Here is a 144,179-nt window from a genome sequence, read left to right on the forward strand (position 1 = left end):
CTCCTCAAATCCTCGTTTTTTTTCGTTAAGTAGTAATTTAAGTCTTTCTACATATTTATTTATCATGTCTGACAAAAAATAGTGGTTACATATTTTCCACTGAAAAAAATGTAACTGATCGAGCTTGATCCTTCATGTCCTAAAAATGTGTTTTGCACTCTCCGCACAAACGATTGGCACCTAATAGCACACATTTATATCTCTTAGTATTTAAATCTTTTGTTTTACATCTATGGATTTTATTTTAGCCAATTCGTGATTTGAGAAGGCAAATTGAAAAACAGAGTAGGTAAACTCACTGTCTGCCGCTTGGTCTTTAAGAAACAAAAAGCTTACGTTTAACGAACAAAAATGCTCCAAACTTTTTTTTTCTAAATTACCTTAATAAAAAAGAAACGAAATTATAAATACTTTGCCGTTACATACAGAATGAAATACAGACGTAAATACTGTCCAAATATCCCTCTTTGTGCAGGGTTTGGCTACAGAATGTTGTTCCTTGCGCCACCTGGTGGATATTGTATGAAGTGCAACCACGTTGTAAAAAAATCTAAAAAAGCCGCTGCGGCATGACGCGTGGCCTCGCGTGCCGAATTGCAGGCTGCCGCGTGAAAATAGACGCATTTTTAATGGCCAGATCTGTATGACCATTTACATTATTGTCCACGGAACGCCTATGGGGGCCCATTCAAATAAGTTACAGGTGGGCGTTCACCATATGTGGTGAAATTAACGAAAATCCACCGTCAGAAAGTGACAGCTGTATGCACATTTTTATGCAAATTCAGTCATTATATATGCTGTAATGTACATACAACTGCTGGTTAGTGTCCCCTGAGCACTGTACTGTAGAAATGTGTCCATAAAACCACTGTAGTTATGAAATATGACCATTTACAGTATTGTCCACGGAACGCCTATGGAGGCCCATTCAAATAAGTTACCAGTGGGCGTTCACCATATGTGGTGAAATTAACGAAAATCCACCATCAGAAAGTGACAGCTGTAACTTATTTGACAGGGCCTGCATAGGCGTTTTGTGGACAGTGCATTTTTATGCAAGTTAAGTCATTATAGATGCTGTAATGTACATAGAACTGGTGGTTAGTGTCCCCTGAGCACTGTACTGTAGAAATGTGTCCATAAAACCACTGTAGTTATGAAATATGACCATTTACATTATTGTCCACGGAACGCCTATGGGGGCCCATTCAAATAAGTTACAGGTGGGCGTTCACCATATGTGGTGAAATTAACGAAAATCCACCGTCAGAAAGTGACAGCTGTATGCACATTTTTATGCAAATTCAGTCATTATATATGCTGTAATGTACATACAACTGCTGGTTAGTGTCCCCTGAGCACTGTACTGTAGAAATGTGTCCATAAAACCACTGTAGTTATGAAATATGACCATTCACAGTATTGTCCACGGAACGCCTATGGAGGCCCATTCAAATAAGTTACCAGTGGGCGTTCACCATATGTGGTGAAATTACCGAAAATCCACCATCAGAAAGTGACAGCTGTAACTTATTTGACAGGGCCTCTGCAGGCTTTCCGTGGACAGACCTTTTTCAAGGTAAATAGGAAAAATGATGAGGTGTAATGTATATGAACTTGTCATACGTTGTTTTTTGAGTGAGGTACTGTATGTTTTGTACTGTAACCTCTGCAGGCTTTCCGTGGACACATAGGTGGTTAGGGGGACGAATAGGCTTTTCGTGGACACATAGGTGGTTAGGGGGACAAATAGGCTTTTCGTGGACACATAGGAGGTTAGGGGGATGAATAGGCTTTTCGTGGACATATAGGTGGTTAGGGGGATGAATAGGCTTTTCGTGGACACATAGGTGGTTAGGGGGATGAATAGGCTTTTCGTGGACACATAGGTGGTTAGGAGGATGAATAAGCTTTTCATGGTCATAATTCTGCCATCCTGTGGGCTAGGGCCAGATTACACCTAAACCCATTGAAACTTTGTGAACGTTCCGTGGGGTCCTCGGGGGCCCCAAGTCCGAGGCGATGCTTTTGGCGTGGCCTGGCGGGCCTAACCTCGACGCCTGGATGGTTTTCGGGGCCGTGAAAAATCATCTAGGGGGTACAGCGCAGCGTCCACGAACAGCCTGGCCACGAGCAACTTATTAAGCGCTCCGTGGATTTTGGTGCCCTAACCCTATCTAGGGAATTGGTATATTTTGACATATTCGGATTTTTTTGAAATTCGCACTGTGCACGGTGGTCGTGGAGTTGAGTTGCGGGACCAGGTTTCAGCTGGATATGACTTCCAGAAGCCGAGATATAACACGTGACAGCTGTAACTTATTTGACGGGGCCTGCATAGGCGTTCCGTGGACAGTGCATTTTTATGCAAATTAAGTCATTATAGATGCTGTAATGTACATAGAACTGCTGGGTAGTGTCCCCTGAGCACTATACTGTAGAAATGTGTCCATAAAACCACTGTAGTTATGAAATATGACCATTTACAGTATTGTCCACGGAACGCCTATGGAGGCCCATTCAAATAAGTTACAGATGGGCAAGTGACAGCTGTAACTTATTTGACGGGGCCTCCATAGGCGTTCCGTGGACAGTGCATTTTTATGCAAATTAAGTCATTATAGATGCTGTAATGTACATAGAACTGCTGGGTAGTGTCCCCTGAGCACTGTACTGTAGAAATGTGTCCATAAAACCTCTGTAGTTATGAAATATGACCATTTACAGTATTGTCCACGGAACGCCTATGGAGGCCCATTCAAATAAGTTACACGTGGGCATTTCCTGCATGACTCTGCAAAAATTGTAATTTGCATTTTTATGCAAATTAAGTCATTATAGGTGCTGTAATGTACATAGAACTGCTGGTTAGTGTCCCCTGAGCACTGTACTGTAGAAATGTGTCCATAAAACAACTGCAGTTATGAAATATGACCATTTACAGTATTGTCCACGGAACGCCTATGGAGGCCCATTCAAATAAGTTACGGGTGGGCAAGTGACAGCTGTAACTTATTTGACGGGGCCTGCATAGGCGTTCCGTGGACAGTGCATTTTTATGCAAATTAAGTCATTATAGATGCTGTAATGTACATAGAACTGCTGGGTAGTGTCCCCTGAGCACTGTACTGTAGAAATGTGTCCATAAAACCACTGTAGTTATGAAATATGACAATTTACAGTATTGTCCACGGAACGCCTATGGAGGCCCATTCAAATAAGTTACACGTGGGCATTTCCTGCATGACTCTGCAAAAATTGTAATTTGCATTTTTATGCAAATTAAGTCATTATAGCTGTGCTGTAATGTAAATAGAACTGCTGGGTAGTGTTCCCTGAGCACTGTACTGTAGAAATGTGTCCATAAAACCACTGTAGTTAAGAAATATGACCATTTACAGTAGTGTCCACGGAACGCCTATGGAGGCCCATTCAAATAAGTTACAGGTGGGCGTTCACCATATGTGGTGAAATTACCGAAAATCCACCATCAGAAAGTGACAGCTGTATGCAAATTCTTATGCAAATTAAGTCATTATAGATGCTGTAATGTACATGGAACTGCTGGGTAGTGTTCCCTGAGGACTGTACTGTAGAAATGTGTCCATAAAACCACTGTAGTTATGAAATATGACCATTTACAGTATTGTCCACGGAACGCCTATGGAGGCCCATTCAAATAAGTTACAGGTGGGCAAGTGACAGCTGTAACTTATTTGACGGGGCCTCCATAGGCTTTCCGTGGACAGTGCATTTTTATGCAAATTAAGTCATTATGTGTGCTGTAATTTACATAGAACTGCTTGGTAGTGTTCCCTGAGCACTGTACTGTCGAAATGTGTCCATAAAATCGCTGTAGTGATGACATATGACTTAGCTTGCATCGAAGCACTCAAGTTCATTCAAGAGGGTCTTAGGGTGTATGTGACAAAGAGGCCTCCGAGAGAGATTTAGGGTAAACACGCACAAACCGCTTCGCGTCCGGGGCAGGCGTTCATCCGCGATACATGGCGTTCGGGGGCCCTTTTGCCACCGGCACGCAAAATTCGTGGCCGGTAGGACCCCCGGGGGCCAAACGGGAGTGACTGACACGTATAACCTATCCCATTCATTTTATAGGTGCTTGGTGGACATGGGGAAAAAAGGTCCAATCGGCCCGAAACCGACATATACGTCACGTCAGGGTGCCCCGAGACGGCGCCCGAAGTCCCGCGCCCGCCTCTGGCCGACAGGCCGAAAAAGACCCCCATGACCGCGAACCACCTGTGAGATTTCCACTGAATAAGTTACGAGTGGGACGGCGGAACCGGAAGGGGTCACAAAGGTCGCAGGGCCCCGAGATTAGTCTCGTGTCGCCGAGGGCAGAGTGACGCAACTTCCTGTGAAATTTAAGGCTCCTCGGGCCCACCGACGCCAGACGGGAGCCAATGACACGTGCAACTTATCCCATTGTGTAGGCCCCCATTCAAATAAGTTGTACGTGGGCATTTCCTGCATGACTCTGCAAAAATTGTAATTTGCATTTGTATGCAAATTAAGCCATTATAGATGCTGTAATGTACATAGAACTGCTGGTTAGTGTCCCCTGAGCACTCTACTGTAGAAATTTGTCCATAAAACCACTGTAGTTATGAAATATGATCATTTACAGTATTGTCCACGGAACGCCTATGGAGGCCCATTCAAATAAGTTACAGGTGGGCAAGTGACAGCTGTAACTTATTTGACGGGGCCTCCATAGGCTTTCCGTGGACAGTGCATTTTTATGCAAATTAAGTCATTATATGTGCTGTAATTTACATAGAACTGCTTGGTAGTGTTCCCTGAGCACTGTACTGTCGAAATGTGTCCATAAAATCGCTGTAGTAATGACATATGACTTAGCTTGCATCGAAGCACTCAAGTTCATTCAAGAGGGTCTTAGGGTGTATGTGACAAAGAGGCCTCCGAGAGAGATTTAGGGTAAACACGCACAAACCGCTTCGCGTCCGGGGCAGGCGTTCATCCGCGATACATGGCGTTCGGGGGCCCTTTTGCCACCGGCACGCAAAATTCGTGGCCGGTAGGACCCCCGGGGGCCGAACGGGAGTGACTGACACGTATAACCTATCCCATTCATTTTATAGGTGCTTGGTGGACATGGGGAAAAAAGGTCCAATCGTCCCGAAACCGACATATACGTCACGTCAGGGTGCCCCGAGACGGCGCCCGAAGTCCCGCGCCCGCCTCTGGCCGACAGGCCGAAAAAGACCCCCATGACCGCGAACCACCTGTGAGATTTCCATTGAATAAGTTACGAGTGGGACGGCGGAACCGGAGGGGTCACAAAGGTCGCAGGGCCCCGAGATTAGTCTCGTGTCGCCGAGGGCAGAGTGACGCAACTTCCTGTGAAATTTAAGGCTCCTCGGGCCCACCGACGCCAGACGGGAGCCAATGACACGTGCAACTTATCCCATTGTGAAGGCCCCCATTCAAATAAGTTGTACGTGGGCATTTCCTGCATGACTCTGCAAAAATTGTAATTTGCATTTGTATGCAAATTAAGCCATTATAGATGCTGTAATGTACATAGAACTGCTGGTTAGTGTCCCCTGAGCACTCTACAGTAGAAATGTGTCCAAAAAACCACTGTAGTTATGAAATATGATCATTTACAGTATTGTCCACGGAACGCCTATGGAGGCCCATTCAAATAAGTTACAGGTGGCCAAGTGACAGCTGTAACTTATTTGACGGGGCCTCCATAGGCTTTCCGTGGACAGTGCATTTTTATGCAAATTAAGTCATTATATGTGCTGTAATTTACATAGAACTGCTTGGTAGTGTTCCCTGAGCACTGTACTGTCGAAATGTGTCCATAAAATCGCTGTAGTGATGACATATGACTTAGCTTGCATCGAAGCACTCAAGTTCATTCAAGAGGGTCTTAGGGTGTATGTGACAAAGAGGCCTCCGAGAGAGATTTAGGGTAAACACGCACAAACCGCTTCGCGTCCGGGGCAGACGTTCATCCGAGATACATGGCGTTCGGGGGCCCTTTTGCCACCGGCACGCAAAATTCGTGGCCGGTAGGACCCCCGGGGGCCGAACGGGAGTGACTGACACGTATAACCTATCCCATTCATTTTATAGGTGCTTGGTGGACATGGGGAAAAAAGGTCCAATCGGTCCGAAACCGACATATACGTCACGTCAGGGTGCCCAGAGACGGCGCCCCAAGTCCCGCGCCCGCCTCTGGCCGACAGGCCGAAAAAGACCCCCATGACCGCGAACCACCTGTGAGATTTCCATTGAATAAGTTTCGAGTGGGACGGCGGAACCGGAGGGGTCACAAAGGTCGCAGGGCCCCGAGATTAGTCTCGTGTCGCCGAGGGCAGAGTGACGCAACTTCCTGTGAAATTTAAGGCTCCTCGGGCCCACCGACGCCAGACGGGAGCCAATGACACGTGCAACTTATCCCATTGTGCAGCCCCCCATTCAAATAAGTTGTACGTGGCCATTTCCTGCATGACTCTGCAAAAATTGTAATTTGCATTTGTATGCAAATTAAGCCATTTTAGGTGATGTAATGTACATAGAACTGCTGGTTAGTGTCCCCTGAGCACTCTACAGTAGAAATGTGTCCATAAAACCACTGTAGTTATGAAATATGATCATTTACAGTATTGTCCACGGAACGCCTATGGAGGCCCATTCAAATAAGTTACAGGTGGGCAAGTGACAGCTGTAACTTATTTGACGGGGCCTCCATAGGCTTTCCGTGGACAGTGCATTTTTATGCAAATTAAGTCATTATATGTGCTGTAATTTACATAGAACTGCTTGGTAGTGTTCCCTGAGCACTGTACTGTCGAAATGTGTCCATAAAATCGCTGTAGTGATGACATATGACTTAGCTTGCATCGAAGCACTCAAGTTCATTCAAGAGGGTCTTAGGGTGTATGTGACAAAGAGGCCTCCGAGAGAGATTTAGGGTAAACACGCACAAACCGCTTCGCGTCTAGGGCAGACGTTCATCCGCGATACATGGCGTTCGGGGGCCCTTTTGCCACCGGCACGCAAAATTTGTGGCCGGTAGGACCCCCGGGGGCCGAACGGGAGTGACTGACACGTATAACCTATCCCATTCATTTTATAGGTGCTTGGTGGACATGGGGAAAAAAGGTCCAATCGGTCCGAAACCGACATATACGTCACGTCAGGGTGCCCCGAGACGGCGCCCCAAGTCCCGCGCCCGCCTCTGGCCGACAGGCCGAAAAAGACCCCCATGACCGCGAACCACCTGTGAGATTTCCATTGAATAAGTTACGAGTGGGACGGCGGAACCGGAGGGGTCACAAAGGTCGCAGGGCCCCGAGATTAGTCTCGTGTCGCCGAGGGAAGAGTGACGCAACTTCCTGTGAAATTTAAGGCTCCTCAGGCCCACCGACGCCCGACGGGAGCCAATGACACGTGCAACTTATCCCATTGTGTAGGTCCCCATTCAAATAAGTTGTACGTGGGCATTTCCTGCATGACTCTGCAAAAATTGTAATTTGCATTTGTATGCAAATTAAGCCATTTTAGGTGATGTAATGTACATAGAACTGCTGGGTAGTGTCCCCTGAGCACTGTACTGTAGAAATTTGTCCATAAAACCACTGTAGTTAGGAAATATGACCATTTAAATGTAGTTTACATTATTGTCCACGGAACGCCTATGGAGGCCCATTCAAATAAGTTACAGGTGGGCGTTCACCATATGTGGTGAAATTAGCGAAAATCCACCATCAGAAAGTGACAGCTGTGGACAGTGCATTTGTATGCAAATTAAGTCATTATAGATGCTGTAATGTACATAGAACTGCTGGTTAGGGTCCCCTGAGCACTGCACTGTAGAAATGTGTCCATAAAACCACTGTAGTTATGAAATATGACCATTTACAGTATTGTCCACGGAACGCCTATGGAGGCCCATTCAAATAAGTTACACGTGGGCATTTCCTGCATGACTCTGCAAAAATTGTAATTTGCATTTTTATGCAAATTAAGTCATTATAGGTCCTGTAATGTACATAGAACTGCTGGGTAGTGTTCCCTGAGCACTGTACTGTAGAAATGTGTCCATAAAACCACTGTAGTTAGGAAATATGACCATTTAAATGTAGTTTACATTATTGTCCACGGAACGCCTATGGAGGCCCATTCAAATAAGTTACCAGTGGGCGTTCACCATATGTGGTGAAATTAACGAAAATCCACCATCAGAAAGTGACAGCTGTATGCACATTTTTAGGCAAATTAAGTCATTATATATGCTGTAATGTACATACAACTGCTGGTTAGTGTCCCCTGAGCACTGTACTGTAGAAATGTGTCCATAAAACCACTGTAGTTATGAAATATGACCATTTACAGTATTGTCCACGGAACGCCTATGGAGGCCCATTCAAATAAGTTACAGGTGGGCAAGTGACAGCTGTAACTTATTTGACAGGGCCTGCATAGGCGTTTTGTGGACAGTGCATTTTTATGCAAATTAAGTCATTATAGATGCTGTAACATACATATAACTGCTGGGTAGTGTCCCCTGACCACTCTACTGTAGAAATGTGTCCATAAAACCACTGTAGTTATGAAATATGACCATTTACATTATTGTCCACGGAACGCCTATGGAGGCCCATTCAAATAAGTTACAGGTGGGCATTCACCATATGTGGTGAAATTAACGAAAATCCACCATCAGAAAGTGACAGCTGTATGCACATTTTTATGCAAATTAAGTCATTATATATGCTGTAATGTACATACAACTGCTGGTTAGTGTCCCCTGAGCACTGTACTGTAGAAATGTGTCCATAAAACCACTGTATTTAGGAAATATGACCATTTAAATGTAGTTTACATTATTGTCCACGGAACGCCTATGGAGGCCCATTCAAATAAGTTACCAGTGGGCGTTCACCATATGTGGTGAAATTAACGAAAATCCACCATCAGAAAGTGACAGCTGTATGCACATTTTTATGCAAATTAAGTCATTATATATGCTGTAATGTACATACAACTGCTGGTTAGTGTCCCCTGAGCACTGTACTGTAGAAATGTGTCCATAAAACCACTGTAGTTATGAAATATGACCATTTACAGTATTGTCCACGGAACGCCTATGGAGGCCCATTCAAATAAGTTACAGGTGGGCAAGTGACAGCTGTAACTTATTTGACAGGGCCTGCATAGGCGTTTTGTGGACAGTGCATTTTTATGCAAATTAGGTCATTATAGATGCTGTAATGTACATAGAACTGCTGGTTAGTGTCCCCTGAGCCCTGTACTGTAGAAATGTGTCCATAAAACCACTGTAGTTATGAAATATGACCATTTACAGTATTGTCCACGGAACGCCTATGGAGGCCCATTCAAATAAGTTACACGTGGGCATTTCCTGCATGACTCTGCAAAAATTGTAATTTGCATTTTTATGCAAATTAAGTCATTATAGGTGCTGTAATGTACATAGAACTGCTGGTTAGTGTCCCCTGAGCACTGTACTGTAGAAATGTGTCCATAAAACAACTGCAGTTATGAAATATGACCATTTACAGTATTGTCCACGGAACGCCTATGGAGGCCCATTCAAATAAGTTACGGGTGGGCGTTCACCATATGTGGTGAAATTAGCGAAAATCCACCATCAGAAAGTGACAGCTGTATGCACATTTTTATGCAAATTAAGTCATTATAGATACTGTAATGTACATAGAACTGCTGGTTAGTGTCCCCTGAGCACTGTACTGTAGAAATGTGTCCATAAAACCACTTTAGTTATGAAATATGACCATTTCAATGTAGTTTACATTATTGTCCACGGAACGCCTATGGTGGCCCATTCAAATAAGTTACAGGTGGGCAAGTGACAGCTGTAACTTATTTGACGGGGCCTGCATAGGCGTTCCGTGGACAGTGCATTTTTATACAAATTATGTCATTATAGATGCTGTAATGTACATAGAACTGCTGGTTAGTGTCCCCTGAGCACTGTACTGTAGAAATGTGTCCACAAAACAACTGCAGTTATGAAATATGACCATTTACAGTATTGTCCACGGAACGCCTATGGAGGCCCATTCAAATAAGTTACGGGTGGGCAAGTGACAGCTGTAACTTATTTGACGGGGCCTGCATAGGCGTTCCGTGGACAGTGCATTTTTATGCAAATTAAGTCATTATAGATGCTGTAATGTACATAGAACTGCTGGGTAGTGTCCCCTGAGCACTGTACTGTAGAAATGTGTCCATAAAACCACTGTAGTTATGAAATATGACCATTTACAGTATTGTCCACGGAAGGCCTATGGAGGCCCATTCAAATAAGTTACACGTGGGCATTTCCTGCATGACTCTGCAAAAATTGTATTTTGGATTTTTATGCAAATTAAGTCATTATAGGTGCTGTAATGTACATAGAACTGCTGGTTAGTGTCCCCCGAGCACTGTACTGTAGAAATGTGTCCATAAAACAACTGCAGTTATGAAATATGACCATTTACAGTATTGTCCACGGAACGCCTATGGAGGCCCATTCAAATAAGTTACGGGTGGGCAAGTGACAGCTGTAACTTATTTGACGGGGCATGCATAGGCGTTCCGTGGACAGTGCATTTTTATGCAAATTAAGTCATTATAGATGCTGTAATGTACATAGAACTGCTGGGCAGTGTCCCCTGAGCACTGTACTGTAGAAATGTGTCCATAAAACCACTGTAGTTATGAAATATGACCATTTACAGTATTGTCCACGGAACGCCTATGGAGGCCCATTCAAATAAGTTACACGTGGGCATTTCCTGCATGACTCTGCAAAAATTGTAATTTGCATTTTTATGCAAATTAAGTCATTATAGGTGCTGTAATGTACATAGAACTGCTGGTTAGTGTCCCCTGAGCACTGTACTGTAGAAATGTGTCCATAAAACAACTGCAGTTATGAAATATGACCATTTACAGTATTGTCCACGGAACGCCTATGGAGGCCCATTCAAATAAGTTACGGGTGGGCAAGTGACAGCTGTAACTTATTTGACGGGGCATGCATAGGCGTTCCGTGGACAGTGCATTTTTATGCAAATTAAGTCATTATAGATGCTGTAATGTACATAGAACTGCTGGGCAGTGTCCCCTGAGCACTGTACTGTAGAAATGTGTCCATAAAACCACTGTAGTTATGAAATATGACCATTTACAGTATTGTCCACGGAACGCCTATGGAGGCCCATTCAAATAAGTTACACGTGGGCATTTCCTGCATGACTCTGCAAAAATTGTAATTTGCATTTTTATGCAAATTAAGTCATTATAGGTGCTGTAATGTACATAGAACTGCTGGTTAGTGTCCCCTGAGCACTGTACTGTAGAAATGTGTCCATAAAACAACTGCAGTTATGAAATATGACCATTTACAGTATTGTCCACGGAACGCCTATGGAGGCCCATTCAAATAAGTTACGGGTGGGCGTTCACCATATGTGGTGAAATTAGCGAAAATCCACCATCAGAAAGTGACAGCTGTATGCACATTTTTATGCAAATTAAGTCATTATAGATACTGTAATGTACATAGAACTGCTGGTTAGTGTCCCCTGAGCACTGTACTGTAGAAATGTGTCCATAAAACCACTTTAGTTATGAAATATGACCATTTCAATGTAGTTTACATTATTGTCCACGGAACGCCTATGGTGGCCCATTCAAATAAGTTACAGGTGGGCAAGTGACAGCTGTAACTTATTTGACGGGGCCTGCATAGGCGTTCCGTGGACAGTGCATTTTTATACAAATTAAGTCATTATAGATGCTGTAATGTACATAGAACTGCTAGTTAGTGTCCCCTGAGCACTGTACTGTAGAAATGTGTCCATAAAACCACTGTAGTTAGGAAATATGACCATTTAAATGTAGTTTACATTATTGTCCACGGAACGCCTATGGAGGCCCATTCAAATAAGTTACAGGTGGGCGTTCACCATATGTGGTGAAATTAGCGAAAATCCACCATCAGAAAGTGACAGCTGTATGCACATTTTTATGCAAATTAAGTCATTATAGATACTGTAACGTACATATAATTGCTGGGTAGTGTCCCCTGAGCACTGTACTGTAGAAATGTGTCCATAAAACCACTGTAGTTATGAAATATGACCATTTACAGTATTGTCCACGGAACGCCTATGGAGGCCCATTCAAATAAGTTACAAGTGGGCAAGTGACAGCTGTAACTTATTTGACAGGGCCTGCATAGGCGTTTTGTGGACAGTGCATTTTTATGCTAATTAAGTCATTATAGATGCTGTAATTTACATAGAACTGCTGGTTAGTGTCCCCTGAGCACTGTACTGTAGAAATGTGTCCATAAAACCACTGTAGTTATGAAATATGACAATTTACAGTATTGTCCACGGAACGCCTATGGAGGCCCATTCAAATAAGTTACAGGTGGGCAAGTGACAGCTGTAACTTATTTGACGGGGCCTGCATAGGCGTTCCGTGGACAGTGCATTTTTATGCAAATTAAGACATTATAGATGCTGTAATGTACATACAACTGCTAGTTAGTGTCCCCTGAGCACTGTACTGTAGAAATGTGTCCATAAAACCACTGTAGTTAGGAAATATGACCATTTAAATGTAGTTTACATTATTGTCCACGGAACGCCTATGGAGGCCCATTCAAATAAGTTACAGGTGGGCGTTCACCATATGTGGTGAAATTAGCGAAAATCCACCATCAGAAAGTGACAGCTGTATGCACATTTTTATGCAAATTAAGTCATTATAGATACTGTAACGTACATATAACTGCTGGGTAGTGTCCCCTGAGCACTGTACTGTAGAAATGTGTCCATAAAACCACTGTAGTTATGAAATATGACCATTTACAGTATTGTCCACGGAACGCCTATGGAGGCCCATTCAAATAAGTTACAAGTGGGCAAGTGACAGCTGTAACTTATTTGACAGGGCCTGCATAGGCGTTTTGTGGACAGTGCATTTTTATGCTAATTAAGTCATTATAGATGCTGTAATGTACATAGAACTGCTGGTTAGTGTCCCCTGAGCACTGTACAGTAGAAATGTGTCCATAAAACCACTGTAGTTATGAAATATGACAATTTACAGTATTGTCCACAGAACGCCTATGGAGGCCCATTCAAATAAGTTACAGGTGGGCAAGTGACAGCTGTAACTTATTTGACGGGGCCTGCATAGGCGTTCCGTGGACAGTGCATTTTTATGCAAATTAAGTCATTATAGATGCTGTAATGTACATACAACTGCTAGTTAGTGTCCCCTGAGCACTGTACTGTAGAAATGTGTCCATAAAACCACTATAGTTAGGAAATATGACCATTTTAATGTAGTTTACATTATTGTCCACGGAACGCCTATGGAGGCCCATTCAAATAAGTTACAGGTGGGCGTTCACCATATGTGGTGAAATTAGCGAAAATCCACCATCAGAAAGTGACAGCTGTATGCACATTTTTATGCAAATTAAGTCATTATAGATACTGTAATGTACATAGAACTGCTGGTTAGTGTCCCCTGAGCACTGTACTGTAGAAATGTGTCCATAAAACCACTGTAGTTATGAAATATGACCATTTCAATGTAGTTTACATTATTGTCCACGGAACGCCTATGGAGGCCCATTCAAATAAGTTACAGGTGGGCAAGTGACAGCTGTAACTTATTTGACAGGGCCTGCATAGGCGTTCTGTGGACAGTGCATTTTTATGCAAATTAAGTCATTATAGATGCTGTAATGTACATAGAACTGCTGGTTAGTGTCCCCTGAGCACTGTACTGTAGAAATGTGTCCATAAAACCACTGTAGTTATGAAATATGACCATTTACAGTATTGTCCACGGAACGCCTATGGAGGCCCATTCAAATAAGTTACAGGTGGGCAAGTGACAGCTGTAACTTATTTGACAGGGCCAGCATAGGCGTTTTGTGGACAGTGCATTTTTATGCAAATTAAGTCATTATAGATGCTGTAACATACATATAACTGCTGGGTAGTGTCCCCTGACCACTCTACTGTAGAAATGTGTCCATAAAACAACTGTAGTTATGAAATATGACCATTTACATTATTGTCCACGGAACGCCTATGGAGGCCCATTCAAATAAGTTACAGGTGGGCAAGTGACAGCTGTAACTTATTTGACAGGGCCTGCATAGGCGTTTTGTGGACAGTGCATTTTTATGCAAATTAAGTCATTATATATGCTGTAATGTATATACAACTGCTGGTTAGTGTCCCTTGAGCACTGTACTGTAGAAATGTGTCCATAAAACCACTGTAGTTATGAAATATGACCATTTACAGTATTGTCCACGGAACGCCTATGGAGGCCCATTCAAATAAGTTACAGGTGGGCAAGTGACAGCTGTAACTTATTTGACAGGGCCTGCATAGGCGTTTTGTGGACAGTGCATTTTTATGCAAATTAAGTCATTATAGATGCTGTAACATACATATAACTGCTGGGTAGTGTCCCCTGACCACTCTACTGTAGAAATGTGTCCATAAAACCACTGTAGTTATGAAATATGACCATTTACAGTATTGTCCACGGAACGCCTATGGAGGCCCATTCAAATAAGTTACAGGTGGGCAAGTGACAGCTGTAACTTATTTGACAGGGCCTGCATAGGCGTTCTGTGGACAGTGCATTTTTATGCAAATTAAGTCATTATAGATGCTGTAATGTACATAGAACTGCTGGTTAGTGTCCCCTGAGCACTGTACTGTAGAAATGTGTCCATAAAACCACTGTATTTAGGAAATATGACCATTTAAATGTATTTTACATTATTGTCCACGGAACGCCTATGGAGGCCCATTCAAATAAGTTACCAGTGGGCGTTCACCATATGTGGTGAAATTAACGAAAATCCACCATCAGAAAGTGACAGCTGTAACTTATTTGACAGGGCCTGCATAGGCGTTTTGTGGACAGTGCATTTTTATGCAAATTAAGTCATTATAGATGCTGTAATGTACATAGAACTGGTGGTTAGTGTCCCCTGAGCACTGTACTGTAGAAATGTGTCCATAAAACCACTGTAGTTATGAAATATGACCATTTACATTATTGTCCACGGAACGCCTATGGGGGCCCATTCAAATAAGTTACAGGTGGGCGTTCACCATATGTGGTGAAATTAACGAAAATCCACCGTCAGAAAGTGACAGCTGTATGCACATTTTTATGCAAATTCAGTCATTATATATGCTGTATTGTACATAGAACTGCTGGGTACTGTTCCCTGAGCACTCTACTGTACATATGAAGGCCCAGTCAAATAAGTTACAGCTGGGCAAGTGACAGCTGTAACTTATTTGACCAGGCCTACACAGGCTTTCATTGGACACATAAATATGTGCAATATTGTTGATAAATAACACCTCTACTGTACTCGTAACGCTCATTGGAATCCATTTGTGTGAGTTTTATGTCATAATGCTGTAGAATTTGCGTTAAAATGAACAACGGTGGGGATTTCACGTTGAGTTTTCGAGTATTTCACCACATATGGTGCATGGCCACCCACAACTTATTTGACAGGGCCTGCATAGGCGTTTTGTGGACAGTGCATTTTTATGCAAATTAAGTCATTATATATGCTGTAATGTACATACAACTGCTGGTTAGTGTCCCCTGAGCACTGTACTGTAGAAATGTGTCCATAAAACCACTGTAGTTATGAAATATGACCATTTACAGTATTGTCCACGGAACGCCTATGGAGGCCCATTCAAATAAGTTACAGGTGGGCAAGTGACAGCTGTAACTTATTTGACAGGGCCTGCATAGGCGTTCTGTGGACAGTGCATTTTTATGCAAATTAAGTCATTATAGATGCTGTAATGTACATAGAACTGCTGGTTAGTGTCCCCTGAGCACTGTACTGTAGAAATGTGTCCATAAAACCACTGTATTTAGGAAATATGACCATTTAAATGTAGTTTACATTATTGTCCACGGAACGCCTATGGAGGCCCATTCAAATAAGTTACCAGTGGGCGTTCACCATATGTGGTGAAATTAACGAAAATCCACCATCAGAAAGTGACAGCTGTATGCACATTTTTATGCAAATTAAGTCATTATATATGCTGTAATGTACATACAACTGCTGGTTAGTGTCCCCTGAGCACTGTACTGTAGAAATGTGTCCATAAAACCACTGTAGTTATGAAATATGACCATTTACATTATTGTCCTCGGAACGCCTATGGAGGCCCATTCAAATAAGTTACCAGTGGGCGTTCACCATATGTGGTGAAATTAGCGAAAATCCACCATCAGAAAGTGACAGCTGTATGCAAATTTTTATGCAAATTAAGTCATTATAGATGCTGTATTGTACATAGAACTGCTGGGTACTGTTCCCTGAGCACTCTACTGTACATATGAAGGCCCAGTCAAATAAGTTACAGCTGGGCAAGTGACAGCTGTAACTTATTTGACCAGGCCTACACAGGCTTTCATTGGACACATAAATATGTGCAATATTGTTGATAAATAACACCTCTACTGTACTCGTAACGCTCATTGGAATCCATTTGTGTGAGTTTTATGTCATAATGCTGTAGAATTTGCGTTAAAATGAACAACGGTGGGGATTTCACGTTGAGTTTTCGAGTATTTCACCACATATGGTGCATGTCCACCCACAACTTATTCGACAGGGCTAAATAAATTGGAAATGGACATTTTGCCATGTTAATAAACATCCCACTATTGTTGATAAAAACACCTATACTGTACTCAGACACTCATTTGAATCTATTTATGTGAGTTTTATCTCATAATACTATAGACTTTGCATACGTATTAACAACCTTGGGGATTTCAAGTTGAGTTTTCGAGTGTTTAACCACATATGCTGCATGGCCACCAACAATAGGAATAATGATGAGTTGTAATGTATTTGAACTTGTCATACATTGTTTCCTGAGTGAGTAACCTCTGCAGGCTTTCCGTGGACACATAGGTGGTTAGGAGGACAAATAGGCTTTTCGTGGACACATAGGTGGTTAGGGGGACGAATAGGCTTTTCGTGGACACATAGGTGGTTAGGGGGATGAATAGGCTTTTCGTGGACACATAGGTGGTTAGGGGGATGAATAGGCTTTTCGTGGTCAAATAGGTGGTTAGTGGGACGAATAGGCTTTTCGTGGACACATAGGTGGTTAGGGGGACGAATAGGCTTTTCGTGGACACACGGGTGGTTAAGGGAACTCTCCCAGTGGGACCTTTAGGCTGTCTGTGGACGCCCACCTACAACCTATTTGACGCCCCCCCCATAGGCGTTCCGTGGACATCGGTCTGCCACCTGGTGGCCGAACTCGATATTGCGACGAAAAGCGCAAAAAATGGGGGCCGTTCCGCGGGGCCCCTGGGGGTCCCAGGCCCCGGCTGACGCCTCAGACGGACCCCGCCGGGGCCGCCCTCGGCGACGGGGAGGTCAGAGGGTCCCGTAAAAATCACCTAGGGGGTGCTGCGCAGCGTCCACGAACTGTCGGCCACCTGCAACTTATTAAGCGCTCCGTGGACCCCTCTCCTCCGGCGGTGCCCTAAGGCGAGTTAGTGTCTAAATATTTTCCGCTCAGAAAAATAAGAAGAAGAAGAATAACTAGATAAAAAGTTTGTTAGCAAACTTTAAGTTGGCTTGAGAAAGCCTAGCCAGTAAGTTTTAAGTAGTTTTAAAAGCTTTTAGTTTAAATAAAGTTTAAAGGTTTTCAGTTTGAAATAGTTTTAGTTTGATTAATAAAGTTTGAAGATAGATAGGCTAGATAGATATAAATAGTTTGAAAATAGATTGATTTATATATATAAATAGTTAGAATATATAAATAGTTTGAATGTGAATAGATGCTAAGGTGTTGCTATGCGGTTGCTAAGGTACCCACGGTGGTTGCTAAGGTGTTGCTATGCGGTTGCTAGCATTATTTAAGCAAGACTAGCAAGTCGTTAACATGATTTTAAAATGACTAGCAAGTAGCTAGCATGATTCTAGCATGACTAGCAAGTCGCTAGCATGATTTTAGCAAGACTAGCAAGTCGCTAGCATTATTTAAGCAAGACTAGCAAGTCGCTAACATGATTTTTAGCATGACTAGCAAGTCGCTAGCATGATTTTACCATGACTAACAAGTCGCTAGCATGATTTTAGCATGACTAGCAAGTCGCTAGCATGATTTTACCATGACTAGCAAGTCGCTAGCATGATTTTAGCACGACTAGCAAGTCGCTAGCATTATTTTAGCATTATTTTAGCATGACTAGCAAAGTCGCTAGCATGATTCTAGCATGACTAACAAGTCACTAGCATGATTTTAGCAAGACTAGCAAGTCGCTAGCATGATTTTAAACATGACTAGCAAGTCGCTAGCCTGATTTTAGCATGACTAGCAAGTCGCTAGCATGATTTTAGCATGATTAGCAAGTCGCTAGCATGATTTTAGCACGACTAGCAAGTCGCTAGCATGATTTTAGCATGACTACCAAGTCGCTAGCATGATTTAAGCATTATTTTAGCATGACTAGCAAAGTCGCTAGCATGATTCTAGCATGACTAGCAAGTCGCTAGCATGATTCTAGCATGACTAGCAAGTCGCTAGCATGATTTTAGCATGACTAGCAAGTCGCTAGCATGATTTTAGCAAGACTAGCAAGTCGCTAGCATGATTTTAAACATGACTAGCAAGTCGCTAGCCTGATTTTAGCATGACTAGCAAGTCGCTAGCATGATTTTAGCATGACTATCAAGTCGCTAGCATGATTTTATCATTATTTTAGCATGACTAGCAAGTCACTAGCATGATTTTAGCATTATTTTAACATGACTAGCAAGTCGCTAGCATGATTTTAGCACGACTAGCAAGTCTCTAGCATGATTTTAGCACGACTAGCAAGTCGCTAGCATGATTTTAGCATGACTAGCAAGTCGCTGGCATTATTTTAGCATGACTAGCAAGTCGCTAGCATGATTCTAGCATGACTAGCAAAGTCGCTAGCATGATTTTAGCAAGACTAGCAAGTCGCTAGCATGATTTTAAACATGACTAGCAAGTCGCTAGCCTGATTTTAGCATGACTACCAAGTCGTTAGCATGATTTTAGCATGACTAGCAAGTCGCTAGCATGATTTTAGCAAGACTAGCAAGTCGCTAGCATGATTTTAGCATGACTACAAAGTCGCTAGCATGATTTTAGCATTATTTTAGCATGACTAGCAAAGTCGCTAGCATGATTCTAGCATGACTAGCAAGTCGCTAGCATGATTTTAGCATGACTAGCAAGTCGCTAGCCTGATTTTAGCATGACTAGCAAGTCGCTAGCATGATTTTAACATGACTACCAAGTCGTTAGCATGATTTTAGCATGACTAGCAAGTCGCTAGCATGATTTTAGCATTATTTTAGCATGACTAGCAAGTCGCTAGCATGATTTTAGCATGACTAGCAAGTCGCTAGCATGATTTTAGCATGACTAGCAAGTCGCTAGCATGATTTTAGCACGACTAGCAAGTCACTAGCATGATTTTAGCATGACTAGCAAGTCGCTAGCATTATTTTAGCATGACTAGCAAGTCGCTAGCATGATTTTAGCAAGACTAGCAAGTCGCTAGCTTTATTTAAGCAAGACTAGCAAGTCGCTAACATGATTTTTAGCATGACTAGCAAGTCGCTAGCATGATTTTACCATGACTAACAAGTCGCTAGCATGATTCTAGCATGACTAGCAAGTCGCTAGCATGATTTTAGCAGGACTAGCAAGTCGCTAGCATGATTTTAAACATGACTAGCAAGTCGCTAGCCTGATTTTAGCATGACTAGCAAGTCGTTAGCATGATTTTAGCATGACTAGCAAGTCGCTAGCATGATTTTAGCACGACTAGCAAGTCGCTAGCATGATTTTAGCATGACTAGCAAGTCGCTAGCATGATTTTAGCATTATTTTAGCATGACTAGCAAAGTCGCTAGCATAATTCTAGCATGACTAGCAAGTCGCTAGCATGGTTTTAGCTAGACTAGCAAGTCTCTAGCATGATTTTTAACATGACTAGCAAATCGCTAACATTATTTTAGCATGACTAGTAAGATAGATAGATAGATAGATAGATAGATAGATAGATAGATAGATAGATAGATAGATAGATAGATAGATAGATAGATAGATAGATAGATAAGGTTTAAGATAGATAGATAGATAGATAGATAGATAGATAGATAGATAGATAGATAGATAGATAGATAGATAGATAGATAGATAGATAAGGTTTGAAGATAGATAGATAGATAGATAGATAGATAGATAGATAGATAGATAGATAGATAGATAGATAGATAGACAGATAGATAGATAGATAGACAGATAGATAGATAGATAGATAGATAGATAGATAGATAGATAGATAGATAAGGTTTGAAGATAGATAGATAGATAGATAGATAGATAGATAGATAGATAGATAGATAGATAGATAGATAGATAGATAGATAGATAGATAAGGTTTGAAGATAGATAGATAGATAGATAGATAGATAGACAGATAGATAGATAGATAGATAGATAGATAGATAGATAGATAGATAAGGTTTGAAGATAGATAGATAGATAGATAGATAGATAGATAGATAGATAGATAGCTTAAAGCTTAATTGAGTATCAATGGCTTCTAGCAGTTTACATTAAACATAGTTCAAACAGACATGGACTTTTGGTCAATGAAAGTCTATGGGACCTTTTTATGATTTTTAATATTAATTTTTAAGAAAACCATAACTCAAAACAGTCTGAAAAGATATAGCACACTAAGTCTGAACAGTATGAAGATCTGACCCGAGTTTGGAGTATGTAGCTTGAACGGTCTAGGAGGAGTAGGAGTCCAAAAATTTTCCGCTCAGAAAAAGAAGAAGAAGAAGAAGAACTAGATAAAAAGTTTGTTAGCAAACTTTAAGTTGGCTTGAGAAAGCCTAGCCAGTAAGTTTTAAGTAGTTTTAAAAGCTTTTAGTTTAAATAAAGTTTAAAGGTTTTCAGTTTGAAATAGTTTTAGTTTGATTAATAAAGTTTGAAGATAGATAGGCTAGATAGATATAAATAGTTTGAAAATAGATTGATTTATAGATATAAATAGTTAGAATATATAAATAGTTTGAATGTGAATAGATGCTAAGGTGTTGCTATGCGGTTGCTAAGGTACCCACGGTGGTTGCTAAGGTGTTGCTATGCGGTTGCTATGCGGTTGCTAGCATTATTTAAGCAAGACTAGCAAGTCGTTAACATGATTTTTAGCATGACTAGCAAGTCGCTAGCATGATTCTAGCATGACTAGCAAGTCGCTAGCATGATTCTAGCATGACTAGCAAGTCGCTAGCATGATTTTAGCATTATTTTAGCATGACTAGCAAAGTCGCTAGCATGATTCTAGCATGACTAGCAAGTCGCTAGCATGATTTTAGCAAGACTAGCAAGTCGCTAGCATGATTTTAAACATGACTAGCAAGTCGCTAGCCTGATTTTAGCATGACTAGCAAGTCGCTAGCATGATTTTAGCATGACTAGCAAGTCGCTAGCATGATTTTAGCACGACTAGCAAGTCGCTAGCATGATTTTAGCATGACTAGCAAGTCGCTAGCATGATTTTAGCATTATTTTAGCATGACTAGCAAAGTCGCTAGCATGATTCTAGCATGACTAGCAAGTCGCTAGCATGATTTTAGCATGACTAGCAAGTCGCTAGCATGATTTTAGCAAGACTAGCAAGTCGCTAGCATGATTTTAAACATGACTAGCAAGTCGCTAGCCTGATTTTAGCATGACTAGCAAGTCGCTAGCATGATTTTAGCATGACTATATAGTCGCTAGCATGATTTTATCATTATTTTAGCATGACTAGCAAGTCGTTAGCATGATTTTAGCATTATTTTAACATGACTAGCAAGTCGCTAGCATGATTTTAGCACGACTAGCAAGTCTCTAGCATGATTTTACCACGACTAGCAAGTCGCTAGCATGATTTTAGCATGACTAGCAAGTCGTTAGCATTATTTTAGCATGACTAGCAAGTCGCTAGCATGATTCTAGCATGACTAGCAAGTCGTTATCATGATTTTAGCAAGACTAGCAAGTCGCTAGCATGATTTTAAACATGACTAGCAAGTCGCTAGCCTGATTTTATCATGACTAGCAAGTCGTTAGCATGATTTTAGCATGACTAGCAAGTCGCTAGCATGATTTTTAGCATGACTAGCAAGTCGCTAGCATGATTTTACCATGACTAACAAGTCGCTAGCATGATTTTAGCATGACTAGCAAGTCGCTAGCATGATTTTACCATGACTAACAAGTCGCTAGCATGATTTTAGCACGACGATCAAGTCGCTAGCATGATTTTAGCATTATTTTAGCATGACTAGCAAAGTCGCTAGCATGATTCTAGCATGACTAGCAAGTCGCTAGCATGATTTTAGCAAGACTAGCAAGTCGCTAGCATGATTTTAAACATGACTAGCAAGTCGCTAGCCTGATTTTAGCATGACTAGCAAGTCGCTAGCATGATTTTAGCATGACTAGCAAGTCGCTAGCATGATTTTAGCACGACTAGCAAGTCGCTAGCATGATTTTAGCATGACTAGCAAGTCGCTAGCATGATTTTAGCATTATTTTAGCATGACTAGCAAAGTCGCTAGCATGATTCTAGCATGACTAGCAAGTCGCTAGCATGATTTTAGCATGACTAGCAAGTCGCTAGCATGATTTTAGCATGACTAGCAAGTCGCTAGCATGATTTTAGCATTATTTTAGCATGACTAGCAAAGTCGCTAGCATGATTCTAGCATGACTAGCAAGTCGCTAGCATGATTTTAGCAAGACTAGCAAGTCGCTAGCATGATTTTAAACATGACTAGCAAGTCGCTAGCCTGATTTTAGCATGACTAGCAAGTCGCTAGCATGATTTTAGCATGACTAGCAAGTCGCTAGCATGATTTTAGCACGACTAGCAAGTCGCTAGCATGATTTTAGCATGACTAGCAAGTCGCTAGCATGATTTTAGCATTATTTTAGCATGACTAGCAAAGTCGCTAGCATGATTCTAGCATGACTAGCAAGTCGCTAGCATGATTTTAGCATGACTAGCAAGTCGCTAGCATGATTTTAGCAAGACTAGCAAGTCGCTAGCATGATTTTAAACATGACTAGCAAGTCGCTAGCCTGATTTTAGCATGACTAGGAAGTCGCTAGCATGATTTTAGCATGACTATATAGTCGCTAGCATGATTTTATCATTATTTTAGCATGACTAGCAAGTCGTTAGCATGATTTTAGCATTATTTTAACATGACTAGCAAGTCGCTAGCATGATTTTAGCACGACTAGCAAGTCTCTAGCATGATTTTAGCACGACTAGCAAGTCGCTAGCATGATTTTAGCATGACTAGCAAGTCGTTAGCATTATTTTAGCATGACTAGCAAGTCGCTAGCATGATTCTAGCATGACTAGCAAGTCGTTATCATGATTTTAGCAAGACTAGCAAGTCGCTAGCATGATTTTAAACATGACTAGCAAGTCGCTAGCCTGATTTTATCATGACTAGCAAGTCGTTAGCATGATTTTAGCATGACTAGCAAGTCGCTAGCATGATTTTTAGCATGACTAGCAAGTCGCTAGCATGATTTTACCATGACTAACAAGTCGCTAGCATGATTTTAGCATGACTAGCAAGTCGCTAGCATGATTTTACCATGACTAACAAGTCGCTAGCATGATTTTAGCACGACGATCAAGTCGCTAGCATGATTTTAGCATTATTTTAGCATGACTAGCAAAGTCGCTAGCATGATTCTAGCATGACTAGCAAGTCGCTAGCATGATTTTAGCAAGACTAGCAAGTCGCTAGCATGATTTTAAACATGACTAGCAAGTCGCTAGCATGATTTTAGCACGACTAGCAAGTCGCTAGCATGATTTTAGCATGACTAGCAAGTCGCTAGCATGATTTTAGCATTATTTTAGCATGACTAGCAAAGTCGCTAGCATGATTCTAGCATGACTAGCAAGTCGCTAGCATGATTTTAGCATGACTAGCAAGTCGCTAGCATGATTTTAGCAAGACTAGCAAGTCGCTAGCATGATTTTAAACATGACTAGCAAGTCGCTAGCCTGATTTTAGCATGACTAGCAAGTCGCTAGCATGATTTTAGCATGACTATATAGTCGCTAGCATGATTTTATCATTATTTTAGCATGACTAGCAAGTCGTTAGCATGATTTTAGCATTATTTTAACATGACTAGCAAGTCGCTAGCATGATTTTAGCACGACTAGCAAGTCTCTAGCATGATTTTAGCACGACTAGCAAGTCGCTAGCATGATTTTAGCATGACTAGCAAGTCGTTAGCATTATTTTAGCATGACTAGCAAGTCGCTAGCATGATTCTAGCATGACTAGCAAGTCGTTATCATGATTTTAGCAAGACTAGCAAGTCGCTAGCATGATTTTAAACATGACTAGCAAGTCGCTAGCCTGATTTTATCATGACTAGCAAGTCGTTAGCATGATTTTAGCATGACTAGCAAGTCGCTAGCATGATTTTTAGCATGACTAGCAAGTCGCTAGCATGATTTTACCATGACTAACAAGTCGCTAGCATGATTTTAGCATGACTAGCAAGTCGCTAGCATGATTTTACCATGACTAACAAGTCGCTAGCATGATTTTAGCACGACGATCAAGTCGCTAGCATGATTTTAGCATTATTTTAGCATGACTAGCAAAGTCGCTAGCATGATTCTAGCATGACTAGCAAGTCGCTAGCATGATTTTAGCAAGACTAGCAAGTCGCTAGCATGATTTTACCATGACTAACAAGTCGCTAGCATGATTTTAGCATGACTAGCAAGTCGCTAGCATGATTTTACCATGACTAACAAGTCGCTAGCATGATTTTAGCACGACGATCAAGTCGCTAGCATGATTTTAGCATTATTTTAGCATGACTAGCAAAGTCGCTAGCATGATTCTAGCATGACTAGCAAGTCGCTAGCATGATTTTAGCAAGACTAGCAAGTCGCTAGCATGATTTTAAACATGACTAGCAAGTCGCTAGCATGATTTTAGCACGACTAGCAAGTCGCTAGCATGATTTTAGCATGACTAGCAAGTCGCTAGCATGATTTTAGCATTATTTTAGCATGACTAGCAAAGTCGCTAGCATGATTCTAGCATGACTAGCAAGTCGCTAGCATGATTTTAGCATGACTAGCAAGTCGCTAGCATGATTTTAGCAAGACTAGCAAGTCGCTAGCATGATTTTAAACATGACTAGCAAGTCGCTAGCCTGATTTTAGCATGACTAGCAAGTCGCTAGCATGATTTTAGCATGACTATATAGTCGCTAGCATGATTTTATCATTATTTTAGCATGACTAGCAAGTCGTTAGCATGATTTTAGCATTATTTTAACATGACTAGCAAGTCGCTAGCATGATTTTAGCACGACTAGCAAGTCTCTAGCATGATTTTAGCACGACTAGCAAGTCGCTAGCATGATTTTAGCATGACTAGCAAGTCGTTAGCATTATTTTAGCATGACTAGCAAGTCGCTAGCATGATTCTAGCATGACTAGCAAGTCGTTATCATGATTTTAGCAAGACTAGCAAGTCGCTAGCATGATTTTAAACATGACTAGCAAGTCGCTAGCCTGATTTTATCATGACTAGCAAGTCGTTAGCATGATTTTAGCATGACTAGCAAGTCGCTAGCATGATTTTTAGCATGACTAGCAAGTCGCTAGCATGATTTTACCATGACTAACAAGTCGCTAGCATGATTTTAGCATGACTAGCAAGTCGCTAGCATGATTTTACCATGACTAACAAGTCGCTAGCATGATTTTAGCACGACGATCAAGTCGCTAGCATGATTTTAGCATTATTTTAGCATGACTAGCAAAGTCGCTAGCATGATTTTAGCATTATTTTAGCATGACTAGCAAAGTCGCTAGCATGATTCTAGCATGACTAGCAAGTCGCTAGCATGATTTTAGCACGACTAGCAAGTCGCTAGCATGATTTTAGCAAGACTAGCAAGTCGCTAGCATGATTTTAAACATGACTAGCAAGTCGCTAGCCTGATTTTAGCATGACTAGCAAGTCGCTAGCATGATTTTAGCATGACTATATAGTCGCTAGCATGATTTTATCATTATTTTAGCATGACTAGCAAGTCGTTAGCATGATTTTAGCATTATTTTAACATGACTAGCAAGTCGCTAGCATGATTTTAGCACGACTAGCAAGTCTCTAGCATGATTTTAGCACGACTAGCAAGTCGCTAGCATGATTTTAGCATGACTAGCAAGTCGTTAGCATTATTTTAGCATGACTAGCAAGTCGCTAGCATGATTCTAGCATGACTAGCAAGTCGTTATCATGATTTTAGCAAGACTAGCAAGTCGCTAGCATGATTTTAAACATGACTAGCAAGTCGCTAGCCTGATTTTATCATGACTAGCAAGTCGTTAGCATGATTTTAGCATGACTAGCAAGTCGCTAGCATGGTTTTTAGCATGACTAGCAAGTCGCTAGCATGATTTTACCATGACTAACAAGTCGCTAGCATGATTTTAGCATGACTAGCAAGTCGCTAGCATGATTTTACCATGACTAACAAGTCGCTAGCATGATTTTAGCACGACGATCAAGTCGCTAGCATGATTTTAGCATTATTTTAGCATGACTAGCAAAGTCGCTAGCATGATTCTAGCATGACTAGCAAGTCGCTAGCATGATTTTAGCAAGACTAGCAAGTCGCTAGCATGATTTTACCATGACTAACAAGTCGCTAGCATGATTTTAGCATGACTAGCAAGTCGCTAGCATGATTTTACCATGACTAACAAGTCGCTAGCATGATTTTAGCACGACGATCAAGTCGCTAGCATGATTTTAGCATTATTTTAGCATGACTAGCAAAGTCGCTAGCATGATTCTAGCATGACTAGCAAGTCGCTAGCATGATTTTAGCAAGACTAGCAAGTCGCTAGCATGATTTTAAACATGACTAGCAAGTCGCTAGCATGATTTTAGCACGACTAGCAAGTCGCTAGCATGATTTTAACATGACTAGCAAGTCGCTAGCATGATTTTAACATTATTTTAGCATGACTAGCAAAGTCGCTAGCATGATTCTAGCATGACTAGCAAGTCGCTAGCATGATTTTAGCATGACTAGCAAGTCGCTAGCATGATTTTAGCAAGACTAGCAAGTCGCTAGCATGATTTTAAACATGACTAGCAAGTCGCTAGCCTGATTTTAGCATGACTAGCAAGTCGCTAGCATGATTTTAGCATGACTATATAGTCGCTAGCATGATTTTATCATTATTTTAGCATGACTAGCAAGTCGTTAGCATGATTTTAGCATTATTTTAACATGACTAGCAAGTCGCTAGCATGATTTTAGCACGACTAGCAAGTCTCTAGCATGATTTTAGCACGACTAGCAAGTCGCTAGCATGATTTTAGCATGACTAGCAAGTCGTTAGCATAATTTTAGCATGACTAGCAAGTCGCTAGCATGATTCTAGCATGACTAGCAAGTCGTTATCATGATTTTAGCAAGACTAGCAAGTCGCTAGCATGATTTTAAACATGACTAGCAAGTCGCTAGCCTGATTTTATCATGACTAGCAAGTCGTTAGCATGATTTTAGCATGACTAGCAAGTCGCTAGCATGATTTTTAGCATGACTAGCAAGTCGCTAGCATGATTTTACCATGACTAACAAGTCGCTAGCATGATTTTAGCATGACTAGCAAGTCGCTAGCATGATTTTACCATGACTAACAAGTCGCTAGCATGATTTTAGCACGACGATCAAGTCGCTAGCATGATTTTAGCATTATTTTAGCATGACTAGCAAAGTCGCTAGCATGATTCTAGCATGACTAGCAAGTCGCTAGCATGATTTTAGCATGATTAGCAAGTCGCTAGCATGATTTTAGCACGACTAGCAAGTCGCTAGCATGATTTTAGCATGACTACCAAGTCGCTAGCATGATTTAAGCATTATTTTAGCATGACTAGCAAAGTCGCTAGCATGATTCTAGCATGACTAGCAAGTCGCTAGCATGATTCTAGCATGACTAGCAAGTCGCTAGCATGATTTTAGCATGACTAGCAAGTCGCTAGCATGATTTTAGCAAGACTAGCAAGTCGCTAGCATGATTTTAAACATGACTAGCAAGTCGCTAGCCTGATTTTAGCATGACTAGCAAGTTGCTAGCATGATTTTAGCATGACTATCAAGTCGCTAGCATGATTTTATCATTATTTTAACATGACTAGCAAGTCGCTAGCATGATTTTAGCACGACTAGCAAGTCTCTAGCATGATTTTAGCACGACTAGCAAGTCGCTAGCATGATTTTAGCATGACTAGCAAGTCGCTAGCATTATTTTAGCATGACTAGCAAGTCGCTAGCATGATTCTAGCATGACTAGCAAAGTCGCTAGCATGATTTTAGCAAGACTAGCAAGTCGCTAGCATGATTTTAAACATGACTAGCAAGTCGCTAGCCTGATTTTAGCATGACTACCAAGTCGTTAGCATGATTTTAGCATGACTAGCAAGTCGCTAGCATGATTTTAGCAAGACTAGCAAGTCGCTAGCATGATTTTAGCATGACTACAAAGTCGCTAGCATGATTTTAGCATTATTTTAGCATGACTAGCAAAGTCGCTAGCATGATTCTAGCATGACTAGCAAGTCGCTAGCATGATTTTAGCATGACTAGCAAGTCGCTAGCCTGATTTTAGCATGACTAGCAAGTCGCTAGCATGATTTTAACATGACTACCAAGTCGTTAGCATGATTTTAGCATGACTAGCAAGTCGCTAGCATGATTTTAGCATTATTTTAGCATGACTAGCAAGTCGCTAGCATGATTTTAGCATGACTAGCAAGTCGCTAGCATGATTTTAGCATGACTAGCAAGTCGCTAGCATGATTTTAGCACGACTAGCAAGTCACTAGCATGATTTTAGCATGACTAGCAAGTCGCTAGCATTATTTTAGCATGACTAGCAAGTCGCTAGCATGATTTTAGCAAGACTAGCAAGTCGCTAGCTTTATTTAAGCAAGACTAGCAAGTCGCTAACATGATTTTTAGCATGACTAGCAAGTCGCTAGCATGATTTTACCATGACTAACAAGTCGCTAGCATGATTCTAGCATGACTAGCAAGTCGCTAGCATGATTTTAGCAAGACTAGCAAGTCGCTAGCATGATTTTAAACATGACTAGCAAGTCGCTAGCCTGATTTTAGCATGACTAGCAAGTCGTTAGCATGATTTTAGCATGACTAGCAAGTCGCTAGCATGATTTTAGCACGACTAGCAAGTCGCTAGCATGATTTTAGCATGACTAGCAAGTCGCTAGCATGATTTTAGCATTATTTTAGCATGACTAGCAAAGTCGCTAGCATAATTCTAGCATGACTAGCAAGTCGCTAGCATGGTTTTAGCTAGACTAGCAAGTCTCTAGCATGATTTTTAACATGACTAGCAAATCGCTAACATTATTTTAGCATGACTAGTAAGATAGATAGATAGATAGATAGATAGATAGATAGATAGATAGATAGATAGATAAGGTTTAAGATAGATAGATAGATAGATAGATAGATAGATAGATAGATAGATAGATAGATAGATAGATAGATAGATAGATAGATAGATAGATAGATAGATAGATAAGGTTTGAAGATAGATAGATAGATAGATAGATAGATAGATAGATAGATAGATAGATAAGGTTTGAAGATAGATAGATAGATAGATAGATAGATAGATAGATAGATAGATAGATAGATAGATAGATAGATAGATAGCTTAAAGCTTAATTGAGTATCAATGGCTTCTAGCAGTTTACATTAAACATAGTTCAAACAGACATGGACTTTTGGTCAATGAAAGTCTATGGGACCTTTTTATGATTTTTAATATTAATTTTTAAGAAAACCATAACTCAAAACAGTCTGAAAAGATATAGCACACTAAGTCTGAACAGTATGAAGATCTGACCCGAGTTTGGAGTATGTAGCTTGAACGGTCTAGGAGGAGTAGGAGTCCAAAAATTTTCCGCTCAGAAAAAGAAGAAGAAGAAGAAGAACTAGATAAAAAGTTTGTTAGCAAACTTTAAGTTGGCTTGAGAAAGCCTAGCCAGTAAGTTTTAAGTAGTTTTAAAAGCTTTTAGTTTAAATAAAGTTTAAAGGTTTTCAGTTTGAAATAGTTTTAGTTTGATTAATAAAGTTTGAAGATAGATAGGCTAGATAGATATAAATAGTTTGAAAATAGATTGATTTATAGATATAAATAGTTAGAATATATAAATAGTTTGAATGTGAATAGATGCTAAGGTGTTGCTATGCGGTTGCTAAGGTACCCACGGTGGTTGCTAAGGTGTTGCTATGCGGTTGCTATGCGGTTGCTAGCATTATTTAAGCAAGACTAGCAAGTCGTTAACATGATTTTTAGCATGACTAGCAAGTCGCTAGCATGATTCTAGCATGACTAGCAAGTCGCTAGCATGATTCTAGCATGACTAGCAAGTCGCTAGCATGATTTTAGCATTATTTTAGCATGACTAGCAAAGTCGCTAGCATGATTCTAGCATGACTAGCAAGTCGCTAGCATGATTTTAGCAAGACTAGCAAGTCGCTAGCATGATTTTAAACATGACTAGCAAGTCGCTAGCCTGATTTTAGCATGACTAGCAAGTCGCTAGCATGATTTTAGCATGACTAGCAAGTCGCTAGCATGATTTTAGCACGACTAGCAAGTCGCTAGCATGATTTTAGCATGACTAGCAAGTCGCTAGCATGATTTTAGCATTATTTTAGCATGACTAGCAAAGTCGCTAGCATGATTCTAGCATGACTAGCAAGTCGCTAGCATGATTTTAGCATGACTAGCAAGTCGCTAGCATGATTTTAGCAAGACTAGCAAGTCGCTAGCATGATTTTAAACATGACTAGCAAGTCGCTAGCCTGATTTTAGCATGACTAGCAAGTCGCTAGCATGATTTTAGCATGACTATATAGTCGCTAGCATGATTTTATCATTATTTTAGCATGATTAGCAAGTCGTTAGCATGATTTTAGCATTATTTTAACATGACTAGCAAGTCGCTAGCATGATTTTAGCACGACTAGCAAGTCTCTAGCATGATTTTAGCACGACTAGCAAGTCGCTAGCATGATTTTAGCATGACTAGCAAGTCGTTAGCATTATTTTAGCATGACTAGCAAGTCGCTAGCATGATTCTAGCATGACTAGCAAGTCGTTATCATGATTTTAGCAAGACTAGCAAGTCGCTAGCATGATTTTAAACATGACTAGCAAGTCGCTAGCCTGATTTTATCATGACTAGCAAGTCGTTAGCATGATTTTAGCATGACTAGCAAGTCGCTAGCATGATTTTTAGCATGACTAGCAAGTCGCTAGCATGATTTTACCATGACTAACAAGTCGCTAGCATGATTTTAGCATGACTAGCAAGTCGCTAGCATGATTTTACCATGACTAACAAGTCGCTAGCATGATTTTAGCACGACGATCAAGTCGCTAGCATGATTTTAGCATTATTTTAGCATGACTAGCAAAGTCGCTAGCATGATTCTAGCATGACTAGCAAGTCGCTAGCATGATTTTAGCAAGACTAGCAAGTCGCTAGCATGATTTTAAACATGACTAGCAAGTCGCTAGCCTGATTTTAGCATGACTAGCAAGTCGCTAGCATGATTTTAGCATGACTAGCAAGTCGCTAGCATGATTTTAGCACGACTAGCAAGTCGCTAGCATGATTTTAGCATGACTAGCAAGTCGCTAGCATGATTTTAGCATTATTTTAGCATGACTAGCAAAGTCGCTAGCATGATTCTAGCATGACTAGCAAGTCGCTAGCATGATTTTAGCATGACTAGCAAGTCGCTAGCATGATTTTAGCATGACTAGCAAGTCGCTAGCATGATTTTAGCATTATTTTAGCATGACTAGCAAAGTCGCTAGCATGATTCTAGCATGACTAGCAAGTCGCTAGCATGATTTTAGCAAGACTAGCAAGTCGCTAGCATGATTTTAAACATGACTAGCAAGTCGCTAGCATGATTTTAGCATGACTAGCAAGTCGCTAGCATGATTTTAGCACGACTAGCAAGTCGCTAGCATGATTTTAGCATGACTAGCAAGTCGCTAGCATGATTTTAGCATTATTTTAGCATGACTAGCAAAGTCGCTAGCATGATTCTAGCATGACTAGCAAGTCGCTAGCATGATTTTAGCATGACTAGCAAGTCGCTAGCATGATTTTAGCAAGACTAGCAAGTCGCTAGCATGATTTTAAACATGACTAGCAAGTCGCTAGCCTGATTTTAGCATGACTAGCAAGTCGCTAGCATGATTTTAGCATGACTATATAGTCGCTAGCATGATTTTATCATTATTTTAGCATGACTAGCAAGTCGTTAGCATGATTTTAGCATTATTTTAACATGACTAGCAAGTCGCTAGCATGATTTTAGCAAGACTAGCAAGTCGCTAGCATTATTTAAGCAAGACTAGCAAGTCGCTAACATGATTTTTAGCATGACTAGCAAGTCGCTAGCATGATTTTACCATGACTAACAAGTCACTAGCATGATTCTAGCATGACTAGCAAGTCGCTAGCATGATTTTAGCAAGACTAGCAAGTCGCTAGCATGATTTTAAACATGACTAGCAAGTCGCTAGCCTGATTTTAGCATAACTAGCAAGTCGTTAGCATGATTTTAGCACGACTAGCAAGTCGCTAGCATGATTTTAGCATTACTAGCAAGTCGTTAGCATGATTTTAACACGACTAGCAAGTCGCTAGCATGATTTTAGCATGACTAGCAAGTCGCTAGCATGATTTTAGCATTATTTTAGCATGACTAACAAAGTCGCTAGCATGATTCTAGCATGACTAGCAAGTCGCTAGCATGATTTTAGCATGACTAGCAAGTCGCTAGCATGATTTTAGCAAGACTAGCAAGTCGCTAGCATGATTTTAAACATGACTAGCAAGTCGCTAGCCTGATTTTAGCATGACTAGCAAGTCGCTAGCATGATTTTAACATGACTAGCAAGTCGCTAGCATGATTTTATCATTTTTTTAGCATGACTAGCAAGTCGCTAGCATGATTTTAGCATTATTTTAGCATGACTAGCAAGTCGCTAGCATGATTTTAGCATGACTAGCAAGTCGCTAGCATGATTTTAGCACGACTAGCAAGTCACTAGCATGACTTTAGCATGACTAGCAAGTCGCTAGCATTATTTTAGCATGACTAGCAAGTCGCTAGCATGATTCTAGCATGACTAGCAAGTCGCTAGCATGATCTTAGCATGACTAGCAAGTCGCTAGCATGATTTCAGAACGACTAGCAAGGCGCTAGCATTATTTTAGCATGACTAGCAAGTCGCTAGCATGATTTTTAACATGACTAGCAAGTCGCTAACATGATTTTAGCATGACTAGTAAGATAGATAGATAGATAGTGTTTTGCGGTGCTCAATTTCCTACACCTTCTACCTTATTTTGTTTATTCTCAGGTTAGGTAAAGATAGTCGAATCTGCCCTATCGTATAAGTAATTTTCATACTCACACCATAGGCTTCAGAAGACTCCTCCGTGGTCTGTTCAGTTCAAGTCTATCAATCAGAGTCTTTTGGCAGGCAGGCTTCTTGGTTATAATAAAGTATAATTTTATTGTCTATAGGTTATATATTTTACATACAAATACTACTATATAAAATAAAGAAATAAAAAAGAAAATAAATTGCTATCTTAGTTGTTCGAAGGCTTCAATGGCAAGTCGTCATGGCAGGTCGTCTGGCACCGGAGAAGCTGTTGCAGAACCAGCATCTGATGTCCTCTTCGTACTTCAGCCTTTTATACCCAGCAGGTGCATTCCAATGTCCTGAGATACCATGAGTTTTTGGAAATCCCCTAAGAAAGTACCTATATAACCTCTCTACATCTTCGCATTCTATCTTCTCCGGATTCTTCTCCTCTGCTTCACTCTACGCCTGTCTACTACAGAACACTCGACGGTAACATTTGCATTCCTCTTGGTCATTCTTTTTAGCAAAGCTCTTTCTAATACATGTTTATTTCCTAGCTATGTTCTTGCTAGTACATGTTATAAACCTTTTCTTAATAAATGCTTTAAAACAACAAGTATGGTGTTTTACTTAATAAACTACTTTCAATAAAACGTATACAATACAAGTGTGTGGTGTCTTTCTTAATAAACTACTTTCAATAAAACGTATACAATACAAGTGTGTGGTGTCTTTCTTAATAAACTACTTTCAATAAAACGTATACAATACAAGTGTGTGGTGTCTTTCTTAATAAACTACTTTCAATAAAACGTATACAATACAAGTGTTCGGTGTCTTTCTTAATGAAGCTAACACAATACAAGTGTTGTATAGAAGAAAAGGACATACTTGCAACAGGAAAATTGCATATTTCATTAACACCCCAGTCTTGCAAGTTTGTCCTGCATCTTGAAACCCATGTATGGCATGTAACATTTCTTATTCTTGACACATTTGCTTAGTCTAGTATACACTTGTCTCGACTCCGTAACAACGTTCATTCGGAATGTGTTCATATATTGATCCACCCAGGGTCATTTGTTCTTAGGCCATATAATTTTACTTTCTATAATTTTTCCACTCACAATATCACCAGTTGGCCAAATTTTGATGTTTTGTTTCATAATTGTCAAATATTGCCCAAATTTTTGTCTCATCAATTTCCCATCAGTAATTTCATGATAACATGCTCCAATCAATTGTCCCTTAGAGTCTTCACAAATAAATGTGCGGCTCCTTCCATTAATCAGACATGTTCTACAAATGTCAACCAATGGAATTCTGGATCTAGGTACAAATACCGTCCCAGTGGCCGTCTACGTCATTTTGAAGCTCTGTCGAGACGTTTGTGTCTAGCAACTCCCTCAATGTTTTCATTTATGAAATAAACATTTCATCAAATATCACTACTCTGTTAACATCATTGGTGTACTTGCCATGCAACTCATGCACTAAAAGCAAGTCATCATTTAGCCAACTTTTGTGAGCACTTAAGTCATTGTACCAGTATCTGGCCTCTGGGTGGAGCAACTTCAGTTTATTCTTGCATTGTTTAAATACATCTGTACTCAGGCATGTGATCAACTCGTGTGATCTTACACAGTATTCCATTGTTACATCATCATCATTAAACCAGGCTATCACTTTACATCTTTTAAAGCAATTGTTACACAGATCTCCCATAACAAATCTAGTCTTCTGAATAAATAACATCTGATGATAACACATGCATTCATCTTCTCTAACAGCAATACAGTAGTTCGGATTTCGTTACAACAGTTGACCTTGCGGTTTTTTTTTAAACTCCTATAAAATATATTACAATTCAAAGTATCGCTATACATACTTTACTTATTTCTTTTATTCTTAGTTACAATGTTCAGTTGTTGCTAATGAACAGCATTATTCTTTCTTAGACAGAATAAATATATAATTACCATTTGGTCGAAATGATCAAATCGTTCAAAGACAGACTCTGCAGTCATCATTCTGCTATGTGCCATATATTCTCTTCGTGTTGGCAAATTAAGTCTTGGTGTGTCCTTAAGTCTTGAAGTGTTCTGCCTTTATGTTACTAGACGTATGAGGTCTTATAGGATCTAGGTTTGACAACACCCACTTTATCAGGTGCATGAATAGTTAAATGTAAATTAGTGTCAGGGTTATTTTACACCCTTTTTATACCTTTTCATTAAACTACAGATTCTGAAACAAATCATTCTTATCAGTTTTCTCCCAAATGATTAAAACCAACAGTCCAATTATTGTGATTAATATCACATGAAAATTACTCATGATCCACTTCAAATTTCTATAGGTACTTTTTGACATTCCTCCAAGAAATAAAAAGTTCCTTTTTACTTCGTATTTGTATTTTTTATTTTTAGAGACCTTACTCTCTTCAATTCCCCTTCTGTACCTTTAGTTTTCTCTGGGTTACTACTTTCTTTAAAATAATGTTTTTTAGCCACTATGAAATATATGAAATGTGGGCTAGCATCTGCATATATCGCCTTATCAGTGTTAATGGTCTTGGATAGCAACCTACTAATTCCCTGATTCATATTATTTCTGTTGCTATCTTTTGTTTGCCCATCACAAAATTCCAGTTTCTTTTATATCATAACAATATCTCACCATCCAAAATAGTTTCAGATGAACTAATCCTTTGTTATATACAAATCACCTCTAAAACTTCTTATCAATTTATAAGCCATATTTGGCTCATCTTCTTTCCTATAGTATTCTGGAATCTCTTCAGGAATTATATGTATTTATTTGTTTATCGTTCTTATCTCTTATTCAAACTATAGGCATTGGATATTCCTTCCCTAACTTCTTGTTGTCATACTGTACTCTAGCTCGATAATTTCCTACTGTGGATCATTTTATTGGACCCTTAATTTTAATTGGAATTATCTTTCCATACCCACTCATTGCTACTTCTTGCAGCAAATCAAACAGCCTAAACTGTATTATAATCTGATCAGTCATCGTGTTATTCTTCATTATCAGATTTCTCCACAACAGTGGTTGCTTTAACATTGTTTAAATTTTTACTCCTTGACTTTTAACTCCATCTCCATCTGAGAATATTATCCAATAACTGCCTTTGACTTTTGCCCTTATTCCTGCTCTGTGACTATAACTCTCATCACCTCTTCACTGCCCTGCCCATATACAGCTGATCTAATATATCTCTCTGACCGTGCAAGCTTGGTTTTTAAATCTCTTATTTAATATTTCTAGTACTTTAAAATGCCACATCACATGTAATTTCCAATCAATACCTAGTCTTGGTTCATTTATTAAAACTATTGTCAGGGCACTCTTACCAGTATTTATCTATTATAATACTGATTTGATAAAAGATTCTTTTCTCTTTTAAAATGCTTAACTTGTCCTAGAGCTATTTCAACTTCCCTAATGGATTCACCATACCCTCCTAGACCGGGACATGGATTTCTTAACTTTTGCAAACTTTCATATAATGTATATATTTTCGTTTGTATACAGCTCTTTACACTCTAATGTTTTTCATTTATCTTTTCTTGCTGTTATTCATCTAAGGGTAACATTTTATGATGTTCTATGTTAATCCCTTCTTTTTCTGACTTTTCAAGTGAATTTCTTTGTTTATCACTAAGGTTGTCAATTTCATAGTCTGGGTAAGTGGTACCTTATCCCTGTATCTTGATCCATTACAGTCAAATTTGTTCTGCTTTTTGCCAAATTCCAAAATACTATAAGTATAGCTATAGTTATCATTGTTACTACAAAGTTTGGTTTTCTTAAGCAGACCTTTTTCCATTTTCACACTATTCTGCTATATTTCCCTCTGCTCGTCCATTTTGTTTCAGTTCCCGTTATCTTGTATCATACAACAGAAAATGGAGTGCTCTGGAATCTCCCTTAGTCGTTAATCATTCGTTTCCTCACATTCCAGCACTTGCTTCTGGATCTGAAGCTTCAACTCTGAAGTTGTTTTGTGTGTTAGAAGACTTTTCTCTATTGACTGGGCTTTCTTCCCCTTCTAAAAGTCTAATCAACACTCAAAACATTCTGTTATTTGTTCCCCTTCTTTGGGGGTTATTTCCAATCCATTATTTAATTGATGAATTGTATACTTACGGTGCCAGACGACCAGACCCCTGCCAGTAAATATTCGTTGTTCACTCACTGCCTCTTTTTCTTGCTCTGCCATTTACTCAGACTCTAGTTTAGTGTTGAATTCTATTCTTCATTTTTCACTAAACATAGTTTCTCTTAACTTTGGTCCATCCAGAGACATACTATTATTGCTTCCTTAACTTACTAATTTCTGTCTTTCACATTTGTACACTAGAGTAAAGCTGCTCTGTTTCTTTTTATGCATTTCACTGCATTTACATTGCACTCTAGGAATAGGGTTATTTTTCTTTCTCTTGGATTTCTTTTCCAAGAATTTACTTAGTTAAAATTAAATTTCTTTTACTCCAAAATCCATTTTCAGATGGCTCTATTGTTTGATTGCTATCCTACTCTTCTCACTATCTTATCCATTTTTAGTGTTAAACTTCTAAAAGGGATAAGCTGACTTCTTATTGTCTAACTTTATTATTATTATTAGACATTATCTCTAACTTGACACTTTATTGTTTTTCTTTCTTTGATTTTCTAAGTCACTGTAATACAAGGCTTCATCCATATATTCATTCTATCTCACATAATTTTGATTTGATCTATAATAAGTATAATTATATACTTCACTTGCATACTGCGATTTCATTTAATTCAGGAGTACAGCATAAAGCTTTATATACAACTCTATGTTTATCTGAAAGTCAATCTTCTTACTCCCTTTGAATGAACTAAGTAGCGTAATTACATTTACACGATTGAGGTCTAAACCAACTAGTTGTCTATTCTTCTAACGCTCTTATAATCACATTTGCAGATGCCTCTTTTAAGGATTTTGCCCAAATCCGACTTGAAAATTCATCTACTGCTATCAGCATGAATTTATTTCCTGACCTTGATTTAGGATTTAAAGGTCCAGCTATATCTAATGACCATTCTTGACTAACTCTTTCTGGTGTAATTTTACCATAGTCATCTCTTATAACTTCATTGTATCTTCTTTGCATACAATTTTTACATTTTAGTCCTATTTGTCTATATTTTTCCTCTTATTGGCAATAGTTATATAATTGTCAGATAAAACTTTGCCTATTTAGGTTTATACTGGGATTTTTCATGTATTTTTCATGTATATGTATTTACTAAACAGTGTTATTCTTGTTTTCTATGACTACAATTATTCTTCTTAATTTTGTTAACTTGTCTACCTCTCAGTTTCCTTGAGCTACTTCAGTGTCATCTGAGGAATGTATAGTTTGATGAATAACTATCGGATCTAACTCTCTTATTAGATCATAAACTTCCTTCTAGTTCACTATGTTCAACAGGTTTTTCACTAAATTTTCCCTATATGTCTACATTCTCATTTATTCTTGTTTTAACATATTTGCTATATTTTATAAGAATAACTTAAGCTTTTATTAGCTTATTTTAATCTTACACAAGCTTTTAATAAAGCTATTACCTCTGCAATTTGAGTTATTTCGAGAACACAGCTTTCGTCTCTTATCTCTTCTCCTTTCTTTACTTGTATGATAAATGTCCAATGAGCTATATTAGCGTCCACGAGAGTTTTTGACCCATCTGTGTACACTGTTATTCCTTTAAACACGTTTACTTTCATTTTCTGACATTTTTCTCTACCTCTATTTTATCTTTAAGTTTGAACCTAACCAATCACTGTCATCGCAAATTCTGGGCTTTCGGATCTTTTATTTTTCATTAAATGTCCCGTTATTGCTTCATCTATGTTAATTTTTCTGTCCTTGTGCAAGATTATAACATTCTGCATATCTCTTACTAATTGCTGCTAGTTTCTTCTTGATAGGTAAAAAATTTTCTTTGGATTTTTCCAGCTTTCACTTCTTTTACGAATTGGTATTTGCAATTACTTCTTTAATTTTTTGTTATTAAATGATAACCAGTTAAATCACAATCTAAATTTACTTTTTAAGCCTTCTCATAATTTCATCCTTTCTTCTTTGACCTAAACTTAGAATTGCGTCTTTTAAGTTTTGTAGCATTTTCTCTGCTTTTTCAGTCCAACCTAATTTACTACCTTTCATTGTAGCATATTGGTTAAGCTTTTTACTAAGCTTAAGAATTATATCCCTTACATAATTCATAAGTCCCATCATTTGTTGTACTTTTTTAACCCTTTCTAAAGTTTTTAGATTTGTACTTCACTTTTTTATTCTTTGTGTAATTTCTCTATTCTCTGCTGATATCCAAAATCCTAAAAATTCACCCTTATCTGTCATTACTTTCTTAATGTTCGGTTTCAATCCTGCCTCCGCTTGGCGATTCACCACTTTCTTTACAGTTTTTACAAGTTTTTTCATTGTTATCAATGATTAATATATCACCACCATAAATCTCTAATTGCTTTAGTATTTCCTTATGAATAGTTTAGTAACTTCATTACGGTTTACATATTACTAAGTTTGTTGCAATTGTTTAAATACATAATGTGTATTACTTAAAGTAAAAACAGTTTTTTTTTCTAATTCTTTTCTGTTAATGGAATAGACCAAAAGCCATTCGCTAAATCTAGCTTTAGTTAGAAATCTTCAATTTTTAACCTTTTAACTGTGTCTCTAGCATTACTTACATAACGTCTATTTGGTGTCATTACTCTGTTCAATGCTTTACGATCTGTAACTAGTACGTTTTGTCTAATTTTGGTACTAATTGTATGGGACTATTTGTTATCGCAAACTTAACTTCTTGAAGAACTCCCTGTTCTACTAGCTCTTCTATTGTTCGATTTAATTCTTCTTTGGCCATTTTAATTTATTGGATATTGACGTTGAGGCTTATGTATTACACCTATTATTTCATGTGCATATTTATCACTTACTTTTCCACACTCATTTTTATATTTCCTATACGGAGCTTTTCCTATGAATTGTATTAATTCATTTTTCGCTTCTTTTGATCCTATCATTTTGTTTCATATTCTATTTAATTCGTGTTCGATATTTAATTTTTTTTTTTTTTTTTAATCTCAGGACCTTTTTTTAGATCTCTAGCAGCTAATAAGTTTTCTATACCCTTTAACATCTTAATGCCGAATTTATCTCCTATTTGTTTCTTTTCTATATTTCTATTATAAGCTTGAATTAAAATACTATCTGTAAATTGTATTGGCTCTGTTATAGTGGTCACATCTGCTCCTGTATCCAAAAATACTCTCCTTCTAAATCAACAAATAAATGTTCTTCATATGCTATTACTCTCTGGTCATAAATGTTCCGTTTTAACAGACCAAATGTCCTTCATTGTGGTACTTTTTGTTTTTTCTCTATTACTCCTGTTTCATTCCCTACATTTGACTGCATATCTTTTTAGACTATTGTCTTTATCAAAATTATTATTATTATTATTTTTTAAATAGTTCTGTCTAAGACGAGAGATCTACTGCCTGAACACACATTAAATTTGATTCTTCTGTTTTACACTCTTGAATCACACGGCTTCTTTCTTCTGGAGTCATTTTTCTTCATCTATCTTCTGAAATATAATTTGATTTTCCAGGATTACTTCCTATGTCATTTTTTCCTATTCTTGTATTATTTTTCTCCCTGATTTTCATACTCTGTTTTTTTTTTTTTTTTCTCTAGTACCTCTGTTTTTTTTCTCTCTCTCTGTCTAATTTGAAAATGAGTATTATATGTTTTTCCTTCACTCACTTTTGTATTCTGCTTTTTCAACAGATTAACTTTTTGTTGTTTTTGCCTACGCATATTTTGGGATTCTTCTTTTCACTATTCTTACATGGTGAGAACTCAGATCAAATTAGCTAGTCTCTCTTCTATTTATTTCTTAGCTACAGTATTCTAAAATTGCTATTAACTTATATCCGCCTGGAATATTTCATCCTACATCTCTTAATAACCTTACTTTATCTGTCATAGGTATCTCTTCTTCTATCGATAACCATACACTTAACTCTGGAACTTGATCTTTGGACGCGTTTATTAACATTTCCTTCCACTGCGTATATTTGTCCTCTGTCACGGTTAAATTCCTCACCCTCTCTATAACTGTTGCTGAAATTGCATGACCTGTACATGTATGGACTAAAGCGAGTTATAGCTCCGCAACCTAAATTTGCATTCTCTGCCGCTTTTATAATCCGATCTGTATAAGCATTATGATTTTCTCCTGCCTTTTTAGATCCTATTTGCTTTCTAACTGCCTCCATTAACTGAAGTTCTAATAACTTTGCCTGTATATCATTTTGCTCCTCTCTACTCTGTGGTGGAGTTGTAAATTCTAATCGCTTCGCTGGAGTCTCCCACATTCCGATTTCTAGTTTTGCTATAGCCTGCCAACCCCTCACAGTATTCAACTCCCTCTTTATTTGCCTTAGTTCTGCGTTTAACCTTTTTATCTCTCTAACTATTTTCTGTTAATTTCAAACCCTTTTGGCATATAATTTGTTTACCTATTTTTGACCATTCATTTTACCTCGCTTATCTTAGTGGCATAAGGTGACTGGCTTGCTGTTCGCATTTGCCTGTAAGTTAAATTATTTTCAGGAACAATCTTCCTAACTCATTTTCCTCTTAAATCTCTTCCTTTCTTATTGCTAGTGGGATCTTTATACTTAGTTACTTTAATTTCTATTTCTGGTCATTCACTTTAAATTTGTTTGGTCACTCTTCTTAATTGCAATCCACCTCCTTTTTTTCTAATGTAGTCTTTTATCTTATCATATTTCTAACTCTATTTCACTACTTTTACTTTCTTTAGTTAGTGTTGACTAATAAGAGTCTTTTTCTTTTCTTCTTTACTACTCATTTCTATTTCTTACTGGTTTTTCGGAGCTCCCTTCTATCTCTCTGTGGCAGAAACTGCCGTTCAGTGGTTTTTATTACTCCCTTTCTCTCATTGTAAGTTTGTTTTTAGTTTTCTCTATTTTTGTTGTTCATTAACAGTCTTATTTTATCAATTGCCTTTCTAGTCTACTTATTTTTCTAGTTAGCATTCCTTTATCACTGCTATTCCAAAATGTCTAAACTGTCCTATCCTTATTAAGGTTAAATGTATTATTTTAACCTCTCTACTGATTGCAATTTCAATCAAGGACTACATTATTGTTTTATCTTTTAATTTTGAGTATTTTATAGTACGCAACTTCGCCATGCAGTCTGTCATTACGGCATGCGTTACAAAATTCCAGTAAGGCGATCCAGTCGTAATTCTAAAGGATCCTGGACTCTGCATACCTAACTATTTTTGTGTATTTTCTATCTCTCTTTACGCCTGTTCTTCTAGCAGTCTAGAAACGGCACTTATCTGTACGGGTTCTTTTTCAATAACCACAATTCCTCCTCTAGTTTCTTCTATTAAACCATCATACATTATAAATTCAATTTTGCCAATTTTTAATCCCTGTTTATTCAGCCTAATTGCCGATCCTGGCTCTGGCATTATTAAGCTCTCTCTATTACTATTCTTAACCTCTTGTTTTCCTGAAAGATTTCCTTCTTCAGGTTTTAAGCTAATTATTTCCTTATCTTCTTTTTTACTACTCTCCATTTTTACTTGCTTTCTTAGCACTGTATTATACTCTATTATTACTATGTTATTTCCTATTGAATAAAAATTCAATATAATTAAAACTGAGAATCACTATCTCATTTTTCTTAAACTTTACAGTTTTTAATGTCTCTGGATGGTTACCAAATTATCCCAAATCGTTTTTTCTTCTTTAAACCAACATTCTCTTCTTTTACGGCACTACTCTAACATACGCGTATTTAAGAATCTTTAGTCCTGCATACTTGTATGTTTCGGGGCCTCACCATCATTTAGTGGAGCGTCCCCCACTTGACAGTTTTATAGCCCCTTCTAAGTTTCACAAAAACTTAGCTAATCTCAGGAAGCGCTTTCCCTTCAGAGATTTTTAGTTTTGTGCGCGCACACAACCCTTTCTGGGTCGTATAAATAACTCGTTTTGAATTATTTTTAGTTTTCGAGTTTCCTATAGGTTTTCCCTACCTATTAAACTCTATATTTTCGTGCCTAAATCGTATTAGCTGAGTTGAGCAAGTGATCATTGATCCTGGCCAGAAATCAATGGTCAATATGCCCCCCCAACACGTTGGGCGCCATGTTTTGCGGTGCTCAATTTCCTACACCTTCTACCTTATTTTGTTTATTCTCAGGTTAGGTAAAGATAGTCGAATCTGCCCTATCGTATAAGTAATTTTCATACTCACACCATAGGCTTCAGAAGACTCCTCCGTGGTCTGTTCAGTTCAAGTCTATCAATCAGAGTCTTTTGGCAGGCAGGCTTCTTGGTTATAATAAAGTATAATTTTATTGTCTATAGGTTATATATTTTACATACAAATACTACTATATAAAATAAAGAAATAAAAAAGAAAATAAATTGCTATCTTAGTTGTTCGAAGGCTTCAATGGCAAGTCGTCATGGCAGGTCGTCTGGCACCGGAGAAGCTGTTGCAGAACCAGCATCTGATGTCCTCTTCGTACTTCAGCCTTTTATACCCAGCAGGTGCATTCCAATGTCCTGAGATACCATGAGTTTTTGGAAATCCCCTAAGAAAGTACCTATATAACCTCTCTACATCTTCGCATTCTATCTTCTCCGGATTCTTCTCCTCTGCTTCACTCTACGCCTGTCTACTACAGAACACTCGACGGTAACATTTGCATTCCTCTTGGTCATTCTTTTTAGCAAAGCTCTTTCTAATACATGTTTATTTCCTAGCTATGTTCTTGCTAGTACATGTTATAAACCTTTTCTTAATAAATGCTTTAAAACAACAAGTATGGTGTTTTACTTAATAAACTACTTTCAATAAAACGTATACAATACAAGTGTGTGGTGTCTTTCTTAATAAACTACTTTCAATAAAACGTATACAATACAAGTGTGTGGTGTCTTTCTTAATAAACTACTTTCAATAAAACGTATACAATACAAGTGTGTGGTGTCTTTCTTAATAAACTACTTTCAATAAAACGTATACAATACAAGTGTTCGGTGTCTTTCTTAATGAAGCTAACACAATACAAGTGTTGTATAGAAGAAAAGGACATACTTGCAACAGGAAAATTGCATATTTCATTAACAATAGATAGATAGATAGATAGATAGATAGATAGATAGATAGATAGATAGATAGATAGATAGATAGATAGATAGATAGATAGATAGATGAGGTTTGAAGATAGATAGATAGATAGATAGATAGATAGATGATAGATAGATAGATAGATAGATAGATAGATAGATAGATAGATAGATAGATAGATAGATAGATAGATAGATAGATAGATAGATAGATAAGGTTTGAAGATAGATAGATAGATAGATAGATAGATAGATAGATAGATAGATAGATAGATAGATAGATAGATAGATAGATAGATAGCTTAAAGCTTAATTGAGTATCAATGGCTTCTAGCAGTTTACATTAAACATAGTTCAAACAGACATGGACTTTTGGTCAATGAAAGTCTATGGGACCTTTTTATGATTTTTAATATTAATTTTTAAGAAAACCATAACTCAAAACAGTCTGAAAAGATATAGCACACTAAGTCTGAACAGTATGAAGATCTGACCCGAGTTTGGAGTATGTAGCTTGAACGGTCTAGGAGGAGTAGGAGTCCAAAAATTTTCCGCTCAGAAAAAGAAGAAGAAGAAGAAGAAGAAGAAGAAGAAGAAGAAGAAGAAGAAGAAGAAGAAGAAGTTTAAATAGGATTTCAGTAAGTTGGCTTTCCCAAGCCAACTTAATAATAATAAGTTTAAATAGGATTTCAGTAAGTTGGCTTTCCCAAGCCAACTTAACTAGATAAAAAGTTTGTTAGCAAACTTTAAGTTGGCTTGAGAAAGCCTAGCCAGTAAGTTTTAAAAGCTTTTAGTTTAAAGAAAGTTTAAAGGTTTTCAGTTTGAAATAGTTTTAGTTTTATTGATAAAGTTTGAAGATAGATAGGCTAGATAGATATAAATAGTTTGAAAATAGAAAGATTTATAGATATAAATAGTTAGAAGATATAGTTTGAATGTGAATAGATAGATATGAGGTTACTAGGGTAGCCAGGGTGGTAGCATGATTAGCTAGTTGCTATCATGATTTTAGTAAGACTAGTAAGTCGCTAGCATGATTTTAGCATGACTAGCAAGTCGCTAGCATGATTTACCATGATTAGCAAGTCGCTAGCATGATTTTAGCATGACTAGCAAGTCCCTAGCATGATTATAACATGACTAGCAAGTCGTTAGAATGATTCTAGCAGGACTAGCAAGTCGATAGCATGATTCTAGCATGACTAGCAAGTCGCTAGCATGATTTTAACAAGACTAGCAAGTCGCTAGCATGATTTTAGCATGACTAGCAAGTCGCTAACATGATTTTACCATGACTAGCAAGTCGCTAGCATGATTTTAGCATTATTATAGCATTACTAGCAAGTCACTATCATTATTTTAGCATGACTAGCAAGTCGCTAGCATGACTAGCAAGTCGCTAGCATGATTTTACCATTATTTTAACATGACTAGCAAGTCGCTAGCATGATTTTAGCATTATTTTAGCATGACTAGCAAGTCGCTAGCATGATTCTAGCATGAATAGCAATTCGCTAGCATGCTTTTACCATGACTAGCAAGTCGCTAGCATGATTTTAGCACGACTAGCAAGTCGCTAGCATGATTTTAGCATTATTTTAACATGACTAGCAAGTCGCTAACATGATTTTAGCATTATTTTAGCATGACTAGCAAGTCGCTAGCATGATTCTAGCATGAATAGCAATTCGCTAGCATGCTTTTACCATGACTAGCAAGTCGCTAGCATGATTTTAGCATTATTATAGCATGACTAGCAAGTCGCTATCATTATTTTAGCATGACTAGCAAGTCGCTATCATTATTTTAGCATGACTAGCAAGTCGCTAGCATGGTTTTAGCATGACTAGCAAGTCGCTAGCATGATTTTAGCATTATTTTAGCATGACTAGCAAGTCGCTAGCATGATTCTAGCATGAATAGCAATTCGCTAGCATGATTTTAGCATGACTAGCAAGTCGCTAGCATGATTTTAGCATGACTAGCAAGTCGCTAGCATGATTTTAACAAAACTAACAAGTCGCTAGCATTATTGTAGTATGACTAGCAAGTCGCTAGCATGATTTTAGCATTACTAGCAAGTCGCTAGCATGATTTTAACATTACTAGCAAGTCGCTAGCATGATTTTAGCATGACTAGCAAGTCGCTAGCATTATTTTAGCACGACTAGCAAGTCGCTAGCATGATTTTAGCATGACTAGCAAGTCGCTAGCATGATTTTAGCAAGACTAGCAAGTCGCTAGCATGATTTTAGCATGACTAGCAAGTCGCTAGCATGATTTTAGCGAGACTAGCAAGTTGCTAGCATGATTTTAGCATTATTTTAACATGACTAGCAAGTCGCTAGCATTATTTTAGCATGTCTAACAAGTCGCTAGCATGATTTTAGCAAAACTAGCAAGTCGCTAGCATAATTTTAGCAAGACTAGCAAGTCACTAGCATGATTTTAGCAAGACTAGCAAGTCGTTAGCATGATTGTAGTATGAATAGCAAGTCGCTAGCATGATTTTTAACATGACTAGCAAGTCGCTAGCATGATTTTAGCACGACTAGCAAGTCCCTATCATGATTTTAGCATTACTAGCAAGTTGCTAGCATGATTTTAGTACGACTAGCAAGTCGCTAGCATGATTTAAGCATTATTTAACATGACTAGCAAGTCTCTAGCATGATTTTAGCATGACTAGCAAGTCGCTAGCATGATTTTAGCATTATTTAGCAATGACTAGCAAGTCGCTAGCATGATTTTAACATTACTAGCAAGTCGTTAACATGATTTTAGCATTATTTAGCATGACTAGCAAGTCGCTAGGATGATTTTAGCATGACTAGCAAGTCGCTAGCATGATTTTAGCATTACTAGCAAGTCGCTAGCATGATTTTAGCATTACTAGCAACTCGCTAGCATGATTTTAGCATGACTAGCAAGTCGCTAGCATGATTTTAGCATTACTAGCAAGTCGCTAGCATAATTTTAGCAAGACTAGCAAGTTGTTAGCATGATTGTAGTATGACTAGCAAGTCGTTAGCATGATTTTAGCACGACTAGCAAGTCGCTAGCATTATTTTAGCATGACTAGCAAGTCGCTAGCATGATTTTAGCATGACTAGCAAGTCGCTAGCATGATTTTAGCATGACTAGCAAGTCGCTAGCATGATTTTAGCAAGACTAGCAAGTTGCTAGCATGATTTTAGCATTATTTTAACATGACTAGCAAGTCGCTAGCATTATTTTAGCATGACTAACAAGTCGCTAGTATGATTTTAGCAAAACTAGCAAGTCGCTAGCATAATTTTAGCAAGACTAGCAAGTCACTAGCATGATTTTAGCAAGACTAGCAAGTCGTTAGCATGATTGTAGTATGAATAGCAAGTCGCTAGCATGATTTTTAACATGACTAGCAAGTCGCTAGCATGATTTTAACATGACTAGCAAGTCGCTAGCATGATTTTAGCACGACTAGCAAGTCGCTATCATGATTTTAGCATTACTAGCAAGTCGCTAGCATGATTTTAGCACAACTAGCAAGTCGCTAGCATGATTATACATTATTTAACATGACTAGCAAGTCTCTAGCATGATTTTAGCATTATTTAGCAATGACTAGCAAGTCGCTAGCATGATTTTAACATTACTAGCAAGTCGCTAGCATGATTTTAGCATTATTTAACATGACTAGCAAGTCGCTAGCATGATTTTAGCATTATTTAGCAATGACTAGCAAGTCGCTAGCATGATTTTAACATTACTAGCAAGTCGCTAGCATGATTTTAGCATTATTTAGCAATGACTAGCAAGTCGCTAGCATGATTTTAACATTACTAGCAAGTCGCTAGCATGATTTTAGCATTATTTAACATGACTAGCAAGTCGCTAGCATGATTTTAACATTACTAGCAAGTCGCTAGCATGATTTTAGCATTACTAGCAACTCGCTAGCATGATTTTAGCATGACTAGCAAGTCGCTAGCATGATTTTAGCATTACTAGCAAGTCGCTAACATAATTTTAGCAAGACTAGCAAGTCGTTAGCATGATTGTAGTATGACTAGCAAGTCGTTAGCATGATTTTAGCACGACTAGCAAGTCGCTAGCATTATTTTAGCATGACTAGCAAGTCGCTAGCATGATTTTAGCATGACTAGCAAGTCGCTAGCATGATTTTAGCAAGACTAGCAAGTCGCTAGCATGATTTTAGCATGACTAGCAAGTAGCTAGCATGATTTTAGCAAGACTAGCAAGTTGCTAGCATGATTTTAGCATTATTTTAACATGACTAGCAAGTCGCTAGCATTATTTTAGCATGACTAACAAGTCGCTAGCATGATTTTAGCAAAACTAGCAAGTCGCTAGCATAATTTTAGCAAGACTAGCAAGTCACTAGCATGATTTTAGCAAGACTACCAAGTCGTTAGCATGATTGTTGTATGAATAGCAAGTCGCTAGCATGATTTTTAACATGACTAGCAAGTCGCTAGCATGATTTTAGCACGACTAGCAAGTCGCTATCATGATTTTAGCATTACTAGCAAGTCGCTAGCATGATTTTAGCACAACTAGCAAGTCGCTAGCATGATTTAAGCATTATTTAACATGACTAGCAAGTCTCTAGCATGATTTTAGCATGACTAGCAAGTCGCTAGCATGATTTTAGCATTATTTAGCAATGACTAGCAAGTCGCTAGCATGATTTTAACATTACTAGCAAGTCGCTAGCATGATTTTAGCATTATTTAGCATGACTAGCAAGTCGCTAGCATGATTTTAGCATGACTAGCAAGTCGCTAGCATGATTTTAGCATTACTAGCAAGTCGCTAGCATGATTTTAGCATAACTAGCAAGTCGCTAGCATGATTTTAGCATTACTAGCAAGTCGCTAGCATAATTTTAGCAAGACTAGCAAGTCGTTAGCATGATTGTAGTATGACTAGCAAGTCGCTAGCATGATTTTAGCATTATTTAGCATGACCAGCAAGTCGCTAGCATGATTTTAGCATGACTAGCAAGTCGCTAGCATGATTTTAGCATTATTTAGCATGACTAGCAAGTTGCTAGCATGATTTTAGCACGACTAGGAAGTCGCTAGCATGATTTTAGCAGATAGATAGATAGATAGATAGATAGATAGATAGATAGATAGATAGTTAGTTTGAAGATAGATAGATAGATAGATAGATAGATAGATAGATAGATAGATAGATAGATAGATAGATAGATAGATAGATAGATAGATAGATAGATAGATAGATAAGGTTTGAAGATAGATAGATAGATAGATAGATAGATAGATAGATAAGGTTTGAAGATAGATAGATAGATAGATAGATAGATAGATAGATAGATAGATAGATAGATAGATAGATAGATAGATAGATAGATAGATAGATAGCTTAAAGCTTAATTGAGTATCAATGGCTTCTAGCAGTTTACATTAAACACAGTTCAAACAGACATGGTCTTTTGGTCAATGAAAGTCTATGGGACCTTTTTATGATTTTTAATATTAATTTTTAAGAAAACCATAACTCAAACAAGTCTGAAAAGATATAGCACACTAAGTCTGAACAGTATGAAGATCTGACCCGAGTTTGGAGTATGTAGCTTGAACGGTCTAGGAGGAGTAGGAGTCCAAAAATTTTCCGCTCAGAAAAATAAGAAGAAGAAGAAGAAAAAGAAGAAGAATAATAAGTTTAAATAGGATTTCAGTAAGTTGGCTTTCTCAAGCCAACTTAATAATAAGTTTAAATAGGATTTCAGTAAGTTGGCTTTCCCAAGCCAACTTAATTAGAAACTTATTTTATAATGTCTTTCTATATCTGCAATTAACCACTTTTTTTGTGTGTGTTTTAGAGTTTTGCAGAATTCGCTTATGTCCACATTTAATATGGTGGTACACTGCAGAAGGCAGCATTTGAGAAAACAGCTCTGATCTTGGTCATTGTAGGTATGTTCATGCATGTGTTTTCATGCAAACATTGCCTTGGGAGCTTATCTCTTTTGGGTGAGTATAGAAAAAAAAAGAATAGTTAATGGTTTAAAAACATTAATTGATCTTGACAGTTGGTTGTCTCATGATCTCATATATATATATATATATATATATATATATATATATATATATATATATATATATATATAAATATAAAATTTGTATTTAAGTTTTCAGTATTGTTAATTTTGCTTTTGATAATAAAATTTTATTTAATCTGTTTGAATGAATTGCCATTTATGGGAACCTGTTTTAATTATATGTATTTTAGGTATTACTTTGTATGTATTTATGTAGTAATGCATTACCTGTCTGTTTGACTAGTCCTACACAGAATTTGGGCAGTCAGTGAAAATATATTAGACGTGTAGCCACATTCAATTAGACATACACATGTAGTCATTTAATAGCGGTTTAATTGATGACTAGTCTAATATTGGGATATGTTTAGACGTCTATTAAATTTTCACGGACAGCCCAAATACAAACTTGTTTTAGCCTAGACGTCTGGGCTGTGTTTTCACGGCTAATAGATGTCTTTTAGACCAAAAATTGCTTGCTGGGCTGTTTCTCAAGCGCTTCTGTGAGCAAGATTCAAGACGGAATAAAATTCAGACAAATGCGTTTCTTTCATTCAGTTATTTATAAAACGCACAGTATTGTTGTGATATTATACTGCAGTACAAAAGAAAAGAGAAAATAATTCAGAAGTAAAGACAGCAAGAGACAAGAGCTTTGTTCCTTTGTTTGTTATATCACGTCACAACGAAATACTAAACTTTACATTATTCTTCTCACATCTGAAATCAGAACATGCCAGAAAATGTGCATCTCATTCTCTAAAACTGACGGATAAAGATTATAGGTAGTAGTACAACCTTAAGATGAAATGTTATTTAGCCTTTTAGAAAGGAGCTTTCCCAAGTATCCACAATTTACAACACAGTAGACAGCAGGGGAACATTCTGTGTTTGATGTATCATTCTATTCTTATGCTTTTATAAAGAATGATTGTTTGAAAATTAATTAAATGGTCGGTTTTGTTGTTGTTCTCTTACGAAAGGTCTCTCGTACTGCGTAAGTATCTTACGCTAGGGGAAAATCCTTTTCTGCGAGATATTGAAGCCAAAAATTATCCTTAATTTTGAAATAATGTAAAGCGCGTTGCAGCAGCATACAGACATAGGCGAAACAGCTTGCGCGCCTATTGGCTGCTCTGCGGCAACTGCAGCAGCCTATTAGAGCGAGGCCTGACGCGACGCCAGATCCAATGGGGGCATTTCATGCCCTTTGCGTCGCTTCGCGCCCTTTTCATAGCTTCCCGCCTAAAAGGGCGTGGTCTAGACCTATAAAGATCGCTCGTAGGCAGCTATTATCTGGTTTTTCATCCTTCAAGCGAAGCACACGCATCGCTGGAGCCGGAGAAGAAGCCGCCGTCGACTGCAAGCATCTCAGCGGGACGAGCCACTGAAGCTGCTGGCCACGCCGCCTTCCTTGCCTTCCTGCTGCGCTTTCCGGCGCCTATATCCTTTATAATCTACAGTGTGTGTCGCCGCAAAGCGTCTTTTTAAAGATGCCTTCATACGGCTCGTGCAGATGCCAATGGCGACTCTGAGGACTTGCCTTGCCTTCTTCACTGAGACTGCTCCCCCGCCCGCCGCGGTGTAGCGCAGTAAAAAGCACCGTGCCCAGCGGGCCCCGGATCCTTCCCCCAGCCGACAAAGCTCGCCGGTTCGCCCGCCTGCTTCATCGACCTCGTCAGCCTCTGTTCCGGACGTAAAGCGGCCGCTGTCTGCCACCGCTTCCATCGACGCCGCTGACGAGGGGGGCCATGAAGGAGGAAGAGGATTTCCGTTTCCCACCAAAACGGGAACGTGCATGCTGCTCAGAAGAGGCGATAACAGCCCACTTATGTCTGCCCTCCGCTGGACGGCGTGCTAAGTCGGCCCTACCCCTCTAAAGCTTGCCGTCAGACGTCAAACCTGCTCCCTCGCGCTTTCGCCGCTGCCAAGCCGCTTCAGCGCTGTGTAACATGGTCTCTCACCGTTGCTGAGAGGCACCCGTGGTTAACGCTTTCTGACGTTTTTCTCGTCTGGCCGCCGCCCCGCCAGATGCGGCCCGCGGCCCAGGATTCAGTTGAAACCTGAGCCTCCGAAATCGTCCTAGCACAACTAGGAAAACGACGGTGTACGAGTCCCTCTGTTGCCGGACCCCCACCAAAGTTATTCGCTCGTCCAGTTCCAGAAAATGTGACTGTGCCAGTGTTTTCTGCAGCCAACAAACCGGCTCCGTCACCCGTTTGCCTGCACACAAAAGTCGTTCCCACGGCTACACATATAAACCCCCAATAGAGTGTATTGTCTGGTGTCCCGGCCACGGCCGATGGTGTTTCACCTGTTGTAAGAATGCCCACTACCCAGTGCTCATCTCTACACACAGGTCCCGCGCGCACATAAAATCGACTCAGATCGATTGCGCTTCACACGTGGTAAATGTGCCCGCTTCACAGTGGCCACAGACACCACATTATGCACGTCAAACGGTTTCTGTAAAAACGAAACCAAAAGTGCATTTGCTCTATGCAGGCGAACGTTGTTTGGAGTGTGTTAAATGTGCCCGCTGCCCCACAGCCACATCCACACACAGACATAATAGTTCCCGCTGTCAGCGTGCCCCATGCCTCAAATGTCACGAACACGTTTTGCATGAAATCAACGTGCATTCGCTCCATGCAAGCGAACGATGTTTGGAGTGTGTTAAATGTGACTGTTCCAGTGTTTGCTGCAGCCAACAAGCCGGTTCTGTCGCCCGCTTGCCTGCACACAAAGGCTGTTTTCACGGCTACCCAGATAAACCCCCAATAGAGTGTATTTTCTGGTGTCCCGGCCACGGCCGATGGTGTTTCACGTGTCGTAAGAATGCCCACTACCTAGTGCTCATCTCTACACACAAGCACAACCTGTCACACAGGCCTGTCGCGCACATAAAATCGACTCAGATCGATTGCGCTTCACATGTGGTAAACGTGCCCACTTCTCAGTGCCCACAGACATCACATTATGCACGCCCCAAGGTTTCTGTAAAAACGAAACCAAAAGGCGTTCCCTATATGCAGGCGAACGGTGTTTGCAGTGTGTTAAATGTGCCTGTTGCCACACAACCACATCCACACACAGACATAATAGTTCCCGCTATCAGCGCTCGCGCCCCGAATGTCACGAGCACGTCTCTTGTGCCACAGCACACCGAAACCACTCCGTTACTGAACGAACGGAGCGCGCTTCGTATTCAACCTATAGCTATTCATGCAAACGCATGGGAAAAGCTTCCAGGGATTTCGAAATGGGTGCTGGACATTATAAAACGAGGCTATTCGCTACAGTTTCATCGACGCCCGCGCCGCTATATAGCGCGTGTCGAGACCACAATGCAGACAGAAGCAGCACACCTGCTTCGACCCGAAGTGGCGAAACTATTGAGCAAAGGGGTCATAGAGCCCCTCTCTCAAGCTCAAAGCGAAGGAGGGCTGTACAGCAGATATTTCCTGGTACCGAAAAAAGACGGTGGTCACAGACCCATGTTAGATCTAAGGCAACTGAACAAAGCGCTGGTGAAGCGTCGGTTCAGGATGCTCACGACCAGAAAAATCCTCGCGCAAGTTCGCCAAGGAGACTGGTTCGTGTCAGTGGATCTGAAAGACGCGTATTTTCAAATACAGATAGCGTCACGTCACAGGCGATTTTTGAGATTCGCCTTCGTGGGCCAGGCATATCAGTACACAGTCCTGCCGTTCGGTTTGTCCCAGGCACCCCGTACATTTACGAAGTGCATGGACGCAGCGCTCGTTCCTCTCAGACTGAAAGGCGTGCGCATACTGAACTATTCGGACGATTGGCTGATTCTAGCGCAGTCTCACTCAGTGCTCATACAGCATACGACCATGTTACTCGATCACCTCGAGAATTTGGGTCTCAGAGTCAATTGGGCGAAGAGCTCCCTGTCCCCAGTCAGAAAACTTCCTTCCTGGGCACAGAATTGGACTCGCTGTCAATGATAGCGCGGCTATCACCACAGCGCGCAGCGGACATTCAGCACACAGCGGGCTCGTTCCGCTGCGGCGCGTCCGTCCCGCTCAAAGAATTTCAGAAAATGCTGGGTCTCATGGCCTCAGCGTCATCAGTTCTGCAGCTGGGTCTGCTATGTATGCGCCCACTGCAGTTCTGGCTGAAAGTGCGTATCCCGCGTCAAGCGTGGGCATCCGGTCGGCTTCGTCTCACGGTCAATCAGAAATGTGTCACAGCCCTGAAACCGTGGAAAGCAGTCGACTGGTACTAGTCAGGTGTAAGCCTGGGGACTTCCTCGAGAATAAAAGTGGTGTCTACGGACGCGTCCACCTCGGGATGGGGGGCTCTGCTCGAGGGCAGACCGTCTTTTGGCCAGTGGTCAGAACGGGAAAAGCTCCTGCATATCAACTGCCTCGAAATGCTGGCAGTACAGAACGCGCTGATGCGCTTCTGTCCCCAAATAAAAGGAAACCATGTACTAGTCCGCTCGGACAACATGTCAGTGGTTTCCTATATAAATCGCCAGGGCGGTCTCAGGTCCAAAAACCTAAACAGACTTGCAGAACGCCTCCTGGTATGGGCTCAGCGCAACCTGCGCTCGCTGAAAGCAGCGCATGTGCCGGGGCTTCTAAACATAGGGCCAGACAGACTGTCCAGGAACAATGTTCCAGCAGGCGAATGGTCTCTACACCCACAGACAGTACAACTACTGTGGAAAAAATTTGGCAGAGCGGAAGTAGACCTGTTTGCGTCTCCGAACAACGCTCACTGTCTGGAATTTTACTCAAAAAGCAGAGATGCGCTGGCCCACGAATGGCCCCGCCGTCATCTTTATGCTTTTTCCCCCGTCTCTCTCCTACCTCAGGTGATAGGGCGGGTCAGGGAAAAAGGATGTTCAATACTGCTGATAGCGCCGTTTTGGGAAAACCAGCCCTGGTTCCCAGCGCTGATGCAGCTGACGAGCACTGTCCCGTGGCCGATACCAGTGAGGAGAGACCTTCTCTCTCAGGCCAGCGGCTCGATTTGGCATCCTCACCCAGAGCTGTGGTCCCTTTATGTCTGGGCCACCAGCGAATATATGATGAACTCCCAAAAGGAGTATTAAACACGATCACGCAGGCTAGAGCCCCTTCTACGAGACGGCTCTATTCCTCAAAATGAACGATTTAGTTATTCGCTTCCTGAGGGGAGCTAGAAGACTGAATCCCCCCAGACCTCCCTTAGTCCCCGTATGGGACCTTTCTGTGGTACTAGAGGCCATGAAAGGTGGACCATTCGAGCCTCTGCAGACGATTGATTTGAAATACCTGTCTCTTAAGACTGTGTTTCTGCTGGCTCTCGCTTCAGTGAAGCGCATAGGGGATTTGCACGCACTCTCTTTGAGCGCGACGTGCATGGAATTTGGACCTAATGACTCTAAAGTCATACTCAAACCCAAACATGGTTACGTTCCAAAATCCCTCAACACACCGTTTAGGGCACAGGTCATCGCGCTGTCAGCCCTACCGGTCAATGATGAGGAAACGGACGCGAGCCTCCTATGCCCAGTCAGGGCATTACGAGCTTATGTGTCTCGCTCGTCTGCTTTTAGACAGACAGAGCAGCTTTTTGTTTCGTTTTACGGGCGTCCCAAGGGACTGGCCGCGTCGAAACAGAGCTTATCCAGATGGATAGTTGATGCTATTGCGCTGGCATATGCTTCCAAGGGCATGCAGTGCCCGCTAGGTGTCAGAGCACATTCCACGAGGGGCGTGGGCTTGGTCGAGTGGGATTGCCTTGCAAGATATTTGTACGGCGACGGGCTGGGCCTCTCCGTCTACATTTATAAGGTTTTACAACCTGGAGGTTCCCGCCTTACAGGCCAGACTGCTGTCAGTCTAGATAATCAGTGTTGTCTGACCTGATGTTATCAGCTCGGAATGCTGCGTCTACTGAGCACAGCTCTAGGGTCGACAGTGAAAGTAATAGCACGAGATGTGTCTGGGCAAACTGTGTGAAGACCCTTATTCTTACGTCAGCTCAGGCCGTAACCCCGCCCTGTATGTACATTTACTTAGCGTCTGAGTGACGCTGCACTATGTGGAAGAGTGCGGCGTTGCCCCTCCCTCTTCCCCGGACTCCCTGTGAGTTCTATTCATGGGTACCAAAGACGTCACTTCCGCTATGCTCGCCGCCATGTTTGTGTCCGATATGACAACAGACACAGCGCATCTCAATGAGATTTAATAATAAATTGAAATAAGAAATTACTTTTTACTACTACTTCCCACACTGTGTATTTGACTTGATTGTATGTTTAGGACAAAAAGTGTAAATTGTTGTGAACGTAGTCGCTCGATGAAGGCTTTAAGACCTTGAAGAATCCTCTGCCGGCTGGTCACTAACTTACTTCACAGCGAACGGGACTCGCGCTGACGGCACTAATTCCCACAGTCCGCGCTTAGATGTCGGCAAATTAGTTTTGGCGAATGCAAAAAAATGAGATTATTGAGCATAAGCGCAACATCCAGCAAGCCAAGAAAACATAAAATATACCTGAGGGAAGACGTCTTTCACGTCTTGTGTATTCCTAAAACTGGATCTCATTATTGAAGCACAAATTCAAGCACCAAAAGCATGAGATTTCTTTATTTAAAATATGCATTTTTATTCATTCAAGCTATATGGCTGCAATAACATTTTAGTTTAATTTAGTTTATTACACCACTTGTGCAGCCAGTCACAATTCACAATGGTACCATTTACTTGGGACGATGGTTTGTGTGTAACTTGTGTGCCATTTTTGTATGACAAATCATTTTTAGAGTAATTGTACATAAATAGTTTTAGCAAAACAAATATGATTATTTTTGAGAACCCTTTTACATGTATATACTTTACTGCAGGCGTTGCAATGACGAACGCTATGTAGTACAATAGTTTAGCGTTTATTATTTAATTTTCATAATTCACTAAACACCGCATAATCTAAAACACCTTCAACTATAAAACACTCTTGCTCTTAAGCCAAATGAAAACAAATAATTTACGGCATCTGGATGTACTGTAAGTCACTATTCTCTGCATTAGCACTGTTTTGAACTTGCTCTTTGAATGCTTTCTTGTTTACTAAATCTTTGGACTTACGAGTTGATCGGTTCAAAATGATGTAATCGCAAAAAAATGTTTCTTTTCATTTTAAGGCATTATTTTCGTTATAATGTACTGATTCACAATCTTAGTCAATATTTAATTATTATTCCAGTACTCTTATTGTGCCGGAAAAAAAAACCCTGCTTTGGAAAGCACCTGCGTGAATGACACCGGTACGCTATATGCATACCGACCCACTTCGAGCACTGCTGAGATCTAATAAAACTGTTGTTAGTTTTTTTTTTCTGATGACTGTTTTTACAGCTAACTGAACAACATATCCCGGGCATATTGTATACTTGTTGTGAACAGTCTGGGAGTTTTGTTGATCTTCCTCTGGTAGTTGCGGCTGCTGTGACCATAGACTGAAACAGGTAGCGCGGACACAAAAATGGCGGCGATAAACTACAGTGACGTCACATGGAACCTATGGATAGGTGAATATGAACTGTATGAACCCCGGGCTTTCGCCCTTGGGTCTTTGGTGTCAGATCTCAGCATGCACGGCGTTTTACACTGGGTCCCCTAGCGTAAGATACTTACGCAGTACGAGAGACCTCTCGTAAGAGAACGTACTCGGTTACTAACGTAACCTCTGTTCTCTCTAGAGAGGGAACGAGTACTGCGTATCTAGCCGTGCATGCGCACACTCTGGTTGCTTCGATGATGAAAAACCAGATAATAGCTGCCTACGAGCGATCTTTATAGGTCTAGACCACGCCCTTTTAGGCGGGAAGCTACGAAAAGGGCGTGAAGCGACGCAAAGGGCGCGAAATGCCCCCATTGGATCTGGCGTCGCGTCAGGCCTCGCTCTAATAGGCTGCTGCAGTTGCCGCAGAGCAGCCAATAGGCGCGCAAGCTGTTTCGCCTATGTCTGTATGCTGCTGCAACGCGCTTTACATTATTTCAAAATTAAGGATAATTTTTGGCTTCAATATCTCGCAGAAAAGGATTTTCCCCTAGCGTAAGATACTTACGCAGTACTCGTTCCCTCTCTAGAGAGAACAGAGGTTACATTAGTAACCGAGTACGTTTCATCTTCTAATAATTTTCTTCTAACATTGTGACAAATATAAAATCATTCATTTTTATTATTTTATATAATGGATTGTTGCAGAAAATTGCACTGATCATTTATTTGTTAATTTATTTATTGTCTATGATGTTCCTATCTATTTTTCATTTTGCGTGTTTTGTGTATTGTTCAAGTACCCACAACTCTCCAATAATTCTCCGTTCGGTTTGAGACATACAGATAGTCGGCAGGTTCATTAAGCAGACAGCAGATGGCAGTAATGCTGTATTTCTGTTTGGGATCCGCTGTAAAGAAGAAATCCGTTATCTCCGCCATTACACTCCTATTTGTGTTGATGGTGTTTTCCGGATTTGGAAACGCAAACTTTCTTCTTTTTCTCCGCTTCTTCTTGATCTTGTTTTTCCAATAGTTTATAGATGATAGTGTGTTTAAGACAGTGTTAGTCGGCATAAACCCATCTGTTGGCATTCAGTGGATTAGTCATCAGTCGTCTCGAGTCTGTTGGGTGTGGTTCACAAACAAACTGCGGATATTAATAACATCTCTCGAACTGAGTCTGATTTACTGAAATCTTCAACATCATGAAGAGTAATTTCACCTTATGTCAGATTTGTCTACTGTTGTGCGGTAAGTGGACGATTTTAGTTTATTCTTTAACACTTTCGGTTTCACTCCAGGGGCGTTGCTAAGAATGGGAGAGATTAGAGGCCATTAAAACAACTGCCATAATTTATTTAAAATACATTTATTTCATACTAAGTAAAATCCATATTTATGGACACTTACTGATAGAAAATTAGAATGTAGGTTTCATTTTCAGGAGTAACGTTACTGTGTTATTGCACAATGCACCTTTTTAATATTATGCCTAATATGCGTTTTAATATCACTGTTAACAAAAATTGTGTGATCTCTGTAAATGAAAGATATTTAAAGTGTACCTGAAGTATACTTGCAATAGTTCGACACAATCAAATATACAGCAGTTATATCTTTAGTTGGACTTCAGCACTACTTCACGCAATTATTTAAATGAAATTAAATTGCTTGTAGGGATGCACCAATCATGGTTTTTCATGGCCGATACCGATTTTCGATTTTTTTTTTCAAAAACAAGAAGTTATGCAAGTAAACAACATGTTTATTTAGTATTTAACAGGGCAAACTGGCTTTGGCTATTGAAAAAATAGCATCTGACATTAAATTTAAAAAAAAAATTAATTAAATACAGTTTAATAAGTAAAACTTGTGCTTTTAGTAAAGTAAAACAGTAATCCAACAGGCATTTTAATGTAAAATAATAATAATCATTCTTAACAGAACAGACTTTTATTTTTGGCTTTTCAAAAGTAAATGCTTGTTTTGTTTTTTGTTTTTGTTTTTTTACAAAAAGAAGCATCTCAGCTTTGTCACAAGTGAGTCTGTTTCTTTTTTCATCTATCACGTGAGAAGCTGAGCTGAACTAATCCAGATCCAGAAATATGTTCTGGATGCTGAACCTTGCTGACCACATCTTTGATGTTTTATCTAAAATTAAATTCATTTATTTGTTCACATTACATGTGGATAAATGACCATCTAGAGCTGCGCCATTCTGGAGAAATAATGGAGAATAACAATTTTATTTTTAAAATAGATATCACTATTCTACCATGATTCTGAAAAAACAAAACAAAAAAAAAAAAAACAGACAACTCAACAAAATAACATGGAATTTCAGCTACTAGAGTTTACACTAAAATTGCTGCAGCCTATTTATAAAGTATATTCTATATTCAACAAATTGTTAAAGAAATAAGTTGAACAAATAATTCAAGGACTGGCTAATAAAGAAGTCACTTGTTTAATTATGGAATGAATCAACGTTTATTGAACAAATCTCTTTTTCATTAGTCACGTGTCACCAGCTGCTGGTGTTGTGTTGTAATTGATACAATCTTTATTTGAAGAGTCGTCAATTTCAAAAATGTGATTTCTATTTTTGTTTGGTACATATTTTATTTGTGAAGTGAATGGTCCATCTTCAAAAAGATCAGGGGATTTTGGCAAAACACCAGGGGCTTAAGGCATAATTTAAACACGTAATTGCATGATATCAGAAATGAAAATAAAACATTTTAGAAGAGAACACAACTTCCCGGTTGTTTGGACCAATGAGCATTGAGCCGTGTCGTCAGCCAGTCGTTTCCCATCATGCTTTAGGTCAGCGCAGTCGGTGGGGAGTTTTTTGGCACACGTCAGCATGATGTCAGAGCAAGGGGGAAGTAACTCTGTGAGATGCATGCAGATTGGAAATGTGTCAGTGATGACCGGTGATCAATTCTGTGCAGATTTTGATCATTTATATAAATAGTTTGGTTTGATGTCACCATTATGGTGAGAAGCATTTGCTTTAGTTGAGCATTTTGATTATTTGCTGATAGTTTTCCTCTAACTGTGATTGTTATGACAGAAAATCTGATGCTGATGATTCAGATGTCATCGTATAGATATCTGATTTTACTCGGTCTAATCTATGGTGTTAGTTGTACATTATTTATTATAGCAATGCAATGGTTCAACAGATTAAAATTCACCAGAAAGTTAATCAGGTCATTTTTATATAAACTTGTTTGTCACACAAACAGAAGGAAGAATCAGTGTATGAATCTAAACAATGGTGACATACTTACATGCTGCAATATACAGGGATTAAAGTTCTCCGTCGCTACGACGGATTTCCGTTACCTGCAACAAGTCTATGACGGATTTCCGTCAATTAGAGAAAATTAGGGGAAAAGAAACGTGTAGATATAAACTAGGGCTGGGCGATTTGGCCTAAAATCAAAATCTCGATTAATTGAACATTTTAAAGGGATAGTTCACCCAAAAATGAAAATGTGATGTTTATCTGCTTACCCCCAATGCATCCAAGATGTAGGTGACTTTGTTTCCTCAGAAAAACACAAACGAAGATTTTTAATGAAAACCGGTGCAGTCTGCCAGCTTTATCATGGGTGTGGATGGGCACCAAACCTTTAAAAGTAAACAAAAACATGCACAGACAAATCCAAATCACACCCTGCGGCTCGTGACGATACACTGATGTCCTAAGACACGAACGATCGGATTTTGTGAGAAACTGAACAGTATTTTTATCATTTTTTACCTTTGATACACAGCCACGTCCATCTGTCTTGAGCACGAGTTTGGCATCAGTCACGTCACATGTGCACGCGCTCTAGCGTAGAATACGCAAACTCCGGAAGCGATCTGTCGCGTGTATACGACACTCATTGTTTACACAGAGCACAGAGATTGTGGGTATAGTGGCTATTCAAAATGGTTATTACTTGCGCGTATTCTGATTGTTCAAACCCATTTAATGCTAAAAGATTACGTTTGCTTGCGCAAACTCATCCGGGACTTTTCACTGATTTCCCCTTACGACGTTTGCGTATTCTACGCTAGAGCGCGTGCTCATGTGACGTGACTGATGCCAAACTCGTGCACATTACAGATGGACGTGGCTGTGTATCAAAGGTAAAAAATGATATAAATACTGTTCAGTTTCTCGCAAAATCCGATCGTTTCGTGTCTTAGGACATCAATGTATCGTCACGAGCCGCAGGGTGTAATTTGGATTTGTCTGTGCATGTTTTTGTTTACTTTTAAAGGTCTGGTGCCCATCCACACCCATGATAAGGCTGGCAGACTGCACCGGTTTTCATTAAAAATCTTCGTTTGTGTTTTTCTGAGGAAACAAAGTCACCTACATCTTGGATGCATTGGGGGTAAGCAGATAAACATCACATTTTCATTTTTGGGTGAACTATCCCTTTAACTCGATTACGATTAATGAACGATTATATTATTTATTAATAAAATTATATTTAATTATATATAATTATATTTATTTTTTTTTGCCCTCACAGTTCACTGACAAGTTTTGTACAGTAAATATGTGCATTATACATATTACAAGTGAGAGAGATTTTTGAATGAAGGGTGCATTACTTGATTTTAAAATAATTGAAGGAAACACACACTCTATTCATATCAATCTATTATATATGATTATTTATTGAACATCAGTGTTGAACAACTGAAATTAAAGCACACATTGCTGAAAACAAAAAGTCACATTTTTCTTAAATTAAACTTGCACTTTTGGAAACAAAATAAATTATTTTCAATGTTTTTCATATTAAAAGTAGAAAATAAGCAGTATCTCTTCTAAATAAAATTACTCTTGTATTAGGGGTGGGCATAGATTAATTTTTTTTAATCTAGATTAATCTAGATTAAATATTGGAATTAATCTAGATTAAAATGGCTAATTTGAATTCTGCTGAAGGCATTCAGAATATGTGTGCTACCCAAATAATGACTAAAAGTAAGTCTTCGAGAACGGGCCAGGCGGCGCATTAGACCAGGCGCTCATCTCCCGTTTCCAAAATGCATCACAAACTGCTTGACAATTGCATTTACAACATAATTACCTATACAAACTTGTGTAACCAAGTACTTCTGCGCAAAAGGCTGGACGACGTGCGCGTTGCCGTTAAATACACAGACGCGCACCGGCATGGATATCTGTGTGCATAGTCTTGGGTTAAACTGCGTTGCTTTTAGAAGCGTCAATTCAGTTGTTGCATATAGTTTAATGTCTTTATTTCGGGATTATCAAAGTAAATTATAACTCACGTGCCCCAGTAAAAAGGGTCTAGCAACGCACCTGCCCTGAAGCGGCTTCATAACTGCATTCATGTTTGCACGTCTCATTTGATGTGGTAATTTCACAGAAGTTGAAGACTCGTTCTCGCCCCCTACAGTGCAATTCGACTAGGTATACGTCATCCGCGCTAAAATATCAAGGTGAAAGTCATCATATCTTGCGTAGTTTAGACCCAGCTCCCAACCCAACTTTGAGAATAGATTAACGGCGATATTTTTTTTATCGCCCGATTAGAGTCTCACGTTAACGCCGATAACGGCCCACCACTATCTTGTATATCCTGTTAATATTTTTTACTGTATTAATAAGCTCTCCATCGACGTGTCGGCGGAATAACGTAACGGAGCGGGGTCACGTGACTCCACACGCAATAGTCTTTTTAAAGGGAAAGTAATTGAAATAATCGACCTGGAAAAAGTTTATCGATTATAGCTTCTGAATGTCAATTTCCATTATTTTCGATTAATCGCCCAGCCCTAATATAAACATATACTTATAATCGTATATGTAAGGGATAATCAACGGTTTGCCGTGCGTTAAAGGATTTTAAATGCACGACGTGGAGGCTCATAACCATCCGACGCGAAGCGGAGGGTGGTTGCCTCCGCGAAGTGCATTATAAATCCTTTAACGCACGGCAAACCGTTGATTATCCCGCTTATTCCATGGTTATAGACAAATTAAAACTAGGATTGATATTTGCAGCGCAAAATTTGACTGAATGGATAAAAAGACGGTTATTTTCGTCAGTTATGACACGCAGCTCTAGCATTCTGTCCGCTTCAAATCAGACTCAGAGATTAAATAGTCCGGTAAGATCACATTTATTTGAATGAAAAATAGCATTTGTTTCAGTAGATTGCCGATCGACCAAGAGAGAGTGTGAAGGCAAGAGAGATGACAGTTGCGTGTGTGTGTGTGTGTGTGTGTGTACAGTATGTGAATGTGCGTGCGTGCGTACCTGCATGCTGTGCGTCTCTCTCTACAAACAACAATTCATTCAAAAACAGCAGTTTTACCGCCCCGTTGCTGAGGAATATAATGTAGCGATCTAGGATCTAGGCTGTTTTAATAAGAATCGCGGGCAAGCACTGACAAGAAGTTTATGTATGTGCGCAGCACAATGCGATCTCCGACCTCTCTCTCTCTCTCTCTCTCTCTCTCTCTCTCTCTCTCTCTCTCTCTCTCTCTCTCTCTCTCTCTCTCTCTCTCTCTGTGCTTTTGCGTGCATCAATTAAAGCAGCGCATTAATATAGAACGGTGATTAAACTGACTTGGAACTACCTGTGCATTAAACGGTTTTACTGCACACCTGCCAGCCAATCAGAATCCAGTATCCAGACATTCCATGGAATAAATATAGTTGTTGTTATGACGGCAAACCAAAAAAAATCTTTTTTTTATTTTTTATGCTTTACACAACACATACAAACAAACACAACAGAAATTATAAAGTCAGGGAAACTTAAAACAAAAAAGAGAAAATAAAATAAAAATGAATAAAGTTACAATCGAAGAGATGCATGACCTTTACATTGCTCAAAGATTTTGAAGACAGAAAACAAACGGACAGTTTTTTTATTTCTTTTCTATTAGTACTATGAAGAATAGTACAGAAATAGTTTTCCAGTTCTTTATAAAACACTGTAAAACAGGGTTTTTTGTTAGTAAATTTGCATTTATGAATGTTAAACTTAATTAGTAATATAAATAGATTAATAAGGAATGCTTCATTATTCATATTATCATAATCAAAATATCCAAAAACAACATTTTCAAAATGCAAATTAAAATTAGAGAGTATCTTTTTTTTTTTGATAAACACAGATGTATCATACCATAACTTTTTAACATGACTACAGTGCCAAAAGATGTGGGATACAGTTTCCAAATATAAAGAGCAAAAAGAGCAATTGACATCAATATCCCTCTTAAATTTGCTGAGAAAATGTTTAATAGGATAGAATTTGTGGATTATCTTCAAAGAAATTTCTCTTATCTTGTTTGTAACAAAAAACTTATAAGGTAATAACCAAACACTTCCCCATCTAGGGTTTCTAACAAATTTAGTCCAATATGCAATAGAGCAAGGCTTGGTAGCAACGTCCTTTAGAAAAAGAGAACGAATAGCTTTGTTATTTTTCATTTGCGAAAAACAAATTTTACCACATATTGTATCAGTTAAATTGATCATGGGCATATCAACACATTTCACACTTCTAAATAAGGAAACTATCCCTGAATTAATTGCAGAGAAAACAAGAGAGAATTCCTTAGGAGTCACAGGAAAATTGAAGTGCACCAGAAACTCATCATATGTCATAAGATATCCTTGAGTGTTAAACAAATGAGCTACTAAAACAATACCTTTATCAAACCAGGATTTCAAAAAAATACTCTTGTGCTTGAACAAAATACAACGATTGTTCCAAATAAAATAACGCTGCGGAGAGAAATTGTGCTTGTAGATAAGTTTCCAAGCTAACAAAGCTTGAGCATGAAAGACAGAAAGTTTTACTGGCAGTTTCTCAATCTTATAATGAATGAATGAATGAATGATGCATTTATATAGCGCTTTCATTGTGTATTGCCGTACACCCAAAGCGCTTTACAATCATATAGGGGATCTCTCCTCAACCATCACATAATCACACATTAGTAAAAAAGAAAGACCCCCGAGTTGGTCAAAAATAAAATTAGGAATAAAGTTCCAAAAAGAGGGTTTATTCAAACAAAATTTCAACCAATTAATTTTGAAAGTATTATTTAAAGTAGTAAAATCCAGAAAGTCAAGTCCACCGTTTTTAAGAGAATTTACAATAACAGATTTACGAATATAGTGTACACGATTCTTCCATAAAAAGTTAACTAAGGTCTGATCAACAGTTTTAACAGTTTTACTGTCTAAATGTATAGTTGAAGCAATGTATGTTAGTCTAGAGATTCCTTCTGCTTTTGACAGAAGAACTCTACCTCTAAGGGACAAGTCCCTTAATAACCAAAGATTAAGTTTACGTTTTATCTTTTCAAAGGCAGGGTTAAAATTCAGAGAAACTCTATCTTGTTCACTTTTTGAAATAATAACACCTAAGTAATTAACTGCTTCTTTAACGGGAATACCATCTACAGACAAAAGAGAGGAATTCTTTAAGGCTAAAATTTCACATTTTTTAATATTAAGGCACAAACCTGAAGCATTAGAAAACAACTGAATAGTTTTAATTGCCTGATGAACCTGGTTAGAATTTTTTTAAAATAAGGCAGTGTCATCAGCTAGCTGACTAATTAAAATACTTTTACCAGCAATATTAATTCTTTCTACCTTACTGTCCTTAATAAAATGACAGAAGGCTTGAGCTGTAATAAGAAAGAGGTATACGGAAGCTGGACAGCCTTGCCGAATACCTCTTTCTAAAAAAATCTCTGTGTAGTACCATGCCCCAATTTCACTGAGCTATTTCCCCCTGCATACAACGTTTTCATTGCATTACAAAAATAGGGCCCAAAACCAAAACGCTCTAAACAAAAAGAAATAAAAGGATGCTCAATAGTGTCAAAAGCTTTAAAGAAGTCCAAAAACAGAATTAAGCTATCGTCCTTGATAAGTTCAGAGTAATCAATTGATTGACCTCATTGTCTAATATTAACAAGTCTAATATTATAAAAAAAATGAAGATTTTTCATGAAACCTGGTTGATTTTCATCTACAATGGAGTTCATAACCAACCTAAAACGCTTAAGAGAAAATAAGTCACCCTGGGACGCTCCGTGCCACCTTGTTGTATCTTCCCGAGACGATGGACTACGTAGATAGCATCTGCAAGTTTTTCCTTTGCATCAGGAAGAACATTTTGGCAGATTTTGACCACCTCAAGCCGAATGTCTTCATGCGCAGATTCAGGAATCCCAGCTAACCTCAAATTACGTCTTCTCGCATATGTTTCCATATCATCCATCCTCCGCTGCATCTGAGCCACAGGCCGTTCAACATCATTCATACGCCGCTCAAGACTAGAAACCTTCTCAACAACTGCTTTCAGTTCAGCTGATATGTTCGAAATCTTTTTTTTCTATTCCATCAGAACGGCTGTTGATCAACTGTGTAATGCCTACCAGCTGCGATGAGATATCAGCTCGAGTATCGTCACTTGCTCTTTTCTTTATGACTGGCGATTTACTCGGGGTGATGGGTAACGCAGGGAACTCCTCTTCGGCTAAACTAAACATATCTTCCTCACTCGTGCAAGAATCTACGTAATCATGGCCACTGGCGGCAGGTGGACAAGCGCCAGTACTAACACTAACCACCTTAGCATCCGCTGAAGAGCTGCTCAAATGACCACGTTTGCGTCCCATGGAACCGCAGTACAGGGGTAAAAAGGTCAAAAAGGTAGCAAAGTAACACAAGCGGCAAACAACTAATTAAAAGTCCCTTTTGCACTGTCTAAGCACATATGGTGCAAGAGCTCGTACAAACACGTCTGATTAGGCAGCCATCTTGGTCTCCCCCCCCCAAAAAAAAAAATCATCTCGGATGCGGCTTCAGCTTCTCAGTGTTGTCTTCTCAGTAGCCGCGTTTCCACTGTCGGGCCAAAAGCGGGCGTGCTAGTGCGTGCCAGGGCCAGTCGCGTTTCCACTGTCACTTCCGGGGCCTGATCGTGCCTCGTCGGTGCTTCCTCAGGGCCAATGGCCCGGGTTTTTCGGCCCGACGAAAACCTTGGGCCAAAGCGGGCCAGCTGGGGCTTGAGGCGTGGTCATAGTGAAAGGCGGAGTTCATGCGAAGTTTCGATAAGCGTGCAGTCAGGTAAAAGTGTGTCTGCGGTAAGATGCGCATTTCGCTGTATTACGTCGTGCAAAGAACTCAAAAACTTAAAATGGAGAATCGTCAGTACAAGTCTGTAGAAGATACCAGGGCTTTTCTGAGTATTTGGGCCGAGGACAATGTACAATGCCAGTTTTACGGCGTCTGCAAAAACGAAGACGTGATAAAATACATCGCTGCTAAATTCGCAAAGCTTAATATCAAGAATTTGCGGGCGCAGTACAAATCCATAAAAACGCACAATGGACAGAGCGGTGCCCATGCAGAAAAGACACTTACATTAGGCAGATATTGATATGGAAATATATGCCGTTTTGATGGGCACATTACTTAAATGGTTATCTGATGGGGCACCTTTTGTGTCCTGTGTAAATCAGGTCCTATTAATAGTTGCACCATTAACTGTTGTTACAGACAACTATGTGATGAAAACATTATTTAAACGCATGTCTGATGAGTATACTCTTATTTAAATTTGGATAAATGCAAGTAAGATCCTATAAAAATGAGATTTGATGTATAAGTTGGGGGACATCGTCCAAAGAAACCCCCCAAAAACTCACCAACACATCTTGATAACATATTAACATACACTGTATCTGTACCTAAATAAAGGCATAAAAGATTATACTAGAAGTACAACTGTGTCGTTATTTTTTGCAGTAGTGTGTAGATATTAATGCAACATTTTGTTTTATGTGATACAAAGTTAGACGAAAGATTTGTGTGTAGGTCATAAAAACAAAGCTTCTTTTCACGTGATTTATTAATGTAATATATTACAAATATTGCTGCTGCATTAACAACTGTTGCAGAGCATTTCTTGCATCAGAACAGACATCACCAACATTACAAGGCGTTTCTGCATTCGCTGTATCCGGCTTCCACGTCGCTGTGTTGTTCTTTTTTTTGCCTTGCAGCAAAAAACCTAAAAAAACAAAAAAGCCTAACATAAGCTTCCATCTTCGCATCGCTGCCTCATCTTCCACCAAGAAAACACCGAAAGGAGCAAACAAACAGCCGCTTCTGCTCTCTCCATTTTGTTCGTTCGATAATCACACTATGGTGACTTGCTTTCAATCTTCCCGCTGAAAGGGGAGGGGTTTCGTGACGTTTGATCCAATGAGGTGTGTAAAGGGCGGGCTTTAGGTTTGCGCAGCGAGGCTACTGGCTCCATAGTGGAAACGCAGCTTACTTTTGGCCTTAGTGCTTGCGACTCGAGGCCATTGGCCCCGCCCGGCACGCTCTTAGCACTGGCTCGCACTGGCCCCACAGTGGAAAAGCGGCTAGTGACAACATAGTGACGCTGAGCTAACCTAACCCTTACCCTAACCCTAACCCGCTGGCATCATTCACAGTTAGTTATTTAGCAGAGAACACAGAGCAGAACTAGAATTTCGGCACGGTTATTAATCACTGATCTATAATAGAGAATTATATCATTATATAGATCAGTGGTATTAATACACTTTTGAGTCCTGCTTATTAAAAGTGAAAGAGAGACTCATTTGCACGCTCTCTAATAGATTATTGTCTGTGCGCCCACGGAAAGCCAAAAGGAGAGTGACAGATTTAAACTATTGTTAAGGGAGTAAGCAAATGTAATATTGATTTAATACAACAGTTCAAAAACAAGAAAAATATTAAGTGACTTACGTTGTCTGACTACATCTCTATTGCCTGATTTTACTCTATTTCTTTAAGGCGAGACACGGCAGGCAAAAACATCGGGTTTTTTTTATTGGTCAATTTTGAGATTTTTGGATATTTGTCTTCAATAACATGTCTTCTTTTAGACTTGTGGTGAAAAAAAGTCCGAAATACACATTTAGGTCTTTATTTTACTGCACTTTGTCTGTTTGCGTCTGTAGATTTCTCATAAATTCAACAAAAGTTGGCGATCTAAATCAACATGCTGCTCCACGATCTCTGCCTGTACTGGAAAGCTCTCTCTCTCTTCCGCACAATGCTGTTGGATCCAAATATGGTCATTTCCTTTTTATCAGCAACCATTCGTGAAAGTAAAAGAGGGGATTCTAACTCTAAATCTCATTGGCTGAAGATCATTTCTGACCAACGTGATTCGTTCAGAATCGTCACATGGTATGCTTTGACGCTTCCTTGGTTTAGCTTTCCGCGGGATCTTTTGAGTGAATGAATGAAAATGACTTCAATCATCGAAAAGAGTACAGCAGTTGTCACTTGCAAGGGGGAAAAGGAAAATTATTGATGGATTACCCAGTGAAATGCCCTCGGGAAGCGCATCTGAACGTAAGCTGTCGATGGGAAACCAGGGTGGTTTAGATATAAGCCAATCTATAAATAAAGTGCACTCTACATAACAGTGGCTGCTTGTTCATGTTGCGCGACTGAATGAGCTGATTGGTGATTTAACTTGTCCGAATTGTGGTATGTCAGGGCTAAAAATTAATATAGATCCACAGAATCAAGGGTTCTGTAACAGTTTATTGCTTAAGTGCTGTCTGTGTAAAGATGACAAGTACCGCAGGAGCGTGTACACGTCTAGGCGACTTCGCGATGAGTCCAGAAACGACGTTGCATTTGATGTGAATGTGTGAATGGTCCTCTTGGCACACGAGTTAGGATTGGGATATGCAGCTCTCAGAAAAATCAGCAAGGTGTTGGGGCTCCCTGGCCTTCACCTTAAAACGTATCAGAGGCACGGCAAGAGAGTGACAGGTAGGCTATGGAAACAGGATTGTAGCCTATCCCAAAAATTGAAGCAGTCTGTAGAATTTCTAATGTCAGAAATAGCCCAATACGTGTGGCTGTTACCACCTTGTAACATATTATAACATTACTGTCACAATATTTGGTTTGTATGGATGAAATATTTATTTATAAGATTTATAAGAATAGAATAAAGTGCCATCTCAGGGCTCACAAAATCGCTAGTCCGACGTCCCGGGGCTATTGTGTTTCCAGTCGGGCTACCAGAATGAGTCACCGCCTTCCCGACGGTCTATTGTAAAGTAGACGGCTCCTGCAGGTCCTTAAAACTCCTTAATTTAGTTGTATCAAATGTAAGGCCATAAAAAGTTTTAAATATGTTAAATAGTATAAGAAAAGTCTTAATTATAATTTAGGAGGTCTTACATTTGGTGACGGAAAGAGGAGAATCGTGATAGGGCTGGATTAAACTTCAAAAGGCAATGATGACACTGAATAAATATGCACACTGCACATTTCAAAGTCAAAACGCGGCACGGATGTCTTTATATGAATGTATCTGAAGGGAACTGACTGTCCTCAGAATCGTGTCAATGGCATTTTCATTTCATGCCTGATAAAACAGCGTTAAAGCTGCTTTGTGCACAGCCATTACTACGGAAACCCTAATATTTCAGCGCTCCTAAAGCACCCCCTCGTGACAGAATTAATTTATTTCCACATTTTTTTCAGCTGTTTATGGTCAAATTATTGAGACCTACGTTTTTATGCAGCAAACACATAGAGTTGTAAATGTGAAAGAAGTTACCTTCTAAAAATCTAAACAATTAAGACAGTAATATGTTATGTTTTAAATAAATATAATAAATTATATACTCGATTTATCCCTTTTAATGGTATAAAGGCTGAAATGCCGTTGTATAAGATATTTTGTTTTTGTGTGAACCTGTATCTGAATTATAAATCATGACATTTTATGGCTAATATTCTACCGTACATTGTCCAACCCCACTCATACTGTTCATTTTACTTGTGCAGCTCTTAAAAAGGGTCATAAATTGCTATAATTAGCAGATACCAAATAATGAAATAAAATTCCTTCCTTGATATTTGTGTATTTAAAACATTTTTTTGACATTTAGACTCCTATCTGATTTTGTATAATTTAAAAAATGTATTTTTTTATTTGGGGTAGTTAAATTAATTTTCGGGCTACCAAAATCATAAGAGTACCTGCCCGAAGGGCTACCAGAGATTTAGAAATTTTGCGAGCCCTGCATCTCATTCATTATGTTGTGTTGCGGTGGTCAGTTTTACTTTTACAGTACAGATTTCTGTGTGCTGTATCTATAAAAACAAAAATGAACAGTTATTGATATAATACACATTTCATTTTAGCGGCAGAAATTGAGAGAGGTCTTGAGTCACTTCACAGGACCAGGGAGCAGGTCAGGCAGGCCTATGCAGATATTGATGCAGATGTGGCAGAGTTGCTGAGAGAGGATGCAGATGTGGTGATAAATATCAGTATGTCTTTTGATGGCACTTGGCAGAAAAGAGGGTTCACATCACACTATGGGATCGGGGTGTGCATCGATATTTTTACGGGACTGGTGATCGACTTTGAGGTTCTATCCTCCTATTGCCATGCTTGTGCCCTTAAAGAAGCTGCCAGGCATGAGGGAAAGATTACAGATGAGAAAATTGACAGCTGGAGAGAAACGCATGACTGTGCACAAAATGTTAGGGGCTCAAGCAAGGCTATGCAGCAGGAGGCAGAGAAAAGGATGTGGGCCAGGTCTGTGAGTCGCCACCAGCTGAGATACATTCAGATGCTGTCAGATGGGGACAGTGCTGCATTCAGGGAGGTGGTATCCCTCAACCCATACCCTGGGCATGAGGTAGTAAAATTAGAATGCATCAACCATGCCCATAAGCGTATGGGCACAGCACTACGAAAATTAAGTGCTGAACGCAAATTGGGGGGGGAAGGGTCTGGGAAAATTAACGGCCAAAAAATGTAAAACATTACAAAACTATTACGGGGGGCAATTTTAAATAACCAGGGTTCCATAGGGAAAATGAAAAAGGAGATCTGGGCTGGTCTCCTCCATAGCATGTCCTGTGACGAAGTCCCCTTGCACACCAGGTGCAACCTGTCCTGGTGTTGGTATAGGAGAGCGGAGGAAAATGGAGAAACTCCAGAGAGCCACAGGCTCCATGCAGGAAACTTTTTGTCTCAGGAGGTGGGCCAGAAGCTGATACCTGTATACCACCGCATGTCAAGTGACAGCCTGCTGCAGCGCATGCAGCATGGTGGCACTCAAAATGCGAATGAGTGCCTCAACTCCGTCATTTGGGCCCGCTGTCCAAAAACAGTGTTTGTAGGTAAGAGTAGAGTTGAGGCAGCTGCAAGTATGGCTATTTCAACTTTTAATGAGGGGGCCTCTGCCATGCTTGCCATTATGGATAAGCTTTGGCTGGAAAGCACTGTCGTTTCCGTCACCACCATCAGGGAAACCGATATGCTGAGGATCACAAAAGCCGAATCCATCCAGTCTGAGAGTGTAAAACGTTGCAGAAAGACTCTGAGCACAGCTAAAAAGCTGAAAAGGCATCAGCAAGAGAGGGGTGAGGGGTCTACAGAGAGCTAGGCTTTCAACCCTTTAGGTGAACTTTGTGTTACGATGGACATAGATGACTAGAGTTGCAGTTCTGATGATAAGTTTGCGTCTGTATTTGTGGTTCTCTGTGGTTAGTTGAAGGTCTTATTTGGCAATGTTGTTTTATTCAGTTGTCATTGTTCATGGTCTACATTGTTATAAACAATTACTTGGCCATTTGTTTTGCTTGTTAGCAATGTTTTCACACATAAATGTCACATAAAAATGTGTGGAATTATTACAATATAAATCTTTAAAGCCCATTTTCTCAAAATGACTTTTCTCTCATACTCCAAGTCCGAAATCTCCACTTCAGTAGCACCCATATACACCAAACTTTCCAGTCTAGTACCTAGTTATATTATGAAGACAATTACAGAGGGATTTGTAAATATATTATTCCTAGCCTGATTTATAAAACATTTTATTTCATAAAACATGGTGAAAATACAATTTTTAAAGCTATTGACAGTATATTCTGATTTACAGGATAACAAAAGTAGATATCCATAAATCCATCTTTAATTTTTCCCATCTACACTGTAAAAAAAAAACTGTATTTTTTACAGGAAAACGCTGGCAGCTGTGGTTACCAGAGAATTCCTGTAAAAAATACAGGAGCACAGTAGATAACTTTACTGACAAAGTATGTAAATTGATTTACAGTGAGTGAAATCACGTCGGAATCACATTAGAAAACTGTTAAGTCTACCCAAAACATGTGTTAATTTCACATAACAGTGTTGTAAATATAGAGCCCATTTCCTGTATTTTTTACAAGTAATAATTGTTTATTATGCATCAATAAATGGTCAAACTAACAGGAAAATATCAAACAAAAAACTAATTTAAACTGTGCATTTAAATGGAAGTTTCTGTATATTACACATAAAATCCGCTTCTAATATACTGCATGTTTATGTTTCAATAATCAAGTTGCAATGTAAAATGTACTTATAAACCTGCAAAATGATGACTACTACACTTACACCAAAAAATGCTAAAATACATTTTCAGAAGAGAAAAATGGGAAAAATATCACTTTTTGGGAGATTTATTTAACAGGCAGCTTCAAAAGTTGTTAACATGTGGGTGCATTTTTCTTCAATGCATTCAACATACTGTACATAAAACAAAGTGGAACCTGGACATTTTTGTGTCACTTTAACAAAGTTTCTCAAAGTTTGTTTTGCATAAAACAGATCTATCTCCATGGAGACAATGAAGTGATGCCAAAGTAAGAAAAAAAATTACATAATGTGCCTTAATTGCCATAATACAAACTGGAATATAACAAGATCAGTTTGAGGCTCATTAAAGAACTGGTAACATTTGAAATGTTGTCCATCCTATACAAAAAAATAAATAAAATCACTTAGTGCCCCTTTAAGACTTTAACCAAAATTACATATTGTGCTGTAAATACCATAATGTGCATTTTAAATTTAACAAAGATAAAACTTATAGTACCTCTTTTCAAACAGTCAAAAGTTTAGATGCATTTTTCTTCAACTTGTACAACATGAATACAACAAAGTTGAATCTGGACATTTTTCTGCCACTTTGACAAAGTTTCTCAAAGTTTGTTTTGCATAAAACAGATCGATCTCCATGGAGACAATGAAGTGATGCCAAAGCAAGATAGATTTTTTACCTAATAGTGGAACATTCCTGCAAAAGGAAGACTATCTTCGTGAAACAAGTGGCAGATCCTTTACCAAAAAGTTACAAAGTACACATTTAAAGGGACACACCACCATTTGGGCAAATGGTGGTTTGTAACTTTAAGACTGTTAACAAAAATTACATAATGTGCCTTAATACAAATTAGAATATAACAAGATCAGTTTGAGACTCATTAAAGAAATGGTAACATTTGAAATGTTGTCCATCCTATACAAAAAAAAAAAAAAAAAAAAAAATTACTTAATGCCCCTTTAAAGGGATGGTTCGGAGTAGAATTGACTTCATTGCTATGCACTTCGAAGCCCATGTAAATACCCCATCCAACGTTTTTTTTACCTTAGTCGAACATTTATGGAGATAGAGTTTTTCGAATTGCTTGTTACAGGAGTGATTGGTACATGTGATGTATCTCGTAAATTGCACCACTAAACGTCCAAGTAATCTTACCAAACTTGTACAGTAGTGTAAATAGGTTATGTACTCACAAAACGCTGCATCAGAACATTTGTAAGTCCACCATGAGTGTTTTAAAAACATGTTTTAGCCGATCCCTACTAGTCTCAAAAACTACAAATGGCAACACGTCGACGTCACTTCCCTGGTTTGAAAAAAAGCACGTAAAAGTGTCATGTCAACTTGTAGGAGGACTTTTACGTGCTTTTTTTCAAACCAGGGAAGTGATGTCGACTTGTAGTTTTTGAGACTAGTAGGGATCGGCTAAAACATGTTTTTAAAACACTCATGATGGACTTACAAATGTTCTGATGCAGCGTTTTGTGAGTACATAACCTATTTACACTACTGCACAAGTTTGGTAAGATTACTTGCACGTTTAGTGGTGCAATTTACGAGATACATCACATGTACCATTCACTCCTGTAACAAGCAATTCGAAAAACTCTAATATCTCCATAAATGTTTGACTAAGGTAAAAAAAACTTCGGGTATTTACATGGGCTTCGGAGTGCATAGCAATGAAGTCAATTCTACTCCGAACCATCCCTTTAAGACTTTAACCAAAATTACATATTGTGCTGTAAATACCATAATTTGCATTTTAAATTTAACAAAGATACAACTTATAGTACCTCTTTTCAAACAGTCAAAAGTTTAGATGCATTTTTCTTCAACCTATACAACAAAGTTGAATCTGCACATTTTTCTGCCACTTTAACAAAGTTTAATGTTTGTTACATAAAACACATCTATGTCTATGGAGACAATCAAGTGATTCCAACAGGCCAAGTTATAGGTGTGGAGAGACCCCTCACTTCAAATTGAATAAAAGCAAGATAGTTTTATACCAAACTGTGGAACATTCCTACAAAGGAAGACTATCTTCACAAACAAGTGGCAGATCCTCTACTATAAAAAGTTATATAGTACACATTTCAGACATCAAAACAAAAATAACATTCTGCTGTTAATAACAAAATATACATTGTACATTTAACAAAGCAAAAACTTATTGTACCTCTCTTCAAACAAAAAGTCGCAGAGAGTCCACAGCAAAAGTCCACGTTTAGGCTTCACACCACTCGTGATCGGCGAGTTCCTGTATCAGGGTTAGAACTCGAGGGTTCACGTTGAGTCGACGCTTTGAGTTTTTGGTCTCTACTTTGGTTCCTTTTTCCGGGTTTATGGAGAAAAAACACCTGTAGAATAAAAGCATATGAATCAATTTAAGTGATCGGTCAAAACACTAATGAGAACAAGAAAGAACAATATATGCAGTATCTTACTGAAGTGAGACACCCTCCCATTTTTGCTAATATTGTATTGTATCTATTAATGGGATAACACTATGGACATGAAACTTTAATACAAGTTAAAAGTGGTCTTTAGACTTTACTTTAGATTTATCATCCTCTAAATATAACCCAAAACACAGTCACTAACATTGAAACAGCTGCCACACAAGTGAGTACAACCTGTAATGAAGATGTCCAAATTGTGCCCAAAGTGTCAATATTTTGTAGGACAACCATTCATATGCCTTAAGCCTTTTGATCATGCACAATAAATCTAAAGTACACTCTACAAACTGTATCCTACACTTTGAGTTATATATGTTCATGTCTACAGCATTATCCCATGAAGAAATATAATAAAGCATTGACAAAAATGGGAGGGATGTACACACATCTGTGAGACACTTTATATTTACAACAGTTTTAGTCCAGACTCAGAGCCAGATCAAGACCAACACTTATTTGCTGTGCCTGTGCACTACACTGTATTTTCTTTTTTCTTTTTTAAAACTTGTGACAGAAATGTCTTGTTCTGTCTCCACCGTAGAATAGGGAGGAATGCAATAAAGATTCTTTTGTATGTCTGGTACATGTGAAGAATTGATAATAAAACTGACTTTGACTCTGACACCCAGCAGCAAGGCTGAGTGACCCAGACAAAGACCAGACTTGAGTCCCACTCTTAGTCTGGGTTTGACTCTCCACCTTGAGTCTCAGTCTGGGTCCTTGTCTTAGTTAACATCCAGATTAAGACATGGACCTCAGAGCCAGACTCCAGGTCAAGGAAATTATGTTTGAGAAATTAGCCATGTTTACTCACCTTTGAAGAAACTCAAGAGTGGATGCCAGCTCAGATGGATAATGGATATTGAAACAGTAGTAGCTCCCGAACATGAGGCACAGCGCAGACATGAAAGAGGAGCTGTTTGTGTTGATGAGGTTCTGATCCAGACTCAACATGTACCTTGTTGAGGAATAGCAGGACTGTCCTATGAATGAATTATTTCAAAGGGTGTATTAATAAGGGCTGCACACACACACATGGCAAATTTTATAAACAGTGCAATTAAAAAAAAAAAGATATAAAAACAAACTTACCACAGACAATTATGACGGGTGTCAGAGGCACTTGCTCCAGTTGGACCTCTTCTGCCAGACATGTATCTTCTACATAGAAGAACATGGACTCCTCCCTCTCATCAAAGTAGCTGAGCAGAAGAAGGATCATCTCTTTCACATCATCGGAGCAGCCACTCTGCGGTCCTCGCATTCTCTGAAGCCTTGCATAAGTCTTAAGCATCTTCTTGCTTTTGTTGACACAAACTGTGGTCATGTAGTTGAGAAGCCTTTTTCCCTTCAAATCCAAATTTCCTGTGAATGTCTCTTTGAGGTCAATCCCAGTGAGTTCCTTGAAGTGCACCGACATGCCAAGTTCATTAAAACAAAACGGCCACTCCTCTCTAAGGAATTTGATACTTTTTCCCTGGTTGACATGTTGGCGCTGTGTGTAAAAAGTGGACTTCATTAGACATTTCACCTCCTCTGAATTGGTCTCAGAGTGTTGGAACATCACTTTGAGTTTTTCCATCTTTTGCTGCTGGCTCTCTTGAGTTTCTTCACGGGGCAGAAATTTTACATTCCATTTAATGCACCCGTAAGTGTCCTGCATTGCTGCTCTCTCTTGTAATGGGATCTCATCTGTGTGGTCTGACTCATCAGTCTGATGTTTCCTTTTTCTGATTTTGGGTGTTGTAGTGCGTCTCACATTTTCAATTCTGTTTTGCAACTGTTTAACAAGGGAATGGTAGCCTGTTCCTACAATATCGCCCTCTATTACATCTTGCAGAGAATTGGGATATTTTGCCACCATTTTTTTTGCAACGTCAGTAGAGTGTTTTTTACCTACATGAGGGCATTTTTCAATCATGTCAGTCACAACAATCCGGACCATTTGCCTTCTCAGTCTTGGGCCTGGCCTTTTTCCCCTCTCCAAAGCCTGCATAATTTCATCAGGAAACTTATTCCATGGAATTTCAAAGCTGTCATCCCACTGTGTGTCAAGTCCTGGGCTGCTGGTAGAGGTTGATGATGAACTTCCGGGTGAAACAGAGAACGATGACACTGATTGGGTAGGTAAGATTTCAACAGATGATGGTGAGCTGTTCTCGGGAGTTTGGTCTTTAAAAGGAGAAAAAATATTCAATTATTAGATTAATTATTTAAATTATTATTAGTTCAAACTGTACTATATTACACAATGTTCATGTCTGCTTTTGGTTTTGAATAGATAACATTTTTATATGTTAAACATTGCATGGTGTTTTTACTTACATTTCCGTTTCCAAGCAGAAAGAAGTTTTCTAGCTTGTACAGGTCTCAGTGCTGTCGTCACATCAGCCTCCGTTACAAAGCGTAGATCATCATACATCTCAAATCCAATGGACTGCAAGTGCTCTACTAGGATGTTTTTGTTTACTGCTGGAAGTTCTGGTAGGACTTCCATGATGGCAACATCTAGGAAGGTTTGCTCCGAGTCACACATATTTGCAATGAAGAAATGCCACCTTCAAACAGAACAGAAAAAAATATATACAGTACGTACACTTAACAGAGCAGGGATATGCATCAGGTAACACTTAATGTCACACTATTTACAGTTGTACTTTATTTTGCCACAATACTGTGTTTCAGTGGAATGACTTGGTATCCATCAAGAATGTATGATACCAGAGGATAGAAATCGGGCAAGTCATTAATGTTAACACACTGTAACCCAAGACTGTCCTTTGTCACAGAATACAGATGGTATTCTGAGAGGAAGATGCCTTTGTGGATATCCATCAGAACATACACAGATGTGTAGTTTTGAATCAAGATAAGTAGAAGTTCACCAAACTCCATATACTCATCATTACTGTACACAAGAAACTGTCCTTTTTTATATGCAGTGCCCTTGTACTGAATGTCTGTTGTAACTGTGGTATTCCTTTCTGAAAAGGCAAACTCCTTGACTGTATGTTTAATAGTGTCACTGTAGAGGTTGGGATAAAACACACAGCTGTCCTTTACCTGCAGTTGTTTACTGCATTCTCGCCCAGCTAAAAGATATGCCTGATACATCTGATGACGCTCTGACAAAGTTTGACAAATGTTTTTGAAGTTTTTCAAATGTCGAGCACATCTTTTAAAATAACTGTGTTTACTTTCAAACCTAAGCGTCCATAACCTCATCAATGGACCAAATTTCAACGACAGTGCTGAGTAATGGCGCAAAAAGTGGTGCTTGGGTTTCAGTTGACTTTCAGGAAACAAAAGCTTTCTCGACTCCAAATATTCTTGGATCAAAATGTCCAGATATGCTATCTGGGACAAGGAAATCTTCTGAGCACAAATAAGATCGACAATGTCTTTTAGCTGGAGAGCTAACTGCCATACTTCATCCTCGTGGTTTTGCACTTTGTCACCAATCAAAACTGGTAGCAATCTCAAAAGGTTCCAGTTTTGAATGGCTTGCCCTGATAACTTGGCTCCATCAGGGTTGACTGCACATGGCTTTGTGAGTGCTTCAGATCCTTTATACTTAAACTGTTTGATGCGCCTGTTTAAGAGTGAGTATGTGAGCCATTTTTTCTTTTTTATAAAGTTCTTCAGGTACAGTGCTAGATCATATGACACGACTCCTTCAAAGAGGTCATGACCTAGACAAGGTGGGAGACCAGGCTGGGATACATGAAAAGTCTCAAGGGTATTAAAGATAGAGTTTACCTTTATTCCTCTAACGTTTCGGATGTTGTCAGCCTGGAGATCAGCAACAGCTGCGTCATACGTCTCCGTGGTACGTGGAAGACCACAAGCATTTGGATCAGCCTCAAACTCACTTCTGGTGATTTCACAGTACCTGCAAAAATATTGAGAGAAGCTGAAGTTCTCTGTGAACCCACCTATGAAATGAGAACCCAAATTATCCCCAGCAATGCAGAAAAGTCCCCCTTTTACAGTTTTTCCATCTACATTTATTCCATCCGTCTCTAAGGATTTCAGATCTGCCAACAACTCTGTGAAAACTTTGGCCATTCCAAAACGCTTAAGGTCATTCTCAAGACACAACGAGACCAAGAACATATTATCAGTATTTGAACGCAAATGAATGGGTAAATTTGCTAATGACAGATAGACTGCAAGAACTTTGTGTGTCTTTTTAGCAGATCCAAGGGGATTCACAATTTCAAAAGAATCTTGGTACAAAATCAGTTTAAGGCTTTCAGGGTTTTCATTAAAGAACTGGTGACGTTTGAAAATTTCTCCATCATATAAATCAGTAAAAACCTCTGCATCAGGATCTCCAAACTGTTGTGACTGTGTATTCTTCCACAAATGTGACTGTAAAAAGTTCTTCACAGTTTCTGCCACTGGTATGTAGTAAGCAAATTTTTGTGTCATGTTTTCATCCGTTCCCAACTCCACTTTTTGGGGTTCCGTGTATTTCAACATTTTTGTGAATGTCTGATTTCTGGAATATGTTGTTCGTAATTGTCCTTGATGACAAGCAGAGAACAAATCTGAATCTTTAATGCAGTCACAGATTTTTGTGACTGCTTCATCTGACAGGTTCATATCATTTTTTAATAAAGAACATACTTTAGTTATTGCGTAGGCTTGACCTAACTCATGCACATTTTGCATTTCCTCAACAATAGTCTGTATTGTAGAGGCAGGGATAAGCAGCTGTCCTTGCAGTTTAAGGTAAAAGAGACACATGTTTCTGAGATAAGACTGACTATCAATCTCTGGCATATCACTGGCTGCACTAGCTGTTGGCATGACTTCATGTGGATTTTCTGAAACATCTGTACTGCCAATGACATCTGGGGGGTGGGGGCGGTGGCGGGTTTCCCTGTACATGTCATCAATACCATCAGGGGAGCATGCTTTATGCTTCCTACACATGTGAGAAGTAAATGACGACTTTTTAGTAAACACATGCTTGCAACCACTGACTGGACATGACACAGACCTGCCCTCTCCAATATGATCATTTAAGTGAGACACTAACTCTTTCACCGTGAGAAAATGGCAGGCACATAATGAAACTGCACATTTTAAATCTGCAACAACAGCTTTCGGAGCAGCCTGAGGTGCAGGTGCATTGTGCAGACGATAAAAATGGCCCTTGAAAGCGGAGTAAGTAGTAAATGTTTGACTACAGTTGGCGCCAACACATTTGAACAGACAACGAGGCTCATTCCTATGCACTCTGCAATGCAGTACATAGCCTCTTAGTGTGTACAACTTCTTTTTACAGAAGACACAGGTGATCATTTTTAGTGTCTAAAGCGTTTGCCTGTACTTTATGCTGAATTAAGTTCTCACACGTTGACGTGCTCTTAAATACCTGATACTAGCTAGCTTACACCTCGTGCTTTACAGCACATATTTTTGCTTCCTCTCGAAAAAGTAAATTAAAAGCTTACCGTCCAAACTTTCGATTTTCCACAGCCACAGACCTTCCAAAAACGTGTATTAAAATAGTCGATGTGTCGTTAAATGATCCAAAGATTGCTCTGCTCTGAAGAGAAAAAGACCGCTCTTCTCAGGCCCGCTCGTTAATGACGTCGGCAGCCTCTCTTGCTATCCAATCAGAGACGAGCATTTTCAACTTCAAAATTAGGTGCGCTGCATCCAGAAATAAAACTGAATATATAATAGAAATAGAATATATAGACAGTACAGAAACCAATACACATTATTAGGCAATATTGAGGAGAAATCTATGTTTTAGTGCTGCATCCGATCAGAACCCTTTTATATCCACTGACAACGCTGAGCTGTTAGGAACTTAGAGTTCAGGGACTGCCATAGCTCTCTTATCAAATGGCACTGGGTGCAACCTCTCAGATTCACAACGATTAAAAAAAAAAAAAAAAACTTTTTATGGCATCTGTGGAAAGTAAACTTTTTTTTTTTTAAGAGAACGTATATAGATCGTATTACAAGTAATTCCAATAGCTCAGCAAGCACGAGCTAAATTATTAGAAATACATTTTATTTAAAAAAAAAAAACTCTTTTAAAACTTACAAGAATTACTTTAAAAAGAATCTGTTGTGCAAATATAGGTGGTCACAATAGGCCTCTGGGTAATGATGGCATCCACTACATGAAACACTTGAATGGTAAACCGTTCAAGCAAACAAAACAAAAACAACTGACTAAAACAACTGTTTTTACAACATTTGCATGTCAAATTAACAAAATTGTTTTGATATGAGAAATACACAATTTCTCTGTTTCTTTTACCAAAATTTGTAGTTTTAACAAATAAATTTGACTATAATCACAACTTTTTGTTGTAAATATTACAAAAAAATTATCTTTAATAGTTTACAAAGGTTCACTGTGATTTAAACAAAAAATATATGTTTTGGGGTTTACAATACTTTTCTGTATGGATTATACATAATTTTGATGTAAATTTCACAGTCTTTTTTTACAGTGTAATATGTGAACACAATGGAAAAAGAATTTTGAACCTGGCCTTATCCAATTCTGAGATTTCGTTTTTTAAAATATAGGCAAACTAGCGCATATTTAATTAGATAATGCCTAATTTGCATATTTAAACAAAATTACACAAACTTTGTAATACATTTTTTTCTCATCTTAATGTAGGTAATCAACTGGGAAAGTTTCATGGTGATATCTGCTAGTTAAAAATTTTACCCTATTCACCTGTAGTGTCTCGCCTTAAATGAAAATATTTCTAAATGAGTAACAGCTCAGCCGCTGCGCATCTCTAAAAGCAAAACAGTGGTGTTTCATTCATGAATCATGAATGAAAGTGCGTTTTGAACCAATCTTCAGTTCATGATTATCCATTATCCATTCTTGCTTCATTCCAGAATGAATCAGCCGTTCAAACGAATCATTTGTCTTACTGCCACCTGCTGGTGGATTTAGTGTCATTGTAACGTATACTTCGTTATTTAAAACGTAAAATGTCTATATTAAAAATGTATATTTAATACATTTATCTCAACATGAATTTATTTGCCCCTATGCCACCTCTGAGCCTCATTAAATGTCTGAAATTGCACTTTTGTGTTCCTTTGTGCCACCTCTGTAGTACAAATTTTTATTAATACTAATTTTATATGATTGGTAATATAGTCGTCTTTTTCTGCTATTATAATGTTTTAATTAGAAATTTTACAAATAAAATATAATAAATACTTTTTTTTTGACAGATGATGACTTTTAATTAAAAAAAAATGCCAATACAAAGGTAAAAAGCAAACTGTGTTCATTCAGCCGACAGAATCCTGCCTAGTCACAGCGCACCATAGTTTTTCAGATTGCAGATCTGTCCCAAATCATTGTTAATGTTGATAAAGACTTGACCCTGGGCTGGAAGATTGAGTATTGTGCATTTAAGCAAAATATTTGTATTTCTGTAGCTCTAATAAAGTCTGTATGCTTCATAGAGATATAATTTATGTTTTAGCCTTTTCTTCAGGTCGTGGAAGCATGGTACATTTGCATCTTGTTACGCACTTTATTTCACAATGCCATTTTCCTGTTCTTAGATAATTTTGTTGATCAGTTATTAAAATCAAATATTAAAAATTAAGATAAAAATTATATAAAACGAAATTTGTTTAAGAAGGGATTTACCACAAATAAAAACGTACGAAGTGGTCAAAAATTGTGTCTGACCCTCTCCAGTTCTCCCCCGGCATATTTTTATCCAATCATACCACGTCCTTTATCACATTTACAAATCACACAAACTTCTTTCGTAATTAACATATTAAACTGAAACAAAACACAAACAAATAATATTTAAACAAATGTAAAATAAAAAATATTTTTTTTTCTGAAATGGCTGGAATTAACGATATAGATCTCGCACATTCTCTTTTCGTTTGATCTGTTTGATCTGCCGGATTTTTATCATTCTTGAAGTAAACATTTGCCCGTTTGGTGATTAAATAAACTGTTTTAGATTTCCCCTTGAACTACACGCGACACGTCTTGTGTGTCTGTGTGTGTGTGTGATTCCTGCAAGTTGTCTGCGCAACGCAGCGCTGCACTTTTGTTTGTGTTCATTAAGAGTGGGTGAAAAATGAATTCTCGGATGCATCTCAATCCTCTCTTCAATGAGCTTTTGTTTTCCCCACATATGGCACGTGCGTGCGCTAGAGACGCGGCGGGCTTCATTGCACAGCATTTGCACTGTGAACTTTCAACCGCAGTTTTTTAGTTTACATATGCCTTCATTTCTGCCGTTTGTAATGCAGTTAGATGCACAAAACTCTAGGCTTGGGCGGTATCCAAATTTTGATACCGTCAAACCTCCTCCCTATTTTACCGCAGTATACGGTATTATCGTGAATAATTTAAAAAAAAATATGACGTAAGGCTCAGACAGCGTCACCAAACTGTTGGCTTGTGCCTAAACTGTTCAGAAACTGAGTACCAAACACTACTGAAACTTGCGACCATAGTTTCTCCTCTTTCTCCTCCGCTGTCACATGATGACAACCACCATGGGCTCAATCGTCACCCTAACCCACCCACACCTATATTTTTTTCTGATTTAGATAACCGCACCCGATTGTCATATTACACTTGTTGTAAATCTTAGTTTTGCATGATGAAATGGATGGAAATAATTAATTCATAACGAATTAATCAATTGCAGCCAGACGATTTTTGCGTTCCGGAATTTGTTTTTAAAGATCCGGCATTAACAAGTGCATTAGATCGTGACAGTGCGTGAGTGCAGACGAGACAGAGCAAGCGCGGGTTTATGTAGATGTATTTGGAGGCTGTGTGTTGGTCCTTAACATATTTTCAATCAACTTAATCATCTTTAAGTTCAAAATCGCTCTCATTGATTGCCTACTGCTTAACCCACTCTCTCCAAACGCATTTAATGAGCAGCAGAATGTTTAGAAAGAAAGTATAATATCAGAAATAATACCAAATCAAACGAAATATTATTATGTATTAACATTATAAACACTATAAACATAGCTATAAGCTAGTTACCCTGACTCCAGAACGAATCATTTAAATGTAACGATATTCAGAACAGAACAGGAATGAAACAAAATATATAAAGTTAAGAAACCAAAACAAAGCGAAACTAAAAATAGCAGGCGTTGGATTCACGTGCCTCTGTAATTCGGCACAAATCCAAGTGTTTCCATATTCCCAATTTATTTCAATGATAAACTGTTATTTATAATGTATGCTAGGCTTTGTACTGTACGTTCGTATTTCGATGGAAAAAAAAATATATTCTCTTGAGCAAAAATGTCCAGAAATCTTCATATTTAAACTTGTTTTTTGTTCCAAGCTCTTTCGTTATGGTAAAACCATGAAAAAGGCATATTTGGTGTAGTTTATTTAATCTAATTTAATTAAAATTATTTTGATTTTTTTCTGCTGTTTTTGTATGCCTCATTTATTAATGTAAACGAACTATTTTGTGTAATTCGTTTAGAGTTCACTGTAATTTGTATTGTGGTCGCGAACAACTTCCTTGTTATTATTTCCTCATAATAATAATAATAATAAAATAAGTAAAGATGCGGAAATTGAAATCATTTGGCTATATAGTGTGATTAAGTGTGTGTTTTTCGTGAGCGGGTTGCTGCTGCTGCGGGGGCGGGGCGGTGCGGAGGATCGAGATGCCGGCTCAGCATCGTGATGTCTCCCAGCAAACAGGGGACGTCCCCCGGACGTTGCGAACGTCCGTTTAGGTCCGCAGTACGTCCGCTTTATAACGTTCGCTGACGGACGTTCGGAGGACGTCCGGATTTGGTCCGATTTGTAACGTTCGCTGGCGGACTTTCTGAGGACGTCCGCATTTGGTCCTCGTTTTGACGTTCGCTGGCGGACTTTCTGAGGACGTCCGCATTTGGTTATAGTTTTGACGTTTGCTGGCGGACGTTCGGGGGACATCTATTTTTGCATTATATATATATATTTTTTTATCATATATTAAACAAAAAGGCATCTAAGCTTGCTCTATTCTTTTTCTATTCTATCTGTTTTCTATTTATTATATAATTAGAAAAAAAAAAACTGACAGACCGTCATATCAATTCCATATCATAAAAAAGCGTCTGCTAAATGGCTTAATTGTAAATGTAATAGATTTGAATTAATTGTATAATAAGTTAATGTTAAAATGTTATAACTCATTTCTGGAAAAAGAAAATAGGAGTGACTTCTGCAATTAAAGATGTCATCAAATCATGAGTCTGTTTTTAGCAGTTATGTCATTTAAACATCAAAAACATGATACCCTTCAATAATATAATTGAACACAAGCTACAATTAAGCTCTATGCATTCCCCATGCATGAAGAACATAAGGTTGCTCTAAAAGTATGTTAATATAGAGTGATGAATGCAGCCAAGAAAACGAAGAATGGAAAAGAAAGTGGAAAATAACACAGGTAAGAAAAATACATGTATTCTATTTACATATTAAACTGTTGGTAAACCAATAAGAAAAGATATTTAGGAAAATTCTTCTTTTTGCATTTAAATGTAGGCTACAAGCAAGTGTAGATTAAATGAGCGCGTGATTGAGTGACATCACTTTAGGGTTACGCGCATGTATCCTTGGCAACGCTCAGCTGCTTAGTGAGTAGTGACAGTTAACGGTCCTCCCGGTCATTTATTCAGACACAGCCTTTTGTTTTCGCTTTTGTCGGTCGAAAAGGTATTTATACTTTTATATTTATAAACATTAGCTACCATAACCACTGTGTAATGCTGAAAAGTTAACATTTTAAAACGTTTGCTGAAGTTGTCCGTCGTGTACGGCTGCTGACAGTTAGCATGTGAACACTTTTTGAAGCTAACGTTAGCATGTGAAGGTGAAATGATTAAATGTACCTGATATTTACAAAAACTGAACTTAGGTATTTAATTTTCATGTGGTAAAAATACACACAGAGACGCCAATGCGGCAAAAGAAAAAAACATTTGGGACGGATAGCCTCATTCACTAAATTACTGACCGCCTGGTCTAAATCCAAATTCTCAACAGTCTTTGCAAATTATTTTTCAATGGACAAACTATAGTTATAGAAATAAAAAATCATAATACTACTGCATGTTTTAATTTTGTTGTTTTAGGATAGAAGATAACGGGAAGAATTGCCGTCGGACTAACCCCACAGCTGGCAACCACACCCACACACGGAAAGAGCACTGCAACTTTACAAATGTTCAATTAAAATAAACGTATTTTGCTCTATACAATGTGTTTGTTGTCTTTGATTAGCCTAAATGTAAAATAAAATGACATCCAGAGAATTTAAATTGAAAGTCCCCTAAACGCCCCGAATGGCCGTTGCACGTCCTGTGAACGTCCCCGTGAACGTCCGGAGGACGTCTTCGCGAACGTCCGCTAGACGTAACGGGGACCCTACACAATGACGTCCGGAGGACGTTCGCAGAGGCCATTTAGGGGACGTCCTGGGGACCTTTTTTTGTTAGCTGGGCTATCAGTCTCCGGCGATGGACGATGGCATCATCTATCGACCCAGCCCTATTATTATTATACCACTGCGCGCCTAGCCTGACATGCTCTTGCGTATGAATGAACGGGCAGCATCTGTAGAGCGGGCGCGAGCGTGAGCGCATCAGGCACAATCGTCAAATCTATTTTAAAAGAATCCGCCACGGTCCTGACCACATCACTGTCTTTACTGGGTGTTTTTAGGGAATATTTCAATTTATGAACATACGATTGAATTAGCTATTCATGTGGGCTGTCGTGATTTTGGATAATGCAGGACACTACCGAATGATGCGCATCAGAGAAGTGGGTAAGCGCAAAGCCGTCCACTGCATTACCGAGCTCAATAGGCTGATTTCACGCGGCCGCCATTTTGAAATCGAAAGCGAGGCTGCGGTGGGAGGAAACCCGGAAGTAGCGCGTTGAATCACAGGACAGCTGCGAAGGTGATGGCATACTGTTGTGTACCTGGCTGTACGTCTTATCAACGTAAAGAAAGTGATAAAAAGTTATCCTTTCATCGCTTTCCGAGTGACCCAAAAGTCTGTCGTGAATGGATAGTTAAAATAAGAAGGGATATTGGACCTCATTTTCAGGTAAGTTAAGCGAAATAACATTAGTTAGCTAACGATAACGTTAGCTTTCCATGTAACACACGTTTGAGATGCCATTTATCAAACTAACGCCAAATAACTGATTGTCTCGTAAGATTACAGACAACACGAGGGTGTGCTCCAAACATTTCACTCAGGAATGCATTGTTCGATCGCTCACCGGTTTAAATCAAGGGGCAACCTCCTGCTCTCTCTATTGAAACCAACACGGAAGTGTCTTAAAATGCAATTCATCGACTGGCCGCTTGAGGCTGGCTGCAAAAGAGAGTCAGTCCCATTGACTCCCCATGTTAAAATGCCCAACTTTACAGCAGAAAAAAGTATGTTTACAGCCTGGTTCAAAAAATGGTTTTGGTCTATATAGCTAGTTTTGCCCTTCATGTCAACTGTGAGGGGGGTGAATTTTTTTATAACTCATCCGTTTAAGTTATATTAAGCCTTAAAGTTCAGCATAATTAAGGGCGTGTCCACTTGAGTGACAGGGGGATTGCCGCTGCTGTCACCACTGTCGCGCTAGGCGGGCGTGGTTTCAGCAACCAGCTCCACCCACGTCCCGCCTTTTTGCCCATTTTTGATTAGCCGGGAGTGACGCGCGGTGACGCGTTTCCAAGATGGCGACGGCCGAATCCCGCCCACTTTAGGCTTCAAAATAGCGCTTCAGAATCCTACGGGTGACGTCACGGATACTACGTCCATATTTTTTACAGTCTATGGTTTAAATCGACTGAAACAGGGAAGCGTGCCGACGGTGTTTACATGGTGCAGTGAGCTCAAGCCTAGGAGGACACTTCAGCGAAGTCAGAGGTGCGTTAAATATTTTTTGATTTTGTGTAACTGTTAATTCAAATATTTTTTAATTGATTAGTTTAATCTTAATCAAGATTGTGATAGTACAGTGATGTTTTACTCTTGTTACCTAACCAAATTACAGTATTGTCAGAATGCTGTAGTACCAAGACTGTACGCAAATATCAAACCTTTTTAAGCAAATTTGATAGATATTAGTTTGTTTCAGATGGAATTATGAAGTGTATGTAGTGTTTACAATGTGGCAACTGTACATTAACAGAACTGTATGAACTGTCAAGACTGAAATCATGACTATATTAATTTTTTTTTTATCTTATCCAGTGTTTGTGATATTGAAACATGTGAGGAGGAAGAGGAGGAGGTCCATTCATTTTCTGATGAGAACACAAGAGAACAGTGAGTCATCTATCTCAGACTTAAGAGCACGGACACATTGATGGTTAGATCTGACTGAAAAGATTTCCAGTGAAAGCCTCAATCAATTTGAAATCTAGATTAGATTGAAGGACATAGCTGACCTGAAAAAAGATGATACAAAATGCATGTTATTATTTTCAAATCCCACAAATTCTTTGGTTTTTCAGCATTTTTGTGTATTTTAACAATTTCCAACAATGACTATATGATTTTGAGTGTGAATAGATGGATCTCAAAATCATACAATCATTGTTGGAAAGGAATCGTATATAAAAATTCTAAAAAAAAAAAAAAAGAATGTGTGGGTCCTGAAGGATTTTTCTGAAGAACGGCAGGCAGATATAGTGTTCAGGACAAACAAGGGACTCATTAACAACTATCAATAAACAAAACAAGAATAAAAATTAAGAATAAAGGGAATATAATCTTCTGTATATGGTCATTTTTATAAATTCAATTATAATTTTCACTTGTGGTCTATATGTAAAATATCTTATTCAGGTCGGTACTAAAACAATTACTACAGTACTAAAACATTTTGTATGATCCCTGGTAAAATAATTAACGTTTGCAGATTCTGCGAGGTCTATGGAATTTTTGATCTCAACTGTATGTAAATTTCTCCTTGATACTTATTTGTTCTTAATATAATTTATCTTTCTCTTCTGTATTAATATGTAGGTCTAACAATGGCTTTGCGGCACTGCAAGACCATGATTACCTGGAAACGCCCCCTTCCATGGAAGAGCAGCTCTATGCAGCACAGAAGGAAATTGTTCATCTGACGGAAGAAAATGTAAATTTACGAAGTCAGCAGTTTTGTCTACAGCGATTCCAATATGATCCCACAATGATCATGTTCTACACAGGATTTAAAGATTATGAGACCCTCAAAGCACTCTACCTGTCTCTTCAACCTACAGCACAGTCTCTGGTGAGATGGAGTCAAATGCAAAGACTTAGTAAAACAGAACAGACTGTAACAACTGGCTTTCATGCTCATGACATGTGTCTCTTTGACCAGTTTTTCTTGTTCCTCTGCCGTATGAGGCAGGGTCTTCTTTCTGCAGATTTAGCTGTAAGGTTTAATGTGTCAAAGGCCACAGTTAGTCGAATATGTATAACCTGGGCTAACTACCTTTACTTCATGCTTGGCACACTTCCAGTATGGCCAAGTAGAAAGGCTGTAGATGACTTAATGCCACCCTGTTTCAAGAAGACCTTTCCCAAAACACGTGTTGTGCTAGATTGCACTGAAATCCGTGTTCAAACAGCAAGCTCAAAGGTTCTTAACACCGTAACATACTCTCATTACAAAGGCACCACGACTTTGAAATCCCTGATTGGCATAACCCCTTTTGGGTCAGTTAGCTTTGTAAGCAACCTATACACTGGCTCCATATCCGACAAGGAAATCACCAAAGAGTCAGGAATTCTAAAACTCCTCGAGCCAGGTGATGAAGTAATGGCCGATAAGGGCTTCCTTATCAGAGATCTCCTTGGTGACATTGATGTCAGTCTTGTAACCCCAGCATTCATAGGGCCAAGTGGACAATTCAGCAAAGAAGAAATCACACACACCCAAGAGATCGCCCGCTTGAGAATACACGTGGAGAGGGCCATCAGACGGATCAAAGAATACCACATTTTTGATGGTGTCCTACCACTTTCACTCTGTGGTTCAGTTAACCAGATGTGGACTGTATGTGCTCTACTCACAAATTTTCAAGGGCCTCTATTTTAAAATGTTGAAAATGAGCTCACCTTCAGGCAATCCAAGAAGTATAGGAGTTTCTTCATAACAGATTTGGAAAAAAATGTAGCATTGCATCACTTGCTTATTTTTTTTAATTTAGACAGCATTTCATTGCCTGTGTCTGAACTGACCTTCTTTGTTTACGCATACGGGTGGCAAGGCTAACGTTATCGTTAGCTAACTAATGTTAATTCACTTAACGTACCTGAAAATAAGTTCCAGTATCCCTTATTTTCATTTATGAATAAAATAATAGTTTGTACATTCAGTGGAATTGAGTATCTTTAATGTAAAAATGAGTAGTTCTAAAACTGTACACATTTCTTCCATACTTCAACAATATACAGTAACATTCATTAATAAATACAATTTTTGTACCTTCAGTGGGATTCAGTTTCTTTAATATAAACAGAGTTCTAAAACTACACATTTATAAAATGTTTAGTTCAACAATATACAGTTACAAACAATTATAAATCATATTTTTGTACTTTCAGTGGAATTCAGTTTCTTTAATATTAAGAGGAGTTCTAAAACTGTACAAATATTTCTCATATACTTATTTCATCACGGAAGCATATGCATGCCTGTTAAAGTTATAGTAACTGATAATAATAATCTCTTCAAAGGAGTAGTTCACTTTCAGATTTTTTTTTTTACAGATAACGTACTCACCCCCTTGTGATCCAAGATGCTCATGTCTTTCTTTCTTCCGTCGTAAGGAAATTATGTTGTTTGAGGAAAACATTTCAGGTGTTCTCTCCATATAATGGACTTCTATCGTGCCCCCGAGTTTGAACTTGCAAAATGCAGCTTCAAAGGACTCTAAACGATCCCAGATGAGGAAAGAAGGGTCTTCATCTAGCAAAACGATTATGTTCTAAAAAAAATAAATAAATTACAATTTATATACTTTTTAACCTCAAATGCTCATCTTGTCTAGCTATGTGTCTACTCTGTGTAGAGATTAAAAAGTATATAAATTGTAAATGTTTTTAGAAAATAACTAATCGTTTTGCTAGATAAGACCCTTCTTCCTCGGCTGGGATCGTTTAGAGTCCTTTGAAGCTGCATTTAAACTGCATTTTGGAAGTTCAAACTCGGGGGCACCATAGAAGTCCACTATATGGAGAGAAATCCTCAAATGTTTTCCTCAAAAAACAATTTCTTTACGACTGAAGAAAGACATGAACATCTTGGATGACAAGGGGGTGAGTACGTTATCTGTAAATTTTTGTTCTGAAAGTAAACTACTCCTTTAAAAGGAAGGTGTGTGTAGTATTTTTTGACTTATAAGCACAGGTTGGGCAGCCAATAGTTAAAAAAGAACTGGTCCAACTTAGCTTTCACAGGCTCCCATTTGTCGTTGGCAAAGTGAATGCGTTCCAGGTGGAAGTCATTTCTGGCTTTGACCAAGAAGTCACACCATGTCATTCCTGTGATTCCCATTTGTCCAATCATCTGATAATGGTATTCATGGCTGGTTTTGAGAGCAAACACACCATCCGGTCTTACAGAAAGGTACTTGCACTGTAGTACACTGTCTACATTAGGACATTTGATTTCAAGTAACCCCAGAGCACCAGTGCTGTCAACCACCTTCCGATCAGGTGACGTGCCCAAATAGGGGGCATGTGGGTTTATGACAAAGCCACAAGAATAAACATGATTACTTGTTACCCGCTCATATTGTGCAGCTGCATCTGGCTCCAGTTCCAGCCCCCTTTTCATTGCCTGTGTCTGAACTGACCTTCTTTGTTTCTGCATACTGGTGGCAAGGCTGTGCAAGTCTGCAACTCGTGAGACTATCCTCTTAAATGTAGATGAAGTCAGACGCTGGGAACGAACACGGTGCCATAACTTACTGTTGCTCTGCCCCCTTGTTTCTTTCTCTAGTGCCTCAGCATCAGAGTGTGTAACAGCCATGCCACTATAAAAAGTGCTCTCCTTTTCATTGAGAGCTGTTGAGTATGTGCATGGTTGTGGTGGGAGAGGAAAAGGTGGGCAGGGATCAGTGGTAGTGGTAGTGGGCAACCCGACGACTTGGTAGGTCAATGTTGATCCATGGGGCATATGTCCAAATTCAGTTGCTACTTTGTCTACTGGGTGTCTCTTTGATGCCTCCAGGAGTTTGTACATTTGGCTGTTGCTTCCAATTTTAGCAAGGTTTTCATGGAGGTCATTAGCAAACTGATCGCTTGGTAGAGGAGTTGGAACAGGACAATATACATTGGGTATAATTCCATGACTTGATCTTTTATAGATTGTTTGAGATGGATTGGAGATGGATGGCTTCAATTTTGAGATTTTAACCATATTAATAGGTTTAGGGGCTAGACCCATAGAACGAGAAGGAATATGCCATGTCTGTGGCAGGGAGGTTTTGCTAACAACAGGTGGAACTGACTTGTACTCCATTTTGATGTAGTGTGCCAGGGTATACAATAACCCGATTTGATGATTGCAGTGGCCCAGGCCAGCTTTGCAGTTGCATTTTGACTGTCCGATGACAAAGGAACCCTCAGACGGAAATTCCATCTGAAAAAAAAAAAGAATTATAATGTACAAGTCATTATTTATTTAAAAATGACAATATTAAAGTCAATGTAGGAAGTAAAGGAACATTCTAACAGTGAAACTCACATACTATTCAGGTTTGCTTTTCATCTTATATTTGGCTCTGGTTTTAGGAAACTAAATGGACAACAGTGCACTAATTTTTGACAAGTACAGTAATTGTACTGAAATTGTGTTTAACACATGTGTGTATACATATATATGTGTGTGTGTATTCATAAATACACACACACACACACACACACACACACACACACACACACACACACACACACACACACACACACACACACACACATGCATACATACATACATACATGCACACAATTAATGGAAAAATGAATGTATAAAAATATTACCTACTGAAACACTCCAGCAAAAGATAGTAAAAACTGACTCAGAATATTTTTAGCTAATAAAAATACTAATGTTCTAATAATTTCGGCCACCACCGTATATACACACTTGCATATGTGTGTGTGATATTAATGTCAAAAATATAAAATGCCAGAAACATATTTTCCCTTCCACTGACTTTCCTACAACCAGACTCATTATGAAAAAGGCGTTTTTCAGAAAGACAGAAAGTGGGAAATGAACAGAAACGAACTTCGGCACTTGAACTCTAGCGCCTGAACTCCTAAACTTTAACTCATGTAACCATTACCTGCACCATGTAAGGGGTATCGTTTTTTCGCATTGAGCGAAACGCCCTTGCTCTCACAACACAGCCTGAACCTGACTCATTTTTCCTGACTGCAAACATTGGAAAAAAAATTGAAATACTTGCTAACATAAAATTCGAAATACTTGCTAACATAACATGTCCTTTAAAATTAAAACATGTCTAAGGAAGATGAATGCTAAGGCAGATGTATCTCATTAGCATGTTTAGCTTCGTGTAAACTAAAGTTTACCATACCTTCAATTTCGGTGATGTAATCCTCTATCCAGTTGCTGTAGCCTTTTAAAAGCACAGCTCGGGGAATTCGACAGCCCTCATCGGCCCATTTTTCAATGTCTATCATGGAAAATCGTGGCAACAGCTGGAGGTTTGTAGTCCAGGGCATGTTGTTGTTGTTGTTGTTGTTGCTGCTACTTCCGGGTTTCCTCCCACCGCAGCCTCGCTTTCGATTTCAAAATGGCGGCCGCGTGAAATCAGCATTAGCACAGGCATAACTCCCTTCAAACTTTATAGGGAATGTCACCGTTTCTGTCAGCAAAAACTACACACAAATGAAATCGTCTGCCTGATGAAAAAGTACATAAAGCACGTTCATGTTTTAGAAAATGCAGTTAATATTAGCATCAATGATTCATCTCATCCACCCGCAAATAATCAGAATGCATTTTTTTTTATTACCCGACCCATGGATTATCAGCAGCGCTCTCGGATATAACAGCCGTCCGCGCATACACACTTTTAGGCATTAAATAAATTATATTTAAGATTTAATCCTTGTCTCCTATACAGTATGTGCATTGTTTTTTATGACAGTATAACGGTATTGAAACTGATACCGTTGCTATTTTTAGATCCCGCGGTATACCATAATACCGTATTACCGCCCAAGCCTACAAAACTCCGCACTGACAGACTTTCACTTGTGCTTTGGGTTTGTTCGTCCTTAAAAGCTTGATTGCAGATGCGGTTAAATGCACTGGCATTTTCGAATACTTTTATACGAAACTGATGTACAGTACACACCGTCAGTTATGTTTTCAGAGCAGGACAAAACATCTGATATATCGAAATAGATCTGTGCATTCGTTTCAATGCAGCCTGTTAGCTGCCACTGTCTATGATCTTAATCTCATCAGTAATAATCAATCGAAAAAGAAAAAACAATAACTATTTTCTGTGAACTTGCAGACACCTTAAAGAACACTTATTTTAAATAAGTAATTGTTTTAAAAAGTAGCCTGCTTATATAATAATAAAAATCAATTTGATATAAAATGTAAATGAAAATGTAGCCATGTGCAGTAATATTGAAAACTGAGAATGTGACGCATGGTTATGTTTAGTTGATATTGAAAATCGTAATTAAATTGAATCTTTTTTTTTATCCAATTTTATCCAAGGCTGTGGCTTTAGTCAGTTGTAGTTCTCGTGTTTATCTTTTCCTCAGTGATGTTAGATCAGAGTCATTAGCAGCTGTTTGTTCTGCAGGTGTGTTTGGTGCTGATGGAGATGAGGTGGAGACAGTGTCAGTGATGGAGGGAGATTCTGTCACTCTAAACCCTGATCTCACTCAAATAAAGAAATTTACTCAGATAGACTGGAGGTTTGGAGATTCAGTCATTGCTCGAACTGATGGAACAGAGATCTCCTATCCCAAACCCACTGAGAGATTCAGAGGCAGACTGCTGCTGGACCTGACTGGATCTCTGACCATCAAGAACATGAAAACCAAACACTCTGGACTCTATGAACTACAGATTGACCACAGTTCTGGGACCTTAGATAGGAAATTCAATGTTACTGTCAAAGGTGAGAATGTGTTTTTAATATTAAAAGTTTAGTTTAGTTTTTTTATTGAAGAAGCCATATGCTAAGCACTTGTTTTCCTTTCTACTGTAATGTATGTGTTTGTGCGCGTCTATCAGTCGTTTACTTCCTGTTGGACAGTTGTTGGCATGTGTGTTTGAATGAGAAATCAAACCACCGTAAGCCATATGACCATTAGATAAACTGATCAACTGTAAACCTTATACTCTATGTCAGAAACAGTGTTTAATCTCTGTCTAAATGTCTTTTAGAGTCTGCATCTAATGCTGGTAAAGCTGAAATGAAGGTCATATCAGTGATTGAGGGATATTCTGTCACTCTTCAGACTGATGTTACTAAACTAGATGGAGATGAGCTGATAGTGTGGAGATCTGGAGAAGAAGGAAAACTCATAGCTAAAGCTGATATAGAGGACAAGAGCTCACCGTTATATGATACTGAAGAGAGATTCAGAAACAGACTGGAGCTGGATTATCAGACTGGATCTCTGATCATCACCAACACCAGAACCACAGACTCTGGACTTTACACACTGAAGATCAGCAGCAACACACACACCACAGACAAGACATTCACTCTTACTGTCAGTGGTAAGTATATTTTATATTAATGATTGTTTATAAGCTGTCTGTTCCCAGATAGCAACATAATGTTGGCCCAGATCCGGCCCACATCTGGCAGATGTGATGATGTGGCCCACATGCGGCGTGGAATAATGACACTTGGGCGAACCGCTCCTGTTTGATCTGGGCCAAAATCAGGCCATAGCCATGCCAATAAACCACACTGGACCTTATCTGAGACACAAAACCTGTGTATGAAGAGCTCTTTTCCAAAACGCGATAAACGCCAAATTAAAAAACAAATGAGTTAATTACAGGGTTTCAGCAGGGTCTTAAAAAGTCTAAAATGTTCTAATCTAAATTTTAGGCCTTAAAAAGTCTTAAATTCACTGTTCTAGGTCTTAAATAATTTTACACAGGTCTTATTTTTCCGATGTCCATGTAATGCTCATTTAAATTCTCTTTTTGTTGTTGCTCGGTTGTTTCGGTGGTGTTGTAGTTCTTTATTTCACTAGTCCAAATATTATTTGCTGTATTAGAACTACAAATGAGACCAGCATGCAATAGCCAATCCACTTTTCTGTTATTGGCGCGAGTCTCTCTCGGATTGTACCACACCACAGAAGTAAAATGGATTTAACTTTTTAGCAAGTTTAGCAATACTTGGCTTGAAAAGACTGCATATAGGGCTAACAACTGAAGATTTTTTCTTCCCCTGCGGAAGTTACTGCATCTTCAGACAGAATCAAAGTAGCAGAATACAGGTCAAACTACCTGTTTTTTCTGTATATAATGTTCTCAATAATAATAAATATAGGTCGAGCTAGCTGACCGCCAGCCTTCGAAATACTTTTAAAATGTTTTTTATTTTTTGCCCGACTGAACAAACAGTCTGATTAAAACTGAAATGACAAAAATAACCAGCAAAGCATCGAAAACACAAGAAAGATTCCTATTTTAATACATTCAACACAGTAATTGATAATGGATAGTGTATTTCTGGTCTCTTTGTGAGAGACTTTAAAACAAATGAGCGTAACAGCAAACGCAAATAAACTTTAAAGAAACACACTGAAGTAAAAACTGAAAATGTATAGTTTATTTATAACATGATATAGTTCAGTAATACACCAAGGGAGCTTTTTTCTGAAAATTCTCACGATTACAAATCTTACATTAATTTTAGCTTAATAAACTAGTAGTTACTTATGTTTTAGACAAAATATTTACTGCTTTGTTGTGTTTCACCAACAACAATAGTCCAAAACAGCAGATGACAGCAGAAGTAGAGCACATCCTCCAAGCAATGATTCAGCGTTTGGCTCAAATCAGTTGAAATAACTCAATAACTCAAGCATGAAGTGACTTTCCGTCACCTGCTGGTAGTTTAGTATGTTCATAAATGTATTTAAAACATCAATCTCATAGCATCTTTTATTGCACTTTTAATTTAGCAGTGTAAATGATGTAATCTGACTGATAACAGCCATAGAGAATTTACTGATCACTTGTAATCATTTCAAAGGTGATGCATACATTTCAAAAAGTAAAAAAAGGCTTTTCTAAAGGTAAATCAAATATGCAGATTTAAGAGCACTGATCAAAATATTGCTTCAGAATAAATAGTTTACATCACCAGATGTCTCTAAGTGGTACTTTTATGGGGATATTTTGTGTGGAATAGTATCTGCTGATATGAAAAGTTTACTGTATATCGTAGTAATACATATAATTTATGGCAGCCATGACATTTTGTTTACCTTTTACATTAAATGCATTAAATATTACATATATGCATGCAATATGTGTATTTCCATTACAGGTTTAGGTCTTAAATTTCATAAAAGGTGGTATTAAAAAGGTCTGCAGAAACTCTAGGGCTAAGTAAAGCTCTTTAATGCTGTTTGTGCTCTTTCACAATGTTCAACACACTTTTGTGTACAATGCACATTTTGAGAAGTTTCATTAAATCAGTAGTTTTCAATCCCAGTTCCAGTATATTGGATTGATATCTGGCTGAATGTTAGTGTGAGATGGAAAAAGTCTCGGGATACCCCACAACACACACATGATACTTTGGTAGGCTACAACAACAAACTTTGACAAAGAGTCATTTTGTATTATTAGAACATTTCTGTGATTCTCACCCTAGAATCTTAAGCGCATGATCACTATTTAGCTTTCTATAGGAGCACAAAATAATAAGTAAATGAATAAATAAACAGATTTCAGCAGTTGACTGTGAGGAGTGCTGCTAGAGAGATGAAATGAGAAACTCTTGAAGCTCCTCACACAAATAAAACATAAATATTGCTTCAGAATAAATAGTTTACATCACCAGATGTCTCTAAGTGGTACTTTTATGGGTATATTTTATGTGGAGTAGTATCTTCTGGTATGAAAAGTTATATCAAAATATCGTGAAATATTGTTTACCTTTTACATTAAATGCATTAAATATTACATATATGCATGCAATATGTGTATTTCCGTTACAGGCTTAGGTCAATGACTGTCTTTGTCAGTAGAGTATCAGATCTTCACTCAGGTTATGTAGTGCTGATGTCTGTAGTGTTTGTTATAGATCAGACACACATTCACACTAATGACTGTCTCTCTTCATCATTACAGGATCAGGTCTGTCTTCAGGTGCTGTAGTAGGGATTGTTTTAGCTGTTCTGCTGCTGGCTGCTGCTGCTGCTGCTGCTGTTGGTGTGATTTACTATCGCCGCAGGAACTCTAAACTACAAAAACAAACATGTAAGTATTACAGTTGATACAGCAAGAGAACAAACACTGAGCTTTATTGTGGTTCAGTAGAGTTAAAATATATAGTGATTTCTAAGCCAACATTTCTACTTTAACCACAAGTTCTGTTTGTAATTGATGCAGCAATTAATGCAATTTGTGATTGCTGTAGGGTTTCACATTAATTTAATGGGTTTAATGAGAGCTGTCTAGCATCATACATAAACAGACTAACGTTACCCCGAAGAAGACAGTTTTCTATTGTTTATCATGGGTATGGTATCTGAAGTTTTGATCACCCAATTAAATATGTTACATGGTTTATTTTGATAGGTTAACTGTTTGTGGTGTTAATGGAAAGTCCCTCTGTGGTGCATTTTTAACATAAAAGAAAGATCATTTCTAATAAATCACAATTTTTAAGTGAATCTTGCCAATATTTTTTTAGAGATGATGAGATAGACAAGATGTTCTAGAATAATAATTGAATAAAAACTTAATGTTGATAAAAACAATTTACATTTAACCTGTACTTAGAATTTTCTGAAAATGTCCCAGTATGATATTAGATGAGTTTTCCCAGTTTATATCACATTTATGCACCGTCAAGTCATCGCAAATGTGTCTTCTGTTAAATACAAAATATATTTGGATAAACATAGAGATCTTTTGTGTACAACAAGAGTTTCTAGAGAACATGGGGAGTCCTAGAAATCAACCATAGCAACTTGTTCTCTGAAGATAATCTCTGCTCCGGAGCAGGTTATGTTTCAGGCTTAGCTTACTTCAGAACTATCAGTGCATGCGTGTGTGGGTTTCTATTTTATTTTTTGTAGAATATTCTGTTGAATTTATAGGATTTTCTTGGCAACTGCTTGCCGTTAAAAGTCTTGTAAAGTCATTAACTGATGTTAATTGCTGCAAAATGGATTACAGTATAATACAGTGACTCAAACTACAACTGACATACAGCCACAGCCTTTAACTGAAATAAACTGAAATAAAACAGCAGAGGATGATTAAAAAACTCCACAAACAACATTAGGTTTAAATGTTTTATTGAAACATTTCATTTGACCTCACCATTATGACCATCAGGGTTTACTTCCGTTGGCCTCTTGACCCTTGACTTTTATATATTAGATTTTATTTGTATTTGTTGGTTGTATTTGTGGAGCTCATTTGTTATACCAAAAAAACTGATGAAAGTTTATCTTATGCACAAAACTTTTAAATCTACTGCATCATTTGGACACACACAGACATCTAGATTCAGCATATGAATCAAAGTATGCTGGAAGTCCTGGGTGAGGTTTGTACTCTGCTGTTACCCAGCATGTACAGTCCAAGTGACGCGGTAGATTTTGTGCGCAAGATAAACTTTCATAATAGTTCATACAGCTATTGTTAATGATGAATCTAACAGATTAACCACTGAATGCGATCAATGAATCAGGCCACTAGATGATGAGTACACCATCATTAACAATTAACTAAAACCATTTAGTCATTGCTATAACAAATGTACTTCACAAAGACAATTTGCAGCAAAAACATTTTCAATATAAGGTTGGCTGATATATTGTTCTGGTATGATTATTAGGCAATTTATTTATTTATTGTGTTGGTGTATGTATAATAGTTATCTGCCTAAATTATAAAACATTTTTATGCCAAGGTAATGTTTATTTAATTATATTAAATGTTTGTTATATTGTATTATCATCTCACACATCATGGATCTGCATTTTCTGTAATGTATTTCTATTATAAAAAATGCATGTCTGATTTGACTTCTTATATAATTAGCATCAAACTAACAATATAATTCATATTCTCAAGGATCAAACAATAAGCAGAAAGAGAGAGAGAGAGAGAAAAATGATTGCACAACCACAAATAAGGTGGCAATATGCACCAAGTATATAAATGACCCGTAAACATAAGAAGAAGAAAGCAGCAGTAGGGCGCTCTTTTTCTTAGCATCTGTTTCCATAGGGACTTTTTGTCGCTCTGTTTGTTTCTGAAGAATAGCACACTTTCCTCTCAGTCCTTCAATGATACTGACATCTTCATTTGCAAACTCAAAAATAATCTCCTCATTTGAGTGTCAATATATAGTGATTTCCAAGCCAACATTTCTACTTTAATTGCTGCATCAATTACAAACAACTTGCAGTTAAAGAAATATGTGATTGTTCTAATATTGAGCTGAATTACATTAATATACTAACTACTGAATGTCAGTCTTTTTAAAATACTGAATTTAAGGTCTGTCTATGATTATATCTGTTTGTATTCCTGTAGTTTGGTTTTTCTATTGAAGGTTGAGATATTTAGCAGAAACTGGTCTAAGAATCATAGTCCTGCTGTCCTTTGGCCTTTCATTTTGAGTTTTATCTCGGTTGCCCAAGTCCCCAGCTAACTTTTATTTTTTCTTTCAAAAATGTTCTGAGAACATTGTGTTCTGGTAATGTTTTCAGCAGCAAGTTTTATTTTAGTTCCCAGAATATTTTCCTAATCCTAAAGTAGGATAACATTCTCTAAAAGCATTCTCCAAATGTTTATTGATAACATTGTTAGAACATCATTCTTTAACATAATAATTTAATATATTTATATTTAATATTAATATACATTTTATCGGGAAGCTTCCCATTGGACATTGGATGTGGACTAATGTTGCTCAGATGTTTTGGTTGAAAGTAAAAACCCAACCTTTGTTTGATGAATCTCCAACTTGATTAAATATCTAAACAGACATCAACATCTAAACCTCTGTTCATCTCAATAAGACCTTGTGTAAATGTATGACAGAAGTCATAAAGTCAGTCTGGTTTATAATAAGTGAAGCGGGTAATGCAGTTTTTGGAGATATGTGATGACGCTGGAGTTTGACATCAAACAAAGATTGGGTTTTCACTTTCAAGCTAACTTTCAACCAAACATCTAGTGTGATGGGAATCTATATTCGATTGTTAGAGGATAATGTTCTAGCAGTGTTATCAGTGAACATTTTAGCAGAACATTCTGGGAACTGAAATAAAACTTGCTGCTAAAAACATTCCCAGAACATTAATCATTCCTAGCTGGGTATATACATATGTTTACCTTATGCTGCTGTTGACAAATATGCAATTTGACTAATTATACAATCAATCTTTTTTGTCCTCTGTTTAATTTGTATGCACCTGATCTAATTCTCACTTTTGTTTAGTCTTCCCGAGAACAATGGTTTTGGTGGGAAGGACTGGAGTAGGTAAAAGCTCCTCTGGAAACACCATCCTGGGCAAGAGAGTCTTCAAAGCAGAAAAAAGTGGTTCATCTGTGACCAAAGAGTGCCGGTTAGAGAGAGGAGAAGTGGCTGGAGGAGAAATGACAGTGATAGACACTCCTGGTCTGTTTGACACAGACATCTCAGAGGATAATCTCAAGCAGGAGATGGCTAAATGTGTGAACATGACGGCCCCCGGACCTCACGCCATCATCCTGGTCCTTAAACTCGATCCGCTGACCAAAGAAGAGAGAGACTCCGTGAATAAGATCAGTGCCATATTTGGAGAAGAGGCAGATAAACACACAATGGTCCTCTTCACTCACGGAGATCAACTGGACAAACCTATTGAAGAATTCATTAACGCCAACAAGGCTCTGAAAGACATCCTGAGTCGCTGTGGAGGAGGATATCACGTCTTTAATAATCAAAACATTGGTAATCGGCATCAAGTCTTCGAGCTCCTTGTGAAAGTGGAGGACATGGTCAGTGCTACATCCAGTGCCCAACAGGAAACTTCCCCATTAAATGTGTAATGAAATGTGGAGGGGATAATGTTCTAACAACGTTATCTGTAAACATTTGGAGAATGTCATCCTACTTTTTAGCAGAATATTCTGGGAACTAAAACATAAAACTCGCCGCCGAAAACATTACCAAAACATTGCATAATGTTCTCAGAATCTTCTTACAACAACAAAAAAAAAGTTAGTTGGGAGACAGCTGAGGGAGATTGTGGAAGAAAAATATATTTTACTTACCTTATGCGCTTCTGAAACATAGTGTAAGTGTCTGCTTTATATCCCTGATATCTTTACTTCGTGTCATCTTTAGTCTACTCTGTGTGAAAAATTACAGGCTGTTATCAGATGTAACCTTGAAGACTAGCGAGGAGATAAAAGTGGAGGAAACCCTCCTTTGTCACAATCTGCAGCAATCTGTGTTTCTGTATGACTGTCCTTTCTTGCAAGAAATAAACCTTTAAAAAGACATTAAGAGTGAATTTGTCTCTTATGCTGTGAGAGTCATTTTATTTTTGCCAGGACATAAATCTTACACAGGAATAACTACATTTGGAGGCGCTGTAACTTAGTTATTTCATTAGCACTCTTAACATTTACAATTCACACTTCTAGTGATGGTTTGGGAGACATGACTTCATGAACAGTTCAATCAGCAAAAAGGCCCTTAGTCCCTCCACTGTGAACAGTTCAGCTCCGGATTCTGTCCCATCTCTAGACGGGAAGAGGGTCTAAAAATATTGAAAAGAAGAGGACAATACATTAGATATTATACAAAACAATGATACAGACAAAGGGATGACTGTTACAGTTAGAATTAGATTGTTTGGGACATCAGTTTGATTTTTAATGTTCTCATCAAGGCTGCATGTATTTAAAAGTGTTCTGTTTTTTTGTAATACTTTCAATTGTAATTTATCTGATGCAAAGCTGAATTTGCAGCAGTGTTATATAATCCTTCAGAAATCATTCTCATTTATTATTAATAGGGCTGCAACAACGAATCGATAAAATCGATAAAAATCGATTACTAAAAGCGTTGGCAACGAATTTCATAATCGATTCGTTGTGTCGCGCGACGCAGAGACATTTGGTTGTTATTATATATATTAAAAAAATTTGAGCGCAGAGCGGAGTGGACACATTCGGTCTCTCTCCCGCACTGATGCCAGCAGAGTTCGGCACCTCATAAGCTGTGTTTCCATCCAAAAATGCGAATTTAACTTATGCGCAAAACTGGAACATTTGAGCATAAAGCACCGTTTCTACATTATATATATATGCTGCCCCGTACTTTCACAGCAGCCAATGCTCGATCGCAAAACAGCTGCTGTACGGGTCGTTGGATAGTGGAGATGGAGATAACTACTTCTATAGTTTTTGTAACACTGTCTGTCTGTATAATGTGTCGAAAACATACCACAACCGTAAGGAGAAAGAGGAGCTCTGCTGAGGTGAAATCGTCTCAGTTTTGAATAGGGCTGTGACGGTGCTGGCACGTTGTTTTTTTATATATAGCCTACACTTCAGTCAGCGAACAAGCAGCCTAAAAACGCTAAAATAAATCAAAGAAATAATATATTTAATTAAGAAAGTAGCCTAAGAATATTAAATAGGCTATTAAACAAACTTTCCTTGTAAAAATGTCCGACAGCTCATCAATTTTTGGCCGACTGAATTTCCAGTCCGACTGTCTTTTTTTCTCTTTCTCTTCCTCATTACACAGCTGCTGATTTTAATAGCAAAGTGATTACATTTATTTTCGTTCCTTTAGTTTATAAAGTTAATTTAGAGATATATTTGGAACACTTTTTGTTTGTTAAATTCAAGTTTTTGTTTTTTAAAGTTATACCTAGCAAACAGCGGCAGACAGATCAAAAGCCTGCTTAATTCATCGCGATTTAAATTAAAATCCATTGATATAAAAAACTTAAAACATATCACAATATTAGTTTAATCATTCAATCAAGATAATTCCAAAGTTTGTGCGGAGAGAAGCGCGCTTTGCAGCGCATGGAGACGCCAATGCAATGTGGAATTTCTTTTTTGCTCATAAAGGTAAGAGTAATTTACCACCCGGGCCGGAACTGTAAAGGGTCTACCTTAGTTTGTGTGTACTAACAGTATCAACAAAATGTGCTCTTAAAGAAAACAAACAGAATACACTTGATATCTTTGGTTTAAACAGGAGCGCTTCACAATAATTAACCGAAACCCAGGTAATTGCCTCACAAACACAATATCTATAGAAAGCTTTAAATTATTATTTTACTATAAAACGAAATAATTAAAATCGAAAACAAAACTCTTTCATTAGCTAATCCATAAAGATGCATTAGGCATTAATGAGCAGATGGCAGGATCGTCAGTTTCATCTTTGCAACACTGAATCAGAAAATACTAGTTTATTAATAAGTAATTCGAATATTTTCTTAATTTTTGCCTTGACACATTCATGGTAATTACTTTTGCTGGGGCTTTGAGGCCAGTTTTGCGTGCATTTGAATGCGGAACTCTTCCAGCTGGTCGCTGCTGATGGCAGGACACTCAACACCGCCATGGCAGAATGAATGTAGCAGAAAGTTAGTCAAGTTATCCCGTTCCAGCGTGCAAAGTCACATGACTTTTTTAATGCGCACTGAGGAATTTAATTTGAGAGGCTTCTTGATGGGAAATGCAGCATGTACACCACAGCAAGCCGCTGTCTTGACGGATAGAAATTTTAGTTTATTTAGTCTATATATTTGGCAGATGTAAAGCATACATGTGTATGTTTTTTGTGTTAGTCCATTTTTATTTTATTATTATTATTATAACAGTTCAAGGAGCAACATGTTTGTGCACTTTCTAAAGATTTTAGTTCTGTTTTTGAATAAAGGGTTGTAAATCCCTTGTTTTTTTAAAATTTATCCGATTCATCGATTAATCGAAAAAATAATCGACAGATTAATCTATTATTAAAATAATCGTTGGTTGCAGCCCTAATTATTAATATACTTATTTATGATGGTGACAACATTTGACTTGTAGGCTTTGACACATAACTATAGAGGAATAAAACGTCATCAGCATGTGCTTATTTATTCAACGTCAATGCCGTTAATGTCATTTTCACAATGATCATTTAACTGCTTGATTCACTGAACTCATTTGAATCTAGTTGGTGTGTAGTTCAATGCTATTACATAATAAGCCATGTGTTATTGCTACATGAGGTGACAAATTTGTAAAAAATAAATAAACATATCAGCAATCAGCACATGAATCTCAACAATGGTGACAAAATATTCAGATAATCGGATCAATTCTGGACGTCACAAAGGCTGAATAATTTATTAAGGCTGTGATGCATGCTGGGAGTTTTGTACTATGGTACCCAGCATGCATTGCAACATTACACTTCTTATTCTCACCATTGTTGAGGTTCATGTGTTCATTTATTATGACTTTGTGTTTTAGTGAAATTTTTCTTCTTGGGATTGTTTCTTTATCTTTTAACTGGTTATTAAACACTATCGTCATTTACCTCTGATCCACCGCAATGTTTAACTGTGCTCCGTGAGGAGGTCTCAAACAGGTAATTATACTCAGGAGTGAGTTTTGCTACAGGAATATTGCAAAAGTCAAAGCACTAGGATTTGAAGTTGTGCTGCCAGATCAGATCTGTAAGTGCCGACTTGAGGTTGTGATGGGAATGTCATTTTACACATTTGTAATATTAATTTGCAACTTCAAATTTAGAACAGGTGTTTTGATCATTGTCTGTGTTTTAGTGCTGGGCGATTAATCAAAAATAATGGAAATCAACATTCAGAAGCTATAATCGATCAACTTTTTTCAGGTTGATTATTTCAATTACTTTCCCTTTAAAAACACTATTGCGTGTGGAGTCAAGTGACCCCGCTCCGTTACGTTATTCCACCGACACGTCGATGGAGAGCTTATTTATACAGTAAAAAATATTAATAGGATATACAAGAGTAATTTTATTTAGAAGAGATACTGCTTATTTTCTACTTTTAATATGAAAAACATTGAAAAAAAATTATTTTGTTTCCAAAAGTGCAAGTTATTTATTTTCACTAATTTAAGAAAAATGTGACTTTTTGTTTTCAGCAATGTGTGCTTTAATTTCAGATGTTCAACACTAATGTTCAATAAATAATCAGAGATAATAGATAGTGTGTGTTTCCTTCAATTATTTTAAAATCAAGTAATGCACCCTTCATTCAAAAATCTCTCACTTGTAATATGTGAACATATTTACTGTACAAAACTTGTCAGTGAACTATGAGGGCAAAAAAATAAATATTATATAAATATAATTTTATTAATAAATAAAATCGTTCATTAATCGTAATCGAGTTTTTGATTTTAGGCCAAATCGCCCAGCCCTACTGTGTTTGCAAATCGAAAGATTCAGCTTTTCAGATCAGAGCTGTGAGTGCAAATTTCCACTTACGAATATGAATATTAATATGAAAAGATCTCACATTCAGATCCACAAGCTCTCGAGTTTTGCTACTGATTTACTTTCATATCTATGATGTTTTGGAATTAGCAACAGAGGCGCTGGATGAGCTGCGTAAGAAATGAATCCTACTCTCAATAGTGTTTTAAGGACAAAAAACAGATGAATGCACTGGGGACAGTTTAGAGCCTCGGTTAATCTAATCTGCATGTCTTTGGGCTGTGGGAGGAAACCCAGAGTAAACCCACGCTGACACAGAGAGAACATGCAACCTCCACACAGAAAGGACTCCTGTCCCTGCCGGGGCTCAAAGAAAGGGAACTGGTAATATAGTCCTGAGGCTTTCAATTTAATTCACTAAATTAGTCATGTCTTTCAAGTCAAGTCATCCAGGCACATCCAGGTTTTCAATGTCTAATTTGTAAACTCAATGAAGAGGACAAGGCTTCAGGGACAGCTGGCAGTGAATGCACCATTTGTGTGTGTATAAGGCATACAGGAGTGGTCATTACTGGTCACATACGGTGATGGCTGATGTTTTTGATACAGTACATCGTCTCTCAAATTATATATGTTCTATTATTAATACCGCTCCCAAACATGATCTGTCCAACATTATGAACAACACCACTGACGTGTCACTGATATTCCTACCTTAACTGTTATTTATACAATGCACCTGTTTCTGCAACTGGTACTCCTCTGATTATTTGTGGCCCTGTGAGGAGAAAGAAAAAGGACAGAAGTAAAACATTTGAGACAAAATATCCAGCTACATGACTTACTTTAGTATGTCTGATATTTGGCTATAAATGAACTGTGATACTTAGAGGTCTCTCACAGTCCTCTCTGTTATTCTCCAACTGAGTGTATTACAAGTAGTGATGCACCGAAATGAAAATTCTGGGCCGAAATCAAAATTTCTGGATGTACTTGGCTGAAAACCAAAACTGAAAATGCTGTGTAATGATTATTTATAATTTTATTATATAATTATTTTTTATTTTTTATAAAAATCTTTAACTACTTAAAAAAAAAAAAAAAAAAAAGCCAATGAGAAATATTATTAAATAATACCAGACTTCTTAGTTAGCTGTCAGAATCGGGGATTTTTTTTTTTTTTTTTTTTTGGGGGGGTGAGTGGATTATTTAAGTGCATCTACAATTCATTTTATATACTTTGTACATGTTATGTTGACTGTGCTGTATTTGCCAGTTGAATTATCACGTGGCAACATGTCACTCTATTTATATATACGTGAGATAGTAAATAGCAGTATACACAAAGCTTGTCAATGGAAATTGTCCAAAAGGGCCCAGTTCAATAGTGTCATGGTTTGTTAACCATAACTCCTTTTAGGACAGCCAGGAACCTTAGGGTTGTGATCGATGATCAGTTAAACACACAACATATTGCTACAACGACCCGGGCCGGCATTTAAAAAAAAAATCTTTGAATTGTGCGAAATGATCACAAATTATCTTTTTCTATTGGTCTCCTCGTTTAGAGTTGGAGCAATGATGCGAACTCCAACAAAGCCCACAATCCTCCCACAAAGTGTCTTGTTCTTGCAGCATGGTTTGACAACCATTTGGAAATTCAGTGAACTGAATTCTGATTATTGGGTCATTTTTGAAAAATATGAACCTGTGTTAAACACTTTTTTTTTTTTATTCAGTCAGGCAATTTCATTTGAGTGTGTGCATATCTGTCACGCCATGCATACAGTGCTGGACATTGACCACTGATCTATATAATCACTGACACGGACAGACTTTCTGGAACGCAAAACAAATGCTTTAAAGAAGTTCCTTTAGCTGACTGCCGTTATTGTGGTAGCCAACAACAGCTCATTTTATATAGTTATACTGAAAAAGGTTTAAATTCAGTTTTAACATGGATTTCTATGGAGACTGGCTGTAGATGCCAATAAAAAGTATGACAGACTTTCTCACTTCATTAAAGTTATGCAAAACAGAACGACAAATGTTTTCTTTCATGAGCCGTCATGTATTTGCACGCTTGCAGTGGAATCTCTAAAGTGTGAATGAGAAGTTAGACGCTTACAGGTTTCCGTACATTGTCCACCCGCAGCGTCTTCTGGGATTTCTAACGGTTTCATTCTCTCAAGTCTGCATTCGATGCATCCTCGATTTCAAGAACACATCTGGGCACTCTCATGTGTCCTCTGTACTTGTGTTCTTGAGTATTGGAATTTAACTTTGAAGGTAATGATGATGTAGAGCGAGAACAAGAAAGACGCAAGATCGCATATCGTTTGAATGTTGTGAATTAGTATTTTCATGTTTTCTTGTAAGAAGAGTCTTATCTAATGAAACAAATTGACAATTTATATGCTTTTTATCCTCAAATGCTCATCTTGTCTCGTCTCTGTCATGCGCATGCATACTCTGTGTAATCTGGGTCCAGACAGTTAGGGTATGTCAAAAAACTCCCGTCTTCAGCATACAATGCTTTCTTTCCTTTTTTTAAAGGATGTTTGATATTCTTTGCACATTCACTTTGTAAACACTGGGTTGGTACTTCTGCAGAGATGTAGGACGATTTTGAAGTTTGAGGAGAAAATGAGACATACCCTAACTGTCTTTTGGAAGTCATTTTGGAAGTTCAAACTCAGGGCACCATAGAAGTCCTGAAATGTTTTCTTCAAAAAACATTTCTTTATGACTGAAGACAGACATGAACATCTTGGATGACAAGGGGGTGAGTACATTATCTGTACATTTTTGTTTTGGAAGTGAACTTATTTAATTTGAAGATACAATGTGAAATTATTGCAATATAAAAGTATAATTCCAAATTTTATTGTATGATTTTTTAACAATTTATTTGTGAATTACTGTGTCCAATAAGTATTTGATCACTTGCTTATCAGACAGATTTCTGACCCTCAAAGACCTGTTATTTTGCTTTTAAATAGTCCAGCTACACTCATGATTCTACATTAGTAGCACCTGTTTGAGGTCGTTAGCTGTCATAAAGACACCTGTGCACCCCACAATCTGCCAAAGTCTAAGTAGCAACAAGGGCAAAACCAAAGAGCTGACAAAAGACACAAGAGACAAAACTGTAGACCTTCACAAAGCTGGAAAGGGCTAACGGGCAATTGCCAAGCAGCTTGGTGAAAAAAGAACAACTGTGTTGGAGCAATTGTCAGAAAATGGAAGAGGCTAATGATGACTGTCAATGTCCCTCGGACTGGGGCCCCATGGAAGATGTCTCCTCGTGGGGTATCAATGATGCTAAGAATGGTGAAGAATCAGCCCAGAACTACACGGGAGGAGCTGCTCAATGCCCTGAAGAGAGCTGGGACTATCGTTTCCAAGGCTACTATCTGTAATACAGTAAGACGTCATGGTTTAAAATCTTGCATCGCACGGAAGGTTCCCTGCTTAAGTCAGCCCATGTCCAGGCCTGTCTGAAGTTTGCCAGGGACCATCTAGATCAGGGGTTCTCAAACTATCTGGAGATAGGGACCCCTCATAGGGCAGAAAAAATTCCAAGGACCCCCTCATAACCGCAACACAAATGTAATAGCTAAATTGTGTGTGTGTGAGAGAGAGAACGATGGGAAAGGGTTGAGCAAGTAAAAATGAACTGCAAGAACACAGTGGAACACAATGTAAATAGTGCAAAAGGCTTTTATAGGTATAGTCCTAAAATGCAATGAAAATGCACTGATGCAATAACAGGCAATAAACAGATAGAATCAAACTTTTTTGGAATGACTTCATGTGTTATGAAAATATATGTTTAACTGGTGTGTGTGTGTGAGGTGGGGTGGGGGACAATTAAAAATGAACCCTGCAGCCACACAGTGGAACACAGTGAATTTCAAAAGGATTTTTGATAAGGATAATAAGGATAATATAGTGCTAAAATATAAAATACAATGACAATGCACCAATGCAGTAACAGGCAATAAAAAAAGAGAGTATGTTTACCTTGTTTAACAATTAACACTGCAGAAACATTGGAACACAATGAAAATAGTGCAAAAGATGTTTGCTAAGGATAAGTATAATGCTCAGATATAAAATACAATGACAATGCACCAATTTGGGATTATCAATACTTGACCTTTTTAAATATTTATCCATTGTGGATTCTAGCCTAGTAACGTTAGGTTAGCGTTTTTATAGTGCTTTGACGGATTGACGTAATGTAACAACAAAGTTTCTATTGGCCCAGAATTAAAGCGAGGGGAGTGCTGAAAATAATGCGCCGGTTTAATTAACTTTCATTCATTAGCTCGAGACGTGAAGTTAAAGTCTGAGGGAAATGTTTTGGCAGATTGATACGGTGACGCATTGCTGCCACACACATAGTTTTTTTTCCACACTCAGCTATGTGGTTATAACGACATCTTTTCTCGTAAAAACTACATCTTCTTGTAATAAGGACATTTGTCATAAAAACGATCTGATGTTCCTGTTATAGGGAATATAACAGGACATAAAGGAAGATGCACGTTTCTGGAGTTATATAGAAATAAACTGTTTTAATAATTTTAATGTAATGGTTTCAGTTGTAGCGGCATGTTTATTAGGATTAATCTCCAATCTGCCCTCAGACCCAGAGGATTTAAGATGATCAGATCAAAACTGTTATTTCTGAATAATCGACTCTGAGCTTGGAATATTATTTGGATGAAAGTTCGATTTTACAGAAAATTGAAATACGATCATAAAGAAATAAAAGAGAAATGACAAACAGTTTGATTGTATTATGATAATAATAATTTCGTTCTGTTTCAAAAATGAACAAAATTAATGAAAAAAAAAAATCAGTTTTAGTATGTTTGTCCGTGGGTAAAAAGAGAGCTTTAATAATTATGTGGGCAGCAATGAAAAGCCACTTTTCAACTCAACCTGTCTTTACTGTCTATCGCATCATCCAGAATAAATACAAATACAAAATATTTTTTTCCTTTTATCAAACAAAACAAAATAATAATAATAATAAAGCTATTATTATTATTATTATTATTAGGCCTATTATTATATTTTTTTTATTATGAATTCTATTTATTTCTGCTTGCATTTCGATTTGCTGTTTAATCAATCAAAAAGTCGATTATTCAGATTTAATAGTTTTGATTATCTTAAATAAGATATTATAATAAAATAATAATACACCTAATAATAATAATAATAATAAGCATAATAAAAATTTGAGTGGCCTATTATTATTATTTTATTTTGTTTGAGAAACGGAAAAGCGAAAAGCTCGATTTTTCGTATTTTTGTTCGTGGGTAAAAGACAAGAGCTTATTGCTTGAATATTAATTGAACATGCCTGGGCGGCCTTGATACTTAGTATGATTATATACAAATGATAAATTATTTATTATACATTATTACATTTTATCTTTAGCTGAATCAAGCCTCGAAATTTGTACTTAAGACTGTACACTACCTCTTGTTGGAGTTATACGAATTAAATAAACACAATTTTGTTTTCGATTCTTTTATTGAAGTGGACCTTTCAAGCTGCATAGAGACATAAATTGCCAGAGCGCACCCTGTATTTTTACAAAGGCAATTTGTAACGTTTTGTTGTTATTGTGGAAGTACATAAAATAAAGCAGACTTTTATATTTCTTTCCTCTGTAATCACAATGTAAGGGATCGCGCTGGTGCCGCCGACCCGAGAAGTGCAGTGTTGTGCTTCATATATGAGGCAAAGAAACGTTATTGTGACTAATTTGCACTTGCATTTATTTTTCATTTTTTAAACAGAACGAAATCATCATCATCATAACACGATCAAACGTGTGTAATTTTTCTTATTTATTTCTGATACTATTTAGGCCTACATTTTCTGTAAAATCAAACTTTCAATCCAAATAATATTCCAAGCTCAGAGTCAAAAATAACAGTTTTGATCTGATCATCTTAAATCCTCTGGGTCTGAGGGCAGATTAGTATGGAGATTAATCCTAAGAAACAAGCCGCTACAATTGAAATAATTACATTAAAATTATTAAAACAGTGTATTTCTATATAACTCCAGCAGCGTGCATCCTCCTTTAGGTCAGGACTGTGGCGAAGGTAGCGCGGACAAACGGTTTCTGCACGCGTAAGCAGGGCGTATTTTTTCCGTTAACAGATTAGAGCACCGCACGCAGGGACTGCGCTGCAAAGCGTAGCAGGAGCAGAGCAGAAGCGTCAGTGCTGCGATCGTTTTGGCGCCGAGTCTTTTTTGCTGCGCCGCTTACGCTGGATTAAAGCACAGTGCATCGTTCTTGATCAAATCTGACCTGATTCACATGAAAAATAACAAGTTATCCATAAAATCATGTATCACATGTATCACAATCACGGTTTAAAATGCTCACCGGCAAAAATAATGCATTTGTTTGTAGATAATGTCTATAAATTAGCCTACTTGTTCAAAACAATCACGTAAAGCAAAGTTTGTACTATTTTCTGCTTGTTTTGATATATACAAGAATAAATAAACATACTACTGCCATTAAAATGTTATTATAAAACATTTTAAAATACAGAAATAAAACAATTTTTAAAAGAGAGGATTCTGAAAGTACTGAAGGAGATCCTATAATTATTTAATATAGATTTACAGTAGTACCAACAAATTATATTTTTATATGATATGTTTTAACATGTTTTTAAATATAATGGTTTCATTATAAACGTGATGATTACCCAAAGTTGGACAACCACCATAAAAATATTTGAAAATATCATATGAATCTAACCATGTCATGGCAACAAATGTAAAACAAATACCAAAATACCATAATTTTACGTATTCTTTTCGTTATTGAAAAACTGTTGCTATAATTATCATAAACCTAACTGGTAATCATTAAGACGATCTTTGTCTAAAAATATATTCAATATTTTAGCGTTTCTAATTTGCTACTTAAATCTAGAACATACAACATATCACAAATCAAAGCACATGACAGACAGTTCTTGGAGAACACCTGAAATGCGTGACTGAATGAACAATACTTGTCTATATTGGAAGTACACAAGCTGCAGTTCTGCTACGTGCGACAACCGCTTCCAGTGTGAAAGGAAAATGGATGCGCGCCGCTTCTGCTCTGCTTACGAGTGCAGTGTGAAACCGGCGTTACGTTTCACAAGCAGGAGTAATGACGACGGTCCCTGCACTTTCTCCAGGTTTGATTATATTTTGTAGCAAACTTTCCACGGACCCCCAGGAAGTGCGCCACGGACCCCTAGGGGTCCGCGGACCTCACTTTGAGAACCACTGATCTAGATGATCCAGAGGAGTCATGGGAGAAAGTCCTGTAGTCAGATGAGACCAAAAAATGAACTTTTTGGTCTTAACTCCATTCGCCGTGTTTGGAGGAAGAAGAATGATGAGTATCATCCCAATAATACCATACCTACAGTGAAGCATGGGGCTGGAAGCATCATACTCTGGGGGTGTTTTTCTGCACAGGGGACAGGACGACCGCACTGTATTAAGGAGAGGATGAACGGGGCCATGTATTGTGACATATTGGGCAAAAACCTCCTTCCCTCAGTCAGAGCATTAAAGATGGGTCGTGGCTGGGTCTTCCAACATGACAATGACCCAAAGCACACAGCCAAACCAAGAACTGCTTGACAATTGCATTTACAACACAATTAACTAAACAAACTTGTGTAACCAACTAGGGCTGTCGCGATAACCGCAATATCGCAATACCGCGCTATTGACGTGCATAACCGCAGAGGAATGCAACAACCGCAGCAACCGCGATATTTGCCTGTTTTCTTTTTTCCTAAGGATTTGCCCTTCTCACTTAATGCCTATGTGCTGAATATTAAATTAGTAATAAGTTAATAATGATAACATAATGTGTTTATTATGAGGCTCAGTAGATATGCACTTAACAAGCCTAAACAGACAGCGAATGAGAGAGAGATCGACTGAGCTTGTGCAATTACCTGCGTCTGTCTTTCAGATCGAGTCAGGCATGTATGTGAATCTAGCTTGTCATGTCCAACGAAAGTGAAATCTCTGTCTTAACATCGATGCTCTGCTGCTCAGCTGAGCCTTTAAAAGTGGCGATTAAAGTTAAAATGATTTCAACATCGTGTTTCATTACGTCTCTCTTTGAATAAATAAGCGTTTTTGAACGTATAGTTGAATGAACGGTTTAAAGACTTACTCAAAGATAGTCTCTTGCCTCCATCTTGTGGCGTAAAAATGAAACTGCACTGACTCACAGCTCGCCTAAAACACGCAGGTGAAATACTGACAGAAAGTCTCTCGTCCAGTCAGACTCGAGGGTGCGCGCTAACTGTTATACACACGAAGATTTCAGATGCAAAGCCTCTAAGTATGTCTGACATTTTTCTTCAAAATTTGCATTTCTTTCTGGCTAGGTTTCTATATAAGTACTGTTTACTTCACTTCATATAGCAACGCGATTTGGTTTCGGTTTATTGATTTCTGAATATGACCTTACATTGTAACAGCCTACACACAATTATATATATATATATATATATATATATATATATATATATATATATGGCGGTAATACCGCATACCGCGCTACTGAGCCACTCAAAATTACCGCAAGGGAAATTCCTTAACCGCGACAGCCCTATAACCAACTATTCCTACACTGCATGTACTTCTGCGTAAAAGGCTGCGCGACATGGATATCTGTGTGCATAGTCTTTGGTTAATCTGCGTTGCTTTTAGAAGCGTCAATTCAGTTGTTGCATATTGCTTAATGTCTTTATTTCGGGTTTATCAAAGTAAATTAAATTGTGCATGTGCCCCAGTAAAAAGGCTCTAGCAAAGCCCCTGCTCTGAAACTAACCCGGCTTCATAGCTTCATCCATGTTAGCACGTCATTTGAGGCTAAATTAAATAAAGTAAGAAAGAAGTTAATAATTGTAAAACCTAACTGAACATTTAAATTTGTAAATTGCTGATTACTTATCACTTATTCACTTATCTTTAATCACTTATTCTTTAATCCCTCCCCCAATGTTAATTTATATTTTTCTAACAATGCTAAAAACTGTTTGAGTAGCACTTCTTGGGATGCTTGATGTCTTCCTCTTTTAAAGTTGCTTTGGAGAAAGGCACATTTTAAAAGAGAAAAAAAATTACTAAATGTAGTTGTATGAATAAAAATTATGTAAATACGATATATTTTCACAGAATCAAAGCATTGAAGGGAGACGTGAACCTGTCATCCGCAGCCTCATTATCTACCTTGGTGAGAAAGAAGAGGATCTCTTCGATGATTGCTTGGTAAAGTATGGTTTATTTCTAAATGATACAGTTTAAAATGTTAATTTAATACAAGTTAATCCTTAACAAAAAGAGGGAAGGTAGATAAAGGGGTGGACATGTTATACTCAGTGATGGTGAAAATAATACAGAGTAAATGTCTAAAGTTGTTATAGAGTAATAAACTAGTAATAAATCTATCTTATTCTAATTAAAGAATCAATTCACACAAAAATGAAAATTGCCATTAATTGATCAAACTGTTCCAAACCTCTAAGACAATTATTGATATACTGAACAAAAATGAGGATTTGAGCTTTTGGGGGGTTCATATTTTGCAAATCTTTTTTTTTTTTTTTTTATAATTGTCTAATAATAATTAAGTTTCTTTTACATTGTATGCAGGAGGACAGACAAAGTGATGCCAGTTTGCACATTCTTAAAATCCTGGTCCATGCTGTTGATGGGGAAGAACCAGTTGATGTGTCCATTCTTCTGGAAGGACAGAAAGTCTTGCAAAGATGCGGCAATACTGCAAAAGCATGTGGACTGCTCATGGGGCTAATTTATGCCCTTAACCTTGCATACCCCCGAGCTCTGCGGTACACATTTGAGATATTAGTCCTTAGAACTTGATGGAATCAAGCTATCCTCAAAAGTGTAAGCTTTAAAGATGAAGTTATCATCTTAAATGCTATTGATATGCCTTGACTGCAACTCCTTACATAAAATTTACTTAAAATCTACTTGTGCAAATTATTACTGCAAAATTAAATGCTGATGATTTGCGCATTGTGATTATCAAGATTGAGTGAATGTAGACTGTTCTCGTTGATGAGGGGCCCCTCAAGAGGTAAAGCCCAGGGGCCACTTACAGTGTTACTGCAGGCCTCTTAACATTTATTTGTAAATCATAACCTATTTATTTGGTATTATACAATGACTCTACCCCATACATGCATGTTCTTACCAATATATATATAGTTGATCTCTGAGGATTAATGCTATAGAAAAGCAATACAAGTTTTTCAGGATGAGTGTTTGGTTAGCTTACATTTTTACATAAAAAATATGGCATGCAGTTGCTTCAACCAACGATATTAAGCAAATAACTGTTTGAAGTCACACTTGTTACTATTTTAAGGGAATGATCAACAATTATTTTTGTCATAATCATGCAGCTCTACACTCATGTATTTGTTGATAATTGACATTTTAATAAAACTATACTACACTATTTTTGCTAAATTACTTGTCTTTTTAAGAGCTTAAGTACAGCTTTACAACCTAAATTTGCACCTTTTTTCAAATGGGTTTTGTATTATTGTTTTTTACAGCCCTGCACTGATGACAAGCTGTTTATCTCAGCACATACTACACTGACTGGATGCACACACAGTGTTGAACAGAAATAACATCTCATTGATCTGTAGCTGTGTGCTTATTATATCATATTCACGAGGAACAGACAGTAAGTGAGAAAAGACAGACACATCATTTAACATTATTCAGGGGAAACCAGTAATGTATGATTTGAAGGAGGCTCACCGTGTACTCTCTGGAGAATGTGTTCCAGCAGTTTTCTAGCCTTGCCACGGCGTCCTTTCGTTGTCTTGTTGAACATCAGCAGTTTTTCAACCTGGTCACTGGGTCCTTTCATCGTGTTGTTGAACACATGGTATCTCTGACCATATTTCTGAACGACTCTCTTCAGTGCTGTAGTATTACTGATGAATGCATCTATGGTCATGTTTTCATCCTCCAGTTCGTCTCCTCTGGTGAAGAGAATCCAGGTGTTCTCCAGGTGATCGTCTCCCAGCAGCTCCTCGATCTTCTCCACAGCTTCTCTCTCTTCTGCAGTGAATCTGTCAGCTTTGATGACCAGCAGAAACACACAGAGATCTGACGCACATTCCTGGAGAACACTTTCATAGATCTGCTGGATCTCAGCCTCACTCAGCTCTGTGTGGAACAATCCTGGTGTATCATAAACACTGACCCATCGTTTACAGACAATCCCAGACTCCACAGCTACGTCTCGTGTGACTGAAGCAGAGCTTTCATATGATTCAAAAGCTTCTCGACCCAATATTGTGTTTCCTGACGCACTTTTCCCAGCTCCTGTTTTTCCCAGGAGGACCAACTTCAAACTGTCACTTAATTTACTTGCTGCCATCGTATAAATCAAAAATCTGAAAGAAAAAGCGGTGATAACTCTTTAGTGCTATTCAAAATACAAAGAAACAGCCGAAAGCTAACAGTCGGAGTTGCTATTGCTCTTAGTGTTTGTGTTAAAGTTACAGGATAACGTCAGTTAAGTAAATAACATCTACCGTTTATTTCTTATGACGTTCAATACGCATTTGTACATCTTTAAAACAATCAATCGTGACTACAGACCAAAACATTTAATCATTTATATACAAACCGCTTTCTTCTTCTTCTTCTTCTTCTTCTTCTTCTGCTTCTCGAGCCGAGTTGGTCACACAACAGTCTCTGAGAAGATCGCCACCTAAAGGCCTATTGTGCAATCATTGTAAAAAGTACAATCAAATGCAGCTTGTAGATTGGATTAGTTTCCTGATAAGAGGAATACCCCATTATTAATTATTTTAATGTTAGTATTTTTTTGATTAAATAATAATAATATTCAAACACGACCTTCCTGTTTATTCAAAATGTTACAGCTGTCCAAAAAAAAATCATTGTGAAAAATTATGTTAAGCTTACCATCATTAAGAAAGTTTAAATTCTTAAACTTAATAAAGTTTATATAAATAAATAAATAAGTCATCTGGTCCTGGTGTATTGGAGTTCCTCCCAGCAACAGAAAATAGAATGTGTGTACATTATTTAATAATAATAATGAATCAAATAAACTTTAATTAATTTTTATGCATTATGTTGATTCATTGTGTATATCGTTACTGTTTTGATTGTGTGTGTTGAGAAAGAAAGAGATTTATTAGATTTAAGATTTTAGTAAAGATGCACAAGCACAGCACTTCTTGCAAATATAATCAGCAGGGCAGAAGTGTTGTAATTTCTGAACTGACAAATAATATTTAACAAATATGCAAGTTCTAAACACTGTGAACCTGCATTTGTAATATAAAAATATTTTTGAATTTCTTACTACGTGCTGCTCTTGTAAAACATGTCTTGTAAATGTAAACGGTGATAAAATGCAGATTGCAAGACACGCAGGTTGAGAGTTCAGTGGTGTTACTCAATGTATATTGCATATCTCCCATCAGTGTACTTGCAGCATGGAATGATGCCAGATGCTGACGCTGCACATGAACCTGTCTTTAATAGAGAAATGCACCTTTTTATTCCAACTACATAATTAGAGATTGTACTCCAATCATTCATTCCAGTATTCCTACCACTAGAATCTCCCTTCATCTCCGGATCACTACTGGTACTAGCGTCACTTCCTCCATCAATGCTCCATTCATGTCAAGGAAGGATCCTTTTTTTTTTTTTTGCATTATTTGAACAATTAGCATTCAATTCACAATGCATTACAATCATAAACAATTACTCATGTTAACAAAAATAATAAAATAAACACATAAATGGGAAAAAAAATAACAGTAATAAGAACATCAAGGGGATATACAAAATAATCATAACAAAGAGGAAGAGTTCAGTTTTTTTAAAATGGTTAAAGTTCTGATAGCTTTTCGGCTTGACAGTCCTCGAAGGGTTTCAAAATAATTTCTTGAATCAATTTTGAAATGAAAAATGCTGGGCTTAATTTCAGACCCTTTACATTTGTGTATGTAATACTTGCCTAATAATATAAGAAGATTTAACATATATTGTGACTGTCATCCAGATCTTTTTTATCACAAAAAAAATAACATCTCTTTTACTTATATTTATATATATTATATTAATTTTAGAACCACTCAGCATTACAAATAAACATTCAATGTCAATCCAGAAGTATTTCACATATATACATTCAAAAAAAAGGTGCAAAATAACACTCAGCAATCATTCCACAAAAAACACAAAATTCATCTAAATTATTTTTGTATCTCTTGAGAAACAGGTTAGTTGGATAAATCATGTATAATTTTAAAGTAGGTTTCATTGACTTTGTTGGTGACGCAAAATTGAAGGCGTAACTATTAACGATCCCAGGAAAGTTTGATAACAGTCGGTGTTATGTTGGAATTGACCTATTTTTCGGTGGTCTTTTGCAAACACTAGATTTATATAAGGAGGAGGAAACAATGGTGTTTGAGACTCAGGGTATGTCATGTCCATGTACTAAACTGTTATTATTCAACTATGCCAAGGGAAATTCAGTTTTCCATTCTATGGCACCTTTAAATATAAGGCTTTTTTTTTCCATATGCATTCATGTTTCAGATATTGAAAGGTTCTTGAGATTCCCTTAAATTTCGACTTCGTAGAGCCAGGGTACTCAACACGGCATCATTTGACCAATCTGCATTAATTTTGTGGCCTGCATCATGCTGAAGATTAATGTTTTATTTATTATTATTTTTTTTTATTTTTTTTTACAATTTGCACTCAAAAGTAGCACAAATGGGTCATTCCTGGTATAGAGTAACATTTTGGCTCCATAACTCTTGAAAAACATTACATATTTCTGGCATTCTACCAAAGTAATGAAACTCAAACAAACATAAATGTCCTCGTTTGCAGACACTTTTTATGCACAAAAACATCATATTTACACATTTCTGTCCTTTTTTTCTGCCTACAGTTTTCTGTAAAACAAACCAATTTCTCACAATTAGCAATGCATTATCTTTTACTGTAGAGGAAGAACAGAACTTTTATAACTAGAGCTGGGCGGTATGACCAAACATTTATATCACCGTATTTTCTAAACTATATCGATGTCACAGTATTTGACAGTATTTATTTTTCCATGCATGACTAGGTGTTAACCCCATTTCCTAATAAATTAGAGAATAATGACTGCAGTATATGGACTAGTATTAACCCAGGTTTGATTGTTCTCACAAACGCTGCTGTTCACAAAGAGGTGACAGTGGCACTCATATAATGAGGTGAAGAAATCAGAATTCAGTCAAAATACACAACACTTTATTGTGCAAGTTTTGCAGCTTGAAAACATCTTTAAGATGGCTACAATGTAAACAATACGTCCCCTGTAACTGCAATATGAAAACGTTCATCAAATGAGCTGAAACAGGTAAATACAAGAGGAGTGAAACTTTTCACTTTGTCAAACATTAATAATAATTCTTGAATACTACCTGGTTGGACTTGAAGTATTTCAAATATAAAAGAAGTGTAACTTGAAAACTTCTTCAACAACTAAACCTTCACTAAGGCAATGTGCATCCAAACGGACTTTGCTTCAAGATGAGGTATATTCACACACACATTTAAACAAATAATAAATAGTACACTAAAAGTATGCAGCTTGCATAAATAAAAACTATTGCTCAACCCCAGGAACGGTATTCTGTATTCAAGTATCAAAGATATAAAAGAAGTGCAATTTGTCTTGCAGGCTTATCCTGTGGCATTGAAACAATGAAGTACTGGCTTCACGTATGACACACTGACATAATGCTCTCCAGATGAGACGTCCTGGAGTGGGCTCAACACCTGACAGAGAGATGGTATTACCGTAACAATAAAATCAAAGAAGTGCATTCACTGGATGCAAAGGAATAGAAAAAAGAGCTTTGTTAAAAATAGCACATAATAAAAGAAGAACCACCACACACCTGGTTGACAGCCTCCAGGACTTCCACATCTTGAGGATTAAAGGCCTTGACTTTTTGTCAGCCGCTAGAACCTGATGATGGCTTTCTCTTGCTCTAATACTCTTTGAATCATCATCTGATGTGATCCCCAGCTGGTGAGCGTCTCAGTTGTGAGCTGGTGCTTTGGAAGACCCCGCTCATCCTGTATCTCGGCCTGGTATGAAAAGGCTCCCACAATTTTCACGCTGTATGCTGTCCTCTTTCATAGCTCTCTCTGTAAAAACCTGTTATTATTATACATTTATTATAACAGTCAGATTATTTTAAATGAGAACATTATTTTAGGGGGAACTATTGCTTTAATCACATACGAATCATATCACGCATGTCTAATATGATATACTTACCAAGCAGGATCAAACGAGTCTCAGGCAGGTTAGCCGTCTCTTCAAGATCAGCCGGAGTGGCAGACATCTACTGCTAAAGATAATTAGTTTATATAACTGACATTATCTACAAATAAATAAAATACATTTTAATGTGTGGCTTGTTTACCCATACAAAGCAAAGAAGAGAATGGGGACCAAACCTTTAAACACCAAAATAACCATAAATGAGGAATAAAGGTAATTCAGATGAGTCGAGTTATTTATCCAGACTTCTGATGCGATTCCATTGGTTTGGGGTTAGAACAGCTCAAACTAACACTTCTCACCATACATCAATTTCTAATCGTTAATCTAACCTTGATTACACTTCTTTGGTGGATTCTAGGTAGAAATCGAGAAGCACAGTGAAAAATTAGTCACATTTGATCTGTTTTCACCCAGAACCATTTGGATTGCTTTGTAAGAGATGGATTAAATCACTGGAGTCTCATGCATTACCTTTATATGCCTTTATATCCTTTCAGAGCTTAAAGCTCCCCAAGTGCTTGGCTTAAATGGACAAACAGACATCATTTCTCCATTACTATATCTTTATTTTTAATTAGGTATGCAGCTATGACACAGCATATGTAAAAAAAGTATTGCTGTGTATTTCCACACTGTGCTGTATAACACTAGCTGAATAAATGAGAGTCATTGAGAGGATTTTCAGTTCTGGACATTCAGAGAGCGGAGAAGATAATTACCATTCACAGAATCTTCAAAACTCAATGGAAATTTGAATATTATTTATTTCCATTAAAAAAAGTCACTATTCTGTGTTTGCAATTCACACAATCATGCTGAAAATCTGAATATTAGACGTATTCATGCTGTCCTTGTGTTATTCTTTAAGATGCTTTAAATATATAACATTGTTAAAACATCACATTCATTCAACTGCTTCAAACGCTTGAATAAGAGCACAAACACACAAGCAATACTGCTTTTAAACGCATTTCCTACACTTACTTTATACTATACTTTAGTAAATATACACCGCTACATCACTGCTTACATATAGTTCTCCACAAATTAAATAATCATTTGAAATATCTGATATAATTTAATAGCTACATGTTTTAAGCTTTATCTTATATTAATGAGCTCTGCTCTGATTGGCTGTTTCACAGAGCCGCTCATCTATAGCTGGCACATGGATAAAAATATATATTTAATTAGGAGCTCTAGCCGCTTTTAATATGCGGTTTGTTGAATCTGCTGTTTTGAATCGCCGTCACTTTAGTAAATTCAGTTCTCCATTCTATGGCAGCTTTAAGAACTAATCCATTAGGTGGAGAGCTGTCATGAGAAGTTCTTTGATGCATACAAACATGTGAATGAGACCCAATGTTAAAGCCTTAACAGCAAAAAATAAAAAAGCAAAACAGTGCTAACTCACCTTGTCTGCATCAAGCATCCTGAAACACTGAAGACCTCTGAAGACGAATATCTCTGATGGAAACAGGCTAAAAGATGTGCAGCTTCTGCTCTGTGTGGATATAAGTGACCATGAATCATGATCAATCAACAACTGACTTCATGCAACAAAAGATTTAAATCAGTTTACTATAAACACTATAACACATTTATATACCCGACTGCTGCTAATCCAGTGCATTGGATCCAGTTCATTTCCAGCCGTTCTGCTGTATGTTTTATTCTGTATTGCTCTTGGGTTCTTCAACTGCAGCACGGCAGTGATGAGCTGATATCAGCCGTTTAATAATGTGTGAACTTCTTCAGTCTCTGAATCCTCTCTTTTTATTTGTCACTGTTTATTTTCTTTTCTCCTGCTCATCTTTCTCCCTCTCAGCAGTCTTAGATTTGTTCTTTATTCTTCATCTCTGTGTCTCCAGTGTGTCCTCCTCAGCTCCACTGAAAGATAAATGATGCACAACTCCACTGCCTGTTACTACCCCTGCATCGGTTTTCTCTTATCTCCTTTCATGAGAAAATATTGCAGATCAAGATGATCAACTACAGACACAGCCGTCTTTCTCCTCTCTTTTTCTATTTTCTTCATATCTGTCTAATCTAGATCTAAAACGACAAGCTTCCATCTCTGCTCTGATTCTCTCCTCTGTCTCCTTTCTCACTTTCTCAATCCTCTCTTGCATTTCTTTCTCTACTTGTTGTTTTCTCTCCTCTTCCTCTTTCTGTCTCTGCTCTTCCTCCTCTTGTCTGAATCTCTGAGCATCTTCGAACATCTGATTACTGTAGTGTCCTCCTCCGTTCTGCTCTATCATTGTGTCAATCTTCAGCAGGAGATCATTCACCTGCTCTCTGTTATTCAGATCTTTATTGTTGAAGACGTGATATCTGCCTCCACACTGCTGAACTAGATGTCTCCAGTTCCCCTCAATGAGGTCCTTGACAGACTCTTCTTCCAGCAGATCTCCATGAGTGAAGAGAATGAGGGAGTATTTTAACACATCCTGACCAAACATCATCTCAATCTGCTGAGGAACCTGCCGCTCGTGTTCGGTGAATCTCATATTCACAGGAAACACAATGAGGAAAGCGTGTGGTCCTGGACTGGATAAATAAACACTTCTTGCTATCTCTGTCATTATCTCTTCAAGTCTCATCAATGTGTCGAATAATCCAGGAGTATCAACTACAGACACAGATCTGCCTGAAACAGTGGTGTGAGCAACTGAACATTCACTGGTTACTGAACTCATTCTCATCTTAGATAAAAACTCTCTCTGTCCCAGGATTGTGTTTCCAGCTGCACTCTTCCCAACTCCAGTTTTACCCAGAAGAACAATCCGCCTGGATGGGAGACTGAAGGCAGAAGTGCCTGGTTTGGGATGAAAACAGAACAAGGGAATAGAGGGAAAAAAGGGAAAAAGAGAATAAACACTAAAGATCTCATAATTCCCTCACTATATGCCAACACATGATGTTCAACTGACTTAATTTAACTGCAAGTTTGGCTTGTGTAGCTGTCTAGTTATGTATGAAATTCAAGAGCCATTCCATGAAAAAAATGCAGATCATGGACCCACTATACAACTAAAAAGAACATATATAATTTGTAATGTAAGGTATAATAATAATAATTTCTAATGTATATTTTTAATAACACTCACCCTTTAAGCGCTGCATAATTTCTACAAGCAGCAGTCTCGCTTGCTCACTGGGTCCTTTCATCTTGTTGTTGAACACATGGTATCTCTGATCATATTTCTGGACGACTCTCTTCAGTGGCTCAGACAGATTAATATATTCTTCTATGGTCATGTTTTCATCCTCCAGTTCGTCTCCTCCGGTGAAGAGAATCCAGGTGTTCTTCAGGCGCTGGTCTCCCAGCAGCTCCTCGATCTTCTCCACAGCTCTTCTCTCTTTCCCAGTGAATCTGTCAGCTTTGATCACCAGCAGAAACACACAGAGACCTGATTCACATCTCTGGAGAACACTTTCATAGATCTGCTGAATCTCTCCATCACTCAGCTCTGTGTGGAACAATCCTGGTGTATCATAAACACTGACCCATCGTCCACAGACAGTCCCAGACTCCACAGCTACGTCTCGTGTGACTGAAGCAGAGCTTTTACTTGATTTAAAAGCTTGTCGTCCCAGTATTGTGTTTCCTGAAGCACTTTTCCCGATTCCTGTTCTTCCCAGGAGGACCAACTTCAAACCTCTGATCATTTCTGCCATTATCGATATGTGGCCTAAAAAGTGCTGCAAGACAAAAATAAGAAGAGAAAACAAGAAGAGGCTTAGGTGACCAAAACTGCATTAGCTGATTGACTGACAAACTCTTAATGGCATGCCTTTGTGGTAATTGTCTTCTTTTTTTCATATACAGATAAGACTAATACATTCAAAACTGTTATTTTATTTGTGTACACTCACAACAAACAGGATGAAGATGTGTATTCTACCATCTTGTCTCTGTAAAGTTGAGTCCACTTGTATGCATTTAACCGAATTTGAGTCATCCTCAAATTAAACCAAGAGTAACTGCATGTTTAACGATGCTTTCGACACTTACACACTGTGTTCTGAAGGACCTGGAATCTGTGTTTGCTTAGGTGAAGCTGTAGTGCTGAGAAAAATATTAATATTTCAGTATCGACACCGAAACATCTGAAATGTATCCAATACTCCTTTTCTGCAGTACACTGATATCAGCAGTGTATTCTCGCTCTCTCTTCTCTCTAATGGTGAATTCACACACACAGACACACCTCCTCAGTTTGCCAAATTCGGTTTCATCAATAATATATAATTATATCAACTGAGGATTTTACCCATGTTTTAATTCTTAAACAATAATTAATTGTAAGCCAGCATTAATTGTTAGATTCGCTGCAGATCCCTGACTAAAGACCCCTGATTTAAACCAATGTTGATATTCTGAAAACACAAACTGGATCTGATCAATTGTGAACAGAGTGGCTTTACAACAGTTTTAGATGAATTCCAATCGCATACATAGTCGGATTTGGACTGACAAAGTGAACGTAGCTTTCGTGCTCGTGTAGCCTATATATATTCAATATCGAGACTGTACCCTCATTTACACAAGGCAAGATAAAAGCTTGTGGAAAAACGCTATTTTACACTTACCTTACAGGACAATATGGTTTGAGGTTATGTTTTAATATTCCATCTTTGAACCGTTTCGATTTCCTTTCAAGTAAAACGGTGCAAGGCCTAGCATAGAAAGCACAAATGGACAGGAAAAAAGTCTGAGCAGCGTCTTCTTCTTTTGATTGATTTGCGAACAACAACCAACTTAGAGATGCATTACCGCCACCTATCGGACTGGAGACTGTGGAAACGAAACTGAAACCACGGGCCGCATATTTGCCTGTCTCTCTTTTAGATAACACCTGATTTAGAAAACCAGCTAGTTAGAAGAGAGCTACTCGTATGAAGTGTGTTCCCATTGACATGATCCCTACACAGTGTTCATTGCTTCCTTTTCCCTGACAAAGGGAAATCTAAGTTTACTACCACAGATCTATATAATGACTATACTGTTCTCTATTATAGATCAGTGTTTACTTCACTTTGGAACGTTCATTCATGAAATAGTGCGAGGTATAAGCTGTCTGTGAAGAGGAAAAATACGCTGTTGCTGCCAGATCTCAAAAAATCACTTTGCGTTTGATGCAAAACTAACTCGACTAAATCAAAGAAAAAAAAAAAGAAAAAAAAAAAAATTAACTCTAGCAAAGCAAATTTTAAAGTCAACTGAAAAATATAGACATTGTTGAAGATAGCCTGTACCAGTGGCGGCTGGTGCTAAAAAATTTTAGGGGGGCGCACACAAAATGAATCATATTGTTAATATAAGCTTTATTATCAGTAAAGAAATCATTAAACATTTTTAATCATCCAAAAAAATATAAGCCATTTATAATAATGTGATTCAGAGATGAAGGCCATAAGTTATCCACACGAGGGAGCCACAGGATAAATCTCAGTTTTAAAGTCAGTGAAAATAAATTGATTTGTAGTAAAACATTGCATATAAATTAATTTTCATAAAGTAATATATAGTCCAATATAATAAGTAACTTATGCAAAAACTGTAAATACTAAATACTTGTAGACCATTAATTGTTTTGAACTAATTATAATGGTATTAACAATATATTTGTCAAGTTGGTAGACATAACTGAATGTATGTCCAATTAAAGAAGGAACACTATATATATTTTGTGCTTATAATAATACTAACATAAACACTCACAATTTACTTGAAAAAAGACGTCTATTGTGTAACTGCATCATCCACATAAACCATTGTACCCCTACGATCGAGTTAAACTGCATTGTTTCAGTTACTTTCTGTGTAGTTGCCCACAACAATTTGGTGACAGGACTTTGAAATAAAAACAGGGAAAACGATATAAGGCATGACTTACATTGCATCTAGCGAGCAACCTTTATCCAAGCTCCATGATTCGTATGTTTGTTTTTATTTTTTTCTTCATCTGAAAGGCTTGTGATAGTTTTTTATTTTTTTAGATAAAATCAAATTTACTTTAATCTCGGAAAAGATATTGCACATATTTGACAGTCGAGAACGGTCCAATCACATGAGGACAAAATGTATAAAAACAAGATTGATTGGCTAAGATCTGAAGTGGGAGGGTCTGGGGCGCTCTGCTCTTCGCCCCGAGGACAATCTGAAACAAGCCAATCAGAGCTCAGCCTCAAGTCACATGCGTTTCAAAAATGTACAGACCTAATAGACACCTGCTGCGTCCCAATTCGCATACTATCCGTCCTAAATAGTATTCGAAAATAGAATTAGTATGTCCCAAATCGTAGTATGTTCAAAAAAGTATTCCAAAGATTCCCGGATGGTCTACTACTTGACTTCAGAATTCGAAGTGCGGATCAACGCACACTATAGGCGTTTCTCAATGTCAAGGAAGGATCCTCGGAAGCCAGAATTTCGAGGATGCTACGTCATCGACATCCGTCGAAAGACTGTTCCAATGTCGAGGATCCTCGGAGTTTCAACCAAGGACTGCGTCCTTCATTCGAAAAATATCCCATACACAGGAAAGGATGCATAAGTGTAGCCTTCGCGCTCTAAAATCACCCACAATCCTATGCGCGCAGCTTTGCTATCTTGTTCAAAAATACAAATGTCGGACGTTAGCGGAGTCATGAAGGGAATGAAGGGATCATTTTGCTCAATAGGGTAAAAATAGTGTAGTTGGGGAAATTAAAAAATAAACTTGTTTGTGAGATAGGACAAGTCTTTAACAAATAGTTGTTAAATTATAAATATTTTTCAATATCAAATATTATTACAATGGCTTGGTTGAATTCCGGTGTGTTATTTCTAGATAACAGACAACCGCGAAGTATACGGCACACGGTTGCCATGAAAAACAGAGCGTTGCTATGGACGCAGTTCTGTTCACTCAGGCAATATAATCGTTTTTAAATCAAACTCCTTTTTAATCATTGACTGTCAAGTGTGTTTAAACAGTGCAGGGTCAATTTGACGTAATGGATGTAATTATTTTTAAATGAATGATAAGAGCGGACCTTTCACTGAGGTAATGACGCAATAACGTGCACTTGCTAGCCTGTTCCATTTATGTGTTCTCCGAATGCTTAAGAGGAGTCTCGCCTAGCCTCTGAAGGAAGTGACTTGGAAGGACCAGTCCTGCCAAGGACGTATCCTTGACATTGAAACGCCTTCTAACGGCTAATATTGCCCACAACACATTGCGCGGTGAACGAGGATTCGATTAGAACTACAAACACGCATAAAAAGTGTTAAAAAACTACAAACATGGAGGATATGCGCGACCAACGGACAGGTAGAGAAAGGGGTTCGTTTGAGTGATAAATAATCAGTGTGTAACCTGATAAAAAATATATATTTTAAATGTTATCCTCGTTATATTTCATGTGCAGCAACATTATGAACTTTTATAAAGATAGGTTTGGTCATTAACGTTTAAATGCATAATTATGCAAACATGAGCAGAGTTCTCGGCATGAAAGACTCCTGAAAGAACGTGCCTCTTCATTTCATTAGGAAATTAAATTAAACGAAATGTAGATAATGTTAACTGTGATGATTGACAGGGCAGTTTAAACAGTGACAGGATTCAGGTAACTAAGCAACAGAGCGTCCGTTAAAAAAGCAGTTATGACGAAGTAGTATGTCCCAAAGCTCGCCTACTATTCTGCTACATACTCAAAAGTATGTACTTTTTCTTCACAAAAAGAGTACATACTTTTAGGGCGTAGTATAAGTAGGCGAATTGGGACGCAGCAACCCATTTGGCCGGCGTCCCGCATACACGAACAAACGAAAAACAGTTTGGATTTTTTTTATTGTATTATTTTTAACAGGTTTAACATAACTACCAGTCGAATAGTATGACAAAATAATGCAATTTCGTGATTATGTTGCAATATGTATTAGACTTATTTTTTACATGTTAGTAATCTTCTTCCTTGGCTAACTTGAGGGGGGCGGCGCCCCAGCGCCCCCTATTGACCAGCCGCCACTGGCCTATACGTTATTGTAAACATGCTAAATGGTCAAAAAAAAAAAGTATAACATGTTTTAAAAAATAACAAACATCAGGGGAAAAAAGTCGAAAGAATCACATCTGATTTCTTCTCTGATTTTATTGTTGTATGTTTCAATATTTTTAAAGATATTATTTTTGCCATTTGCATGGTCGTAGTATCACCCGAGTGGGAGATTTAACTCCTATTCACTGGGAATTAATAAATTAATAATAAAAAGCATTCAGTCGAAGCAGACAGCAGAGACATATAGACATATTGCGTATCATAACGTAAACCGTGTGTACGTTGTTTGGCGGTTTTTACTTGGAAAATGTTGTTTTCTAGCATGAAAAAAAACTATAAATAAACCTTAAACGCTAGAAGAAGGATTGCAGATGAATTTCATTTACAAATAAGGTAATGTGCATACTTTTACATCGACACCTGCCACAATGTTACCCAGTTTAAAAAGTTGCCGCTGAAGTGATAAAAGAAACATACAAAATTGAGAACTGCTGATGTAGACTCCATGCAGTACATAGATAATGGTACATATACATGATAAATGGTACATATATACACGCATAAAAAAAATGTCTCTGGGTCTCCAACTCTGCCTATGAAGAGCTGCTGTCCTGCAGACTTGAGTTCCAATGCAATCCAGTGCTCCAACACACCTGTCTGTAATCATCCTTGATGCTCAGCTGCTTCAGGTGTGTTTGACTGGGGTTCACATGTATAGACACAATGGGATTAAGATCTGATGTTGCAGAACTTCTGAAAGATCTTTTGAATTATATTCGGATGAGTGCAGGTCTGTTCTGCCTCCTGTCTGACCTCTCTGAGCTTTGCTTTATAATATCGCTGATACTCGGTCATTGTACACTTGTTCAGTCGTTCCAGCTCTTTGATCTTCTCTCCTTTCTCTTGCTCAGACAATGTCAGTGTCTCTATTCTCTCCTGCAGTTCCCTCTTCTCTTCACTAAATCTGGCCTCCAGTTCTCTCTGTAAGTCTCGTAATTTCTTATCAAACTCTTGTCTCAGTTCCTCTGGTTTAGTTTTCAGCATGTTCTCCACATCCTGGTAAGAGTCGCTGGTGTAATATTCTCCTCCATTAGCAGCGACTACAGCATCTACTTTCAGCAGGAACTCCACAACCTGACTGCGATCCTCCATGTCTTTGTTATTGAAGACGTGATATCCTCCTCTACAGCGACTCAGGATGTCTTTCAGAGCCTCGTTGGCTTTAGTGAATTCTTCAATAGGTTTGTCCAGTTGATCTCCGTGAGTGAAGAGGACCATTGTGTGTTTATCTGCTTCTTCTCCAAATATGGCTCTGATCTTCTCCACCGAGAGACTCTCTTCTTCAGTGAAGGTGTCCAGTTTAATGACCAGGATGATGGCGTGAGGTCCGGGTGCCGTCATGTTTATACACTTACCGATCTTCAGTTTCAGAAGCTCCTCCTCTGAGATGTCTGTGTCAAACATGCCCGGTGTATCTACCACAGTAATCTCTCTTCCAGCCACACTTTCTGTCTCTTTCGAGCACTCTTTAGTTACAGATGAAGGGCTTTTGACGACTCTGAAGGCCTTTCTGCCCAGGATGGTGTTTCCGGAGGAGCTTTTCCCTGCTCCGGTCATTCCCACCAGCACCAGTCTCATACACACTGAAAAACAGTCAAGCTCATCAATAATAGACCGATTGAGAATCAACTCATTTGGGAATGTTTATACTTACTGTTCGGATGATCAAACATAAAGCTGCCCCTTCTTCCTACAAAGAGAATAAAATTATTTAATTAATTTTCTTTATTTTTAATTAAAATAATCAAAAGTGGCAGTGAGTCTAGTTAAATGCCCAATGTAATGAAAAATAGTCTTTTCCCCATTCACACAATACTACACTCAAAAAAATAGTTCTAATTAGAACCGTATCATTCTGAATAGGCATGGGATGATAACCGGTTTCAAGGTTTACCGCGGTTTGAAAAAGTCACGGTTTCAAAACCGCAAACAAAAAAAGTTATACCGTTCCTACGATATGTGCATTTTCTGTGTCAAAGTGAAAGCGCAGGACTCTCTACTGGGTTGTGTGTGTGTGTACCTGCAGAGAAAACAATGCAGCCCCTCCCCCAGCGGTTAGTGCTGTAGACGCGTGTCTGTGATTGTGTATGTGATCCACAGTCAGTGAGATTCAGCGGTGATATAAGTTCAGGATGGCCGAAGAGGGTGAACCCCCACAACACAGAGCGGGGAATAGCAGACTATATGTACTAACCTCACGTTTCTGTGATTGAACATTAGTACAACAACTAAGCTAAAGTGAAATCACGTCTTTGCTTTTAAGCCTCCTGCCACGTTAAAGGTGCAGTGTGTAGGTTTTTGCGGCATCTAGTGGCGAAAAGGTGAATTGCAACAGTCCACCGCTCACCCCTCCCTTTACAGAACTACGGAAGCCCATACAGAATTAAAATCTCACCTTTTTTGACAGCAACAAATAGTGTGATTTCCTTTTAAACGTAATTTAAGCAATTATATTTACTTAATCATTCAACAAAACTATGTTATTGTGAATATTACTGTTACTTGTTCATCATTGTGTCTTTTTCGTAAGCTGATAATTCTAAGTTAATAAAAACATAATGGTTCATTAAGTAGTAAGGTCTTTATGCACCCCTGAAAACATATTTATTGCACCTCTGTCTAGAGATCATCTTAAATATTACACAGTGCACCTTTAACATCTTTTCTAAATCATGGCATTAAAAAAAAATTTTGCTGGTTCTCACATGTCTGTGAGTATTTGTTTATTTTTTGAACTGTCACTAATGGTTATATTTTTGCTTTGATTAGTGATTGCATTTTTTCCATTTAGAAGGATTTGTTTTTGAACATTTTATTTTGTTGATTATTGTTGAGCTGCAGGCTTAGGCTCACACAAGTGACTGAAATTAATTTAATTAAGAATATTCAATTATTTATTGTATTTATTGTGCCTGATGTTCCATGTTACAAAATGTTCTATTTGTTTCCTAAAATAAAATATACTGTGTTCAGTTAAAAAAATGTTTTTGTTTTTTTTACCCAGACATTTAAATATAACATTGTAGAGCAGTAATCACAATACCGTGAAACCGTGATATTTTTATCCAAGGTTATCATACCGTCAGAATCTTACACCGGCCCATGCCTAATTCTGAATAATCTTTCATATGCTGAGATGGTTCTTTTCTCCAGTCTTCTTGTTTTTCAGATCTGTAACTGTCAAAGCCACATCATTACTGGTTTTCTGGAGCTAAAGACAGACCGTCAACAGGGTAAGTATTGGGGTGTGCCATATTACGATTTTTTGCTTGTGGACGATTAAAATGTCTCCACAATCTGCTTTTGAATAAATATGGTAGAATGGGGCTACAGTGTGCCTCCGTCTCAATATACTCTACATACATTCACTCACAGGACACTACACTTATTCACAATCACAAAAGTACATTATTATTTTTGCATACAAAGCCATACCGGATAAATAACGTCTAAATAACGCCTGATTACCGGACCAAGCCATCTTTCACATCTGATTCGCTATAACTGTCAAAAACATGCAAGGATTACATATAAACATAGTTGGTTGTGACTAAAGTGAAAGTAAACAGTGAAAAAAACGGATGTGCGCCTGGAGACATTATATGTGTGAAGCTCTTAAAGCGACAGAACCAAACATGCTGCAGATTGTCATTAAAGGGACAGTTCACCCAAACTCACTTACAGTATCGGTGGTTTTATTTTTATCTTGTGCTGAACACAAAAGAAGATACAGAGCCTGGGATGTCACCTGAAAATCAATCCATGACGACGTTTTTTCAGTTCGGCCCTTCAGTTTATAAACTGTACTCATGAATTTGTAAACTGTTCCTCGGTTTAACAAATCGAGCCCACAAATTTCCAATCCATGCGCTCACATTTTGTAAACCGTACCTTCAGATTACACACAAATTCATAATTCCCACAGGCTTGTAAACTGTACTCACTGATTTGTGGCCTTGCCATGCATTGCATTGTGTTTTTATTAAACTTTATTTTTCATAGTAGGCTCTATGATGGCTGCTTTGTAGCGTTTATTTTACGTTGATCAATAGGATAGCTGCTAAAACACCACACCTGTGTTTTATCCTATTGGTGATTAATGTAAAATATATAAATAAATATGTGCACCTTAGCGGCAGGGATGTCTTTATATGAATGTATCTGAAGGGAACCGACTGTCCTCAGAAACATGTCGTTGGCATTTTCATTCAATGCCTGATAAAACTGCATTAGTGCTGCTTTGTGTACAGCTGTTATTAGGGAAACCGTTCAGCGCCCCCTCGCGACAGAGAATTAATTTTTATTTCCACATTTTTCATCTGTTTATGGTCAAATTATTGCAATTATCGATCCATGTTTTTATGCAGCAAACACAGAGTTGTAAATGTGAAAGAAGTCAATGTGCCTTCTAAAAATCTAAACAATTAAGTAAGGGAATTATCGCAGAAATAAGCCCCGACAGTGTGATCAGGATCTTGTGTCACACTGAAAGGGTTTATTTCTGCGATAACTACAGGCTGCCTGTACATTATCCCGCTTATTACACGGCTACTTGCCACATAAGGAAGAAAACTGGACATGAATATGAATTTGAAACATTTTCTTGGCATATTTGTTTTAATTTACCATTTTTATCCTTCCGCGAAACGCTATAGTACCACGAAGGGCTCTGAACCGGTTCAAGGAACGAAAACGAAAAACGAAAACAAATGACATTGAACAGGAACAAAAACGAAAACAAAATCAATTTTAATCGTTCTGAACAGAAACAGAAACAGAAATTCCAAATTAACCGGTTAATAACGGTATTTTTATCGTTCTCTTTATTATGTAAATTTGGCAGACCAAAAACATGAATTCAAATTGTGTGCGCAAATGCGACGGTGACGCATACACCGTGAAATGCCCGCGAAGCAGACGTCATCATCATTAGCAGGGCCCTTTCTGATGCGACGAGCTTAAGGTTACCAAGCACCTGGCTGTTTCATGTGCAAAGGTATGTTTAGGTTTAAGTTATTGTAGCCTAATTAAAACTTGTAGTTAAAGGCCCTGATCACACCGAACGCGTTTTTGCAGTGAGAGGCGCCTTTTTTTAATGGTTTTCTGTTGGCAGTGAGTGTTCTACGCGCTGCTTATGCGCCCCAGTCGCCTCGCGTTTTCGCCGCCTGCTGCGCCTCGTTTTTGCAGGAGCGCTCTGAGCACCTGAAGTTGAAAAAAAAAAACAACTCTGAGCGGAAAAAACGCCCGACGTCTTTTGCGTTTTTTCCATTGTACAATCGAATGAATGGAGAGGCAGGCCTTCTGTTGTGGTGACGAAAGTTTACCGTTGCTTAAAAAGTCCGGAGACTGCAAGAAATGGAGGAGAAACTTTTTGGTGTCTGTCGTGGGTAAACCAGAGCTATATTATTTAGGGTTTCTGCTAATATGACAGTTTACTTAACAGCAAAAAACTCAGATTTTAGAGCGCTCGCGCTATAATCCTTTGATTTGACTGACAGGACAGCTGTTTTGGTTGTTGCCTAGCAACATAAAAAAACCGCAGCACACTGCTCTAACTAAACTAAAAGACGCGTTCGGTGTGATCGGGGCCTTAGTAGGTTATAGATTCACTTTTGCTGAAGCCCATCCAGTTTTTCCAGTAGCCTATTTGGTATATTATAATTGAAGTTGTTGATCTGTTGTGTTAGATGTAAAAAAAGAAATTAGGGCTGCAACGATTAATCGAACGATGTTGTGAGGCGCGTCTAGACAATGAAGCCGGTACTTTGATTAGTAGTAAATCTCCATCACGTGCGTTCAGCTGGAGCGGCAATTCAAACACCCCGCCGTAAATCACTGACAAGCCACGCCAAATCGCGCTGAAAATCGAATTCGAATTTCAGCGCGATTTGGCGTGGCTTGTCAGTGATTTACGGCGGGGTGTTTGAATTGCCGCTCCAGCTGAACGCACGTGATGGAGATTTACTACTAATCAAAGTACCGGCTTCATTGTCTAGACGCGCCTCACAACATCGTTCGATTAATCGTTGCAGCCCTACAAGAAATCTATTGTTGTTTTATAATGTTACAATGCGTTATGTTTTCTTTTACTTTTATGTATTAAATGTAAAATCATATTCACTATCTGGAGTTCGTTTTGTTTGGGTGAAAATAGCCTATAATAGGTATATTAGGTAATAAGTCAACATGTTTTTATCGCAGATTAAGCCGTGTGGTCAGGATGTTAAGCGGATGGTCTTGAAGGGGCTTATTTCGCTATAGTATTATCAAACAAGAAAATAGTTTAAAAAAAATTATTAGCTCATTTGTAACGAGTTTCCAGGTGAACTCGTTTACTTTCGGTTTTAAAGACATTAAGTTCAAATGACACGAACACGGAATTTGGTTTAATCATTTGTAAACATAATGCCAAACATGTTATTAAAAGGCACACTATCTATCTATCTAATAAAATAACGTTATTAACTGGTATTTTTTCTAGAAAACCGTTTTCGGAACGTATTGTTTAATGAGGAACGCAAAAACAGAAATGTTATAATATCGATTCTGCTCGGAGTGAACCGAATGGATTTTTTTTTCGTTTTTAAGCCCTGGTACCACGTGACTAACATTCAAACGATGCATTCTGTATTTTTTGTGTCATGCTCTATTTTGTCAAGTTCAGTCTCAGTAAGCTCTCTGTGTCGTTGTTTGTTCTTCGTAATTCAATTTTCGTCTTAATTGGGGAGTCATTTGATTCGTCCGAATCTCTCCACTGTTCAAACGTTTTGTTTTTACCGTACATGTTAAAATTAATGTCGAAATTTTCCATTGTTAATTGTGGTTGTCCAGTGTTTGTCACAAGATGGCGCCAAACGGTAATCTTTGTTGGCACGGAGGGATTTTAAACACACAAGTAGTACCGGCTATGCGTTATTACTTTGGAGCGGTGATTATTTGAACAGAACGAACCTGCAAATGTCTCAACTGACCAATCAGAATCAAGCATTCCAGAGAGCCGTGTAATAAGTAATATTAATGTTATATATCTTATATAAATAAGAAATTATATACTTGATTTATCACTTTTATATGGTATAAAGGTTGAAATGCCATTGTATTAGATATATTGTTTTGTGTGAAGCTGTATCTGAATTATAAATCATGTAATTTTATGGCCTAATATTCTACCGTTCATTGTCCAACCCCACTCATACTGTTCATTTAACTTGTGCAGCTCTTAAAAAAAAAGGTCATAAATTGCCTAAATTGCTAGATTTAAAAATTCTGCAGCTACTCTAATTGGTGAAATAAAATTCCTTCCATGATATTTGATTATATTTGTGTATTGAAAACATTTTTGATTGACATTTAGACTCCTATCTGATTTTCTATATTAAAATAAATGTCTTTTTTATTTGGGCTAGTTAAATATATTTTCGGGCTACTAAAATCTGATGAGTAAGGGCTACCAGAGATTTTGACATTTACCGATCCCTGAGCCGTCAATCACTCCCTGTCACTGACACTACAATGCGGCTCAGATATCACAAGTACGTCTGCAAGATGTCTGTTAAAGATCTCTTGATCTGGAAAGCATAATCGTGTACAAACATCTGGCAGGCGTCTGTAAAATGTCAGTTTTACACACATTCTGAATCTGAATCCCAAACATCTTAAAGACGTCTAATAGACGTCTAATTCACATCTGATAGGAAACGTCCAATAGACGTATTGCAGATGAGCAAACTACGTCTTACAGATGTCTTGCAGATATAAATGCAGACATCAAATAGACATCTCCGAGATGTATGTGTGCTATCAGGGATAAACATGCCTGGTGTGCATCTCAGAGACGTCTATTTGAGGTCTGCATTTACATCTGCAAGACGTAGTTTGCTCATCTGCAATACGTCTATTGAACCTGTATCTGAAGTAGGGCTGGGAGATTTGGCCTAGAATCAGAATCTCGATTAATTGAACATTTTAACCCGATTACGATTAATGAACGGTTATTTTATTCATTAATAAAATTACATTTAATTATATTTATATAATATTTATTTTTTTGCCCTCATAGTTCACTGACAAGTTTTGTACAGTAAATATGCTGCTCACATATTACAAGTGAGAGATTTTTGAATGAAGCGTGCATTACTTGATTTTAAAATAATTGAAGGAAACACACACTCTATTCATATCAATCTATTATATATGATTATTTATTGAACATCAGTGTTGAACAACTGAAATTAAAGCACACATTGCTTAAAACGAAAAGTCACATTTTTCTTAAATTAAACTTGCACTTTTGGAAACAAAATAAATTATTTTCAATGTTTTTCATATAAAAAGTAGAAAATAAGCAGTATCTCTTCTAAATAAAATTACTCTTGTATATCCTGTAATTATACTACAGGGCCGTTGAATGCTTGAATCTGATTGGCTGACGAACGTTCTAGAGGTGTTCAATATATTCAAGGAAACGCACATTCCGTACAATAGAATCGCCAATTACTAGAGCACTTTCATCAGGTTTCTCAGTGGGTGCTTCACTGAGTGGGGAGAACCTGTTTGATGTTCTGATCGGAACGGAAGAGCGGTGTTTTGACCCGCGACTATGCCGCCTCACAGTCACCCAATTGCCCTGCTGCATGGGCGTTGTTACAGGAACCGAACAATGTACAGGGCTTTCTGAGCTAGTCACATCCAAAACCGTATCTAAGGCCCTCACATTCTTACTATCTTACTCCCTCCCCGTCCATAAACAAATTACTGGAGCTTTCCAGGAGAAATAACAATACGGGGGGGTTAAATACGGGATACTTGTGGGAAAAACAGGAGTGTTGACAGGTATTTTCCTTGCTTTTCCTCACCATCATCCTCATGTTCTTCCTGCCAGTGCAACCAACTTCACCCAGTGTGCATAAAGGGTCATGTGACATGTGTTTTCGGCTGTGTGCATAGACAGAGATTGGTTCTGAAATGCTGTGGAAACGCCAGTGTAGACAAGGATCATTTTCATTTAAAACTAAAAAGTAGGGGTTGAGCTCGTTGCTATGGATGATGTCAGCATGCTTGTTAACTATACTGATTGTCCATCTTCCATCAGACCTCTACAAATGATCCAGAATGCAGCAGCACTGGTCTTCAACCCCTTAACTGTCACTTCTATTTTTGAACAGCGACATGAAAATGAAGAATACAAACCTATTTTTTTTATAATTCATGAACAAAAACATTTTGTAATATTAATTTAATGCACTTTTTCCATGTAAATTCATTGTCTGATTTTAAAATGGCTTTCAAAGGGTGAATTTTGATATTTTAGGTTGTCAACTGATACATCATTTCTTGTGATTTCTAAAGTGTGAGAGAAAAAGTCTGTTTGTGTCAAAGGTCTGAACTCCTGTTATCAAGTAGATTTTCCAGGTGCACTCTTGTTATAAATGAATTATTATTTTTCCTACATAATTTGTAAAACACAAAACATGTCAAATATCTATTTAGGAGCCTTAGACCTTTCCAACAATATATAGTTTGTCATGATTATATTAGGATTTATTTGTAAAATGGTGAAGAAACTTAGGCGTCCCACAGAGTGGATGGTGACAGTTAAGGGGTCAATGAGCCCAAGAAGGCCCATGTTACACCTCTCTTCATATCCCTGCACTGGCTACCGGTTACAGCACGCATCAAATTCAAGACACTGATGCTGGCATATAGGACAGCCACCGGATCATCACCTGCCTACCTCCATTCACTACTACACATCTACACTCCTTCCAGAAGACTGAGATCCTCTAGTGAAAGACGCCTCATTGTACCACCACAGAGAGGTATGAAATCACTTTCCAGAACATTCTCCTTCAACGTTCCTGTCTGGTGGAATGATCTTCCCACCCCTATCCCGAATACAGACTCCTTAACAGCTTTCAAGCCACTGAAAATCTTTTTCGACACTATTTGACTCTATAATAAAAAATAAATAAAAAATACCTTTGTTCTCCACTCTTTCTTGATACTCCCTTTCTATCCAGCACTCATCTAACAACGCCTGATATATGGTATTTTTGAGCACTTCCTATGTTGATCTGCCTCCTTAGGATGAATCACTTGTTGTATTCCCAATTGTTAGTCGCTTTGGATAAAAGCCTCTGCTAAATGAATAAATGTATATGTAACTATGCACACTGTGATTGGCTGATAGTTAATACATGCAAACATAAAATTTAACTAAATTAGACGCAAGAACAAGGACATAATCAAAGGACAATTTGGAGTTGGGAAGATGTGTGGGAAAACATATGTGCAAATAAATGCAGCGTGTTTCTAAAACTTTTACATTCTAAAGCAGATTGCCAATTTTAGCTTTGCTGGGGGGAAAAAAACACTAGAAACCATCAGAGGTTTTCAAAGTTTTGCTATATTGGGAATTGTACTGATTTTAATGCAAACTGTGGTAATTGGTCACCTTCTATTGTTGGCCTGTTAAAACCAACAATAATTATAATGTTTAATAGTTGATGGTTGGTAATGTTTGTACTGGTATTTGCAGTGGAAACCACTGGTATTTGTGATGGTTTGTTTTGTTTTTCAGCAGGAAGGAGTCCTCTTCACTACTAATGTCTCACAGATTTAGGAGCTAGTTTTAGCACTTAAACACTTTGTGAAATAGTCTTAGAGCAAAAATTCAAGAGTCCTAAATTTAGGATTGACACACCCATTATTTTTTCATATTTTCTCCTAAATCTGCAAGTTATGAGCTACTTTTAGCCTTAAGATGTTTTGTGAATGGCATCAAACTACAAATGATGAACCCTAATTTGGAAATGTTTGAAACCATTTTTCTTTAGAGTGTACCACAGTTTTTTAAATTTGTTTTAAACGTATTTATTTTATACTGTTTACCTTTTAAAGTGATGAAAAAGTCACTTCAACTCAGCCATTTGTTTTCACAGAAATTCACATTTAGTTGCCATTTCAACAATACTTAATTTCAGATCTGTGCAGTTGCTTTGCAGGGTCATTTAACAAGCATTTAACTGAAATAACTGACAGCAGGCTGTTGAAGTAACAATGAAGAAAAGCTCAAATAAAAACTGGCCCCTTTCAGGTTCAGAGGTAAACAACACGCGATGAAATCGAAAGTGAAACAGAACTAAGACTCTGGAGAAAACTCACACTTATCTGCGACTAGTTACGCTATTCATTTCAGTCAACGTTGGTCTAAAATTGCTCTTGAGGGCAGAAAGTTACCTGCTGTCTCTGTTGTGGGGCTTGAGGAAGCCATGCTTCTGATTTATCCGCGAATTTCCTCCCTACGATCACCGGAAGCTGAACA

General features: G+C 38.1%; 4 protein-coding genes across 6 annotated transcripts in view; 1 reads left to right on the plus strand and 3 right to left on the minus strand.

The window, feature by feature from the left end:
- Positions 1-59,525: 59,525 nt before the first annotated feature.
- Positions 59,526-105,343, plus strand: LOC141339239 (uncharacterized). The gene is made up of 5 exons (XM_073844870.1): positions 59,526-59,838; positions 97,428-97,748; positions 98,018-98,356; positions 100,961-101,089; positions 104,295-105,343. Exons 1-5 carry the CDS (start codon positions 59,793-59,795, stop codon positions 104,885-104,887), a joined length of 1,428 nt encoding a protein of 475 aa, XP_073700971.1. The 5' UTR covers positions 59,526-59,792; the 3' UTR covers positions 104,888-105,343.
- A 7-nt stretch (positions 105,344-105,350) lies between these two features.
- On the minus strand, positions 105,351-121,074 carry LOC141339242 (GTPase IMAP family member 5-like). The gene is made up of 4 exons (XM_073844875.1): positions 121,031-121,074; positions 120,151-120,794; positions 109,998-110,061; positions 105,351-105,603 (listed from the first exon to the last, which is right to left on the minus strand). Exons 2-3 carry the CDS (start codon positions 120,776-120,778, stop codon positions 110,006-110,008), a joined length of 684 nt encoding a protein of 227 aa, XP_073700976.1. The 5' UTR covers positions 120,779-120,794; positions 121,031-121,074; the 3' UTR covers positions 105,351-105,603; positions 109,998-110,005.
- A 2,677-nt stretch (positions 121,075-123,751) lies between these two features.
- Positions 123,752-129,478, minus strand: LOC141339240 (GTPase IMAP family member 8-like). Of its 2 annotated transcripts, none has more exons than XM_073844872.1 (7): positions 129,341-129,478; positions 127,855-128,449; positions 126,354-127,562; positions 126,159-126,248; positions 124,736-124,805; positions 124,350-124,602; positions 123,752-124,227 (listed from the first exon to the last, which is right to left on the minus strand). In XM_073844872.1, exons 2-3 carry the CDS (start codon positions 128,423-128,425, stop codon positions 126,733-126,735), a joined length of 1,401 nt encoding a protein of 466 aa, XP_073700973.1. In that variant the 5' UTR covers positions 128,426-128,449; positions 129,341-129,478; the 3' UTR covers positions 123,752-124,227; positions 124,350-124,602; positions 124,736-124,805; positions 126,159-126,248; positions 126,354-126,732. The 2 variants fall into 2 exon arrangements, with proteins under 2 accessions (XP_073700973.1, XP_073700972.1); XM_073844871.1 differs by having other exon boundaries at positions 124,350-124,612.
- Positions 129,479-132,871: 3,393 nt separating this feature from the next.
- LOC141339241 (GTPase IMAP family member 9-like) overlaps positions 132,872-144,179 on the minus strand; it is an 11,491-nt gene continuing 183 nt past the window's right edge. The window contains exons 2-4 of one of the 2 annotated variants that reach the window (XM_073844874.1): positions 144,095-144,172; positions 134,511-134,546; positions 132,872-134,439 (exon numbers count right to left, since the gene is read on the minus strand). In XM_073844874.1, the coding sequence (XP_073700975.1) occupies positions 133,526-134,439; positions 134,511-134,546; positions 144,095-144,128 (984 nt within the window). In that variant the 5' untranslated portion in view covers positions 144,129-144,172 and the 3' untranslated portion in view covers positions 132,872-133,525. Of the gene's footprint in view, positions 134,440-134,510; positions 134,547-144,094 lie in introns of both variants that reach the window. The other variant, XM_073844873.1, reaches the window with a different exon arrangement.

The sequence above is a fragment of the Garra rufa genome, chromosome 7, assembly GCF_049309525.1.
Source record: "Garra rufa chromosome 7, GarRuf1.0, whole genome shotgun sequence".
NCBI classification, from domain to species: Eukaryota; Metazoa; Chordata; class Actinopteri; order Cypriniformes; family Cyprinidae; genus Garra; species Garra rufa.

Coding starts and splice junctions, on each gene's coding strand:
- LOC141339242 (XM_073844875.1), bottom strand. CDS start 120,778: ATGGCAGCAAGTAAATTAAGTGACAGTTTGAAGTTGGTCCTCCTGGGA. Junction 110,062..120,150: donor CATTCTCCAGAGAGTACACG/GTGAGCCTCCTT, acceptor TTCTCCTCACAG/GGCCACAAATAATCAGAGGA.
- LOC141339240 (XM_073844872.1), bottom strand. CDS start 128,425: ATGGCAGAAATGATCAGAGGTTTGAAGTTGGTCCTCCTGGGAAGAACA. Junction 127,563..127,854: donor AATTATGCAGCGCTTAAAGG/GTGAGTGTTATT, acceptor ATCCCAAACCAG/GCACTTCTGCCTTCAGTCTC.
- LOC141339239 (XM_073844870.1), top strand. CDS start 59,793: ATGAAGAGTAATTTCACCTTATGTCAGATTTGTCTACTGTTGTGCG. Junction 97,749..98,017: donor ATTCAATGTTACTGTCAAAG/GTGAGAATGTGT, acceptor AATGTCTTTTAG/AGTCTGCATCTAATGCTGGT. Junction 101,090..104,294: donor TAAACTACAAAAACAAACAT/GTAAGTATTACA, acceptor ACTTTTGTTTAG/TCTTCCCGAGAACAATGGTT.